The following is a 144179-nucleotide window of genomic DNA, read 5'->3' on the forward strand; positions in this document are numbered from 1 at the left end:
ATATTTTAATTATTAATGGCACCTAAGGGATACAGTATTGTTACATTGTGTTTTTCATTCAACTTTTCACATCCGCACATGTTCTGTGTTGTCCAGATCCAGACATCGATGCCTCCTGGTACACAGGCCGGGGGATCAGACCCGTGGGGAGATTTGGCCGAAAGGTTGCAAGGAGAAATGAGCATCTGGCTTTCATCACAGCCAAAGTTTACACTCCAGCAGCTGACAGTGACGCCAATGTTTGGATTACACAGTAAAAATGCTATGGATGATTAAGTATCTATTGTGTTCTCATGTTCTGTTGTCCATTAAGGATGTAGAGAAGTTATTTTCTGTAAAAGATAATGTAAATTAATTTGTTTTCCCAAATATGATATCATGGTCAGTTTTAAGATCGCAAGTGTTTTCAAGAAGCTAAAAAATATGAAACTTACTTCTATTGAAAAACTGTGTGGTCAGAGGAACTGTGCAAAAGAGAATTGTAATTTAAAGTTATACATTTCATCATGTATACGTAACTATTAAATTCGATGTTGAAAACGACATTTAAGGAAGGCTTCAATACACTACTTACTTCTTACTTATTGTGTTACCTCAATACGGCATTTCATAACTTCACAGTCAAAAGAAACTTTTAAATTAACTTCTGCATCTTTCAAATAACCTTTCAGTACTTCATAGTCCGGTTTTCTTTGGGGTATGCTCACTTTGGCTGTATTTATAGTAAAACTGTTTGAAATTATTCAAAGCTTTTCTGAGATCACTCAAGGGTTTTGCGCAACAACTGCAAAATCTGAAACAGCAGTACTGAACGTTTTTATTAACAAGATTTCATAATGACAACCAAATCATTTTGTGTGAGGTTTTTCTCTGGTTTGTATCTGTGAGGCCCTCAGGCCTTACATGAGCTGCGTTCAATCAGCACAATAAAGCTTGTTTCAGTGTCGATTATCATTGCAGATCTCAACAATGTTTTAAATCACGACACAGTAAAAAGTCGATTTGAAGCCACCCTGCAGAGAAAAACAGTCGTGTGTTTGGAGAAAACTTGACAGAATATTGTTGGCAGAGCAAGCGACGGACTGCAGGGGAGAAAAGTCACTTTGTATGAAAGCTTCAGCTCGCCAAATGCAAACAGAAATATCACTTTACCTCAGTGGAGCCTTTTAAATCCTGGTGTTATTAAAGGGGAAATATTTATATTATTAATGATTGTGAGTTTAATGCAAGGGACATTATTTTGCATCACACATTTTCATTATTTATGCCAACATCACCTCCTGGCTTATGAAGTTCATACTGAAGAAGTAGTGAAGATATTAAATGAAATGTTATTGGAAACCTCTAAAATATATATATTCTTTCAATATTTTAATAAAAAGCCTTTTTTCTTCTTCAGGGTGAGAAGCTTATATCAATCTAATGCCGGCGTGTCAATGGAGCTGGAATCATGTTCCGTTAAGCTTAGCTTAGCATGAAACAATACAGCTTCCTTTTTGTAATCCAAAATGTAAAGAACACACTTAACAGCACCTCTAAAGATCTCTAAAGATGGCAATATCTGGCTTTAAGGGGAGTTATGATGCGTGTTTTTTATGCTTAGCACGGCGTGACTCATGTGGAATTAGGCTTGCTAAACATTTTCTGAATCCAGCTCCATTCGACAAAAAATTGGATGTTAAACATCTCACCTCAGACAAAAAGCAAAAATACATTTTCCCCAAGATGTTACACTATTTCTTTAAAAACAACAACCTCACTGGTTCAGTTAACCTTGAGGTGGCAGGACTAAAGAGCCAACACAAAGACAAAGAGTCCCACCCAGTAAAAATAGTATATATTTTAGACATTTTGGAGTTCTTTGTTTAACATTAGATTATGCACGTTAGGACAATGTATCACTTACAGTACATCTGTCACTCCACCCAACCCGGTACAAATGAAATCATTAAAACTCCAGACCAACAGAATGCAGCACATTGTGGCACAGTGGAAATACTTTATTAACCTTTACACGGTCTCTATTGTGTAAAAAGGACTTTGTAGAACCAGACTCAGCTGAAGTCGGAATGCTTGGGGGATCTCCGCTCAGTTTGCTCACAGGCAGGAGTCACTGAATGAAGGAAATTGGTATCACTTCAACATCTGGCGTAGACAGAGACTGAGGGGGTTGATCCTAAACCAACTGAGGAAAATCAATCGAGCTGTTGTGAATAATCCCAGTCGAGTACAATTGTTACACAAAAGCCAAGAACCTAAAAATGTGTTCCTTGGTTATTCTCCACAACAATGCATATTGTTGTGCATTGGTTGGACAGAGAATCACAGATGCAGAATCTACAAAACCTTTTTTATTGGAAATGCTTTGATGCATACCAGCTGACCATGTGTTACCCAGTGCAGCTTTAAAACGATGAAGACAGAGAAACAAAGACAAGCAGCGATACAATTGACAGTGACAGATATCAGGGTCCAACTTTGCAGCAGGAAGTAAAAGGGTTGAATGTGTCTCTACGACGCAGATCCACATGTGGTGTCTCCTTCCACTCTGACAGAGCTCCCTGCTTCGCACCAATGCACTCGTACACTCTGTGGGCTGAATCAGAGCTCTGTTACCGACCACATCGCACTCACAGACATGCAAACAACTAACCCGTACTGCCAGTAATTGTGTATAGATTATAAAGAGTACATTTACTGCTTATATTTGTATCTACTGCTCTCTAGTGGTAGATAAGGGGTCTTGTAAGGCAAACACTCTCTTCAGACTGTGTAGGAATCCAGCTTCCTCTAGTAAGATTAGGAGACCCTGACAACAACCCTGAGCAGCAAAACTCAATTCAGCCACCTAAAAGAAAGTCTGTGCTTTATGTAGAATATTTGCACTTCTTTATTTTGCCATCAGACAGCCCTTTCCACAGTAACTAATACTTTGAACTAACTAACTATCTAACTAACTAACTAACTAACAGAAAGAGGCAGCAGTAGACCAGCAACCAATGGAGTCTGGCGGCTTTGAAGACAGCAAAGATAACGGCTTCAGTTCCCTTCAGAAAGCGTTGTCTGACAGCAAAGTAAAGCAGGGAAAATGTTCTAAATATAGTGTACACTTAAACTGATATTTGTTTAGGTGTCTAACATACAGTATGTGTTGCTGCTGACCTGTCCACAGCAGTACAGTACTTAGCTTCCTGCTGGTACTCCTGTCTGCTTCTCCAAACTGCATCTACTGTAGTAACACACTGACTGTGGATAAGTACCTTTTGTAACCACAGGCTGAGCTTTCCTTTCAATTCTCATAGTCTTTTAATATTTTTTTTAAGCATCTGATTGGTGGGACTGACCTGAACAAACCTGAGAGGCTGAGTTCTGCCAATTAAAGTCTTAAAACAACTTCATTGTTGCATTTCCTCCAACAACTCTAGCCTACTTACCTACATCTTGCAGCAGCTTGCAGACTTGATCCCCTGACAGGGCTGATGTCTCTGTAAAGAATAAGCCCCTGTCATTGGCCAGACTCTGTCCTTCCTGTATGATGACATAAAGAAAGCAGAACATTGCATGTCATAACATTGCAACATACAGTAAATGTGACTCTGCATAGAGGGATTGATGGAGATTAAGGAAGGTGATTTTCTGTGTGTGTACCTGCACTGAGACTTGTCGAACTTGTGCCAGATCTCCCTTGTTGCCTACCAGCCACATGACAGTAGATCCTGGGACATATTGTTTCTCAAGCTCTTTGAGCCACACTTGAGCTCTGATAAATGTGACCTATAGTGATGCAAACACACACACAAGGATACACAATGGCATAAGCACCGGCCAAGATAAGACACGATAAGTAACAGTTCAAATCAAAGTAGTCAGGTGACTGTTCCTTTTACCCTTTTGCTGATATCATAGACCAAGAGTGCAGCATGGGCGCCTCTGTAGTAAAGTGGGGTGACACTGTGGTATTTTTCCTGCCCTGCTGTGTCCCATATCTCGAAGCGAAGAGTGGCATCACTCAGATGCACTTTCTGGGTCAGGTATGCACCTGAGGGGGCAGACGGCACAATGACATCAGAGGGGATTCATTTGTTCACTACTGAGTCTTCAGAGAAGGTCCTGGCTGGATCATGGATCGTCATCAACATTACACCTGTCATGTCGACACATTTTAAGCTTTGTTTAATTAACGCCCCATTCTCATTCTCAACTCGTCATATATGGACGAACGTGGTCAACGTTGTGAATTCAAACAAAACTACTTGGTTAGGTTTAGGAAAAGGTCATGGTTTGGGTTCAAATTAATCTGTTTGTTGTAAGTCAACAGTTGACCTTTGGTTTCACACAGGACACGCACAGTGTCTTTCTGGGTGAAAGTCCTGTGTTTGTTTGGCACATCCGTCCTCCCAGTCCTCCTCCCTATGTGGACTTTCTCGCTCTTTATGCTACGTCACCTGTCTTGTCTTGGAGCACTTGCTCTGAGCCTGAGCATCTAATATTGTCACAGCATGAAATCACACTCGAAAAGCAAAAAAATGTGTGGTGATAATATGCGAAATAACTTAAGAAATTGGTGTGGTATTCATACGACATTTGGTGATACTAAGCTGGAAATCGCAAACATAAGAGCCAGTTCCATGCTAAACTAATAAATCTTTAAGTTTGATATTTTGGGAAATATGTTTATTCACCAGGGTTAAATGAGAAGATTGATATCACTCTCATATACGTTATTTAGACTTATGAAACTACAATCAGGAGACGTTTGCCTAGCTTAGCATAATGACTGGATTCAAGTTAGTTAGAAACTAGTTGTGCTTTTAGAGGAAGTCACTGCTCCCCCTCAAGAAAAAGTCCAGCACATAACTTCCGTTGGACCACAATTTGTCGTTTTCACACTCTACACAGATTTTGGTATTTGGTAAAAAATAAGAATTCTTCTGATTGAGCCACGTTAGCTGTTCCCACCACTTCCAATCTTTCTGCTCAACTAAGCTGACAGACACGAGAGTGGTATAGATCTAATCCATAACAGCGAATAAGCAACTTTTAAAACATTTCTAACGGTTTCTTTTCAAAACTGCTTAAGCATTCATCAACTAAACCACAGCAAATTCCTTGTAGGTGAAAACCTATATGGCAATAAAAGATATTCTGATTCTGATTCTGATTAATACATTTCACTCTGATATATGTAACCATTGCTATCCAAAACTCCAAGTGTCATGAACTCACAGCCTACAGTAGGTGATGTGTCCCTGAACTCATCCTTGCCAAATCGAAGTGCCAGGCTGGACTTTCCCACACCAGAGCTTCCCAGAAGTACCATCTTAACCCTGAGGGTCTGCACTGGTCTACTCAAAGTGTCACTGTGGAGTTGAGCTCCTCCTGGCACCCTTGGGGGCTTTTCCACCATCAAGAGTGAGAAAATACAGAAGGACAAGACTGGAAAAAGTCCAAGAAGCACCTCAAGTCCTGATTCAGCAGTCCGTCTTTTTCCTGTTAAGAAGCAACAGCTACTCCAAATTCTAAAGAAGAATTATTAATGTCTTCTTGTTGTGCGTGTCTGAGGCTGTGCAAGCTTTACCGTGTTTTACAGAAAATAAAACTAAAACCAAAGTCCAGTCTGAACTTGTGAAAGGCAGATTACATAATTTCACTTCCTTGTATACAGACAATACTGAGCCACAAAACTTTTTTTAGATTCAACTTCAACAAGAAGCTGTATTTCTTTCTAATGCACAATGACAGTTAATTTCCAATTTACAACACATTTAATAATGAAAAATGTTATTTTCATATCATTGTTATTTCACATAGCATGCTTTTAATGCAAATGTCCTGTAACAACATGTATTGCTAAGTTGTATGGTAAAATAACTAGTGTATGTCATTAGAAACTGTCCCCTTTCTTTGTGTTTGTATGTCATAGGCTCCACATAGATTCTTCAAAGACTGCAGTGGGGAACGTTTTCTTCCAGTGTATCTGCTTGCATGGCACTGGATCAACACAGGAGGGCGTCAGTGCAGTATTACTGCCTAGTGGCAATAATAAAGAGTCAGGCTCACAGTCTATGAGCATGTATCTGTATTAAATCTATCCTTTGATATTGTTTTCTGAACTGCTGCCACATTTAGATTTTCAAACAAAAATGATTGGCATTCAAAATGGTTATTTAAAAAAATCCACAACTGGTCCAATAAGTACAAACAGAATATATTATTTTATAACCATAATCATACCATAATTATGTCATGATAATTGGTATTGCTGTATTGTAATTATGCACAAACCCTAATTATGCACTAACACTAACCCTAACCCTAACCCTAACATAATTAATACCATATTAACCACAATAAATCAAATATGACGGTTTGGGAACTACTTCCATATTAGAAAATATAGCAGGATGTCCTCATTTGCTGTATTGCAAGTGCCTCATCAATTAAATACTTTCAAGGCACCCTTATTATGTACATACCTATCTTTTTTTACCGGTAAAAAAAATATGACAATCTAAGTATAACACCTCTGCACCATTAAGCCTTTCACTCCTCACACAGTTGTAAATATGGACAAGCCTATTGTCGATAACGCAATGTAATGATAGACAGGATTGTTTTAAGCACTCTGTGTAATTCAGCCTCAATTAAATTAAAAGTAAAAGGTGCTCTATTAATAAAAGCAAAAGTTGTTCCTATAAGATTACAAAACAAAGTACTTCATATAGAAATTGTGAATAAATAAAACAAATAAAACTGAGTGTAAGAATATCACAAATGTTGCTCTATATTATAGAAGTTACAAATGATGCAACAGTGATACCACATGATGTAAAAAGTATCTATTGAAGTCACTATCAATTCTGTATTGACTATCTCAGACTCAGCCATTAAATCAAGAGTATGGGATCTATCATGTGCCCATTCAAACTGAGGTATTGTCTATCTCTTTAAGGAACTTAACACTGTTTTTAGAGTTCGCTCGTCATTATAAATAGCAGGGTGAGCGAGAGTGCATTAGTTCAGGCAGGAGCTTTGATAGCTGGCTGAAACTAAACCTCTGAACATGTAGTCCTTGTCCAGAGGTTGACGCTGCATTCAAGAGCTCTGCGTAAACTCCGGGGACTGAGATCCCCACACATTAAGTGCTTTAATTGGGGTCTAAAGAAATGTCATAGTAAAACTTTTTGCAGTGTAAGTCTATTTAAGAAAATAACATGCGCAGATTTTAATTTTTATGTTTTACTGTAAAGTGACAACGTTTTAAGAATTTATAAATAACAAGTAGATATTAAGCTTGTATTGTTTTTAAGCCACATCGAGTTTCAATTATGTAGGAACACATTTTCTAGACTCCCTTCTCCTTCTGTACAAATCACCGAAACAAACAGTCAACAAACCCACTGTCCTCAGTAGTATTAATTAAAGACGTCGTGGATATCCGGGTCATGCAAGAAAAAATTATGAAGTGTATTGAAAGTGTAATTAATTGCGTATCCGTATTAGTAGTATTATTAGTAAAGGTTGTTGGGGGTACCACCATATAACATTTCTGCTTTAACAGTGTGGTTAATTGCCAAAATGACTCGCGTTTCTATTGCAACCCGTATATCCGACATCACGTAAAGGCAGCTTGAATGAGTATATGCTTTGAAGTTCGTCAGTGTGACAGGTTTGAGTCTCCTGTTTCCGAATCCGTCAGGTGGCAGAGTCCTACTGCTGCTAGATAAACACGAGGTCATTGGAAAAAGCATCGTAATGGTGGTAGTTTAACAACAATAAACTTTATTTTTTTAATGTCGGTGTTTGTGTTATATTCATATAATGACAGGTTTAAATGGGCAGTGAGAAGTTACAGGGAAAGTTCTGAGTAACGCATCAGAAGCGCACGTGGGGCAGATGCTGTGTGAAGCAGACTTGGTCGGCAGTTTCTGCGTCGTTACAGAAACACAGGAGGAAGTGTAAAAACGGATGTATGACAATGGCCCATGCTGTGTACGCTACCAGACACGGTTTGTTTTATCCCCTCGCCTTTAGTTTGATATTTTAGCGGCAAGTAAGAGACACCGACTAACTTTTGCTCTGTTTGGATTATTCTGTGCGCGTTTTCTGGACCACAATTGTGACTTTATCTACAAGTGAGTGGATAAGTATTTGAGAAAATATGGGGACTCAGGGCACAGGACGGAAAAGATCGACCAAGAAGGAGAGGACGACAGCGGAGGACGATGCCCTAAATCTCATAGCGAGAGAGGTGAGTAGAGAATTTGTCAAACGTTAAATAAATGACTCCTGCCTGATCTGAAGCGACAGACAAAACAGTTAAGAGTCGATAGACTCACTGTAGACCCGGATTTTACGCCCATTCACAAGATATAACCCTAAAACGTTAACCTACATACCGGCATATGTGTTTATTTATCTACTGTTAGTCCCAATATGTTTGCTGTTAGGGGGTCTGACAGTCGATGATTCAATGTCCAAAATCATAATTTATCCAGTATTTTATCCCCAAATGAAAGAAAGAGGTCCATAAAATCACTCAGAGTATCCACTGACAAAAATAGCCTTCCACTATCCCCCATTTAAACTCTAAATGTCTTCACTACCTTTAATTATCGACACTTTTGGAGACTTTATAAGGTAACAGTTGCCCTCATTGCTGTCTGTATGCCCTCATTGCTGTCTGTATGCCCTCATTGCTGTCTGTATGCCCTCATTGCTGTCTGTATTCCCTCATTGCTGTCTGTATGCCCTCATTGCTGTCTGTATGCCCTCATTGCTGTCTGTATGCCCTCATTGCTGTCTGTATTCCCTCATTGCTGTCTGTATGCCCTCATTGCTGTCTGTATTCCCTCATTGCTGTCTGTATGCCCTTAGCTTTTAGATGGATATCCTACTTTACTTGTCAATACAGTATGGACATTAACGTGTATAGACTTGAGACATGCTTGATTACAGTAGGTACACTTAGGTATTGTTGCCTTCCTGGTAACATAATTACTTGTAGGGTGTGTTTTTAAAACTCTTCTTCTGTTGGTCCATTCAAACTATCACCTGAGAATTTACATGTATGAAAGCATTTAATTCACTAGCCAAAGAAGAGAGGTTCATGTGTGTGTGCATGTTCATGGGAAATTGACATATGCTGATAAATGAAAAAATATTTTAAAAGAATATATAAAATACCTGAAGGGTTCTTTTTAAATGGAAGAGTATCCAATTTTCATGTAAAATATTAATCAAATATAATCAATTAAATAAATAAATTACAAATGGTGCAAAAAAATAAAGTATATGTGATTACTCAACTGTACTGCCATGGCTGATATATTGATAAACTGATGTATGAGTCAACCAAACAATATAGCAAAGGTGTCAAAGCATTGCTGTATTGTAACTATGCACTTGGACATTAAATTCTAGTTATGATATTCATTGTAGAAAAATGTATCTGTGCTCCAGACTGCATGGAATACAGTGCAGCTCTCTTTTTTTGTTGACCCACATCTGATTAAAATGGTTTACTGTTCCGTAAGGAATAATCCTTTCATGTGCTAACCTGCAGGAATTGATGGTCTTCCCCCTCAATAATGCAAGACTGAAGTTGGCAGCAGTAAAACACAGTTGTTTCTAACAGGTGCTGAAGTCATGTTGTGACAGGTTTACACTGTTTGAAGGTTTCTAATCTTTTTATTATGATGAGTCTAGTGTAGGATAAATTAATGTTTTGTGGCAAGAATAATGCCTAGTGTGTCTTCAGGACTTAAGTCAGCCTATTTGAAGTGTGCACGCTTTTGTCTACACGTGTGCCCTTAAGCTGTGGAACACAGGCACAAATAAATATTTGGGTTTAAAGGCCAACGATCTACAGACACCAAAGCAGAGCATGACTGTTACTCTTAGAAAGCAACATTATGCATCTATCTTTACCTCCGCCAAGGAGGTTATGTTTCAGTTTGGTTTGCTTGTTTGTTTGTTGGAATCACAGATCCAAATCACAAGACAAATTATTTTTGGCATTTGATTTGCTAACATTGCAAGATGGGGTATAATTTGGCCTTGGCGGAGGTCTGCGCTCTGTGTCCTTCTAGAATGTTATCATTTATATTTGTGAAATCCTGAGCAATGAACATATGGTGTGCCATTTCTTTCCTGCATATTGCATTTACAAATTAATCAGCATAGATCTTGTACCTGGTTCCCAGCTAAAAAAAAAATGTTTCTTACAATGCGGCGGTGAGAATCATAACCTGAACTTTGCCATCATAGCCATCGCCCTGATTCAGGGCAGCTTTGACAAGCTTTCTTCAGTTGGGAGGAAGTTGGGTCCGTGCTCGCCCAACCCGGATGTTTCAGCAAATTTGCATGTCACTCTTAACTGACATACATGCACTCTGTTGTCATCACTTTTTAGCTGTGGTGCCAAAGCCTGCTGAGGTTTGAATGTTACCTTTTCTTAACTGCGTTGCTGACTATTTACACTGCAGTAGGGGTTGAGATTGCACATTCCTGTAGCTGGCAATCGTTTCTTTTTGTAGTGTATTCGCAGACAGGAGTGTTACTCGGCTGAGGTTTGAGGACATGAGGAGTTTGACAGAGCTTGTGCAGTTAGTCAGCAGCATCAGATACACAGTAAACAAATAGGAGAATGTCTTTTATGTCATCTGTTCTTGTGGGGCACAACTTCAACAATACAACCTTAATTGTGGCCACTGTTCTGTTGCATCTTTACAGCAAAGAGAAAGTCTATGCCTTTTTAAGTATCAGTCCCTCACAGTTCTCTCACAGGATGGCATGTCAGCCCTGATGAGTTGGCCCGTTCTGCAAAAGAGTTTTAAAAATAGAAGCTCCTGAAAGATCAGCTGTTGCTGCACCCCAGTTTTAGATTAGGTCTGTGTGTGGGGGATGGGGATGGAGGAGGAGGGATGTGGCTCACCAACTGGCCATCCCACCAGCATGGAAACGGCAGTTGCTGCATAGAATTGTTAGGCACTGTTGCAGAAAGTGTGTTTTATATCTGCTCTTTAAGCTGCTGTGGAAGTGTACCATCATTGTCATGTTACTGTATATTTCCATACTCCCCTTATTATCACAGGGTTCAGGGAAACTATCAATACTGTAAATCTGACTTAGGGTTGACCAAATGGGAGAAGACCACACAGCAGGAAAGAATGTCGGCACATAATACCAGAGGGTTAGTAATTCTGTACTTTAGGGAGTTGCTTCCCTACCCATGTCAAACATTTGTAAACACTAAGTTGTAGTCTGACGTTGGCATACTGTAGCTGAACTTAGCTCAAAAATGGTTCATAGAAGGAACATGTTGGGCAAACAAAGAAGAATTGACCCCCCCAGCTCGAGGGAAGTGTATTGGCAAGAATCTGGCAAAATGATCGTGATACGATTCAATATATTGGAAGGTAATATATTGAACTTTTTTAGGAAACTCGCATCCCTGTAACACCCAACAGTCAAAACAGTCATTAAAGTAGGTATAATATTTGGAATAGACATTCATGTTCCCCTCATAAGTGCGTACTAAGCATACTTTTCTAACAGACCATAACGCTTCTTTCTTGTTTTCTTGTCTTTTGGTTTGAGGAGAAATCTGTGTTCATGCTGAACCCTGTCAGCTGTGATGAGCAGGCCAACTGCAGATTTTGGTTTTGGTGATTTACCGACCAGTTTATCACAAAGCTCTGAGGACAAGAGTTTGCTAAAAAGGATTAATTAAATCCCTGCATGCTAGATCTTGCTGTTGGGGATTTTGGCTTGTTTATGAACTGCAGGCCATCACAGCTACATGTGTGCAGTTTTAAAGTAGATGTGTCTGTAATGAGGGACGAACGATTTGGGAAAGGAAATATGTCATTGCGATCATTTTAGCTGATATTGCAATATGATTCACAACATGAATGATTAGTTTGCATCGTTATTCTTATTGTAATTGAAAAATATATCATGTGGTATGATTATGGATATTACAAAAGACCACATTGTGATTTGGATTAAATTCTGATTAATTGTGTTCGTCTCTATCTGTAATTATTACATAGCCTAGACCCAGATGTAGTTCCAAAATTCTACATATAATAAAGAAATATTTTGTATATATATTTTTATATATACTTATATTTTCTCCTAAGTACAGTTTATTTAGCTTGCAACAACTATAACCACTTTAGACATAACATACTGCATCAAAAGCTTATCGAGAAAGTCCTATCACTGGAAATGATTGTTGCAAGATGACATTTACTCAATGAAGAACAGATTGTCATATACAAGTGCCAAACATCCTTAATGATCTTAAGGGTTCTGGTTTGTGTCTACTAGGGACATATTGCTAGGCTTTTAACCATCACCATTTGTAGTTAGACGTGTGACCTTTTAATCACCGTGTACACACTGTAGCGTTCCCCCTCTGTTTGATGTCAGATTGATTATCACAGTTCCTGGAATTTAGCCTGAGGTACAGAAAGATATCACTTTCTAGAAAAGCTTCTGGTAAAGATTCAGTTCCCAGTTTGAGTCAAAGATCACACCCAGCTTTATGTGTCATAACAACGCATAATGTTTGTATGTGCTTGGCTTGTTAATGCTATTCAATTTAACTGGAAAGCACCCTTCTTAAATATTGACCAATAGTTTAAGGGTCATTGTTCCGAACTGTCTCCCATGTGTTAGAAAGTCATAACATTTTTCTGTCTAAAAATAGTAGGATTACAGTCGAGGTTATTTTACTACTCGCACACAGTCCTCTTCACATGGGAAATACTCCCATTCTTGCTTTGAATAATAATCAATGGGACGTATGTAAAGTCAGACATACTTTGATACTTTGTTATTAATGGAGCAGCTTCAGATCGTATACATTAATATCACAAATTCACTTCTTAAACCCGACCTGACCCACCTGTAGCTCATTACTACAAAGCCATGTTGCATGGCCAAGCTTGGTTCAAAACGTAGAAGAGAATAAGACAGCCAGCTGTTTCAATTAATATGTATGAGAAGGTGAATGTAACTTGGGACACTACAAATCTGCTGCCAGACTTCAATCAGATGCTAATTCTACTGTATCTCATGTCAAAAATGGTCACATATTGTAAAATATGACCCAGCACCAGGGGGGGGAAGCTACATAATATCTACATACTGCAGCTTTTGGTTTTCTTGGGTCCTTGCCAATGTGGTTAAAATGTAATATTTGTTCATTGTGGCAGTAGATCAAACGCCACGGGGCCAGAGGGGGCTTTGGAACATGAATGTGTTCAGCAAATGTCACAACAATGTCCCCCCCCCCTTATATTTGAACTGTTTTTGGTGCAAGGGGAGTTTTTTAGCCGGTGTGTTGATCAGGTGGAAAATGTAAAGGTAAGAGGGCTTATTAAAATCAATACAAATGGTATACTAACTATGAAAATCTGTTCTACATTACAATCAGATTTCTAGTTGCTATAGCTGGCTTTAGCCATGTATAGCTCTCTGTTCTCTGTTAATAGGCTTGTCTGTGCTGGAACCTGTTTGATAGTAATGATATTATCGGTCAGGTTGGCCTTTGAGAGATATGTTGTTATCTGAATGGTGTCTTTTTAAATATTACCTCCACAAAAGCAGCTGTATTATAGGATTACTATTGTCAAACCCACAATTCTCCATCATCTCAGTCCACAGCAACAACTCTTCAGGTTTCTGTTGATGGTCTGTTTTGTCTGCGTGAGTTTGAGGAGTCAGTCTAAACTGGGGATTAAGTCACCGGGTTGGTGCTGGGTGATTATCAGAAGCTCAGTGAAGCGTTGAAGAGAATTGAGTATTTAGAGTGGATTAGTCTGGGGCTTGCAGGCGAGGAAGAGGAAAGCCCACCACACAATCCCTTTTTCATTCTTACAGTCATCTAGGGAACATGCCAGAAAGTCACAGTCACTCGTGCAGCCACAGCCAAGTTAATCTTTAATGTTGGAGACAAGCAACACACATTTACACAATGACAGCCAACAGCAAACATCCACACTGAATAAACAGTGAAGTTTTGTGACTGTAACCCTGTACAATCAAAGCACTCTATTTCATTAAGATGTTTAAATGGGCTAAACATCTCATTTTGAGTTTCCTGCACTCACATTTAATCACAGCTATGCCACCCAGAATATGGCTGGAGTAGATTGACATTTTCCACCCAACACCCATTATGCCATATAGTACTTAAACAAACATTAATGGTCCAAACAATTACTTGTGTATTTCCTGATACATGTATATACACAAACCACTGGCTTCTATTTGGCTTGGCTTGCCTGACTCATGTCTCCTTAAAAGGAAGTGGAGGCTCTGCGTGTGTTTGCTGCCTCTTGATGACATCATCACAAGCACAGCCCGTGCAGATTGTTATCACAAACTCCTTCCTGTTTATTCACCACGACTGAGTTTCTTCCAGAGTTGAGGGGAACAGTGGGGGGTGGGGCTCGGTGGGTGAGTGCAGGTATTACAATTGATCAAGTCAGGTACACTGAGGGTGGCGACGCACCTACCGTTTGATGGTAAAGCAGATTGACCCAGCAGTGATGGGCCAAAGTGAGACAAATGGTCAAACACTTCCTGACTGAAAGATGTTCATATGTGACCAACGCAGCAGTGGAACACTACTGCCAGGCATACAGTTGTTACTCACAAGTTAATCTTTTAAAGGGTTTTTTTGGACAGCAACAATATTTTGAGGATTAGACACTCTGATATGGTGAATTTATTCATGCTGGTGTAAACATGCTTCCTGAAGTTCAAATCTCTTCCAACTTGGCCAAATTAAGCCTGCTGCTATTGTGTTTAAACTAACACTTGATAGCCAGTTTGGGTCCAGATTATGTCATTTTTTTTCTTTTCTGTAATATTAGTAACTCTTCATTTCACCTCTCCTGACCCTTAGGTCTCTGGCCTCTCGGCTTGGTGATGCTTTTGAGAGGCAACAATTTAGATGACATGCTGCCAGATTAAGTAAATTAAAAGCAGTTTTGATTAGCAAACGCTTGAAAACATATATTTAGATCTGATAAGCCCTTACATGTTTATCTATAATTACATGCCATAGGACATACAGGCATTATCTGTCACCAACCGCATACATACATAGAGAATAGTAATACAAATTCTCCTTTTAACTCCAAGGTACATAACATACATTTGGTTGCTTTTTTCCAAAGCAACTTCAATACTTGCATTCAAACATAGGAAGAAGAGCTAAATGTCTTCTAAAATTGGAAGTGTAACTTTCCTAATTAACAGCTATGTTCAGAGAAGCGTTTTCTTATAAGAAATTAAATAAATAATTTAAGTGCTAGCATACATGTAGTCTAAAAATTGAGTTGCCACCCTGCAGTCACTTTGCTGTCCAAACTTCAGTGGGGAGTTTAGTCCATCAACTTTGGGACATAACAGAAAACAGCCTCGACTATAACGAGCCTCCACAAAGTCGTCAGAGTGAGGTGTTGTTGAACACATCAGCACTGTCCTGAACTGGATGTGACGTGAACAGAGAAGAGCAGTGGTGTGGGAAAAGATGAAGTCACAGCCTGTCAGACTCTCTTAACTAAACCCCTTAGTGTGCTTGTAAGCAAGGCATGGAACCTCTCCTACGTGGGTGTCACCGCCCAGAGGCAAGGAGTAAACTGTATTTGTTTGCATGTGTGTGACCCCGTGACTGTAGAAATAAATCATCTTTTTGAAAAAAACATGTCACAGAAATTCCTTTCTGCAACTGATCTCCTGTTATTCTCTGCACTCACAGAGCTGCATTGTGTAACTTCCTGTGAGGCATTGCTTACTCCCATCATGCTTTAGTAGTAGTGAGATTTGCAACATAAACTGTTGCTGCCTGATACGCCACGTTCGGGCTACCAGAAGCTTCCTATTACTCCCACAAGGAAAAACAAGTGTGTAACCAATCGGAAACATGTGGGAGACATCAACCAACGTATCTCAAATGATGGTCATGTACAGTATGTCAGTCTTGTTGTAGTAAGCCTCTTGAGACAAACTGTTGAGGATTTTCTAGTTTCCATAATTAAGTGTCTTGATTGGGAATAATATTAATGTGCTGGGCATGAAAATCTTAAACTACGGGGGAAACTGTTTCCCCGACACTGTGCTGCACTTTTGCTGGTTTCATCACATTTCTTCACTGTTCAAACCAAGCTTCCTCCCTTGATTTCTATTTTTAGAAATCACTGAAGCCCACTATTTGTTTTATTCCTGAGCCCGCACGGCTGCTAACCAGTTTGTTTGCAGTGCTCAGAGCTCTACAGCTGTTCCCTGTGTTTGTGGTGCAGCCTGAGGTTTAGTTGCATGGCTGTGTGAGTGGAGGCAGACGGGAGTTTCTCTTTGAGTAACCAGCAGTTAAAGGTGTTTCATGAGTTAGGATTGTGTTGGTAACTATTTCCAAAGGCTATAACGGATGTTGATGCTTAAATTGAGTAATCATTACCAATAAAAAAATAAAAGTAAAAAACAAAAGTCTCAAAAATCTATATTAGATTTGAGCTATCATGAAATATCGACATTGGTATTGGCCTCAAAAATCCAGTTCACATTGATTATATGTTAAATTCCTTTAAAAAAAACCTGATAAACATTGTTTTTATTATTATTATTTATTTTTTTAGTGGTTTTTAATGGTTGGTGTTGATGTACTTTTCTCTGTGAGAATACGTTGAATCAATTATTACAAGACTAGGTTTGGAAACGAAGCTTAATTTATCCATTCTGCTCCTTGTGAGGAAAAGAAGTCTGCTCAGTTGACTCATGTCTGTGGCTTTAGTGTGAGCTGAGTGTTTTAGCAGCCACTCCCTTTTAGGCAACTTCTGGGAGCTTTATAAGGTTTTGCAGAGGAAAGAAACCTCTTTTTTTCATTTAGTCGTCATAACCGTCAACTGAATAACAGGCAAACTTTGTGAATCCACTTAATGGTCCCACCTCTTTTTAAACGCAGTGAAATATCAAGCTGGTCAGAAATCCGAGTTATTTCTGTGTGCTCTCTTTGTCTAGCCCGTCAGCGCTCATGGTCATTAAAATACCCGTCCATTTTGGTTTCTGAAGGCAGACATTCAGGGCGTGGGAATTCAGCTCACTGGAGAGGAGTCACACCAGGCTGGCATTTAGTTCTGGTGGCACTTGAAGACAGGATGCCCTTATAGATTGTCAGTAGACACAAGGGATCAGGTCGACAGAAGCCAGGCCAATAGGTCTGACCTCTGCAGTCACCTCAGTCACACACACCATGTCGGCCTGAAATGACATGCGGTTATATTTGCAGAAAATCAATCAAATCAATCAAATTTTTCGAGATACAATTATTGTAGCAGCTTTCATTTGTGGTTCATATTTTTTCAAACTGACCATCTTGAAAAAAACATGACCTGTCATTTGGCTTCAAAGCATAGCTCTTGCTTGATAACATTGCAAGTCAGCACTAGGAGGGAGGAGAACATGCACTGTGTTACATAATCCACCCTTACACAACATGTTTGAAAGTGACGTTCCTTTAAACTGTTCACTTTTATCCTTCTTTTGTCAGTATTTAAACCTTTTCAAATGTTGTTAGAGCATCCATTTTTGCAATGAACTAGCTCATTTGCTCTCGGGAGGACAGACACCCTGTTGAAATTGTGCTGAATTAGAACAGTTTTGATGGAACCTGAGACCATGTAGGTCATTATAAATAGCTGTAAAGGAGGAGGGGAAAAGCTGTGGGATTCTGTCTTTTGGCCTATTTACATGATGATGGTCTTCCTGACCAGAGGCAGCTTCACTATACACTCATAGGCAACTCGTGTGTGGACCCTCGGATGATCCAGGATTTCACTCAGCTTACAGTGACTCACATAATGATGTATTTTGATAACTGCAACTGAAAGAATTAATAGCATTATAATCGGCAAACTAATATTTTTTGACATAATGTTTGGACAGTATTTGTCTTATCGTTTGTTTTAAGTTGTTTAGTAAAGCAGGTGGGGGGGAGTTTGACGCATCAAGACAATTCAGGTGGTAAGTGATCAACCTCGGAAAATAATGCTGACACAACTCTTTTTAACTTCTCAAAAAATATAGGCTACAACATAAACAAAATGACTGTTTAAGATAATGCTGTGCATGATTGAATAATAGCATTGGTCCCCATGAGTGCAGAATACTGTTATCTACCTTTGAATACAAAAAACTACAACTTTGTACATGATGTATAAGAGGCAATTTAAAGAAAATGCTCACTTGTCAGACCTAACAGACGTTACATTTTATTTTACACCAGTGAATGATTTCCTGTTCTGTGCTTGGCAAACACGCTCACGTATAACACACTGTATAATGTGTTGTCCATCCAAAACAACATGTGTTGGAGGAAAATATGCAAAATGCCAAAACGTGGTTGAAAATGAAACGGTATAGTAGTACAGCTTACATTTCTAGGCACATGAAGAATTAATGCTCTGTTAGTTCGGACAAACTGCTAGTCTTTTGATATTTTCTCAGCCATATTGTATCACAGTTTCTTTTAACATTGCATTACAGCATAGATGATGGCATAGTGTGGCAAACATCAAGTGTGCTAGATTAGTAACATATTGGAAACGGTTTCAATCCGCTGGCTGCTGTCGGGTGGGGTTTACTGCATCCGGACAATTCAGAGTGTCAAGTAAATTGTCGTTCCCAGGAAAATCTAATTCAATATGATAGGATTGTCGGCATATCCTGGCACTTTGTGCATTGTATTGTGTTGCATTGTATGTGGTACTGTAGTGGACACCCATCTGATAACTAAATTAAAAGCAGCCGTAAAAATGTTTGCCAATCATTACCACCACAAACTGCTTTATATTGACAAAAATGTCTGAAATATAGTTTTCTCTTGCTTTTCATATGAATGGAGGTCTTGTATACGGTTATGTAAACCAGTGACGAATGAAAAAAGAATAAAAGCTCTTAACCCCTGAGCTTGTTGAAGGACGTAAGTGAGAATCAGTCTTCCATCCTCTTCAAAGTGCAACGTGAGCCATGTGAGTGGAGGTTTTCAAGAGCTGCATTTATGCTGCTGGAGGCCAAAAGACTGATGTCATGTTACTTATCTGACACTGCAGCTTTGTCACCCCGAGGGTCATGGAAGATACAAATGTGTTTCAAGTGAAAGACCCTGTACGTGTACGCTATAGTGTATCATCAGCGCAGGTACAGCATTAGATTTAAAGAGCTTTTTTTGCCCTGGGCACACATGTTAAGGATCCCAAGGACAATGGACAATCATTGACTGAGAGCAGTGCCATTTAAGGAGTCAGTGAGTGAGCCACAGGGACAACAGCAGTCAGTAAGGGCTATTTCTAGAAAATCTCTTCATCGCTTAGATCAGTGGTTTTCAACCTTTCTGTGGCCAAGGCACACCGAAGACCAAGCCAAAATCTCCGTTATGAGTGCCGTCGGAGAAAAATGAATAAAAAAAAAGTTGGATAATTTCCCACGGCACATCTGACGATCTCTCCCGGCACACTAGTGTGCGTGCCGCGGCACAGTGGTTGAAAATCACTGGTTTTTGTGACACTTTCATTATTTGGAATTATTTTTTCTTTTTATATTAGTTGGATCAGTGTTTACTGAAGACAACATTCTCTTTTTGTTTTAGGAATGTCCTCCAGGTACACATTCACGCAGGAAGTGCTTAGCACACACACAGCTTGCTGCAGGGTAAAGAGCATCTCTACTGATGCAGCAATCAGCCTGCTGTTCTAACATTTCTCCACCACTGAAACACTTCAGGCAAATGCACATTGTGTAAATCCTTCTGCAGACTTTACTCCTGCATCCATAACTTAAAGAGCATCTACAAACTATGTATATAGAAAAAGCATTGCTGTACTGTCCTCTATTGGTTGAAAGGCTCATGTCTGTTGTTGACCACAACCATCATCATGGTCAGTTGTGCTGTGCTTGTGATGACACCATACTGTGATGCAGCTTTGCACAATATTGCATTGTGAAGTTCTGCACAGGATGTGGCCAGAGCAACGCCGCAAACATGGCAGTGCAGCCACTATGTGCAGAAATGTTTTTGTGCGATGACTATGTATTACTAAGTAATTAATAAACCTTATTTATATAGCCTAGCACATTTCAAAACGGCAGTTCTAAAGTGTTTCACAGTTACTAATAATGCATAATAGTGCTGCACTGGACTGCTGACCACCAGCTGCCATCAGCTAACGTTAACTTGCTCTCCATCTGCCGATTTCAACATGGATTTGTTGTTCTCAATGTAGAATTATCAGGAATAAAAGGTGCAAACACTTTTTCTATCGTCCCCGGGACGACCGGACACCACAAGTACCCGCAGTACTGTAGAAAAATTTGTACCGTCGCGTTTTCTGAATTTTGGAATTGCAATTAACAAATGTATTTTTTTTAAACACCTGTATAAGTGTCTTTTTAAAAGTGCAGACTCAACTGACCTGACAGAGAGGGGGAGGCCACATACACCATCATCAAATAACTAAAGTGATCATACTATGAGATGCACTTTGATTGGCCTGATTGTGTTCTAAGTTTAACATGATTGGTCAGTGACATTGTACGAATCCTTTGTGGTAATAAAACAAGGCAGCATGTCTCAATGTCACCACACAAGCAAATGGCACTGCCAGTCAAAAACGATATGAAATCACACATGCATATCAAATATTAACATAATAACTGTTTGCCTATAATATAATAATTGAATATATTTTATTATTACATTACAATATATAGGCTGTTGCAAATTGCCACTGTATGTATGCAGACATTGTTAGGTACACTTTAAGTGTTCATTAGATAAATGTTTAGTAAGAAGTGCAACTGTGTGTGTGCTGTAGGTTTTTCCAGCTCACACTGTTGGTGTATATTAGAGACCTGCAGAGGCTCACTTCCTTACAGCAGGGTCTCCAGTCCCTTAATATCTCATAACCAACACAGCTGGCAATGTTGGTGGGTGTGAAGCTAGAGAGGGATGTTGTCCTGGTTTGAGGACTTGAGCTGTTTGTGGTTGAGGTGAATTGGCACAGTGGGTTTCTGATACAGATATGGCTTTAGTGCGGAGACCCATACGCTTTGTAACTACACTATCATTTTCTACAGGGATTTTTAGCCTGGATGTAGTTACTGTTTATGTGTAAGGTAAACATTTGAAAACATGGACTAGCTGACAACCAGATCTAGAATTTTTAGTGTACTCTGGTAGAGGACATGCAGTACGGCTGGGCAAATGTATCAATATTATATAGATATCGTGATGTGGGACTATATATCGTCTTAGATTTTGGAAATTGTAATATGGTGTGTTGTCTTTTCCTGGTTTTAAAGGCTGCATTACAGTAAAGTGATGTCATTTTCTGAACTTACCAGACTGTTTAAGCTGTACTATTTGCCTTTACCCACTTAGTCATTATGTCCACATTACTGATTATTATTCAGTGAAAGCACCGATAGTCAGCCCTACAATATCGATATGAAGGTATTTGGTTAAAAATAGCATATTTGAATATCTCCATATCGCCTAGCTCTAACATGCAGCCAATTTACTACAAACACCACACATTTCAAGTTTGAAGAAGAATAAATGGGAGAAAGAGAGTTGAATAGTCCTGGAGATGGAGAAGACTCCTTTATTTACTGGAACAGGACATGTTTTACTTTTTGTTTTTCCTAACAAAGCTTGTGTGTCTTTGACTCTTTCTTTGTCTGTGTCTTCCTGTTGCTTGGTCATGGTTAGAGACATTGGGGAAAAGCATTAGTGCAATGGTAGGACGGATTACAGAGACCCCGCCTAGAGGCGAACAGACTGCAACCACACAGTGTGTACCACAAAGCTAGAGGAAGGAAATGCTTACACACACAGTCTGGAGCGCACACTCATACAGTACACGCTCTGAGAGAGGTCCTTTTAAGGAAAAGGCACTGCTCTTAAATGACTGCTGAGTGGAGCAAAGGGAATGCCTTGAAATACAGAAATATAAATACATGCACACACTTACACATTGTTGTAACTGCACATCTACATGGGTCTTGATATTCTCACTTGTAAATACAGTCCAGTACATCTGTTCAGAGTTTAAAGGAAACTTGATATTCTGTGTTTATTGACATTGGTAATCCAGCCTTTTACTGATTTAACATGCTGAAGTTTTAGAAGCATTACTTCAGTATACCTGTAAAACCCTGCACTTTTGGTTTAAAGGTCCATTTATTCTGTAACGTGTGGTGCACTCACTTCTCACCCATTAACCGCAAAATTCACATGTCTATTAAGAACTCTGTCGAGGAGCTGGACCTCTGGTCACACGCTTGTTCAGCATTTATAGATGTGTGCCACTTTGGTCCAGCTAAATTGACAGCTGTCTCACTTCTCTTTTTTCTATTTTCTCTCTCTGTCTATTTCTTTCTCTATCTGCCCCTTAGGCCGAGGCCAGGCTGGCAGCGAAGAGGGCAGCCAGGGCAGAGGCCAGAGAGATCCGCATGAAGGAGCTGGAGAGACAACAGAAAGAGGTAAAAGTCCACTTACACTCTCGCATTTGAAACTGTGATACAAAAGACAATTTATGGCTATCTTCAAAGGGCATCACTGCCCATCATTTGGTCGAGTGGCATACAATATGTTGGCATGAGTTTTTTCAATGCATCACTCAATGTCGGGAAGACTTTGCTATTTGTTGGGTACTTTTATTATGCCTAAACCCAAAGAGTTTAACATTGGGGGAGGTCAGCATATTTATGCAGCTTTATTACACTCAAGTTTGTTACACTACGTGCTATTGTATGCCACATAGATTGATATGCATTGCCCTAAACAGCAAGAGGATTTCAGCATCTTAGCTGGTACTTTGTTGTTGGCAGTGCAGACCCAAAGCATTTCCTGTCAACAGTGCTTTACGCTCTTAAGCTGGGACTCTTAAATCCCAGAGGTCAGGGGTCAGAGGTGTAAACAGGCTGCTGGAACTCCAGCTCTGGGGAGAACTTCTGCTGGGATATTCTAGAAGTCTTATTGTTGTATATGAAAGTGCAAGAGATATGCTAGACAATTGAAAGAAACACATTAAGTACAAATTGATTCAGGAAGAACTCATAACGCACCTCCAAGTGTCAATACCATTCCCCCAGGATCCTGTGGTTTTTATGTAAATAATAACTATAACTGCAAAAAGTGAATTTGCAAATTCTAAAATTGAATGACTGATCTGTTTTCAGAGATCACCTGAACATGGATTCTCTCTTAAATATAGGTGATGCCACTTGTGTGGCTCATCTTGTTCCACACACGGTCTTGAGCAGTGGATTTGTGTTAAAGCAAAGTTTCCATATAACATTAAACTGAGTGAACCTCTAGTAATGGCAGGTGAAGTATTCTTCTTTCTTAGGCATAAGGCTCCATTAGGAAACATTAAGCAAGTAAAAAAGAGGTTAAGTGATTAGTTTGGATATTTTCTTTCCCGTGTAGCTTCCCACTGTGAGGTTAGGCACACAGTCTGCCAAAGCTACGAGATGAAAGCCCTCAAAGATGCTCACTAATTACTCTTTCAAGAAGGGTTTGGACCTTCTCCAGTTTATGTCTGGCCAAATTGAAAAACATCTCCCAAGTCTTGTCACACATTTGCATCTGTTCTTGAAATGATTTGGAGGAAAGAGGTTCTGGAGATGAAAAACCAAAGCCCACCTGCTACTGTGTGTTGTTTAACCCTTCATCCAAACCACAGTTATTTACACTCTGTTATCTGTCATGTACATGTTTGGAAGAACAGTTTTGAGTATGGACAACATTTCACCTGCCCATTTGGTTTTATCATGTCTCTTTGTCTCTCGGGATAACTTCATGCAGTAAAGTACGTCAATTTGATGGGATTATTTAGGAACATACATTTTAACTTCCGATGTTCTCATTTAGAAGTGTTTAAAATCGACTGTGTCCTCAGTTGATAAGTACAGACTTATTTTTATAGCAAGTTTTACCTTGACTTAACGGGGTCAAGACAGTTGCTTTGTTTCGTTTGGTAAATCCCATCTAAGGACATCTGTAGGTGCTGCAGCCGCTTTGCTAAAGCAGTCACACACTTATCATTAAGCAAAGTAAAGTGAGGGCCCACATTTGAACGTTTTGCCCCCTCAGCCATGAGCGGAGAACGTCATCCTTAGGGCTTGCCGATAATTCAATGTTATAGTTTATTGTCTTTCAATGCAATCGTATCGTGATGAAATCATATGTGCAGATATCGTGATACACAATTATGTCATTTAATTGATTATAAAGGGCATGCTGAAATTTCTCAGAAAATCTGATGTGAAATGTTTTGAGGAAAAATTTGAAGATTGCAAATTTAGTTTTTAAAAAACATTTAGTGTATAGCTGGACATGTGTATTTAAAAATATATATAATTTCACTAGAAACATTTTGTACTAAAGTGAAAGTTGTCATGTATTTTCAATTTTCTAAAATAAATAGGATTTACCATGTTGTTATTCCATAAACTATTTATTTACCAGAAAACATGGTATATTGTGATTTTTATATCGTTAACCAGATATGAAATGACCTATATTGGGATAGAAGAATTTGGCCATATCGCCCAGCCGTAGTCCAGCGTAATCATCGGTTAGGAATTTGAAAATGACAGCTGTGTTAGAATGAATTAATGTTGCATAAATACTCAAAGCAGCACCATTTACCAGCTGATCAATAGTGTGGTACTGACCAATCAGAAACCGGTACCAAGTTAGTACTGGTTCTCGATTCCCATCCCTAACCCCAACAGGTGTATCACAAGCAAGCGCATCATAGATAAAAACAAAAGGCCAAAGAGACTGTGTGTGTGTGTGCGTGTGTGTTAAGACCCCTGAAACTGTAATTACATGTAACCCTGATGTGCCCTTGGACTTACATTTCCTTGTACTCAGTCCTTCTTTGTAAACCCTGAAGGTGTTTCTTGTTTTTGGCTAATCCTGGAAATACCTGGAGAAATCAAGGTACTTCATAGCTTTATTAAAACAAATACTGCCCAGGGATAGCTACTGTAAGCCATTTATAAACCTTTAAGAACAATTTCTATATTCTCACCATATATTATGTCACAAGCCCATCCCTATTCTCTCTTTTTTTAAAAGATAACCACTTTACATGTCAGTATAGAAAACCCCTTTACCATTGAAGTATACTGGGATAATTATTATTCCAGCTGTCAATTATTCAGCAATCAAAACACAGGTGGTGAGTCCAACACTAACTACAAACTACATGTGCACACACAAATACACCAGCCATACGCACTGGATTAAGGCTCATTGTTAAGCTGAGTCTGGTCAGGGTGAGTGTGTGCGCATGTTTGTGTGTCCCTTAAACCGTTTAGCCTGGTTCTAAAGTAGCTTAGCAGGTTGCAGTCCTCGGCCCAGCCTACAGTGGAGTAGTTGTTGTTGCCGTGCTCTTGACATGAGCGATGGGTCGCTGCACTCGTAACCACCTTTGGGACTTTTGGATGTTATCTCACACACTGAAGACAGCACTTGAAGGTGGATTATTGGCTGTATAGGTGCAAACGAGAACCTTGTGGTTGCCTCTGTTGTTCTGAGTTCAAATCTCAGCTCTTCGTCCTGCGGTAATCCTGCCTATATGCATGGCCCTGGTGTTACCTACTAACTGCTGAAGGATGCAACCTTTCCTTGTACCCTGAAGGCAGCAGGACGGCTGGGCGTCGGCTGGCAGGGAGGGGGCTGAGGGCTGCCCTCAGCGGGCGCCCAGGAACCCCTCCGATCAAGAAGGGGAGCTCGGTGAGTTGAATAGAAAGGCTATAACATCTAAGATGATTGCGTCACTTCTGATGGTTCCCTGGCTCACTGGCTAATTGGTCGTCCAGACATGTAATTGGAGATAAGTAAGCAGACAAGATTCCTTGTCAATTGTTGATATATTTTGTGCTGTCCATTTTTTGCCACATTATGCTCTCCTACATCTTCATTCTCTCATTTGACAATTGTCGATAAAAAGTAGAAAACAACATATTTAGTTTTTTAATTGATGACATCTTTAGTAGGCAGAGGTCAAAGGTAGCTCTAATCATGAAACAATGGGGATATGTATATGTGAAATTGGTGCATTAGATTATTCTTGTGCTTGTGACACAGTAATGTATCACCCCAGCAACATAGTAAAATATTTAATAAATAAGTCTGACCTGCTTTGAAGTGAGGATGACTTGATTGTTTTATGACTATAGAAGGTGTAGCAAATTATTTGAGTTTCCTGCAATGCAGAGGTCGCCAGTGTGGGCTGGGGACATGAAGGTTTATCTACACTGAAACCTATACATGAAGAGGGCAGGAGCCAGGACTACCAGTGATTATCTAAAAGCTGTTGTTTCTCAAGTGATGCAGGGGACAAAGGGTTCAGCTGCGAGTCGATTTCTAAAAGCCAGAATTACAATGAAAGCAATCCATGTATTGGGCAAGCACACACGGGTAGTAAATCTGGATTAAAGTACTGAACCGATGGGATGGTAAGTACAGCAGTAAGGATGGGGTGTGTTTTGGATTTGCTTGGCCAGGGTATTGGAACAAGGGCAAAGACGCGGTGAAAAGTGTGTTTGTCTCATTAGTGAAAGGTGTGTTAAAGTGTGTATGACAACCGCTGTCGGACAAGGATTTGATTTGAACTTCATCTTGTTGTGACATCACAGCTGAAGGGCAGATGTATTCACTGATTGTGGTCATTGCCATTTTTCTTGTAAACAGTGTGTCCATGTCTGTTGACAGTCACATCAGTAACAAGAAGAAAGCATAAAGGAACATGTCAAACATGGCAGATAACTCTGCTTAGGATTTAGTGTATAAGAAAAGAAAATGGTAAATAACATGCGTATATAAATATAGCACAACAGCCATAAGTGACTAACTGACACAGATGAACTGTCTGGATTCCTCAGACATATCTGTTGTGGGGAGGTTGACAGAAATGAGAGGATACATGAACAGCAGTCTTGGGCTGAGGTGGTTGGATTTAAGAATCATTTAGAAGAAGACAAATAGAATTGCAAATTGAATGTAATGTTGCAGCCATTTGAATATTTCACACAATATAAGTGTGCGTTTGCTTTTAAGCTGTAAAGTGAAGAGCAAAGTGTTGTGTATTGGAGTACTTGGTGACGACAAGGCGCCCAACCAAGAAATAGTCCTGCACATAACCTCCCGTCTAACCACAACTTGTCATTTCCCCTTTTGGTTTTTGTAGGGATTAAATAAACAAGAGACATCATGTTAAAGGGCCTACGAAATGAACAACATGATTCTACTGATGATAGTAAATGCTATTTGTGGTGTAAAATGATGTGTTATTTATGACACAATGATCGCAGTATTTAATAAATCATGATTTAGTATGTCGACCACCGATGTTTACATTGCCGCTACCGTAAACACCCGACGCAGTGTTCTGACGTCACAAGTAGAAAACAGTCCACCAGTCGAATACACAGACATACACAGACAGCACGGCAGACGTGGCAGACAGCACGGCAGACAGCACGGCAGACGTGGCGATGTCTCTGGCTCGGATATTTCGACAGAATCGAGTGGCAGTAGAATAGACTCGTTGCACCTTCAAGAAGAGGAGTTTATTGAAGAGGATGCCGGTGTCGTGGATTTAGATCATGCGGGCGAGTTTAACGTGGTGGAAACAGAGCAGCTCGAGAGACAGTATTCAAGATGGAGACACAGACGGGAGCGAACATGTGGATGATGGTGACGGTGATCCTGGATTTGGCGGAGATCCTGTGCGGCAACAGAACACAGACAGGTATATACATCTGACTATAGTTCATAGAACTTCTCAATATATAGTAAATGCATCATAATAAAACGTAACATTATCCTCGATCGTAAATAGATCGCAAGCTATCCTATATCGAGTCGATAGCCTTGGTTTCCTTGAATTGTTATGAACCCGACTAGTTGTCCGCAAATTGCTCGATCGCTAAATATTCAATTCTTTCTCTACTTGGACACATCGACGTCTGTAAAGCTTGATAACTTGATTCTTTCTCGAAGTTTCTGCGGTTGAGGTTCTATCGTTGTGTCTGATGTCAAACGTCATATATTACGAGCTGTATATAAAGCATTGGAACTTGCAGTCCAGCTGACCTGACACGTGGTCGCGCCTGCATGGACTTGTGGTGTGTCCGTGGAGGGGGATCCGTCTGCACAGCAATTTCTTTCTGACATGTCTGAAATGTACAAAACACAACTTTACTAATAAATCTTTCAAACCAGCTTGAAATTGTATTCGATGTTTATACATGTCTGCGTAAAGAACATATCTAATAACATTCATAATAAAAGATGTGGTTGAATTGATTGAGAGAGCAATGATATAAAATTAAACAAATATATGAAGTTATGTACATGCATGTGGTGATTGTATGTTTAACACGTCATGTGCAGGTCTACTGGTACTACAACTGTAATGTACAGATGACGTACAGTCTGTATACTTACTGGTGTACACAGCTCCCTCCCCAGTGTGGATGTCCAATAGATGGTCGCTGATCATACAGGTATCCTCAGTTCTGTCAGTGGCTTCATTCACCAATGTTTCAACACCTCTGTAATAATAGGGTGATAGTTAAACGTTAAATAGACTCACGCTTTTACTCAAACTACAGAATAAAATGGGGAAGACTGTTATAAACATTGAATCTATACTTAATTAAGCTAATGAAGTGTAATTAGCTAAAGTTATTAATACTACAAACAATAACACAGATATCGGCTAGGGCCTGCTGTAAACTCGTTACATACAGTAGGCCTAGACCGATTATGGCTTTATGCTTGTAATAATAAATACAGTAAACAAGTAGCACGGCTTACCTTTGCTCTCTCCCTTTTGGCGAAGGCATTTCGTCGTCTCTTTGGTGGAGGACTCTGCACCGGCGGACATGTTTGAGTCGGCGTGCTGGCTTGTGCTGGCTGGGGTCTCGGCAGTATTGTAGGCACAGCATCTGCGTTCAGTTTTAAATTCTTTTTGAATCTCATTTCCTTGGCGAGCATAGTTTGTTTGAAACACGATCTCTCAAAGTGCTGCCCACAAATCGTTGGGTTTCATCGACGACGATCAATTGTTGTCCGTTCTTTCTCGTAATAATTGACAGCAGTCTTTGCTGGACGAACATTGCCGAAGTGGATGCTCTCGGCGCAGCGATCGATTGTTGTTAGCGGAAGTCATTTTTATGCTGTTATGATCGTGATTTATTACGAATACATAAATATAAAAAAATATATATATGGCACATTTCACAATAGATATGTAACCTCTATCATATACCAAGCCCAATAACACTGACGAAATATCATTTCAGGGTATGTTCACACTTTCTGTTCTGTCTTAAAACGACAGTAACACCTGTTGTTGTTGTTGTTGTTGTTGTTGTAAGTCCTTTTACCTCGTGAGCTTTAGAGGTGCTGATGCCGATTTTATTACCTTTGGACCGAGCAAAGCCGTTTCCTGTCTTTCTGCTAAGCTAAGCTAACTGGCACTATCTCAGGAATCCTGAGAATTTAACTTGTTTTTAAGGTATAATTTCAACTAATGTCAAAACATATTGGTCATATTTCAGACAACACTAAATGCATTTAGGAGAAATACCAAGTTCATTGCCTGTGATTTGTCTGCTGAAAACAGTCATTTCCATTGTATAAACAAACTAAACTAAATGTGTTAAAGCAAATAATTTGCTATTGTATTTAAGTTGAGATGTATTCCATGTTCCAAATGAACTTGCTCCTTTAGAACAGGACAGCCCTGTCACAGTGCGAGTACAATAGATGAATCTGGAATTTACCAATGTGATGCTGAGTTTTGCATCCCTGCAGCTCTGAGTATTGCAGAGGACTTGCATAAAGGACTGAACGTGTTTCTGTAGGTATATGTTGTATGTATCAGCATCATTTGGTTTACACTAAGTACGTAACTAGTTTCCCGAGAAATATTTTACCATTACATTTCTTGGGGAATGGGAAAATAGTTTGGATATGTGTTCCTTGGGATTAAACCCTACTGCACAGACAGTCTTCTCATCTAACTCTGCAAAGAGAGAATAAGCGTATCTCACAAAATATCACACAATTAATTTAGTGTGCAATATATGAAGAATACTGGGGTTCAGGTGATTAATAATCTATTTATTTGAACGTGAGCTCATCTTGTTGTGCATCTCCTGGCACAGCTTTCTGCCTCTGATACTAACCATAAGGAACCATGGGAAAACGCCTGCTCACCCCGTCTCATAGGTCTTCAGCAAATCTCCAGTGAACTCTATGTTCTTGGGTCAGATACTGTTGGTCCTGATGTGCAGCCGGGTACTTCACATTCCTGAGCACCTCTCATTAGCAGAAACCTGCCTCTCTATGTCTTCATGCACGCTGTCTTTATCGGTCACATACTGCAGCTGACTCTGCCTTTATTTTTATTTTTAATCTCATATCGTCTTCATAAAATCTCATTTCTGAAGCTGATTTATAATTTTTTTTGTCCCTGTTTTCATGTTTGTTATCCTCCAATCTTTCTCCTCTACCTCTACCTCTCATCGGTGTTGGTGTGTAGATCTTTCAGGTGCAGAAGGTAGGCCTCCTCTTGTTCGTTTTCCACTTCCGACATTATTTGATTTAAGCATGTTTATGCAATTATCCTAGGCGTGTGCTTCAAATTGTGCCACAGAAAAAAATGGAAGTCTGTTAACTGTGTTCTGTTTTCTGAGCTGTTTTTATTTTGTTTTCCCTCATGTCCTGTCTCTTCTTAGAAATATTATGGCTTGAACACCAAAGTAGATGACCGATCGGACAGCAAATGGGGAGATATTGAACAATGGATGGTACAGTTTGTGTGCCGTGATGACAACACTAACTCTACTCCTCATTTACTAAATACTATGCTTGTGTTTCTTTGCCTTTTCCCTCCGTTGTGAACTTTTGCAGTGTGCAGAGTCTGCTTTTGAATTCCAGATAATTCCTGTTAAGCCTTTTTAGAAAATATGGGATTATAAAGTCAAAGCTTGGCCATTAATTATAATCCACTTATTCAAAGGAGCAGGGTGCCTGTCGGGCTTTGAATCAGCCGACCATCTGCCCCCTTGGTGTGAGACTGCTTTAGGGTTTACTGTGTTGAATTGACTTCTTTAGTCACTTAGTTTGAATTTTCCCAACGATGACGCCTATATGGTTTGTGACTTGTAATTTGACTAACTGCACTGTGTTGACTTGTTGTTGTTTACTAAAGTAATTCACTTACTGCATGTTGCAATTTGAGGTTTTGGTGTTTGTGCAACAGTGGTTGTGCCTCAGAGGTTTGTTGTCAGGATTACTGAGTGATGGTTTGAAGAACATGCATGCCTTATGTAAACAAGTGTGTATTTCACCATCAAGTAAAAAGTAGATTTGTTTTAATGCAGGCGTTGTACAAAAGTGTTAAAGAACCAGAAAACGGCGGTATATGCGTTTGCTTACGTTCTGTTTGATTCATTGGTGTCCAATCTCTCAACATGTGTTCATTGCTACCAAATATTAAAATGTTCGAAGCTTCATTTCAAAACATTGACATTCATATTTTAAATGAACACTTGAATGCTGCGGAGCCTTTTTCTTTCTTGCATTTCTGTTCAGTGTGTTTAAAGCCGGTATTTTTGAAGTCTCAGATAAAGATCAGGCTACACTAATATTATTAGTATTATGTTATAACATTACACATTTCAGGGGTGACTGTGAAGGAGTGTTGTAAAGTCCAATAGTCAACATTTATTGAAAACAAATAGATGTAATCATTTCCAAAATTCACAACATGTTTTTATCTAATCAAATATTCTGCTTGTTGGCACTGACTGCTTATATTCACTAAAGAAAGTTAAAAGACTAACTCTTTTAATCCGATGAATCACTTTATTCAAGTTGAGATTTATTTCCCCCCAAGCATTAAAAATAAAATTTAAAAAACCCAATGATCCTAAACTGAAATGAAAACAAAGATTTTCAGTGACTTTAAAACAATCTTTTTGTCTGGAATGAAAACATGCAACTTGTTGTTGTTGTGGACACCACCAGTGGGAAGACTGACCTCAAAGTCATTTGGTGTCTCCCTCATCATCTGTCTCGTTGATCTTTGACATCTCTCTCCTCCTTTGCACCCTTCACCGCCTCTCTTCCCCATCTGCACCCTCCCCTCCGTCATCCAGGAGGACAGTGAGAGATACTCACGTTCTTCACGGACACAAACGGTTTGTAGCCCTCCCTCTGTTTCCATCTCCTCGTGCCTTTCTGCTGTAATCTTGTCCTCCACCGCTCGGAAAATGTTACATGCAAATGTAAATGCCTGAGGACCACAGGGAGAAATCCAGTATCTAATGTTGGCCTAAGGTGTATAGATATAGATATCTATATAAAGAAGTGGCTTTGAGTAGAAGTTGGAGTCATATCTGCAATGAAAAAAGTATTTTTTGTAAACTATGCTGAATAAAAGGAAAAGAGATCACTATACTGGATGTTATATAGTACAGTACAGTGCGAATCATGTGTCGCTGCAGCAGGAGACGTCCGATCGCAATCCGCTGTTCACTCTCGCTGTTGATGTAAATCGCACACACTGACCACTTTCCAAACCCTAACCATCCATTTCATTCTGTCACCCTCTCACACAGCTCTCAGACGACGATGAGCGGATGTCAGTGGGGAGCCGGGGCAGTGTCAGGGTCAGTATCACTCAAACAGCGCATGCATTAAAAAAACAAAGACTTTCATTAAAGCTCTTTGATCCTTTTTGAATGATTATCAAATACCTTTTTGCTTTTTGATTAACCAAGATGGACTGTCTGTCCCCATGTGTCTTTGGTCGTGTGGAGGCAGCGTGTCTGTCCTCGGTGGCTTAACAAGGTGTGTCAGTGCGGGTGGCACTTTATGTTGATGATGATGATGATGTGTCTTTTGCACAGTCGGATCTTGACGCAGTTGGGGCTTATGGTGGAGGGGTAAGGGTTGATATTCTTGAAAGACGCACAGTGGATGAGTTTGTAACCACACTACCTGAAGATTTGTTGTGTGAATGAGTCGTTTGACTAACAGTTTTATTCAAAGACCTCAAAGCATGGAGTAAATCTGTCTTATCCTTGTGATGAAGTTACACGTGAGGTTCACATAGAAGGGATAAGAGTCACTTACATCGCTCTTCATAATATCAGCATGTTTGCAATGCATGCTCATTTTGTTGTTTGTTGTGAGTTTTATATTCTGCCCATACAATGGTATGCTAGATGAAAGAGTGTGGACTTGATTTTAGTTGCTACTATAAGTAGTAAACAATACATGAATGTGGACTAACTCAATTTATCACTAACACTATCAAGGGTTAGGTTTGGTCGTGTACTTGTTTTTACTGTTATGAAGGAACATCATGTATCTCGGAGTCAGTTAGATGACATTTTTTGGCCAAAAGAACACCGTTATAGAGCTATCACGCTCCAACCAAAACACAGTCCGCTCTATTTTAGGCTCAGTTATGTCTCAAAATGTTATGTTCCATTTCTTCTCTGCTATGTAATGTGGAAATATTCTTCATACTAATCATTATCATGGGCGTACGTGAGTGTATTCGCAGTATCAGCTTGTAACTTCATGTTAATACATCTCCTGACTGTCAGTGTAAAGAGTATTGTGCATGTGTGTGTGCTGCTTGGGTTTTTCTCTAAATGATAAAAGTAATAATGATGTTGTTACCATATTTTCAGAGAGGTGAGAAAGTAATTCAGTAAAAACGAGTGTCCCCCTTCACTGTTCTCTCTCTTTATCTCGCTCGAAGGACTCCTCTCTCTCACAAAAGAAGTCAAAGAAAAAGAAGAAACATAAGCACAAAGACAAAGATGTATGTAAAAGCTCAACCTGTAAGTTCAGCAGTAGCCCACACAGTAAGGCCATCAGTGTTTCTTACTCGTGTTCTTTATTCACAGGGAAACGGCAATGATGATGATTACAGTGTAATATCCAGCAGGGTTAGTAGCTGTGTGTTGAACTGATTGTACAGACATTTGCATTTGGTCTGTTGTAGAATAAGAGAGTGCTTGCAAATGTCTCCAACCTGTCACTCATGAGCCTCCTCTTTGTCATGCTGTCAGAGCTCAAGACTCAGTGATGAAAGCAGAGTGTCTCACTCCTCCAGGCTAGACCTAACGGTGCGTGTTGGCCCCTCTCATCCTTATTGCTGAATAGTGGTACAGTGATTGTACAAAACATTATATAGTTTAAAGGGTAACTTTGGTATTTTTCAACCTAGAGCCTATTTCCCCATGTTTTGTGACTTAAGTGATTAACGAGAGCCGGAGCGCTGCAGCCGGCAGACGCTAGTCGGGCTGCAATGTAATCCTGTGGGGCAATTCAGCAGCTTCAATGTATGTCCACTAATAGTGCACTGATTGTTATTATAAGTGTCTGAAACATTTGTTTTTTAATGTGTCTAACCAAGTCTCACTTAAGGAAAGGACTGAAATCTTATGCCACATCCACATTGTCGAAATCAGCTAAATATTCAGCCACATTATTTTTTTTATATAACTTCTGCAATTACCACTGTCATGTGCAAATGTCCAATGACTCTGTACTTATATTACTGTATTCTATTTAATTGTTACTCGCCACTTTACTCTCTTGCTCTTTGCTGTAACAACGTACATTTCCCCGTCGTGGGACAAATAAAGGATTTCTGATTCTGATATTAAAAAATCTTTTGGATAACACTAAACTACCCTTTCTGTACAAACACAACAAACTCTGCCAACTCTGGCACTCCTCTCTCACTCCTCTCTCACTCACTCCTCTCTCACTCCTCTCTCACTCCTCTCTCACTCCTCTCTCACTCACGTCGCCACCGTTTTCTTCTGGCAACACGTCTCCTCTCATGAGATTTCAGAACAAGACTTCTATTTGAATGAGACTTGGTTAGACACAATAACAGAACAGATCAAGCAAAAGGAACACTTCTCTCTGTAGGGTCCTTTCTATAATGTTGTCAGACACTCGTAACAATATTATGCCAAACACAAGCTCTTTCAGTGGACGTACAATGACGCTGCTGAACTGCCCAACAGGATTACATTACAGCAGCGTCGGCCGGCTGCAGCTCAATACTGGAACAATTTCAGAAACAAAAACATGGAAAATAGGATCCAGGTTAAAAAGTCCTGAAGTTTCTTTATCTTTTGGTTTGATGAAGCAGAATCAACTGCATTGTGTTGAGTGACTTGTGTTATAGTGAAGAGTGGGATGTTGCTTTGAAAAACTTATTCTGAGGCAGAAATAATGTCTTTGTTTTGAGGCAAACTGCAGTGGGGAGAGCCAGAAACAAACGGTGTTTAGGTATGACATTGAGTTGCCTGTAGTTACAACTTTGGTTGTTTGTTTGTGTGGCCAGATTGAAACGGGATCACATGTTGCTTTGATGCAGGGAGGAAGACGTTCTCCTTTAATAATCTGATGTGCAATCTGAAGGCATTTCTGCTTAAAATCTAGAATGTAAAAGAATAAATGGCTGACACTTTCCCTTCATTCTCGTAGAAGGAAGAACAGAAGCGCAACACAAATGATGTAACATTGTATTCAAAAAGCCTCTGGAGGCTTGTCCTAATCTCACATGGCTCGATAACCTGGTCCTATTATTTCTACCTCTGACCTATTTATTTAACGACACCTCCACGAAGGACGTGCTATTTCTTTTAAACTCAACATTGATAACATAAGTTTTCAAACCTATAGCTTTGATCCGATACTGTAACGGCATGAGATGTGTGCATGAGTTGAACCTGGTGATGTTGTGTGCTGTCAGGTGGATGTACTGAGGAGGACATTTTGTTTTTGAGGTGTTTTGACGTTGTCACCTGTGCTCCCCGACCCTCAGAGCTCCAGACTAAGTGATGACACCCGGGTGTCTCGTGCCTCCAGATTAGACCTGCAGCCGGTGGGTGGCACTGCACTGGAGACTGTTTTGTCTCCTCTCACACCACTAACGGCCTTTAGTGCACACTTGTCATCTAAAATTGAGCTCATTAACAAAATGAGTTTTTTGTTATAAACTGCTTAAGACCTGTGAACGTTTTGATTGTTTTTATTGAAGTCCAATTTTTATTGAGGCATGAAGTGCTAAATATTTTCTAATCAAGCGGTACTACAGAAGACCCACAGGTGCATGTATTCTGCCACATTGTTGTTGAGTCTTTGTGCTGCATCTTCCCAGAGACGTAGTCACAGTGGCTTCAGTTCTCTGACATGCTTTAAAATATATTTGTGTTTTGGGTAGCAACAATATTTTCTTTGTTAGTTCAGCCATTTGGAAAGCATGCAGGATTGCATTTGTGTTCTGTGAATTAAATACAAGCTGCACTTATGACTTCCAGAGAAAAATGTCAGGTTCACTTTGGAGGAAGAGTTGGGCAACATTTTCAAAATGATGTTTCTGAACTATCCCTTTTCCTCATTCCATCTCCCTCCTTCTCTTGGCTTGTTTCTCCCTCTTTCCTCATTTCAGGCCTCGTATGCTTCCTCTGACTTGTACAGCTTCAATGGTCTGTCATCTTCCAGAAACAAAGGTTCATCTTACAATGGTTACCAGGTCTGTACACAGACCAATGTGAGCCGTACTGTAAACACTTTAACACCTAAAGTTATGTCGCTGGTCTGTAGCTGCCCTCTGACCTTCCACCTCTGTGGAGAGAGACCAGACTTATTCTTTATTCTTTAATTCTCCAGTTTTCACAACCTGTTCTTCCTTCTAAACCTCATCCCTACTCCCAACTTCATCTTGTTTTGCAGTTCTGTAGGTCACTCAGTCACATCTCCCAGCAGCTCTATCGTAGGGTTGGGTCGAGCTTTTACCCACTATAACTTCCACTCAGTGTTGAATAACACCTGTAATTATTAACTTCCACCAGCGTTCTTCAGAACACCTGAAACTGAGCTGGTTTGTCTTCAGAGCAAAGGATTTAAGTGGAGGATGGAGCCACATATCAGGCTCTAAAGGCAGGGGCGTTGAGTAGAACAGCATGTCATTGTCTGATCACACTGCTGAAGCATGAACATTCACTGTATGTGTTTGTGTGACATGTCGCACGTGCAGAGCGCCTTATATGAAGACAGCGCGTCGCAGAGAGGCACTGGCTCCAGCTCTCGTGTAAGATTTTCATGGAATTGTGGCCTTGTAGTTTTGATGCACCTGAGATTGACCTGAGTGTGAACGTGAGTCTAGTGAACTAATGGATTGGGCCATGTGTGAGGTTTGCTTTAGTTTTGTCCTCGCATGAGTGAGACCTTCACCGTACTTTGAGTGATTTCTTTAGCTGTTGCATGGGAGTTGTTTTGGATTTTAAAGGAATACATCACCCACAACATATTTGTATATCAGTCACTCACCCTGTGATTCCTGGAATTCTTGAATAAAAATGTGTTTTTCTCACGGTGGGTGGCAGTGGCCTTCACGGTGACTGAAGAATAAAAGAACGGAGGAGATTCTTGATGAATTGAAGTGAATGGGGGCCGCGTTTTAACAACTGCAAAACTATATGAAAACATCCATTTACAAAGTTTTATCTCTTTTAAATACTATTTAAAGCATTTTTACATAAACACACTTTTTGCATGTGTCGTGGATATTTATCGCTCACAACATTGTGGTATGAAACGGAGAGGAATCAATAAAGCACAGACACAAATATAGTTGATTAATTATTATTTTGTTGTACAACAAACAATAATAATGAGAACACTACCTGCTTCCATGCACAACCGCGTAGTGTCCCAACTCACAAAGAGAATCTACCCCTTATATTTGAGTTCTTAACGAACACACGAACCTTGTGTCCCAAGCATACATTGAAGCACATATGATCATGACACCAACATAATCTAAAACGGATGTGAAGGTCACTTCCTCACTGATCATTAAAGGGTTCCCTTAACTTCATTAGAGCATGGAGTCCATGTCAGTCATGTCAAATTATGCACATATGGCAGGGGTCATACTCAGGGCTACATAGGTCATACATTGCAAACTTAATAAATAAAACATTGTTCATTAGATTATCTTAACACATGCAACTCATCCGAAGAGTGATTTACAACTGGAGACTTGGATTATACTGCACGAGTTGTGTGACAGCTTGTTAACGCATGTTTTGATATAGTTTTAGTTTTAACGCGGCCTCAATTTGTTTCAATTCATCAAGAATTATTAGTTTTTTTGATTCTTCGTTCAAAAAAAAGTTTATTCAAAGTAACAGATGAACAAACTGTATTTTGTGGGTGAAGTATTCCTTTAATTTTAAATCACTTTTTTGTGAGTTGTGTGGAATTTAGATTTTACATTGAATGGATCGTGATTCAGGCATCAGTCCTCTCCAGCATGTGTTTGCTACTCGTGTAAGTGTGGGGGGGTGTGCATCCTTGTTTGTGTTTGCCCCTCCAGGTGTAGAGCGAAGGATTACAGTGTGTTTTCTCTGCAGCCTTTAGAGTACACTAGTTATCGCAGCTCCGGATCCAGAGTATCCTCCAGGGCCGGTTCGGCCCGCGCCAGCCCAGTGGTGAGCCTTCACCCCCCCCCCCCAGACACCCTGCTACTAACCCTGGAGTTTAAATGGCATTAGTGCTTTGTAACCACATACTGAACTTGCAGTAACAGCCATCATGCACATACACGTCAACAGATTTACTGTTTGACCTCGGTTTTCATATACAAGGAATTTGCTTTTGTGTATTGGTGCGTATCATAAACATAGTAAGAGAAATTGTAAAAAGTATTGTAAAAATCAAGAAACATGAATATAGAAATACACTAAGAATATTAAAAAAAATGAACAAATATATCTGAATTAAAAAAGGAAGAGCTCTACTGTTTTAGAAATGGCAGTTACATGTAGAAATGTTAAAAGTTGTCCGACATTAGAGAATTTCAAGATACAATTGGACTGTGTTCATGTTGGATGTTACGGTGACTCAGACTTGGCACGGTTTGCGGACAAATATTCTGTGTTCTGTGTGCAGAGTAGAAGCAGGTACTTCCTGGTGGACCTGTAAAGCTGTTACAGGATGTTAGTGTTAGTGAGTGATTGAATCAAAGCTCAGGTTAACACACAATCATCCCTCATCAGTCACAGCACATCGTCACAAAAACACTGTTTTCAAATGTCACCAGCTAAAGAAGTAGTGTGTTACATCAGAATACATCAAACTTAATCTTGTATTTAATTAGTATTTAAGATTCTACTGTATGTGTGTTATCGATAAGGAGTCTCCACTAAGAAGCGTGATGTGTTCATTATTCTTAGGGAAGCCATGTAATAATATAATTAAAAGGAAGAACCTGAGGTAACAATTTAGGAGTAAAGATGAGGTTTTTGAGCACGAATGGTGATTTGTAGATGATTATCTTCCAAATCAACTTCTTCATAAGCTTTTCTCAGCATGAATTCCTGACTGCCGGTTAGTGTTGACCTGCTCTGTTTCCGGCTTCTTTGTTGTTCTGTCTCGCCCCCTGGTGGCCGATGTAGGACAACTGCGGCTCTGTTGGCAGTTTTTTGAGGAGTGCGGCCAGTCGCAGTGGCCTCCACCGAGACCTGGACGATGTTACTATTCCTGACTTTCCTGATGTGAGTCGCTTTGCACACGCAGGAGGCCGCCGCTGTGATGTGAGCTGAGTTCCTGCTCGTTTGCTTTTTTTTTTGCCACCCGTCCTTTTTGTGAGCTTCACCCCACAAGGAGGGCTGATGTGTTTGTGTCCGAGGTTAATTTGTGTGACTGTGAAGACTACCAGAAGATTGTTTTTGTGGGTGTGGCAGGGAGCGAAAACTAAGGTGATTTTTAACACGTGATGTTGATACTGTGTCAGACTCACTCACTCACTTATGTTTTGGTGAATTTAGTTTCTGAAAGAGTTTTGCCACCTCCCGTACTAATTATTTGCATGGTGTAGTACAACAAAATAAACTTGTGGCTTCTCTCAATCTACGAAAAGAAAGCAGATTGTAATATTCAGAGGTATTGTTCGGTCTTCAGGTTTTTCATTCGATGTGGAGGTCCCTCGTGTCTCTGCTGAGCAGGCTGCAGTGAGGCTCAGCTGGTTGTTCTGACTGTGTTTTATGTGTCTCAACAGGTGGAGGACAGAGATTATCTTGAGAAGGTGAGTGGATCACATCACAGATGCTCTGTGTTGTTACTTGAGATGTATAGTGACAGCAGTTAGTGAAGAATAACCAGTGTGGGTGTTGTAACCTGTTGGGATGTACTATATGCTTTTTTTTTGGAGCCATGATGCATTCACTTGAGAAAAATATTTTTGCTCTTGTTTTTCTGAACTAACGAGATTATCTCAGGTGTTTCTGAGTGCTGGATTAGCTAAACATGACTTACTTCCATGAAATCAAGCTCTCAAGTAAACTGAGATCTTCTCTTGGGATTTGTTTTGCTATCTCATTCATTTAGAAATGCAGAGCAGGATTCTTTCTCTGAATTCTAAGATAATGATAAAAACAGGCCAAATATTATTTTCTCAAGTGAATATTTTAAGTTTTTGTAATGTTGTGCTATTGAGTACTAAAAAACATCTTTGAAAAAGAATGTATATAATATTTTGTTCTCCCTCCAGGGATCTCGAGCAGCTTCTGTCCTCACAGCAACAACCCTCACCTCCTTAGGGGGCACCTCCTCACGGAGAGGCAGTGGTGAGACGGCTATAACTGTAGACGCAGAGACGTCTATACGAGAAATCAAGGTAACGCTGCAGAGACGGAGCTTCAGTAACGAGCTTTATTGTGCTTATCATGAAATCTTTCCCTCAGAAAATAAGAAGTAGGATGCTTACAAATGTCAAACTCATACATATGATGTGTGTATTATATCGAAGATTACCTTAAACATTGAACATTGTAATATAAACAGTGATTATCATTTTGTACATGATTCCCCATGGAGAATTGTGGACCCGCTTTGATTACAGAACAGTTTCTGCTGTCTAAGTCTACAGCTGCATTGATAAATCGACATATGGATTAGGTGATAATCTCCAGCTATTTTATTAATCGATTAATTGTTTAAAGTAATTTTTCATGCAAACATATCAGAAAAGGCTTTTTTTCAGCTTCTTAAAAAATAGAGAATTCCTGCTTTTCTCAGTTTGATATCATAAAGTGAATATCTTTGGGTTTTTGACTGACAAAACAAGACATTTAAAGACAGTCACCTTGGACTTTGAGAAACTGGAAGGAATTATTTATTTTATAGACCAAACGATTAATCAAGAAAATAATTTGGACTAATCGATTTTAAATAAATAATAAATGCAACACACAGACTTTAATCTAAAAATGTTCTTCTATGAAGTTCAGTGCTGTCGAGCTGTTTTCATTCTTTCTGCAAACACTTGGTGTTGTTCTCATCTCCCGCTCACCAAACTTTGTGCGTCACCTTTTCTACTGCCGTCACTGCGCTTCTCTGCTCAGTTGCTGCCGCTCTTCACCAGGAGATTCATGAACTGAAGGATCAGATTCAAGATGTGGAAAGCAAGTACACGCAGAACCTAAAACAAGTCAAGGTATACGCCTGAGACCATCAGAACTCCTAACTCCAGACTCACTATTAACCGAAACGTTTGGTGTCTCTAACTTCCTCTGCTCATTTTACACTTGTTACTGTTGCAGCAGGTCAAATATTCAGGAACATGTGCAACCAGTTCACTGTTCTGTTACCCAGAAGGCCACAGTGGATACTTATGTTCTAAGACCTTTTCCTCTATCCATCAACTAACCAGCTGCCTCAGTAACGGAGCATTTCATTTCATGCCATACTGGTGCTCCAGAATGGGCACAGGACGATATGAAAAATGTCACGATTACCCATGGCACTTTACCCAAGGAGCACTAAAACATACTGGAATCACTTTACATGTTGTTAAGACACTAATATTTCTTATTGCATCACATATAGTCAACACTCTTCAATAAGTTCATCATAAATCATAAGGTCCCCCCTGCCTACATTTTGCCCTGGGCAGATGTTTTCTAACTTAGGAAACATCTTTCAACTTTCCAACTGTTGATCCAAGTTGCATCGGCATGTTGTAGAACTTCTTCATTTGTGTGTGTGTGTGTGTGTGTTTTAGACTGTACTTCTTCACTTAAACTTATATAGGTACCTGCATATACTTTGTTGCATTGTCTGGATTCTGTTACTCCAAACATCGTTTGTATAGAGTTTGATAGAGAAAGGTATGACTGCAGTTTTGTTTGTGGGCATGATACATCTGAGCCATCACCTTTTTTATATTCTTATATTCTTCTATGCTCTTATCTGTCGTGACATTAGGATGCATTAGGAGAAGTGGAGGAGAAGTATCGTAAGGCCATGGTGTCCAACGCCCAGCTGGACAACGAGAAGAACAACCTGATGTACCAGGTGGACACGCTCAAGGACTCGCTCATGGAGCTGGAGGAGCTGCTGTCTGAGTCACGCCGGGGATACGAGGAGAAAGTCAAGGTACAGCAGGCAGACGGAGGGGTAGTCTTTAAAACGGAGCATTAAGCCACATATTTGTTTGACCTAAAATGAAAGTAAATATAGAAATTGTGGGATAGCTCTCCCTGTTCAATGCCAATAAAGTCTGTTTAAAACGCTGCAAGCACACTGGAGACTGGAAAAGCACTCGAAGACCTATGCCAAGGCCGCTTGCGTAAGTTAAAAATAATGCGCGTGTTCTGATCCGCTCCAAGCTTTAATGGGTTCTTGGACCATGCTACATTTTTCCACCAAGTTTCATGAAAACCAGGCGAGTAGTGTTTCCATAATCCAGCTGACAAACACTTGGCAGAGGTATTATAAGGATTCAGCATACAGAAGTGCTATTGTGCTGTAATTACACCAAAGTGGAGCTGAGTCAGGGATTAGTTGACTCAGTTAATATTGTTAATCTAACCCACAGTTAATTCTTTGTTTTGACTCTACAACAAATGCAGAAAAACAAATTGCCGTCATGTGTTTCCGTGTGTATGAGATAGATATCTCTTGTTCCTCACAGGAATGCGAGCGGGAGAAACATGCCCACACTGTGCTTCAGTTCCAGTTCAGTGAAATGAAAGAGACTCTAAAACAAAGTGAAGAGCTGCTAAATGTGAGTATGTGTCACTAAGACTGTGGCTGCAGAAATGGAGCTTCCCATGGGTTAAACAAACAGAAAAGCAAACAGTGTCCTTTTAGAAAGGCTGCATGTTGGGGTACTTTTCACAGCTTTCTTTTTGTTTTGCACGCACTGTATATATGCATGCACTGTTTTTCTCTCTTTGCTCTCTCTCTCTACATCTCAAACTTGCTTTCCTTCCCCTGCTGTTTAGGACATCCGTCAGCTGCGTATCAAACAGGAAGGTTTTGTTAGAGAAATATCCGACCTGCAGGAGACGGTGGAGTGGAAGGATAAAAAGATCGGGGTACGGCCTATGAGCCCTGGTCCAGCAGTTTTGTGTTTATTTACCTTCATCACCTTCAGCAATTCAGTATCTCCTTTGCATGAAACCGAATGCCAGCTTTTACTTTCACTTCTTTTCACTTTCTTTTCATTTTCTTTTGCACTCTGCCACTTGGGGGCTCTGCTCAGGCCTTAGAGCGACAGAAAGAATACACAGATGCAATCCGACTGGAGCGAGATGAGCTCAGAGAAGAGGTGGTGAACCTGAAAGACATTCTGAAGGTACTCAGCAAGTGTGTGAATGCTTATTTCAACCTGATGGTTTTTTTTTTTATATATAGTTTTGGGAAGCAAATTTGAAACTCTAAAATGTGAAAATAAAGTTTTGAATATTCACGGCAACTAAAGCTTCAAGAGGAAAACGAGTTCAGTGAAGGTAGAACATATGTGAACATCTTTGGAGCTAATGTTTGACTTTCCAATTCTTTCTAGAAACATGGAATAGTATTGGGACAGGATCTAAGCATCAATGGAGAGGGTGGTGAGACCGAGGTGGACGGGTCCCCCAGTGCGGACGCTGCTTCCCAACCGGCTCAGGAGTCACGCACCTCCCCACCGGAGGGGAACAGTATGCTCGGTAAAACACTGTGGAATAAAAACTCCTCTGCATGGCTTCGCATAAAACTGTCTGAAGACTTTCATTCCAAAATGCTTTTTAGAGTAGTGATGAGATTCAGCTGAAACGTATCAAAATGAATACCGAGTAGTGAGATTACATATGTGCAAGTTCATTATGTTTTCACAATTGATATCTGAATTTTGAAATGGTTAAGGTGTCACTTTGGAGTGAACTCTTCAGTTACAGTGTTGTGCTCCTGGAATGTCAAGAGTAACTTCAACTGATTTGCTATTACCTGAAAGGATACGTCTGGTGATGCTCTTTATTTTTCTTGAGACTGAAAGCTTGGAAATATAGAATGACAAGAACAATTTACTGCAAGGTCAACTTGGTAGCTGTTCTGGTGGTTTCAATCTCAAACTTTAAAACAAACATTGACGAGAAGCCTTCTTCCTCTGTGCCATACAGCTCCATTGTCCAAAACACTATTAAAAACACATCAAGGAGTCCTTTTGCATGTAAATACTCACTGGAGGACCAAATGTGTATTAATCTGCAGCTGAATGGTCTCCAACAAATGCAATATTTACTCTTGTTTGAGTAACATTTGTTAACTACTACAGTTACCACTGAGCCTTTAAACATTTTATTTATTTATCACCCGTTTTTTCAAATGTAACTGTAAAAGGAACCAATGGGCTGATGTGACGGGTTAGGAAAGGTGGACGTAGTGAGAGACATACTTAATGTATTATTTAGTTAGTTTTAGTCTTTTCATGGAACAAGAAGAATATAGAGAAGCGCCCGCCGTATCCTTTAAGCGACATCTTTCTGACCTCTTGCTTTCCTGTACAAATTGAAATTCTACTTTCAAACTTGGCAACACCTCGCTTTGTCATCATTACTCGCGTCTTTGCTTTTAATTTGTTTCTCTTGCACCTTTTTCATCATTTCAGCTATTGCATATTAGTTACGAATCAAAACTAACTTAATGTTAACGCAGGTGGTGTAGGTGTGTAAAAGCTGCCAGGTCTCTACAGGGTCAATGGTACAAATCATTTGAGAGCTCCTTTTAGAAGCAACTAGTTTGTCTAAGGAACATTATTGTGGATGCACCGTGAATGTATGAATGTATACCTCTTGATCTGCCGGCTTCAGACTTCTTTTCTTGTCGCCTTGATGTGCTGGGGGATCAAGAACTTCATTTTGGTGTTCCTCATGCCTTTCTTCTTCTTGTGCTTCTCTTGGACATGTTGGCTCTGTGCTTGTCTTCTTGGTCACTGAATCAATCAGGTGCTCTGCCTTACCTTGACTTCTGCTGATGCACTTCCTCATGAAGATTACATTTTTGAAAAGCATGTCTTAAGTCACCATATACTCTTCATTAACTCTCAGGCAACACAGAGGAGACTCAGTTGAGAAGTAGCGGCGAGGAAGAGGTGGATCCAGAGAAGAATCAAGAAACGTTTGAGGAAGCCAAAGAGAATCACTTGAGCTTTGATGCACTCTGCAATGTCGCTGGCGTGTCCACACTGGAAACATCTAGCGAAAAACAGCCAACAGAAGAACAGACGTGCTTAGAAGAAGACGCAGAAGAAGACAATGTTGAAGAACGTGGCTTTAGCAAGGACTTAAATGTTGACATTAATGACCAATCAATCACAGAGGACAAAGATATAATTGTTTGCAGCCCTGAGCTTCAAGGGAATGCAACAAGTTCTGAGGAAAATGTTCCAGAAACAGAAACACCTGAGGGCAGAGAGTTAGGAGAGAACAGTAACCCAGATTTAGGGGAGACGGGAACAAAGAGCAGTAGTGTTGACACACACAGTGATGACATTAGAGAGTCATGTGACAACCTTTTTGAAGAGCAAGAGAACAAACTGAAAGATGTAGAGGAAAGTCAGTTGAGAAATACAGAATCATGTCCTCAGCAAAACGTTGCACAAGATGTTTTGACAGAAAGTTTACCTGATGAGTCCATCCCCGCTGTGTCGAACACAGAACCCCAACAAGAGCCTGAGAAGGTCGAAGAGGCCGAGAACGACGAGGCAGAGGACGTATCAAGTAAATCTCAGCCTCAGGGCGCTGCTTCAGGGAAGAAAAAGAAAAGGAAGAGGAGAGGGAAAAAGAAAGGAGGAAGTCACGAAGATAAGAACCAACAAAAAGATGGAACAGATAAAGAAAAGGGTGAAACAGAAGTAGACATTGCATCAGCTCCAAGAGATAATGGGCCAACAGCAGAACCTGAAAGTGATGGTTCTGTCACTGAAACCCTCAAAGAATCAAAAGTGGATCAAGTTAAGAATGAAGAGGACCGGCAAGAAGATGGAGTAGAAGCAGTGAAATGTACTGAAATCTTTTCTCCCAATGAAACTCTCAAAGAATCAAGAATGAATCATGTTACAGACGAGTGCAACAAGGAGCAAGCTTTGGAAACGGAGAACATGGAAGAAGCAGAAGCAACTACTGAAACCTGTTCCAATATCGAAACTCCCAACAAAGTAAGGGTGGATCATGTTACAGATGAACAGAACAAAGAAAAGAGTTTGGAAACCGTAGAGGCAGTGGCACTCGCTGAAACCTTTTGTCATGTTGAAACTCTCACGGAATCCAGAACAGATCCCAGAAAGGCTGAGCAAGACAAGGAGCACACTTTAGAAACGGAGAAAGTAAAAGAAGTGGGATCTATAACAAGTCCTGTTCCAGAGACCAACCTCTGTACTTCTGATCTTATCGACGACTCCAAAGGTGCTGAGAGCACTGAGTGTACTTCCAGTGTTGATAACTCTAAAAGTGAAATGGACAGCGCAACTAATGACAATGTCATCCATACGGAGTCAGAAATAGTTGATATTGCACAGAATGAGGTTGGGTCTGTTAACGAGATGAAACCTGAATGCACAACTGTTAACCCTGAAGACACCTTTGCAACAAGAGGTAAGGAAAACACTGAAGCTGTTCCAAGCAATGATGACATTGCTGCTGATGAACCTGAAAATAAGGATAAAACGTCTGAGTCCCCGTCTTCTACTGACGGCTTCACCGACGCTCTCATGAGCTCGTCTGGCTCAGAGCCGTCTGCAGCCGTGAACACAGGCAGCGATGACACTCCCATCAAGGTTTCTGATGGAGGTCCAGAGGAAGCAACTGAGAGAGTCGAAGATGACGAGGAGCCAGAGGCAGCGACTGAAGGTTTGGTAGAGCCAGACTGCTCCCATGACGAAAAAAGCAACCGTCATGACGATCCATCATTAACGAAAAACACGGATGTATTTGACACTGTAAAGAGTCTGTTGGAAGCTGAAGCGCAGGCGAAACAACCGGATGATGTAGAATGCCAGACATCGCAGTGTGAGGATCAGATTGACGAATCAAATGCGGAAGTGTCATCTGAAACAGAAGAGATCATTACCATTGATACACCAGACTCTCCAAAAGAAGCTACTGAAAGTGGATCCTCTATCAAGCAAGAGCACAGTACTGAAGAATCAGCCGCCGCAGGAGATCCAGAACATAAAGAAAGTCAAAACAATCAGCGAAGCGAGGCACAGCAACTACATGGACCCAGCAAAGACAGGTCTGAGGATATCGATTCATGCGATGAAGAGGACGGTGAAGATGACGAAGGACAGTCTTTTGATTTTGATGAACTGGATATTGAGGCAGCTGTAGCAACAAGTCTCCCTAAAAATCAACAACAGGAAGAAGTTGAAGACGGAGTTGAAGTCACGTCAGATGAAAGCAACAAGGAGAGTTCGGGCCTGGAGACCATGCCCCGATGCAACCAAAGCTCTTTGGCTCAGGGGGACGCCATGTCTGAACAAAGGGGACATGCGCAGAAAAACATGCCAGAGGAAACAGTAGGTGCAGCAGATGAGTCCAGACACATTGTAGAGGAAGGAAAGGTTCAGAGTGTTGGAGAGGTGGCTGGTGTTGTCGAGGACATTAACCAGGCGATGTCTCTGCCCGTAGAGGAAGGATTAGATGCCATTAAGCATGAGCTGCAGGGGGAAGATTTAGATTCACCAAAAAGTGCAGACCAAGTGGCCATCAATAAAGAGCCACAGCAGACAGGGAAGGATGTGAGGAAGAACAGCAAGAAAGGCAAAGGCAAGGGCAAAGAGGAGTGTAAGATGTCTTAGCTTTTGGATGGTATATACAATACATATATAGCATTTGATCAGATCTCTATCAGTCTTTGCTTAGCTGTTTACAAAGTGGTCAAATAAATATGTGCAGAACCCCACAGCACTTTGATTCTTTACCGAATAAGTTTGCATATTCTTTTTTTTTTTTTTAAGTAAATCCATGTTAACAGTCCAAGATCCAACTTTTTTTATTGAGGTTTTATGTGCAAAAGAAAGTTTGTGGAGAGATGAGAACGTAAACCGCTCGGTAACTGTAGCTTTAGCTATCAGTCAATACTGCACTTGCTATATCAGGTAACATTATTTTGTTATTGATGCACATTTATCATGCTGCTTGTTATGAGTCTTGGATATTATTGCTGTGCACCTGTATCGCACAACATTTTCTCTCTCGCTACAATTCCAGGAACTCGAGGATTTAATCATTCCATAGGTGTACAATAAAAAAACACAGATGTTAATTGGTTATTCCCATTAAGACTCCATCGAAGTAGCTTTTACATGTTCTCGTTGTGTTGTTGATGGTTAAAATGCCCTGTTCTGTTCTCAGGGATTAATACAGCTGTTGTGTGATGTAAACAAAGCCGTTTCCATCTACAAGAATAGAAAATGATCGATAAATGTATGTTTGCAATTTGTTGCACCTAATGGAGAAGATGACTGTGGTGCGTCCATACTGAAATGCCAATAAACACCCTGCTGTTACCAATTGATGCATCTTTTCCTTAAGTGACATAAGTAATTATTTATTGGATGTCCATGTCTTATATCATGTGTGCTCATATAGTGTGAATGCAGCACTGCCAGCTGTGTGTGCTTTTGCATTGACCCTCTTCTCCACAGTTTTGTGCATGCTAACCTTCCCCCCCCCTCACACTCTGCTCCATCACTCCCCCACGGATGCCTGCACTGTTGCATGCATCAACATCCCACCCAGACCCCCTCCCACCATCTCCTTGGCTCCTCCCACCCCTGGTATGTTAACTTATTTATTTGTTAAAGATGGATCGCAGTGGTCTGAAATGGTGTTGTGTTCTGGCTTTGTGGTGCATGACAATCCATTTGAATTAATAATTTATTGACCAAGACTCTGATGTCATATCTTAAGCATGTGTTTTGTCTTGTAGAGATTCGCCTGAGGAAACTGGTGGATGAGCGTGAGAAGATGATAGAGCAGGTGAGTCCGTGGTGTGAGACGGTGATGTGGCTGTTGAGGTCTACTCCTGTTCAAGTGTCTCAATGAACATTCTTATTTAAATAAGAAGCAAAATAGTAAGTCAGAGGAGAGATCACATGCAGACGGACCACAGTATATTAGTCATAGGAAACTGTTGCAAGGCCATTTCTTTCAGTTTCTATAAATGTGTGCGTCACATTTCTAGTAGCATTGAGGTGCCTATAATAAAAAACAAAATGTGTGGAGCAGATGTTTAGTCTGAAAGCTGCAACTGTGTTATAAAGGAGTTTCAGAGAAACGGCAGTATTCTTATTGTCAACTAATCCTATGAAAAGACCACAAATGAAGTGATATTACTAGCAAGTATTGTGTGCATCTTCTCCCTCTGTGCCATAGAGCTCCATTGTTGTCCAACAACTATTAAAAAGCTGCTTTAGGAAATGGCTGAGCTTTTTATTTGAATGAAACACTATTTGTGAGGTGTTTATAAAGGCACCCGTGTTTCATTGCATTTGTTGATGATAAGAAAAATATAGAACAATACTCTTTTCCCTTAAACTCTTTTAAAAGACTATTGCAGATTGTTCTCTCGTGACAATATGTTATAGAATTCCAGTGTTCCTACTAAAATGGGTGAGGTGTACCAAAAGTCCTCAAACTGACAGCTTGTGACAGTGAGCTGCTCTACGCTCCTCGGAGTGTCATTGATCAGCTGATGTGTTGTGGCTCCATCTGCAGGTAAAGAAACTAAAGGCCCAGCTGGAACAGAAGACACCGAAGAATGGCACTGAGAACGGTTCAAGCCCTGCCGGTGAAATACTTGAAAACGGCAACGATCCAAACAATATAGAGCTGCAGAGTAAGTAAACATAAGCATGAAAACACACTATTGCTATTTCTATTGTCTCCTACAACTCAAGAAGTTCTGCTTAATCTTTCCAGGAGATTCAACCAGGCAAATTAGCGACTTTAAGTTTAAACTTGTGAAGGCAGAGCAAGAAGTCACCGCGTTGGAACAAAATGTAAGCTGAGAAGAATTGTGAACTCGTAGCATACATTAAAAAACATGAATATTCTCACATAAAAAGTATTTTTTCTTCTCCAGGTGACCAGACTTGAGGGTCAGGTGACGCGCTACAAGTCTGCATCAGAGAACGCAGAGAAAGTGGAGGATGAGCTGAAGGCAGAGAAACGGAAACTTCAGAGAGAGGTAGTGTTGTATTCTTAAAGGGCCAGTGTGTAGTATTTAGGGGGATCTATTAGGAGTTTATACATAGTAATAATTGTCTCATTAGTTAGACAACTTGGGAAGTTCCATGTTCTACCTTGTTACCTGTAGTGTCTACCCTTACACTACAGCAGGGGTCGGGAACCTATGGCTCTTTCGATGAAGCGTTATGGCTCGCATACAATTTTGAGCTGACACTGACTATTTTAGGGAAACACTGATAGCGCTTTTAGTACTCGGAGACGTGATATACTTACAACTCAATTTTATTACATATATGGCTCTCAAGGAAATACATTTTAAAATATTTTGCTTTTATGGCTCTCCCAGCCAAAAAGGTTCCCGACCCCTGCACTACAGTAACTGATACAGTCAGCTGCCCATCAGCAGGCTCTGTTTTAATCACAATCAATTCTCCCTCCCCATCTGCCTCTATAGTTGCGATCAGCACTGGACAAGGTGGATGAACTGGAGTCAAACAACAGCCACCTTTCTAAAAGACTGGAGAAGATGAAGTCAAGTCGTGGCATGGCCCAGACTCCATAGGAACGCCCCCACGCATCAACCCCCACCTCCTCAGTGTCCGAGACGGGCTCATCTCTTGGAAAAGAGTCATCCTGCATCTTTCACCTGCCTGATAGCAACCTTTAAGAAAAAGAACAAAAAAAAAAATCAAGAATCTTAGTTATCATATTCACAGAATAGAGAACACCAACAAGCAATGTGCCATTTCTTTGTCTGTTTTCTGTCTGATGAGAGTTCTTCGTAGTGTTGTACACACACAGAGAGTACATGTAGTGTGGGAGCGGATGTTTGTGTACTTCATGACTTTGGTTGAACCTCTGCACTGCTCTGCTGAAAGAGGGAATGGGCCAGGAGAGTCCCGGGACGGAGCTTCACTCTCTGTTGTCCAGTGTAGCGAGAGACAAAAAAGCTGCACTGATTGAAGATGTTTACTTGTCTTGAAGAAAAGGCCGCTCACAGTGCAGAGAACAGTGTTCATGGTCAGCCTGCGGAGAAGATATGAGTGCTTTGCGTGTGTCGTGAATGAAAGAGCAACATTAAGTGTATTTTCCTCATTTGCATCCAAAGCCAAACTATTTTTAAAGATGTAAATGTTTGGGTGTGTTTGTCACTTGTGATAAAACTGATAAATCTGGTCGCTCGGTCTTTAACGGAGCACAATATAATCAAAGCTCTTTCAGTTGTAGTTCTTTCTGTAGCCGGCAGCCTGCAGGTTGTTGAATGTTGCACAGCTGGACTCGCAGTGTGTAACCGCCCTTCTACTAAGATCCAGTCGCATCTTCCAGCTTCTTTCTGCTTCATATAGTCAGTCACCGGTTGGCTTTTGTGCACACGCTTAACTGCTGAGACTTACTGAAGAAATGTGACGACGGGGACTCGGAACAGTGTTAGCAGGAGATACTGAACACACTGGGGATACAGACGCTGCTTCACTGTTTACAAAGCTTTCAAATGTTTGTAAGGAAACATAAAGAACTGTAATCTTTGTGCAATAAAGGTTCAAACCATATTGGTATGTGCATTTAAGTTCTGGACTTATAAATCTTTGTTCCCCCATGTACCATGCTTTATTCTCCAAATGTGTTGGCTGTGTTTCCTCCATCAGGGCCGTATCAGAGGCTGAACTGGACTCTCTTCTTGACCTTTGAGACTGACGTTTGGAAAGTTCTGGAACAAGCGAGAGGGTCGATCTTGAGCGGAGATTGTGTCAACATCTCAGTTTGTTTTCTTTATACAGTCGATCAATCTACAGCATAGCGCTGCCGCCGTGACAAAGATATGTCTCATTCTTATAAAATGACTTACAAGATTATTATATTAACTTTTTTACTACACCAAATGATTCCGTTTTTACAGTAAACCTTTTATAACAAGAATGTACTTTATTAAATGTGCTTTATTTCATGTAATTATTGTAATGTTTGCACATTAAATGATGCATTATAACAGGAAAAGTTTGATGTAAAAATTAAATAATTTGCCAGCCAATTATGACGGAATGCTATAACATGAAGAAAGATTGACTTTAACAAAAACATTTTCTAACTAAAGGGAGCAAATATATTTGTGCTTTGTGTCAGCAATATGATCCTGTAAATTAAAAGTAAATCACCCTAAATCCAAGGTATACAAAACATGGCAATCTTTTCAAAATGGTGTTTACAAAATACAATATTTACTCTTTATTTTAGAAAAGATGATTATAATATCTTATGATTTATGGATTCCTCTAAGTAACACGACAGGTTGACGTATAGAGAAACTTAAAGAACCCCATACACCCCCCCTGGTGAAGGTAAATGTCAGAAGAGTTCTGCAGCACGCCGTGTGCATCAAACTCCACATTAATTAAGAACACTGAAGTGCAGAAATGTCAGAAGCATGCGAGGAGCGCTGCTGCAGCTGGAACACTAGATACAGGGACTCTTTAAATATCATTTTGCTGATGCATCAAAAAAGCTTTGTAATTTATCTTTATGCAATGTATTAGCCAAAATCATTTCTTTGCAATTTGAGGAAAATGCATGAGTGGAAATGTCTCCGCAGGGAAGCTACTGTATACTGGCTATTTCTTCTGAGACATTAAGGTTACTGCCTCTCCTGGAAATAAAGCCTGTTGATGTTTTGTTGTGTAAATTCAAAGTTCATTCACACTTCCAGATGTTTTATTGCTCTCATCCTGGTTTGGTGAACTGACTGCTGGGTAACGTGCTGTGCTGTGTAGTTGTGTCGCAGTGCGTCCGCTGTTGGATGCGCTGTATCATACGGCGGCCATAAAAGTCCCGATAATCTGCGGGGAGCTCATCCAGAGTGTGCAGGGCTCTCTCCAGGGCCTGCAGGGCTCGAGTGGCAGCCGCAGGGTCTTTGTTACCGTACGGGTCCTTCCTGTCGTAGCTGTCAGCAGGTAGATGGCGCCAGAACACATTCACCCCCACACCAAACTGCAGGGCCAGGGTGTTGTGGAACCACAGGGCTGAGGAAGACAGGGACACTTTAATCGTTAATATATTATATATGTGTACTCGTATACTATTAGCAAGTAACTGTGTGATGCGTTTCTATAATTAAGCTTCCACTGGGATTTAGTACGAAGCAGAATGTGTCTGTGGGATGGCAGGAAGCTTTGCTTAAAGGAATACTTCACCCGCATAATACTTCACCTGCATAATACTTCACCCTGCATAATACTTCACCCGCATAATACTTCACCCGCATAATACTTCACCCTGCATAATACTTCACCCGCATAATACTTCACCTGCATAATACTTCACCCGCATAATACTTCACCCGCATAATACTTCATCTGCATAATACTTCACCCGCATAATACTTCACCTGCATAATACTTCACCCGCATAATACTTCACCTGCATAATACTTCACCCTGCATAATACTTCACCTGCATAATACTTCACCCGCATAATACTTCACCCGCATAATACTTCACCCGCATAATACTTCACCCGCATAATACTTCACCTGCATAATACTTCACCCGCATAATACTTCACCCGAATTCCCGGTAAGATGGGGTGAGAAACTGATGTAGAAATACTTCTTTAGAGGTTGAAGTATTCCTTTAATGTGGACAATTTGCCTCACCAGGGATAAAAAGCAGATCTCCAGGCTCCAGCACACACTCGTATCTCTTTGCCTTCACAAACTCAGGAAAGCGCTTCAGGTCTGGGGAGTCGATGTCCACGACTTCTGATTTATCACCTGATGGGAAAAATGAAAATGAAAAGAGGCAATATAATATTTAACTAAGCTGTTGAAAAACATCATCCAATCAAAGGACATCAGTTTATTATGAAAGTGGACGAGGCTGCTGCAGTTTATTTTAAACCTTCAAAGGAACTGGCATCTTTCTGTAGCCACTTGCCTGACAGGTAGAGGTGCAATGCATCCTGGGGGCTGTAGAGAGCCACTCTCTTCATCCCCGTCACCTGAGCCAGCAGGTTATCCATCACCTGAAGGAAGAAGGTTCATTTTACCGGGAGACCCTGGACAATGCTGCATTTTCAAAATAAAATACTGCAGATGGTAATGATAAAGAATTCAAGTTTTTTTTTGCAGTGAATGGGGGAAAATCAGTTCTAAAAAAAAAAATGCACCTACACCTGCGCTGATAAGGACAGCACATACATCATCCTAACACCATGTTCCACAATGTCCCTGAAGCTGCACCTAACACTTTATGTGGTCAGTGTCTCACTCAATGATACAAACATGCGAAACATTTAAATGATATCCGACAAAATGAGTCGAGATACTAAATGCTCACGTCGTAGTGTGTCCACAGCTGCAGGCCACAGGAGCTGATGCGGAAGACACTGGAGAAAAACTGATCGGGTTCAAAGAAGTGTGGGATGTGAAAATCCTCCGCCAAGTCCGGGAACTGTTTGCTCAGATCAGCAGGTTCCTGTGACGGAGAGATTCATATTCCTGGTCAAGAGCTTCGGCAGCGTCGGACTCCAGACATTTTTTGCCACATAAATACAAATAAATGTTCTGGAGTGAGTCTTCTTAATACCTTTCTTACGTCTTCTCCCAGTGATCGAAGATAATAGCTCTCCTCCTAAAATAAAACCAAGGAAAGTGTGTCATTAAAAATATAACTTACTGTAAAAAAATGTTTCCTTATTTGATGATCCTTACGTCACACAGGAAGAAGTCTGAGTGTTTCTTTTCAGATGCTCTTTTCACAAATTCATTGAATGGCAGAGTCCTGTGAATAAAGAGGTGTAGCTGAGACTCTGCAGAGAAGGAGAATTGATCAGTGTGTTTGTGTGAGGGAGCTCACTTGTACGCAAAGTTTTTGTGAAGGAAGTCCATCTGCGGAACAGTAGATACGTGAATCTTCACTTCCTTGTCTCTCCCTCTCTGTCCAAGGTATTCAACCGTCCACTTCTCCAGACACGGACCGAGACACACGCCTCTCAGCACGGCTGGGCTGCGCTGGAAAACAATCAGTATTATTTACAATCATGTCTGATGGAAATTCATGTACCCAGGATCCAATATCATACATAACATTATACAGAACGCAAGATTATTGTACTCGCTGTTTACTGTTATAATAGTTGTACAATGTCTTCTGTAGCTTTTCTTTTTTTTATCTCTTTATTATAGAAGTCAACACTAATGACATGTGACAAGACAGAACATATTTAGGCATAATAAAATAAGGATATAATACTACTACTACTATTCTAAAGTTTTTTTTAAAAGAGGCAAAAATATTAAATTAACAGAAAAGGTGGGCAATAAAATCTAATTTATAAAAAGATATATATATAAATAAATTGACAATTCTTTGTATAATATTAAATATTTCCACCTTAATTTAATGATTAGTTATTGGAGTTTTTCCCCAGAATGTTAATGTGTACTGACATTTATAAAATAGATTTGTTTCTTTTCATTTCATAAATATTTACAACTTTCACATGTGTTATCGAAAACCAAAAATCTTGAAACAAATTTGTTTGTGGGATAAAAGCACAATTTGTATTTCTTTCAATTTGTTTGGGTGAAAATGTACAGAAGCCATGTTTCCCAATGAATACTAAAATAATGGATGCTCCACACAAATACAACTTTTGCAGTAGAAATAATTTCAGTAAAAGTATTTACAAAATAGTAAAAAAGAAAACAAATGCTCATCACAGTTTATGAAAGCCAAAGGTATCATCTCCAAATTGTTAGATTTATCCAATCAACATGCTCAAACCTAAAGATAATCAGTTTGTATAGTGATCTAGAAAAGTAGTTTTCATAACTGCAATGATTAATTAATTTGTAGGTTATTGGTTTTCTGTCATTAACTAATGTTGCGGAATCCTACTGTCAACATCACCACTAGACCCAATCTGAGACATTGCCTTTTATATATGTATACCTGGATAAACAATAGCCACTCTACAGCAATAAAGTGCATTTGAAGGCAGTGTGTTGTGCAGTATGCCAGCTGCTGAAAAGTCAAAGAGGCAGCAGCAGTCTGGTACCGGTGGTTACTGTACTTCCACGTTCCTGCTGCCATGAAGACCAACACTATCTTACCTCTGGATAAATGTCTCGCAGAAACACGTCCTTATCTACTTCTGTAAATATCGGAACAGATACTTTTTCCTGGAGCTCCATTTCACATGATTTTCTTCAGAAATTCCCCAGCTACTGAAAGTAAACAGCTCCTGAAATTATAGTGTGTCACATTGTTACTGTTCCCCCATAGAAACGAAAAATGACTAAGTAAAAGTTGACCATAAAAAAACAAACACTATCTATGGCATATTAATTCTAAAACAATGTGCTTGTTTGGTAAATACTAAACATTGCATGATATTCTCAATATTGTTCTTGAATTTCTCTCTGTATTTTTAATATTGCCTATTTGTTCCTCACCGGAATATACAAGTACACGGACAAGAAGGCTTCCGAGGGGAGAAAAGATGGCGCTGCCCATGTTAAGAGGTTGTCACAGGTTTACATCAACGTTTAGCTTTACTCGCCTATTGTTAAATGAAAGCATCATCCTGAACCGGTCCGGTAAAACGCAGCTACCTTCTTTATCCGTGGCAGCAGCGGTGCGGCCGTACAGCTCGGACCGCGGCGGACAGCAGCAGAACCAGAAGGTGGTGGTGTTCGGCATCCCGAACCCTTTTATCTGGGTCCGCACCCGAATATACTACTTTCTGATCCGGGCTTACTTTGACAATGACTTCAGAATTGAAGAGTTCACGGAGGGAGCCAAGCAGGTCTGTAAACACGTCCAAACAGATGGTGGTGAAGTGTTGTAATAACAATAATAAAAACCTTTATTTGTGTAACACCTTTCAAACAAGAAAGTCAAGAGAATGGAATACATAGAATGCATACCATACGATGGAAAATACACTGAATGATGATAATAATATACAAATAATGAATAATATAAGATGGAAAATAAAACCCACGAATGATGATAATAATATACAAATAATGAATAATATAAGATGGAAAATAAAACCCACGAATGATGATAATAATATACAAATAATGAATAATATAAGATGGAAATAAACCCACGAATGATGATAATAATAATAATAATAATAATAATAATAATAATAATAAACTTCGAGTAAATACAATGCATACAGTAAAAGCTCATAAGTGCAAAGAAAAATGTTGGCTTTTATCAGGAAAGGCCTACCTAGTTAAAGGCTAAAGTCTAGATTATTATTGACAAAGGCTGCATCGTCGATTTTCTTTCTGCTGTTGCTGGACGCCTTCAATAAGAAAAAGCAGATCATCACAGTGTTCTTGAAGGCACATACTTAACAAGGGACTTAGCAATTTAGCTTGGTCCTACTCATTACAGCCCAATTAGGGCTTTGTATGCAAGGAAGAGGACATTCAAATCAGTTCTAAATGTAGGAGGCCAGTGCAGAGCAGCTAAAGCTGGACTTTTTGTTTTTAAGATGGTCACATTAGGCTGTTTCTGATGTGGGGAAAAAGACATTTTCATCACCTTGTTAATGTGGGACTTGAAGCTTAGATCTGAATCTAGGTTTAAACCAATAATTTCCCCAGATATTTAAACAGAATATATATTGTAAACTAGCTGAACTGCAGCTAACCGCTATAAAAGTCATTGAATGTTACCTATAATCCATTATGACCTAAACACCTTACTGACACCGTGTTGATTGTGTTCTGTTGTTGTTGAGGATGCTTTGTTGACTCTTGCAGGCCTTCTCCCATGTTTCCAGACTGTTGTCACAGTGTCAGTTTGAAGCTTTGGAAGGGCTTGTTGCTAAAGATGTGAGTATCCAAACTTGTATTATCTATTCTGGACCTATACATTCACAAGATGTCACAAGCTGATCCCCACTTCCATACTACATGTTAATTGGACACAGTATACCTGCACTCATCTTTATTTGTTGTTGACTGTAAATGTATATTTTATTGACCCAGTAGTAGAGGTGAAATGCTCCCCCTCTCTGGAGCAGTCCTGGTGGGCCACTGCAATCCCTGGACTCAAGTTTCCTTGCATTGAAATGATTCCAATGAGTACCATACATACACAATCATACCTTTTTTGTTTTTGAGCCTAGAGCGTGGATTAGACGCCAGCTTCAGATCAGAAAACCTCAGAGACAGTCAGGAGATTTAAGGATGTCGTAGGTCAGCCATGTAAGAATTGTAACAGATTTTTAAAACAGTTCTAACCACACTGAAAGTCAGTAAAGAGTAAAGAGAGGCATGGATGATGTTTTCTCTTGCAGCACATTTCAACGAGTTGCATCCTGGAAAAAGAAGACTGACTAATACCAGCATGCATCATATGGAATTATAGATGGGGCCAGTGGTTCAATGAGACATATTGTAGCTCCGCGTTCACGATCATTAACAATTTAGGAAATAAGTAAAAACTTTATAATTCTGTTTTCTAACTATGCTCTCCACTTCTATATGAATGTTTACCTCTTTAGGCTTCTAAAAACTGTTGTGAAGAAACGGCTCATGAACAGATGCAGCTTGTTATGAGCGGTTGTAAAGTAGGAATAATTAAAAAGATTAATCGATCATACAAATCAGAATTAATCAATTTATAGTATTACTACCTAACATAATGAAGACCAGTCTCTTGTATCAAAGGATAGACTTGCAGTATTAAAAAAAAAACCTTGTCACAGGTGTAATGTCTCTGCTCAAGTTTTTAATTCAACTTGCATGTGTCTGCAGTTGATTGGAAAGCTGGAGGAGAAGTTGAACCTGCTGCCATCGAGCCACAAGGAAGCTCTGTCTGCAGATCCTGAAGAGATCATGTACACCACACCTGGAGATGTGGGGATCTACTATGATGATGAAGGTGTGTGTGTGGGTGTGTGTGTGTGGGTGTGGGTGTGGGTGTGGGTGTGTGGGTGGCCTAGGAAGTAATTGTTACAATAGCCCATGAAAAGACCAAAACCAACAACTCCGTCCCGTCAGTGAGCCTCACTGTTGCACTGGGTGACACGTTCATTCATTAGCATGAACACACACACTGTAGTTTATTAGGATTTAATCTCACATACACTGACCTGCTGTTGTAAATACTCACTAGAGCACAATGCGGATTAATCCACTGCTGAAAATAGTCCCCAACAGACTAACTGTTTATTTTGGTCTTTGCATGGAATTTGTTGAAAACAAAAATACATTATACAGCCAGACTTATACTTTTAGATTCAAACACAATGTATTTTATGTCTAAGCTGATTTTTTTTTTTATCCATACTATTATAGTAATATAATAGTATAGCATGTGAATTGCCTGGCCTGTACCAACCTACTGTAGTTAGAAGCTTCATTCACAATGTTGACATTTTAATTCTTAATCAATATTTATTGTGTTTAAACCTGGTATGTGTGCAGATTAGAATACACTAATATTATCAGTGTTATACTTTTTGTAGAAATACATTCCAGTGGTGACTGCGTAGAATTGTTTCAGACTCATGTGATCCAAACAAAACATTTATTTGTTTCTACTTTCTTTTAAGGGTAATGATGTTATAAACTTTGGCGACAGACAATAAAAGCTTCATTTGAAAACCTCAATAAAATCTTTGGGAAAAGAAAAGATATTCTTAACAGCCCTATTAATTGCATTATTGTGTAACTTTATGAGAAACTTCAGGAAGCGCAACTGAGGAGGGAACCCTCTTCCAGGACGGACAGACGTGCAAGAGAAGTCGTGTGTACAGAATAGACAAGTGTGAATATTTTTTGTTCAGTGTTAATGAATGTCAGTACTTTTTTTTTTTTTTCAGGGAAAAAATTTGTCAGTATTCTGATGCGTTTCTGGTATCTGACAAGCGCACGTATCCCTGAAGACACCATGGAGGGAACCCGTGTCTTCCAGATGGACATTAATGGAGAGGGAGAACCACAAGCTAAGAGACTTCTAAGTGCACACTATGAGTGAGTCCTGTCAGGAGTGTAATGACTCGTGAATATTACAAATCTTTTGTCTGACTGTTCGTTGTGATCTTTCTTTTTGGCTTTCTGACAGATTCCAAAGGGAGTTTACTAAGGGAGTGCCTCCAGACTGGACCATTACGAGGATAGAGCACTCCAAGCTTTTGGATTAAGGTGGTTTTAATTTGAGGCAGTTGTGCCACTTGAAACTATTCAAAGACAAGAAATTTCCCTCAGTATTTGCTTTCCACAGAGCGAAAACATGATGCATCTACTCATAGGGAGGTCAGAGGAAGGCACCAGGACAAAGTTGGATTCATCCACTATTCACTGTAGAAAAGACACACGAGCCCATCCATCTATTGCCATAGATACTGCCCAGAACTGTCTGCAGTAGAACAATGTTTCTTATGGTTTTCTTCACTATATCCGAGATCCCCCCCCCAAAATCTGATCTTGAATTGAACCTGTTAACTTTTGTTTTGGATTTGGTTTTGTATGTTTAAGAATTTAGATATTATTTCAAAATCATTTGTAGCCTTATTTTAAATATGATGTATGTATAGATGGGGCTTGCTGCACCTGATTTAAACTCTCATCTTGTTTTTGTATTTTTGAATGTACTGACTATTGTCTGATACTGTATTTCCAAGTAGAGAACTAGTGTTTCTCTATCTAGGAATGTGTGGTATAAAGATGTAGTAATACAATGTTCCAGATTTGTCGCCACAAAAAAAAGAGATATTCACACAACCCGCTGTCACCTGACTCTGAAGACATGCTATATGTGTACCCTATGTGTATACATGTGTTTGCAATGATTAGGGCAGCTCCTATGCAGCTGATTGTTTTATTAAAGATTTGAGAAATGAAGAATCTGTCATTTATTTCCTGAAAAAGCCAAGATTTACTTTAAACATAAAAATACTAATGAAGATTACGTTAAGACAAATTGAACATTTCTTGAAATAAAAAAAATCTAATGTAGCAGCTTGCAATTCCTGAAGTATAATTGTATCACTCGCTGTCTGCCCTCCCATTGGTCTATTTCCCCCAAGTTCTTTCCTCCAATTGGCCGAAAACCCTGCCAATCACTGCCGTTTGTATAGTATGTTGTTCCTGTTGTGAGGTTCAGTGTGACAGTCTGTGTGGTGTCTTACAACGGCGAGGAGGAGTTCACAGAATGACAATTAAAAGATGGAGATTAAACACCTGTAATATCTGAAACCCAGAGTCACCATTGAACCATGAAACCTCTGACTGTGGCCTTTTACGGTTTTGCTCTGGGGCTTTTGGCGGTTGGCCTGCGAGAGTTGCTGACTGGCTTCGAGGAGAACAGATGCAGTATGACCTATATGTTTGAATACCCAGAGTACCGCGTGAGTAGCCAGGCTAATTATTATTATTTCACTTAACACCTCGTGCAATACGTTACCCATTCAATAGCTAGTAGTGTTCCGTATTTATTACGTTATTTCTGGCAGAGGCTAAATAGACTAGCTTGCTACATGGTTCGTTTCATTTCAACACGGCGAACATAATTTGAGTTTTCATCTGAACAGACAACATAAATTATCTTTTAAGCTATTTCCTGAAACCTGCTAACGTTACCCGGTTGAGCAAGTAAAGTCAGGACATGTGTTTCCTCAATGCTTTCTATAAACACACACCTGTCTGGTTGGTTGGAAGTGGGAGTGTGTGTGTGTGTGTGTGTGGGTGTGGTGGTGAACATTGGATTCTCTGAGCAGATCAGGTTTGCAAGATTAGGGACACAGAGGCTACAAGTCAGGTGAAGACAGCTAAAGTTAATGTTAGTAATGCAATGTAGGTCTCCTTCCTCTGCTTTATGCTCAATGTGTTCATCTGTCCAGAAGTGGAGCACAGCTTGAGGCAATGCACTGTATAGGCATACACCTGTCCTAACTTACACACGAGTGTATGCTTTTTGTGTGTGTGTGTGTGTGAGGAAAAAGCACCATATATCTAACATAAATCTTTCTATTTGTTAATGTGATTAATGGACATGGTCTCTTGATTCAGGGCTAGCTCAATGTTAGCGCTTGTGTTAAAGACAGAGCAGAATATAAAGAAATAATAATAAGTAGTCAGGTAGCAGTAACAAGTAGTCTAAATCTGAGGTGGAAAACCAAAGGATTTGATAGCACTGACATCTCGGTGTGACAAATCGTCATCTGAAATCAGTTATTGTAATATTGTGATACAACTAAGTATGTAACTAATACCCCTTTTCATATTTTCTTGATTTAATCTTTTGGTTTAAAAACAAACACAAATATCAAATATGCCCCAGTGTACTTTCACGTACGGCGTCTTCAATAAACTTGTTTTGTTCAACCAACATATCAAAACCCCCAAATACGAAATTTTAAATGAAAGGAAAAAACAGATACGAGTAAGTATTCACATTTGAGAGGATGGAAACAGCTGTTGTTTTGCCAATTTTGCTTTAAAAAATAATTAAAATCAATTATCAAAATTGTTCTCCCTATGTACTATAATTGCGTACTATAACGAAGGTACACATTTACGGTCAACTTTACCAGAAATGTAAAATCTCATTACTGCTCGCATAAAACCAGAATTTGCTGCAGGTATTTAGAATAATGCAGGTGAAGCAAAGTGGGGAGGTGCTGTCTGCCATCTGTAGCGTAGATGTACACACTGTTATAGTCTGCTTTATAGTGAGACTGAAGTGTGACAAAAAGGTTAATGAACTTTCTGAGATTGATGTGAGTGTGGGACTTCACCCCCTAATCCGTGTGTGTGTGGGTGCATGTTGGGTTCACAGCGTGTGGCTCTGCCTCGTCGTGTGGCCAGACTGTACCCAGCTTACGGACTCTACCTATACGGAGAGGGTCTGTACGCCCAGGAGACCCGAGCGCTCAAACTCACCGGTGCCCCCGTGCTCTTCCTGCCTGGAAATGCAGGCAGCTACAAACAAGGTACGTGTACGATATGAATCGAGGGTTTAGCATCGGGAGAGAGGTTGTTTGAGGGCTCGAGCGCGGCTGGTTTTATTGTTGGTGCCGCTGTCTGAGTTACCACCAACAACTCAAACCACTCTGCATTTGCTTTCAAAACTGCGAAACGGATAAATTGATAACATCATTTTTGTCATTTGATTTTCATATGGACAAGAAGATTGATCTACAACATAGGTAGCAACTTAAACATCCCACAGAACTACAATCCTATTGCTATGGTAAAGGCAGAGTAAAACACCTGGTAATATTAATAAGTAGGCAGGTTTTATTACTTATTTATGTAGTTTAGTAGAAAGAAAACATTTTATGACTCTCCCTCTTCGCCTTCTTTGCCTCTTCTTTCCACCAGGCTCTTTTTTGCCAGGGTTGAGTTTCCACAAACACCGATAGTCATTATTCTCCAGCCATTACATTGTGCAATCAACATATAGTTCATAATGATAAGTTAAAGCACAAATGTTGTCTATTGCCACTTTAAAGTTATATTCACCCTTAACCATTGTAATTGTACTTGTTGAATGAAGGATGGAGGTGATATTACTATTAAACTATTACAAACACATTAATGAGACGCTGCTGCACTGGGTGACATGTGACTTCATCACCATGAACACACACACACACACACACTGTTGATTTAGACTCGATCCCACAATCACCGTCCTCTTGATGTAATTAACTACTGAAACACCAAATTTGTGTTAATCCACAGCTGAAAATAGTCCTCAAGAAATGCACTGCTGACTCCTGTTTATGGAACCATTGCTAAAAGCTACAGTGCTATGTCCTCAGGGGTGTAGATGCTACGGGGTGGGAACATGTTGGCTTTGCCCTTTTTTAAAAAGATTTGATGACTAAAAGAAAATGATATACTAATGCATTGTATAATATAATATTATACTTTTATATATTGGGAGTTCAAAATAATTTGGTCTTGGGGAATCAAACCCAGAACCTTCTGGTGACATAATCTTTTCTCTAACTAATAAATCGGCTCCCGACGATGGAAATCCTTCCTGAGATTATGCTGGCCCCCTGTTCTTGCTCTCAGTTGTGTGTGTAGGAGGAGAACACCCGCGCTTTTATTCCTGTGAAGAAAAACACATTTTGCTGTTACACTGGTGTTTGTGATGATGGTCTCTCTGTTCTTCCACATTTCTTGTCTTACATTGAGTCTTCAAGACGATGCATTTTTAACAACAGCTGTTGTTTAATAAGCTTCCTAAATTCACAAGTTAAAACAGCTTGATGGAGTATTAGGGTGTTGCTGCTGTGTCTTCCATACTGTAAAATGGTACACTGTCAATTTAATGAGCTTTTTTATCAGTAAAGAATTTCTCTTTAGGTCACGAATGGCTGCCCTGATGATCTGAAGAGGCTCAAAACGTGATGACTTTAATCAATAATTCAAAATATAAAATATAATTGAATAAATAATAATGGAGGTGTGCATAAATCATTCTTGCAAGCATGTCCATTGGCAGTGTACCATTAAAGGGACAGTTCACCATTAAAATCTAACATACATATTTTCCTCTCATATTTATTGATCTAGATTGTTTTGGTGTGAGTTGCTGAGTGTTGGAGATATCGGCCAGAGATGTCTGCCTTATAATATAAGATAATATAATGGAACTAGATGCATTTGGCTTGTCAACAAAACAATACTTTCATAAAGCTCAACTGTAATGTCTCTTTCCAGAAATCATGACCCGGTTAGATAATCCACAGACCGTGTTGTGAGCAGTTTAATGAAGGAACTATTTTCTTTCTACTGAACTACATCCACCAATGAGTGAGAACGAGCCTCACGTCCATGAGTAGGTGCACACTTCCTACTGCGTGGTGATAGGATAGCTGGGTGTAGTTCAGTAGAAAGAAAATGGTTTCTACATGAAACTGCTTAAAAGAATGTGGTGATTTGTGGTAAGAGACATTGCTGTTTCTTTTTTTATAAATGTTTTGGCCGCTTTGTTTCATCTAGTTCCATTATATTGGAGAGAAGGCAGACATCTCTACGGCTGATATCTCCAACACTCAGCAACTCACACCAAAACAATCTAGATCAATAAATAGCGCAACAGGTAAGAGGAATTTTTATTTTAGGGCGAACTGTCCCTTTTTTTAAAAAAGCTAAACATATGGTAGCTGTGGCTCAGGAGGTAGAGCTGTCGTCCACCGGTCAGGGTCAGTGCATCGTTCCCCGGCCTGCAGTCAACATGTCAGTGTCCTTGGGCAAGATACTGGTGTGTGTGTGTGTGTGTGTGTGTGTGTGTGTGTGTGTGTGTGTGTGTGTGTGTGTGTGTGTGTGTGTGTGTGTGTGTGTGTGTGTGTGTGTGTGTGTGTGTGTGTGTGTGTGTGGGGTGTGTGTGTGTGCGCTACTGACGAGCTGATGTGCTACTTGTATGGTAGCCTCTGACTCAGTGTGAATGCTGACATGTGTTTTAAAGTGCTTTGAGTGATCGCACTGAGTGATCCTCCTCCCCCCCCCGGAAAAGTGAAATCACTACATCATATTGCTTTCTGTAAAAACGAGCCTAATCACACCACTTGACAACATCAAATGTCTTCTTCTCTTCATGAAAGCTCGCTCCCTGGGCTCTGTGGCCTTGAGGAAGGCTGAGAACATGGAGGGGGGTCTCCACTTCAACGTGTTCACTGTGGACTTCAACGAGGAGCTGGTGGCCTCTCTACGGCGGCAGTCTGCTCAGGCAGACACACTTCCTGCACGAGAGCATTAAGGCTATCCTGAGGCTCTACAAGGTCAGGCCTCAAATATCATCTTCTCGTCAGACAGGGTTACTTACACTTGGTGACGGATATTACTGGTGGGGTAATGTTCAGTGTGAGGGATGCATATCACATTTCATCTGCGTCTACATTTAAACTTTCAGGAATATATTTAATCCCCCTAATTTGTACATATCGCAGTTGTAACAAAAAAGTTGACATGGCAACAGTATAATAAACTAAATTACCAACATAAGAGCAATGCAATCAAAATGCACAGTTAACACTTAACGTTCCAGTGGCCATTAAATATTCATTTGTCTGTCAACCTACAGGGGATAATTACTGGTGTTTTAACTGAACCATTTGCAATAGCAAACACAGCTACAGAGATGTTTCATATGGGCATGAATGCCAGTTGGCAGCTTTTGCCAGTGGTAACAGCAAGCAGCTCTTGGATATGAAGTTTGAAAAAAGATCAGACGACTAACTGAGCTCCAATGAAGTGAAATCATTTGCTCAATCTGAAGGTGCATCCGTGTAAAAAAAAAAACTACAAAATATCTTAATCAAGGATCAAAAGGAGCAGTCTTCAAAAATCATGAAAACTAATCCTAAAAACAAAGTGCAAGTTCAGAGACACGGAGATCACACAAGTTTAAACAAACGGGATAACAAATGTTTTGGGGGTTTTTTCTCTATCCCTACACGTGGCCCTATTGGATGCACATACTAAGCCTCTCATGTTCTCTAACACTGCTCTGGTAACTACGTAACTCAGAGTTTCAACAGTCAGTTTTCTCCTTTTCTCTGCTTGCCAGCACCTGAAGACTCCCCCTCAGAGTGTGGTGCTTGTCGGTCACTCCATGGGAGGAGTGGTGGCCCGGGCGCTGTTCACTTTGCCCCGCTTCAACACCAATCTGGTCAGCCTCATCATTACCCAGGCCTCCCCCCACCTGGCTCCAGTGCTGGCCCTGGACCCCTACCTGCTGGGTAAGCAGAACTCTCATGCTGCTTTTGAATGGGACATTTATTGACACTTTGCTCTGAGATGTGTCTACAAGTTGTCATTCCATAACAGGAAAGCTGCTGATTTGACTGATTTATCTAGAGAACAACTGTATTGTTCAGCTGGTATGATAACCTGTATATGTATAACATTTCAACTGACAATAAACTTTTCACCTGCCATAAAAAACAGCAATGTGGGCATGTAGTGCTAACTGCTACTGCATGTCATCTCCTCGGTCTCCCCCCCCCCTTCCCCGTCTATCTTCAGCTGCTCTATTAAAGGCAACAAACCTAAAAAAACTAACTAAAAATAGTAAGGCTGTCACAGCTTTCAGACGCTACACTAGGAAACTTAAATTCAACACTGAAATGCCGGCGTCTTATTCCTAAGTTTGACTTATTTGCAAATATAGAGAAAACATTTCAAGATCATCGCTATGATATAAAATATAAATTCAGATAACTTGTCTTTGTCACTGCTCTGTGTAGATTTCTACTCTGCCGTGAGACAGAAGTGGGTGAACCAGGCGAAGAAGCTCAGGAACGTCACAGTTCTGTCTGTTGGGGGTGGTTACCGTGACTACCAGGTCCGCTCCGGATTGACATCCCTTCCTTGTCCCCCAGGAGACCCCAACAAGTTGTCACTGGTGGTAAGTGATAATAATGAGATCAATGTGTTCGGTCGTGTGTCACACACACTACTGGACCCATCAGCCATAATATGTTTACTGCTCCGTATGCTCACGGACCTCGTGGATTCAGTGATTCACAATGTTTGATAAAAAACTATTTTATTGACAGTTTTATAGCGTCACTGACTCCTCACCCCTCTTAACCGGCCGGAGGGCCGCAAGTGATCAACAACTGCTTCAGTAGCAAAAGGCTAAATCAAGCCTCCCCTGGTCTGCTGCAGGAATAATCTACAGAAAAGTTTGTCTCATTTTGAACCGGAGCGTCTGCAGATTAATTCCATGCCCGATATGTTGTGATCCACAAGTTAAGCTCCATACGAGATGAATAAATCTGTGAGACTCAAGTCTTCTTTGTTTGTGAGGGGAGAGGGAGACACAGCCCTCTTCAACTGCAGGGACTCTCCCAAGCATCCTGAAATGTTTTTAAGAACTGAGGAACCTAGAAGAGAACAGAGAAGTTCCTGCTCCAGAGGTAGTGTGTTCTGCCTCTGTGGCACCATGGCAGACCATCGCTAAAGTTCCTCAAACTATTTGATGCAGAATTGCTATATTGTGTTTTGATCCTGTTTTGACATTTTGTTTTAATGTCATCTTGTTTTTGTCAAGGCAACTGCAGTTCCCAGGACTTGGGTGTCCACTGACCACCTGTCCATTGTTTGGTAAAAGACATGGCATTATGTTTTTGATAGACCATGCATCAGATTATCAGATTATTAATATGTGGTGTATATGCCTTTTGTGTTCCAGGTGCAAAGAGCTTGTTCTTGCTACAGTCAGGGCATTCTTCGACCTCCTCGATCCTGAAACCAGACAGGTCAGAACAACAAACGTTAATACACTTGTATAAAATAACAAAACTAATGTTTTTGTGAATAAATATTTGTGAATAAAGACGTTGTACCTCCAGATACTAATGGGACTTGTGCATCTCTGAGTATGCATTGCAAGCACAGGTCGTATGCTAACCAGTGTGTTGTTATTAGTTCACAGTAAACCCAGAGAAGAAAATGGCTGTACTAAACCATCACTTCATCACACACCCTGTCAGGATGTTGGAAGAAACTCAAGACAGCTCCATCTCCATCTTAGGTTAGAGAGAAACACTTAACCCTGGAATAAACAGAGACACTTCATAAGTCTCCTGTTTAGAGCTTATTCCTGTCATGTGCTTTTAGAGCCATTTCTCGACATGCGATTCATATTTGTATATTGTGTTTTTGAAATATTTGAAGTATTCATTTAAAGGAACAAAGTGAATGACTGAAGTTTTGATTGAGTGACACTATTATAGAGTGTGTGTCCTCTTTGTTCCCTTTTCCAGATTTCCCAGAAGCATGGAGTGAAGTTAACGCACTCCGTCTGACTTACAGCACACCCAAGGTACCAGACTTTGTATCAATATAATAAATTAGTCTCTCTCTCTCTCTCTCTCTCTCTCTCTCTCTCTCTCTCTCACTCTCACTCTCACTCTCATATATTTCTTTTTTCTTTCTTTTTGCTGAGAAAACAAAGCCTGATACTGACAGAATGAATATACCAGTTGTCTTCAGTGTTGCTCTCTGTCTTCAGGAAGGACAGGTCAAGTACTTTCTGTTTGCTCTGTCGAGTCGCAGGAAAGCCTACAGCCATTTCTACTGCCGGAGCAACAACCTGGTGAGTTCTCAGCACTGTTGTTCTAATGTTGTCTCCACCTTCTACTGGACTATGGGTAACACTCTCTTCTAGTCACTAGCATGCGTTTGCCCGCTTTTCATTAACAAGGCTGGCCAATCAGGACGTGCCTACCTGAATGCTTGCAGGCGCCGTCTGCCATCCTTTTTCTCTTTAGCGAACATCTTCTCAAAATAATGAATAAACATCTCCAAATACTCATTATATGGAGATGTTTACACATTATTTAGAAATGCTCACTCATTATATGGAGATACTTACTCATTATTTGGATATGGTTTGTCATTATAATTACTTGCAGGGTATCTTGTCATCACAAGGCTTTCAAGTTTTCATCTTCTTTTCTTTCTCAGAAGTAGGCTTCCATAGATTACTCTGGTTTATGCTTTACTAAATGTGTCTTTCTTCATGACATTAGTGGAAATGGCTATCTGTACATTTTAAAAGTTCAATTCTGATCCTGATTTGTCGTTGTTGTCCAACAGGAGATGACTAGCTGGGTGTACGGCTGTGTGCACAAGAACGGTTCTTCATGGTAACAATGTGATAATAGTATCTCTTTTCCTGCTACTTGTATCCTCAATCCACATTGTTTCACTGTCCTGATTGTTATCACAAAGAAAATGTGATGTCTTTTGTGCTCTTTGAATTTCCCAGTGTGCGTGCAGTGGATCTGTCCATGGAAACTGAGCTTCTGCCACCCTACAAGGTAATTCTCCTCTGAAGAGATGTTGTCCAGTCTGAGCTGTTGTTGGTTGCTCATAGCTGTCCTCCTTATCCTCCTCAGGTCCTGATTCTGAGTCTCAGTGACTTGTCTTCAGTGACCCATCTGGTTGTTTCGGCCTCCAACCTCAATGGCAAACAGGTAGATTGATACTCTCTGAAGAATAAATGCTTCACTGACTGTTCTGTCTCTGTCTATGTTGCTGGGCTGCCATAAGGGAAGAGACCGTAACAACAACATGCTAATGACCTGTTCTGATCTGATGATGGCGTTAGAGGGGAATATTAAAGCCTGAGACAGCCCAAAGTGGCCGGAAGAACAGACTTACTTTGAATTATGACGAATGTTAATCTATATAAATGTCATTTGTATTTTTCTGGTCCACAGTTTACAGTGGAGTGCGAGTGGCAGCGACAAGAATCCCAGACTCTGTCGGTCCCAGCGCCACATGTCCTGTCCTTCGGTGAGTAGTGTTTCTAGATGTCTATTCCATCCACCTGTTTTTTTTCGCTTTTCAATTTGCACATAAAGAACCTGAGTGGAAACACCGGACAAATCTTGAAATATCGTAATCCAAACTTTTTTACGTTCGGCTGAATGAAAACAGATTTAGCAAATAAATAACGACGTACATGAAGCATGTCTATTCAACGCACACTGAATCTTCTGCTCCACACAGATCTGATGTAACCTTCCTCACATTAATACATGAAACCAACACAAATATCATATTTCCACAGTTTTCTTTATTGTTCACCGTTTGAGGTTCGACTGGCGCTCTCTTAATTACATCATCTTGCTTCGCGCTCTTCTGATTTTCCAACTGCAGAATGGGGCCACCTACCTTCTATTTCAAAGAACCAACTCCTAATAACTTCATAACGATAGTGGATAGAAACTAGCATTGAGTTCCATTTACCTTTTTGCCCATTTTCTCAAAGTTCAGTTAAGATTTGTGATTCATTCCAATGGAAACCTGTCTCCTGGTGAACCTCGGGAACTTAGGAGAGCAACAGTTCCTTTTCAGTTTCTGTTGGTTTTCCAGGTTTGACTGTCAACGACGTTTCAGTGAACTCCTCTGGACTTCTTCACACCATCAAGCTGCAACACTTTCACCAGGTAGCTTTGAATATTTCATGATGTGCTTGCTGGACTCAGTATATCTGTTCTGTGTCACTACATTTTGAACGCCTCTGTGTCTTATAGGTCTATCAGGCTCTAAGAATTAATGTTGCAAGCCAGTGCAAAGTACCTAAAGGTAAGTTTGTTTTGTAATACATAGTCAGACACGCGTGCACATGTTAAAATGCAGTAATAATCATTGTATGTCTATCTGCAGATAGACTGCCCAACGTGTACAGAATAAATGTCCCGTGGTTTCGCGAGGACTCATTAACCACAGTCAGGTAAGTGTCTGTCTCCAAGCTGTTCTTTGTTGCTGGCAGATTTCCACGTCATATTCACTGTTTCTGTCTTGACTTGATGTCTGCCAGTGTGCCGTCAGTGACTGAGCTCTCAGGGATGCTCCACACAAGTCGTCCAGACAACACCTCAGGTGTCCTCCTTCAGCTCCACACTGCCCCCAACTGCCAATATAAGGTACTACTCCGGGTGCTGGGAAGAGCTTTAGCATTTGACTTCCTGATGACAATTCATCATAACAAACATGTTTTTTATCATCAATAAGAAGTTTATAGTATGATGTGAAATATATGTTTTTTACCCTCAGGTGTCAGTAAGGACTTCATTACCCAGGGTGTTGGGACAGGTACAACTTTCTTTTCTTTTTTTTTGTCTTTTTATGTAATTGAAAAGAGTACATGTATTGTTCCTCAGGAGAAAGCCCCCAGGTCTCATCTGCTCCCTCTTATTTGACAGATACTGAGGTTCTGTGGTCCCATGGTGCCGGTGTACACAGCTGTAACCCTCCTCCTGGCCTGTAGGGGGCAGCTGTCCTCCATCCTGAAGTCCAGGCGAGCTGCGGACATGAGCCAGGTGGTGGGCAAAGGCCTGCAGCCTCATGAAGTCAATCTGCCCGTTTATATTCTGCACCTCTTGCTGAGGTATGGCTCTGGAAGTCTAATGTTGAATTTAAGTGTGAACATTCATTCTCCACTTTGTAGAAAGTAGTTTGACATGAAATAATCTTAACTCAAGGTACACTCACTCGCCTTTATAGAGCTTCTCACATAATTTGAACGTTTTGGAATATTTTCTGAAAACCCCACATGATGTTTTTCCCTTGCTTCTCCTCCCTTTCCTGCCTTCCCTCAGCTGGAGCTGGTTTCAAGAGGCCTGGTCGATTCTCTACCTCCCCCCTATGGATGCCCTCCCCTCAGCCGTCCCTGACACAACATTCCATGAGGGTGTGGTTCCAGTTGAAGAATGGCCTCACCTTCTGTCCCCTCTACTCTACATCTTGGGGGCAGCTGTGGCATACTGGGGCAGCGCCCTGCTCCGTCTCATAATGCGACTAATCTCATTAATATTAGCGCCACTCCACAGGTATGGTTGGACATTTAAACCTCGAGCTATATGTCTCGTGTAATATTATTTAAGGGGAGACACTACAGGTAATAGTGTAAAGATTGAATATTTCAGTTATTAAAATTCAATAACTGGTGCTTTAGTGCTCTAGTTGGCCGATTTTTTCTTTTACAACAGTAACGTTATTATTTGTTCCTTTTTTAGAGGTATTTAAAACATCTTAAAGTTCATATATGTATGTGTGTGTGTATATAAAAGAAAAAACAGATTTTGAGAAGACGGCCTTCGAAGATATGTATTGTAATAATCCATATGATATGTGCCTGTAGTGTCTCACCTCAACTGTAATAACTTTAAAGCTCTTTTTCTATGCAGACCCTCTGTCTCTAGAGACTGTGGCACGGTGCGACTGCAGACCCAGCTCCTCGTCACTCTGTGTCTGACTGTTGTGGGTGGGCTGTCCTGTGGGGCGTTGTCCATCTTTGTTGCCTTTCTGCTCCACCTTTACAGGGTGAGTACATGGACATACAGACGAAGCCCTTCACAGTGTTTTTACAGAGTAGCATCAATAATTAAACCATCTTAAATACAGTATTGACTCTGTATGTCCCTTCTTTTACATACATCGGTCTTTGTTTGCATGTTCAGGTACTGAGGCTTCAGATGACAGAAAGATCTTTGAGTCACATGTTGAATCTGGTAAGAGTTCTGGCATCAGATGTTCAGTTGGATGCTATTGTGGTTGCTTGCTGAGTGAATGCAGAGCCAGGGTTCAGAATATATTACAATATTACAATTAGATTCTTGTCAAATGACACAAAGTTTTCCACCATCTCACCAGGCCCCCCGGAAGCACAAAGGAGCTGAGAACGGCACAGTCGATGCTGAATCCCTGAGCAAGTCTAAAGAATGTAATGGCGCCCCCCTGCTGTCTGAGTGTGCCCTGCAGGAGGTGAGGGATGACTTACAGCTCCACCTCTGTCTATCGGCGCTCTTCACACTACCTGTCATGCTCATCGCACCCTCACTCATCCACTGGATCCGCAACCTGAGGTACAATATTAACATGTATGTGAGAGCGCTTGTGAGAGACAAAGCCCCTGCTGTGGTGAGGGCTCTGAGCCAGACACCACGGCTGTGTGGCAGCATTACCGCCGCATATTTACGGGTGCTAATTAGTGCTATGTATCTGTTAAAACAAATGCTCATTTCTACATGTACAAACGCAGAACCGCCACAGCACTCTCAAATGAAGTACCTGATTTGTCGAGAACAATAACACAAATCAAGTTTATTGCAATTTTCATGTTAAACCACCTGACGTGCTTCCATTGATAAATTGGCACATTTTATGCATGTGGCCTCAATAATGCATCCTTAAACTTTTTATGAACACAGCTGTTGAATGTTTACCAGCTCCAGATGTGCTGCTGTGTGTCTAATCCTGACCTCTGATTCGTCTGTGGAACAGAGCTGACAACAGGACTTTCCTAGCAAGTGGAAAATCCCACTTATCAATTATTGCATTCATTTTAAGTTTACTTCACGGTCATTTGCTCAAAATAGCCGGATGGTATGGCTGAAATCCAAATCATTAAATTAGTGTAATTATTTTTCCAGTGTCCTTTTTATCACAATATGGCAAATGTGTGAAAATATACAAAGTAATCATTTCTGTTTGATACAATAGTGAGGAGGTAGTTCTTTGTGAATGGGGAAAATAATTGGTCATGTGATGTGATCCTCTGCAGGTACTCCACCCGGTTGGATCCTGACCCTTGTTGGCCGTGCTTTGTGCCTCTAATTATTGTGTACATGCTGCTTATTAACTGCAACACTTTAAAACTCAGCAACAGGTAAGAGCACATCGTCACCAACACACACATTACCCAATTGATCGTGTACATGTGACGTCACGCTTATTTCCCAACCCGGAAGTCAACCATGTTGGATGATATACACAACCAAGACGGCGGCCGTTCACGTGTGAGTTGCCGCAAATTTGGACTTTTTCCTCTGAATCTTGCCTTTGCAGAGGATCCAGAGAGTCAAAATACTTTGAAGAAGTCGGAGTTGTATTGTTGTTCGCTTTAGATGCCATTGTTAATTTGTATATCATCCAACATGGTGTCGCACGCATACGTCACACAGTTGTGTCACGTGATTGCTCACGAAGAATACATTTATCATCAGTGGTGGGCCGTGCATTTCACACCTTCAGTGATGTCCTACACAGTCCTACCTGAATTATTCCACCTCTCTCGTCTTGAAAATGTTGTTGTAATTATATCTGCGACCAAATCGATGTCGTCTCCTCCTTCAGCCATTGTGGGTTGAAAAAGAACAGCTTGTAGAAAACTACACAATAGAAAGATTTCACACCTACATGTGAAAGGTGATGTCACAGGAAGTGAGGGAGGGTCTAGACACAAAGGTTCATGGACATTTGAGTTCAGCAGCTCAATCTCCATACTGTGAGGATCCTAACTCGCATATTAGTTTAAAAAAACCCATAATTTTCTCTGAATATTATCCCACCCCCCCGGCTCTGTTATTAATTTTGACCTACAATGACCCTTTTATGCTGTCGTAGAATTCTGCTGCCGTAGCCAACTCTTTCTTCTTCTCCTTCAGTAAACTCCTGCCTCTGACATCCTGCCTCCCTCTACCCTTGTCCATCGCCATGGTGACCTTCTCTCCACTCCACCTCTACAGAGTCACCTACTTCCTGTTGGCGGCACTCGTCCCTCTGGCCTCGTGTTGTCTGCTCTGACGGTATCGGACTGCTTTCAGTCCACGTCTCTACCATAACAAGCCTTTCTCTAAATTACAGCCCGACTCGCTGAAGCTGCTCCTCAATGATTTGTTCCGGGAAGAGGTACTCTATCTCTCTGCCGTGGAGCAGAGCCATAGACATACATAGCTTGGGGAACCGTCTGCTCAATGTTAGCACTAAAAGCTCCATGGCAATTACACTATGTTTTAAAATGAGAGGATGTAATGGCCTTGAAACATTTGGTGCAAATATGGCTCCGAACGAAGGATTGACCTGAAACCAAGTTTGCCTTACTCTGTATATCTATAGCTCTGCCTTCAAGGAGCAAGGACTCCACAACCAGTGAAGCTACTGATACCAGAGATTCTCCACAGGGTGTTACTGTAAAAACCTGTTGTTCTTGTTTCTGTTGTTACTAGTGTCTACAGTGGCATTGTTCACTGTGGTCACTACACTGTAAACTCCTTCACTGCCGTCTGCTTAGCGATGACTTGTATGGTGTCTGAACCTATTGACTCCTTAAGAAAAACCCAAAGTAATCATTTTTACACTCTCAGAACAATGGCCGCAAAGAGAAGGTTTGCACTGGGAAAGGCTTTGGTGCAGGTTCTAATCTGTCTTGCATCTTTTCAAAAGAAGAAGCTAATGATCTGCCGTGAAACTTCAATTGTGGCTTCAGGTTTTGACCAATAAACCCAGATCAATCAGACGCAGGGTAGACATCGTCAGATCGGATGGATTATTAAAAGGAGCGTCGCTAACTGTCTCGGAGCTAGATCAAATGAGTGATTCATAACTGATGTTATCCGACCGCCTAATTCTTATACAAGAAATATAAACAATTTGATAGTTTTTCCCATTTTTGCTGAGCAAGAGTTTTGTGCGAAGGGAATTAAAGGTCCATATAGAGGACGTTGAGTTCAGTGGTTGAAGCAAATAAAAGCCCAGGCTTATAATTACAGCCAAACATTTTATAGGTGTGGCGTTCTGCGAGCTGTGGCACATGAATCTGTGTCTTGTGTGCTTGTTTTTTTCCTGCGTGACGCTTCACCTTCAGGTAACTCTTTCATACAGTGACTGTTATATGAGCAGGATTCAAAGGGAAAGCTACAGGAGGGTTCACCACGATCTACAATGCATGTGTCGGCGTTGTGCATGCGTAAAGGCCTCGTCTCTACTTTAACTAATCAACACTCCATGTTAACTCGTTCTCACAACACGGCTTCCATTTTACCGTTTCCATTGAACAGAAACATTCAGAACTGTATGATCAAGGACCTCGTGGTTGCGTTGATTCACAATTTTGGCAGTTTTATACCGTCATTCACGCCTCGCTCCTCTTCACCGGCCTTTGTCGTGGCTCAGCATCCATGCAAAGGTTTGTCTGTTTGAACCGGAGCATCTGCAGATGAATTCCATTATAATCCACTAAAGTTTAACAAGATATAAGATGAATGAATCCCCCTACTAGTTTTCTTCACCACCCTCTTGACTGTAAGGGAGCCAGGAGGGACAGTTGAGTGAGATTATTGGTTTGGGAGAGCAGGAGGAAACCTGGTAGTAATAGTTAATGCTGTTGACGTACCATGTGAGTGCATGTGCAGAACATGTACATATTTATAAGTCTTTACCCTTACACATTTTTGGGGGGTTTATAGTTTCCAGCATTAAATACAAAATGAAAATAAAACAAAAGCTTTGTTGATGTTGTAGTAGAGGACCTATGGCAGCAGTGCAGAGACCATGAGTGAGTTTACAGGTTACAATCAGGTTTAATAACTTAATAACCTCATGTTATCAGCTTTCTGGAGTGTCGCAGATTCGTGTTTTGCTCATGGAGACGCATCCAGGTTTACAAACTCTTGATAAACATGTAGACAGTTGGATTTGTTTTTACTTAAACAGAAAAATACTATGAGGTTTATCAATACAAGAACAATCTCAGTCTCAGTCGTAAAACAATGAACATGAAAAAGTTTCAAAGGGAGGTGAATACTTAAATGGCGCCGCAGTGCTCGACCCAGACACCTCCATGTCAGGTGCTAAACGGAGACATTAGCATCTTGGGATGGAACAAATCCTAAATATAGCTTGAGTGTTTGTGATGGACACATTGCCATGGTAACACTACAGACCAGTGCGTCTCTGAGGTCCCTAATGACTATCAATGTGTACGTTGACATTTGATACAATGCAGCAAAAGCTGTTTGTTGGTAAAGTTTAAAAAAAACTATTTACTTATTTTCTCCAAGCCTCGCATGTATGTTCAGTGAAGGATTATGGGATGTCTGTTGAGTATTGCAGCTGACACACAGTATAATGTTTAAAGTCTCGGGTTAAGGGGGAGGTGTCTTGTGTTTGATGGTTAACTATTGGAATGGCAGGTGAACACTTTTGTCTTACCTTATGTTTAAAATACCTTTCCGTGTAGAGCGCCTCACAAACTACTGGTCTGTGTCCTTTTGCAAGTCTTGAAGTTACAACAAAAATCTTTTTTGAATGTGTCTTTTTTTTTTTTTATATGCAAGAACACTACAGATTATAACATTGTAAGAGCAATTTAGAGTCTGGAGTTGTTCTATATATTTTATTACCGTCAACAAAAGCCAACGATGTGTTTTTTCATCTCAATACTCGACCTCAAGACCATTACTACCGAGTGACGTAAATCTAACTCAAACTGGAGGTGTTTTGGGGACTATTTTCCGCGGCAGGTTAATCTACATTTGGTATTCTTGTGAGTATTTTCAGCAGATTGAGTGTGTACAGTGTGTGTGTGTGTGTGTCCAACAGTGTGGCTCTATGGCTGTATCAGGCTGTTGTACACATGCAACACACGTTACTTGTTGGCAGGATCACTTCACTGTTTGGTCTTCTAATGGGATTTGTTGACGGAAAGAGAAATATAGAATATCACCAGACTCATTCTTTAATGTAAGGTGTTATAAGAAAAGGATGTAATATTTGATATCTTGAAGCTTTTGGATTTCTTTTACCACAATTGCTTCCCACCATCATTGTGATTGTTGTGATGAAACAGTTTCCTGTGTGGTGTGCTGTTATGGCGTGTAGGCCTTACATTTAGTTGCCAGTTAACTGTTGCAATCCCTCTGACAGCCGTTAGAGTTTCATAACTTTAGTTGTATGTGTTTCAGAAGAATCTTGAACTTTAAAAATGTATGAAACACAACTAATGACTAGTGATGCAGTATGTGGGTAACATGACCGGTGATCAAGATTATTCTGCTACAGCTGGACCGGTTTGATTTAACATGTGTTGTACTTGAAGCCTCTCTGTGTTGAACTATTGTGTCTTATTGCTTTGTCTTAAGGGGAGACACTACACGGTGAACAGGGTTTTAACTCACTTGACTCGACATTGCTGACATTAAGACGACTATGTTGTGTTTAAATATAGCAAACGACTCATTCTCTTATCAAATGTGTCCTAATGTATATACATTTCCATAACAGAAATCTGATCATTGACATATTGGAGTCGAAGGTTTTTACAGATGGAATTTTAAATATCTTTGTTTCACAAAAATACTGTCAGCCATTTAAATCTTCTTTTCTTTTCTTGTTTTTTACAAATGTGCCAAAACCTTGAGGATGTAGAGCGGACTGAAAGTGGAAGGTCCAGTGTATGTAAGAGCTGCTGAACTGGAGACTTCTGGCTCAGTCTGAGGAAGAAAGTCATTTTGAGAGAACTGCATTACAAGTTTTCTGAAATGTTATGTTTAAATGTGTAAATGAGGCGTTATGTAATGCTAACTTTGTGAATTTAGGAGAAATCTGCAGACACAAATAGACAAAGTGAGGAAGACCTGAAAGTGTATTTTGAATGTTTTCTTTCCACTAGTCTGAAAGAAAACATGTTATGGAAGCAAAACTCTCCAAATGAAGCCGTGATTGAAGGATGGTGTTTTTGCCTGTAGTGACTCTCCTTACATCCTCCTGCTGTTGCTCACACCCTCGTGTTAGTGGAGCAGCTGCTGTGCCTTTCTGCTTTGTTGTGTATGCAGCGTCTGTTTCACACCTGCCTGTCATTCAAAACCCTTCAGTCCTCAGCAGCAGTGTCTTGGCTCAATGATGAAGGCCTACAGTGAATGTACAGCGCTGCCTCTGTGTGAATGTGTTTACTCACAAAAACCTTTCTTTATCACGTTCATATGATTTTCTATTTGTGTGACTATAATGTACTAAAGATAAGTTCATTTGGGAGCGGTCACCTCAAGCAAGCATACAATCATACGGCAGCACGCTCTGCAAAGACACCGCTGCTGTTCCCGATGTGAATGTACCTGCACCGAATGTCTTTACGCGTCTTTTGATTTGATACAATAACTAGTGGCGTAAGTGATCAGCTTCTCTGTGCACTTGTCTGTTTGGTGCCGTTTCAGTGCTTTGAGATGCACGTCGTCGGTCTCGTCGTGAATTGGTGGCTTACACTACTTAGGAGAAGAAATGAGTGGAGAAGAGAGCCGTGTTTTTAAATGAATATAAATGTGATTTATATCGGTGTTCACTGTGATCGAGAGTTTTCTTTACAAACTGGAAAAATCATCACTTGGACATTTTTTTAAATATATTTCCACAGACTTTTTTTTTTTTGGAATATTATGCATTTAAAACGTTTCGTTATGTCTGTTTTCTAAAATGAAATATGTCATGTTTTAGAGTAGAACAGAAGAGCAGCCCCTTGAATAGGCCCAGAATTAGGTTGAAAACTTTGTTGGAATAAAATGATACCGGTAATTTTATATTTCATAAACACTCAATCTGAAATGCTGCCATTTTCAAACAGACCTGTTGCTCTGTTGTTGTGCAGCTGTGAAACATGTCATTATTTGTGTTTACATTTGGCTACAGTTTTAATTCAGACGAAGGGATCTTGCGTCTTCTTCTTCCTCCACTTAAAGATTATTGTCAGTTATTCTCTATTAAAATGCTTCTGGGTGTACAAGAAGATGAAGCTGATTTGTGGAAATAGAGTGAAGTGTAGGTTGGACAATAAGCTACACTTCACTCTTTCTGTCTTGATGGTATGATACCTCAGACCCCTTATTGGTATCTTGTTACTTTCTGATCAGTCTAATGTACATTATGCAGCAGGTAGAAGAACAACATCTAACTATCCTACAGCCAGATGTCAGACAGAGCTTCTCCCTTCTCTGTGTTCGCTTACTGTTCCTGTTCCCAAAGCTTTTTTTCCATCATTTGAATCCTGAAACTCTAAGAAAAGTCTTTCATCTGCTGCACTTGGATTGATCACTGTAAACATCCACTTGGCAAAGGCTGTGCAGCTAAAGCTGAAAACAAAGAATAGGCTCTCAGTTCAATTTACTGAAAACAAATTGCTCAGTCAAACCAAATGTATTTTTAGAATCGATCTGTTTAACGGATACAATTGCGCATTTACAAAGTTTATTCCAACGTTGAATCGGCATCTCCTGAACATGCTCTGACGCTCCCAGCACAAACATCTACGGTGACCTGTAGTACAATACCACAGTACGACATGACATGCTGTATAATGACTACCAACACTGAAAACTCCATGGCCATTGTGTTGAAAGGTCATCACAACCTGAGTGTTAGTAGTGCTCATTTTCATAGAGAGATGGCTGTGAAAATACTTTTTACTTACCAAGTAATGAAAAATGTCATTTTTTCCCACTGTTTGTCTGGATCATACTGTTACTACTGTTTAAGTGCTTTAGAGTCTGGAAACCTATCAGTTTCCTTTATTCTGCTTCTGCCTAGAGTGACTTTAAAACCTGTAACCTCCTGCCAGCTGGCTCTTGTTGTGCAGAACTAGTTAGTCCTCTGACCTTTGCTACTGTAACGGGTCAGGTGAAGTAAGTGAAAATGTACCGTATCTGAGGAAGAGTTTCTTTTTTCTATTTTCTGGTGAAACTTTGGTGTGGAAGGATTTTCTCCTCAGGTTTAAGCATTATTGTGTCAAAATGGATTGCTTTGATGTTTTTTATATTTCTCACATTTCTATCTGATGTCATTGTAAATGGGCAAACTGTGCAATTTTTGGCACTATTGTTGTTGCAATAAAACCAAGAAAAATGATTGTAATTTTTTATTATCAATATTATTTTAGAAATGTTATGGGCATGAACAGGAAATTATTCATATTCATCTCGTGTTCACCTCAGGTTGAAGCTAGGTTGAGCTGCACTGAGAATTACATGAGGTCATCAAACTACACTGTACCAATGAGAATAACTGGTGCTACAAGAGAGTGGACAGATGTCAATCATGAACAATTGACCAGGCCTTATAGTTTGCATTGGATATTTTTCCTTTTAAATTGTCATTTAAAAGGAAATTGTCATCAGTTTCCCATCCTAAAATATGCACATATTCAGACCGGCCATTTCTGAACTCTAGTAAAGCATGTGCAGTCAGCAGTCCTGGTGAACCTATTTGTTTTGTCTCTAAATAATAATAATAAAATATTTAATAAGAACTTTATTTTTAAAGCACATTTCTTGATACTATGCAAACCAACATGCTTAACAAAACAAGATCAGATGAAGACATAAACAATAAGAAGCAATAGTGAGAGAACAGTTTGATCACAACCCAACGAAACATCAAACTTACAATATTTCATTTTCTGCCACAGATGGCTGTCTGTCATTGCAGTCAGCTTCTGCCCATTTTTCATTGTCCAGGATACTCCTACCAGGGGCTAAATTACCCACAGAGGCCTCCTCCTCTTTAAAACACACGGGCCAGGTGAATAAGGCTGGTCAAAACACTGGATATAGAAGTTTCACGTTAAAAATCGGTGTTCCTTTGTGGAACCGGTGGGCTACGAGCTAGAGGGTAAAGGCTAACGTTAAGCTCACCAGGTTAAAATATAGAGTTGAAAATCACCAAAATCTTTAAAGTGTATGGTAAAGTGTGGTTTAACCTGGATAAAGGTACATTATTAAAAGGTACTATGTGTAAAATATGGCCATTTAAGATTAAAACCTTATTAACAGAGTGTGAAGAGGTAACAGTGTTGACGTTATGTCAAAGACGTCTCTGTGTTGTGTTGCAGAGATATCTGGGTCATTCCAGAATTGGTGGACATTTCATGTCCCACATATAAAAAGTCATATAATCCATGCCCAAAAAGCTAAACTATGCACTTGTGTTAAATATACTTGTCTTGAGACAAAATGTATATAAAGTTGTAGAAAAAGTTGTTTCAAAATATTATTTAAAATATCAAATAGCTCTCAAACCCCTAAAATAGCATTTTTCTCTTGTCCCAGCTTCTTGGTGACCAACTTGCATGTCAAATATAACATTTAATATAGGGTTTTTATTGACTTTTTTTGTTATTCTATTGATATGTCTCTTGTAATGGTAAAATCAAATTGTTAAATCATAACATTTTTTAAATAACCGTAATATTACACTGTGTGTCCCACAACATGCGCGCTACCCTGTTACCAAAACCTTTTTAGCTTGGCAGAGGAAGTGAAACAACTGTTAGTCACATGATACAGAGGAAATGACATCAGCAAGTCATGTGCTACTACCATGGGTAGTATATATATATATATATATATATATATATATATATATATATTTCCAATCTTTTCACTCTTGATGGAGTGTGGCACTCACACAAACGCAACCCTGTTGCTCACATTATGAGACTAAAACAAATTCATTTCAATTGTATCTTTCTTTAGTTAAATATCTAAGTATGTCCATTCCTTGACAGTAGCATTACATTGTGCAGCTAGCATTAATTCTAGGGGTAAACGCTCAAATTAGCATTGATTTGCAACAGGTTGACATACAGTAACAGGGTTGCATTTCCTTCAGTTTACTCTATTATGTCTAGTACAATTTCATGTGTATGTATAATTTAAATGTATTACTGTATTTTCCCACAGTATGAATTTCCTTTTTTTATTGCCACCGGGTAGCGTATGCATGTTAAGGTTGCAACTACTACTACATTTTCTTAACAATTATTAACTCAAAAAGAACAAATGTGTTTAAATCATGGTTAGATCAAGAGGTTAAAAGCCTTTTTAAATTGATTCTACAGAGTTCTTGCACCATTGAGCGCTGCTGAAAGCAAAGGCGCTATCGTGCCAGGCGTGATACTGATGAGCAGAGGAGAGAGGAGTACTTGGTAAATGAGAAAGAGAAGTGGAGGAAAGATGTAGAAACAGGAAAGAAGAAAATGCAAAAAGACAACAGTGAGAGAGAGCAGCGTGCCCGTCGTAAAAAAAATGAGAGGCACATAAGAGGAGTAATGCCAGGAAAAAGGTACTTGAGAGATTGAACACCCCCCAGTCAGCCCCGAACTGCAACCCCTCTCCTCAACGACTACGCTTCGATATCCTGTCCATGAAAATGACAAACAGGATTTGTGATAAAGCGCAGCCCTAGCGGAGGCCAACATCCACTGGGAACGAGTCCGACTTACTGCCGAGTATCCGGACACAACTCTCGCTTTGGGCGTACAGGGATTGGATGGCCCTCAGAAGTGACCCCCTCACCCCATACTCCCACAGCACCTCCCACAGTATCACCCGGGGGACCCGTTCATACGCCTTCTCCAGATCCACAAAACACATGTAGACGGGATGGGCGTACTCCAGGCCCCCTCCAGGATCCTTGCGAGAGTGAAGAGTTGGTCCGTTGTTCCACGACCAGGACGGAATCCGCATTGTTCCTCTTCAATCAGAGATTCGACTATCGGCCGAACCCTCCTTTCCAGCACCTTGGAGTAGACTTTACCAGGGAGGCTGAGAAGTGTGATACCCATGTAGTTGGCACACACTCTCTGGTCCCCCTTTTTAAATAGGGGAACCACCACCCCGGTCTGCCACCCCCTAGGCACTGTCCCAGACTTGCACGCAATTTTGACGAGGCGTGTCAACCAAGACAGCCCCTCAACACCCAAAGCCTTCAGCCTTTCTGGACGGATCTCATCAACCCCTGCGGCTTTGCCACTTTGGAGTTGTTTGACTACCTCAGTGACTTCCAATCAGGGAAATTGACGATGATCAAAGTGCTCCTTCCACCGCCTGATAACCTTCTCAGTCGAAGTCAGCAGGGTCCCACCCTTGCTGTACACAGCTTGGATGGTTCCCCGCTTCCCCCTCCTGAGGTTCCGGACGGTTTTCCAGAAGCACCTTGGTGCCGACCGAAAGTCCTTCTCCATAGCTTCTCCGAACTTCTCCCACACCCGCTGCTTTGCCTCTGCCACGGCTGCCGCCCTTCTAGTCCTTCGGTACCCTGCAACTGTTTCCAGAGTCCTCCCGGATAACATAACCCGGAAGGACTCCTTCTTCAGTCGAACGGCTTCCCTGACCACCGGGGTCCACCACAGTGTTCGAGGGTTACCGCCCCTTGAGGCACCTAAGACCTTGAGACCACAGCTCCTCACCGCAGCTTCAGCAATAGAGGTTTTGAACATCGCCCACTCAGGTTCAATGCCCCCAACCTCCGCAGGGATGTCTGAAAAGTAACTGTAAAGTTAAATTGAGAGATTCAGTGTTTTCTATTATATAGATGTTTTACTGCTGTATTAATGTGAGTGTTGCATTCAGATGTGGCTCCCCTTTCTATGTCATATGCAGGCTCATTAAAATATACGCAAATGGCATCAATTTGGCTGTTAGCTTAAACAAAACAGAAATCAAGAGCAACAGAGATTTAAGGAAATATGGTAGAAGCAATGAAAGGGAGAGAGGAAAGGACCATCTTTTATCAAGAATTAGATTTGGACACACTGAACCAAACAGTAGGCTACACTATTCAAACTAGATAAACATAATGGAGGTAAATCATGTGCTACTATATTTTCACTATGAGGTACTATATCTGGTGGAATATGAAGTCATGCAGTCTTTACTGCACTGGGAATTTATTTAGGCTTACTTACCAAAAGTGGTTTGTTTTGTATGTATGAATTTATTCATGAGGTATGTTTTGTTATTTGGTTTGGACTTTCAAGGGGCATCAAATAATTGAAAGGGATTGAATACTAGGATCGGTTCGCAGCCGAGTGTGCAGTGGTTGGGATGAGGATCAGCACCTCTAAATCTGAGGCCATGGCTCTCAGCAGGAAACCGGTGGATTGCCTACTCCGGGTAGGGAATGAGCCATTACCCCAAGTGAAGGAGTTCAAGTACCTCGGGGTCTTGTTCGCGAGTGAGGGGACGATGGAGCGAGAGATTGGCCGGAGAATCGGAGCAGCGGGGGCGGTATTACAGTCACTTTACCGCACCGTTGTGACGAAAAGAGAGCTGAGCCAGAAGGCAAAGCTCTCACTATACCGGTCGATCTTCGTTCCTACCCTCACCTATGGTCATGAAGGCTGGGTCATGACCGAAAGAACGAGATCACGGGTACAAGCGGCCGAAATGGGTTTTCTCAGACGGGTGGCTGGCGTCTCCCTTAGAGATAGGGTGAGAAGCTCAGCCATCCGTGAGAGACTCGGAGTAGAGCCGCTGCTCCTTTACGTTGAAAGGAGCCAGTTGAGGTGGTTCTGGCATCTAGTAAGGATGCCACCTGGGCGCCTCCCTATGGAGGTGTTCCAGGCACGTCCAGCTGGGAGGAAGACCCAGGACTCGGTGGAGAGATTATATCTCCTCACTGGCCTGGGAACGCCTCAGGATCCCCCATTCGGAGCTGGAGGATGTGGCCCGGAGAAGGGAAGATTGGGGTTCCTTACTGGAGCTGCTGCCCCCGCGACCCGATCCCGGATAAGCGGTAGACGATGGATGGATGGATGGATGAATACTAGGCTTGTATGTAGGCAGTTGCTTCGAGGACAGAAGCTCGATCTAACTTTAATCTAGATGAATGGCTAGATAGCTGTCTCAATGAAGCTCCTGAAACCATATGTTGGTAGGTAGGGTGGTTAGTTAGTAGCCACCATGCTATTAACATTGATCTGTGTCTTACAGATTGAAATGTTAATGAGAATACAGTTACCAGAAGTTAAAATATGAAGTCCAAGCCGACTCTGCGACCTGGGAAGCTAACGTTAGCTACCTCTTTTGCCTTGGTAATTTTTTTATTTAATGGTAAAACAGTATTTCCCATCACTGTTGATTGCTAGCCGCAGTCTGTCACTCGGTCTCTACCATAGCTTCCAATCTGTGTCCTAAAGTCCAACACAATGCTCACTGCTGCTGACCTCACAATATTTGAGACGGTCTATGGTAACAATCTTATAGAGTGATGCAGGAATGAGTCCTGAAACCCGTAAATGAGTTAGCTTGTCTGCACGTCTGGTTCCCTCCTTTCGAAGTCAATGGGTTTTTTTAATGGGTAGCTGGTTAACACAAGCTTAAGAGATTTTAACGTTCTGTTGCCCACTTGGAATTTATAGGTTTGTACGTTTCTTAAAAAAGGTTGCTAACAAGTGGATAAATGAGACCACTAAATGTCATCACGCCGGACACTAGTCCAGCTTTAGTTTAGTGGTGGTGACATGAAGTCATGTGACCATGGTGTAGTTCGTTTATAGCCTAATGTTAGCTTTTTACTTCTGCCGATTAAATGTACGCCTCAAAAATCATAGAAGTGGTGTCCAATTGTGAAAACTGTCTTGCTGAACAAAACTTGCAAGTATCATAAAATTGTGTTTGCCAATATATATCAGATTATTTCTGATATATACCAAAATCCAATGGAAAAATGTCCTTGGTTTTATGTCGAGGGAACCAGTGCAATACTTACGGGGTTAGCCTACAAAAAAAAAGGTCATCCCTGCAGCACTCTATTCACTATAGCCTAACTCCTGATGTCGCCAATTGATCGAGAATGAAGGTGGTTTTTATTTGATCCCAATACTTAATTTAAATTGAAGACCATTTATTTTGTGCTCATCGAGTGGCCGGACAGAATCCTCCAAATGAATTAACTAAATAATGTTAGGCAGTCACTTGCTTACACAATATTAGCCAGACCAGTTTGATAAGCCAGTTAGCTCATTACTATTATTTTTCTTCTTCTGTCCCCTGGTGATCAAGTATGTTCACTGCAGCTGTAAGAGGTTGCTAAATGCCAGTTTAGATGGGATGTGCTATATAAATATAACTTTTTTTAAAATATCTTTGGTTATTTAATTGCTATAACGTTAGCGTGGCTGCGGATCCTCCACCACTTTAAAGCGGCACTACACTGCTGTTTGTACTTGATCCACGTTTGCTGTGTCAATGAATTTTGCAATACTGTTGCACCTCTGCTGACCTGCCACCAGGGGGCACCGTGTCCCAGCCAACACAGTCTACAGTAGAAAGTGTAAAGTTGGCTCACGACTGAATGAATGTAGGCCTGTGTTGTCTTTAATGTGTTTAAGTAGGTGCCTCGTTTCACTATGGCTGAAAGTGCTGAATCAGATAAGGCACAAAGCCAAAATGCCTTCGTTGAAAGCTACTATCACTAATGCAGTATAGGCCTAGATGTGTAGTCTACAGGCATCTATTTTCATTCATTCGCTCACCTGCGCATGTCCACTGGGGAAAGATGGGGCGCTTCAGTGGTGGAAGAGGTAACCACATCATTTGAAGTAAAAGTAGCAATATCACAATTTAAAAATACTCAGGTGAAAGTCCTGCAGACAAAGTTATTCTTCAGTAGACTAAATAATGTATTATCAGAAGTATATTAATGCATTAGGATAATGATGCTTCAATGCTGATACAACAAACTGAAATCTAGTAGCCTAGTAGTAGAACAGAAGTATATATATACTTATATATAATCTATATCTCCCGAGAGAGCAGAGAGAGAGATAGGAGAGAAGTCGGATAGTATAGCAGAGAGAGAAGAGAGATGAGAGCTAGAGAATAGAATATAAGTGATTATATAGTAGAGAGGTCAATAATTATGATATCTATCTATATCTATCTCTCTATATATCCTCGCGCTATCCTTCTAATCTATCTATCTGTCCTTCATCTCCTCTCTCTCTCCCTCTCTCTCTCTCTCTCTCTTCTCTCTCTCTCCTCTCCTCCTCTCTTCTCGTCTCCTCTCTCCTCTCTCTCTCTCTCTCTCTCTCGCTCTCTCTCTCTCTCTCTCTCTCTCTCTCTCTCTCACTCAGGGAAGTGTCTTGAGTCACCTCCCACTCTGGCATTTTTTTTGTCACACATTAATATGCAGTGTGAGTATATATGTTATCAACGGTAAAAAAAAAAAACTACATCTCAGTCAGGCACGACTAATCCTCTGAATAAATCCCTCCGCGCGCCCCAGCGAAGGAGAGCCACTCCACCGCAAACATCCAAACACTACGCCATCCTCCGGCAGGCTACGTATTTTTCGTTTCTTTTGGACTGACAGCGGTTACATGTTTGCCCCAGTCACATTTTGTGTATCTGCCGGGACTGGTGGGAGGACATCTGTACTGACCGCAGCTGCATTGCGATGCAGAGAGGGGGAATCTAAGGATGCGGTGGCTGTATGAGCTGCACGCCTGAAGCCCGCAGCTGCAGAGTGCAGGGAGGTGCTGCCTGGCGGACTTTATGCGCACACCTCTGGACGCTGCTACCGTAGAGGGCCGAGGTGTCTCTGCAGCGCCGCAGCTTTTCAGAGGGATACCGTCTCGATACGTGACTCGGAACCCAAAGCTGCTCTGTCTCGGGATCTGAGAGGGAGGGGGGGGCCCTAACGCGGCACCCCGCCCGTCCCGCCTCATTTGGACTGCAGGGATAACGACCTAAAGCGTGCTTAGATATCCCCGCGCAGAAAACAGCGAGCAGTTGTTGGTGGCAGCGCTGTCATCTTCTCCTCCACCCCGCACCTCTGCGCCAAAGGTAAGCTCCGCCACCAGAGCGCCGTGAGGAATGGAGGCAGCGTGTAGGTGTTCATGGCTTCCAGCAGCGACGCTGATAACGATGATGGTGATGATGCTCAAAGCAGCAGAATCTGTCATTAAACAACCGCAGCGTCGTCTTATGCGTATCGTGTTCTGCTGTTGTTGTTGTGGTTTTGCACTGAAGGGGATAATTTATCGATTTTTTGTTGGTTTCATGCATGCGTCTTGCGAAAGAGATGCATAAAAAGAAAATGACGTAGGGAATTCCCACAGTAATCCAATAGCGAGCGGTGACACCTGCACATTCTCCAGTGCGGTCCCTATATGGCCTGCTCAGTCATGTGCGCAAAGCAGAGCGGCCTCGGCAGCGCACAGATTGATTTGAAATTATTAAAGTTGGAGACTAACGGTTATGTAACGTGGTTTTGCTGACGTGATGTTGCTGTAAACGGGGGTTACCTTCACGTCTCTTTAACTCTGAGATGCCCATAGCGCAGAAAGTGTCCTGTGTTTACATTAGAGCACACATAAGACACTGTCATGATCTATAAAGAAATTGTTGTCATGGTCATAATAGAGATTGGGTGCTACTTTTTTTTTCCCCAACTGTGGTTTTTAAGGAAGGCTTTGACTGAAATCTGCAAAACTGCACAGCGTTCTCAAAAATCTGATACATTAAACACATCTGTAATCTGAGAGCAACTGGAACAAGCAGAAATAGAGTTTTGTTAGCTTGTTAGAATGCAGATCATCACAAAAAAAGAAAAATCCTCACTTGACAGAATTTGACAAGGGGACCATCTGTGAATGTTTGGCTCTGACAACTATCCAGATTGTGCACAGATCCTATAACGTCAGTTGCAGATGTGTGATAACTGATGAGTAAATATGTGAAGTTTTGGAGTTGTGTATGCGTAGATATGACGGAGTAGAGCGTGAGAGAAAGGAAATCCAAAATGCACAGGGTCCATGATTACTTGCTCCACCCATAAATGAAAGGAAGGGGTAGGAAGATGCAGAAATCCTCTTTGACACAACCATTTAATAATTTAATAAACATGCAGAGAAAGAGCTGGCTGTACACCAATACACATCTGCTCATGTGCTGTATTGTTCAAAGCAGGTCCAATGTCTAATGACAACAGTGTCACCAACATTAAACATATCATACCTCAGTACAAGAGGCGAGTATTCGTCTTATTGATTAGTCGATTATCAAATATGGAGATTTCTTGCGTTTCTCTGTTTTATATCATATTAAAGTGAATATCTTTGAGTTTTGGACAAAACATTTAAAGACATCTCTTTGGACTTTGAGAAACTGGGATGGACATTGCTCACTATTTTCTGACATTTTATACACCAAATGATTAAGCAATTCATTAATAAAATAATCAGCAAATGAATGAACAATGAACGTTAGTTGCAGCCCTACTCAGTACCCACACTAAAGTGATCAAAGTGGCAGATTAAAGCAGTGTCAAGGGTCACGACGAGAATCCATCATAAGCTCTCCTAATATGAAGAGCAGCTGTCCTTTGGTTGACCTGAGGTTGACTTTAGAGGAAGAGACGTTTGATGTGTTCCACTGCTAAAAGAAAATGAAATGGGGGCCTTTTAAAGATGTCACCATTTGTTGAAGTCCCAGCAGACTTGTCCTCTCACACCGGTGCTTTCACTTCTGCTACCTGATCACACCTCTTTATGAGGGTGTGTACAAACTGCTCTTGATTGACAGCTGTGTCATTTACTCCCTTTGCTAGTCTTGTTACACCCGTTAGTTTGGCAACATCATGCTATTTCCAGCATCCACCTAACTGTTTCCCTAAATACAGGTCTCATCAGACAGAGGTATTGAAAACACCTGTGTGGGTGTGCAGGGCCTTTAAACACAATATGTAATTTTCTGCCACTAGGGGTTTCTTTAAACAATAACAAAAGACAGAGTTTGGTGCTGTTGTCAAGTAGCGTGGGATCATTGTATTTAGTCATTGCAGTTAGCTTCTTCCGATTAAGATTCCTTCATTGTTCATCGTGCAGGAGGTTTTTACCAGGAGCAGAATTGTCCTCAGAAGTCTCCTCCTCTCCAATACAAACAGACTTGGTGATTAAAAGTGGTAAAAAAAAACAGTGAATAAAGCAGCTTCACGTTAAAAATCAGTGTTTCTCCTGCACGCTGTTCGACTGCGGCTAACTTCGGCTCAGCTTGTTTCTCTGATAACTTAAGATCTGATGACAAAAACTGGATAAAAGGTACATTTATGAAGCTTCTGGCAGACAGCCACAACGCTGACACATGCTCAAAGGGGATACAACGCCATTATAGGCGACCAAATGAAACGCACCATTACGTAATTGAATTTCCCAGTGATGTCTTCTTCTTGAATAAAATTACACATTTATCTGGGTTTGAAAATAGTTGGAAACATTTTGGATAATGTAAGTACAAAACTCAACAAAATATATAACATAGGTCTAGACATTTTAATGAGGAAATATTACATATTATACATTTAAATTGTCCTTTTTCACAGAAGACATTTTGACTTGTAGCAGGAATAAAACAGGTGTTACTTATAGCATAGCTCTGTTCTACTCAAGAGTCTCAGTACGTCCTGACAGTGAGTCAGCATGCACAACACCAGGATCCTGAAACTGAGGCAGCTAAATGCAATTCAGGCACAATTTATTTTATGTACACCTGTGACATGTCAAAGTGTCTTGTCAAATGTTTGGATCCGTCCTGCAACTGCAGTCCAACATAAACTATGTCATGTACATATCCAAGGGATCTTCAAACTGAATCTATTCCTATATTCCATCTTGGGTGTATTAGATTGCCCACATCCAAAATGGGCTTGGTATTGGACCTTAATACTTTTTGATACCAACCAAAATGCACATGTCGCAGCAATTATAAAAACAAACGGTAAATATCCGATTTGTAATCTTGTTTACATATTCTGCAATCGAAATATTCCAGAATTGAACAACTTTGGCTCCTTTTTGCAAATGAATAAAGACTTCAAAAATACTTAGGGTAAAAAGTATTATTCAAAACGATATTTATGCACTTTTAATTCACCAGCATTCATTCTGTTTTTAGCAAGAGTTGGGGCACTGCTTGCGTTTTGTGGAATGTAACTGTTTAGGATAGTGATGTGGTAAGAAAGAGATTGATTATGGAATCAAACACGTGTCCTTATCATGTGACTGGGCTGCATTGACTTCACAGGCTTAGATATGTATTTAGCAATGAGTCAGGAGTTAATATGGGCGAGGAAGGTTGTGTCACCCTCGGTGATGTCACTGTCTGCTTCATGTACAGGTCATTAATCATTTCTATAAATAGATAACTGCAAATGAGAGAACGGCAACTGAACAAGATTTTGGTATCGGAAGCATTCTGGTTTCTGTTTGTAGTCTGAGTAGTATTGACCAATCACGTTTAAGCTTTGGTTGAATGGAGGTAAACGGTTCATGTGGAGAGCGAAAGAGTTGAAACGCATTGGCCGACTCTCGGAACCCATCGGCTATCCTCTGACGACAATTCTACTTATTGTTACTCCATCCTCATGTCTCATGTTGCTAATCGGACTGTAAACAATGAGAGGCGTGCGGGAGAGCAAAGTCTCTACCTGTGTATCTACTGGCTATGCCGTAACCTCAGAAGTTGGCCGTTGTCCCCAGAGACTTATTGTCGTCAGAACAACAGCCGATGCATTCTGAGATTGGGCCATCAATAATCATTATTCAGTCTTTACCATCCTGTTTGCTTATGCCACACTGTTTGACTGGATAGTTTACAGTGTATATTGTGTATTTCCATATTCTTGCTCAGCTCATGTTTTATGCTAAATTTTGGGGAAACATTCTAGATATTTCCCCAAAATGTAGCCTGTGATATTTGGTGTTTTTGGAAACTTTGGAGTCTCCAATTTAAAATACAGTTAGATGGTTTTGTACAATGTATACTTGCGGCACAACCTGATTTTGTAATGACAGACCCCAAAGCCGTTGCTCTAGATATGACTGCTTCTTAAATATGAGTTGAAGAAGCACAAATGCCTCGACCAGATCCATCTGTATACTTCTGTATACGTCTGCATGCAGTTTTTATGCCTTTCATAAATCCATACACAACCCATTTCCCCATTTATAGAAAGGCCAGCATTCTAAACTTGGAGAGGGCGATATCAATCAGTCTGCAGGCGTAAATGGCATTTTGTACTCACTGAAGCCTGTCATGGAGGGGATACCTCCCGAGGAGTGACTCATCCCAGACGTGTGCTCCCAGGGCAATGTGTTTAGAGAAATTCTCTGAGCGGGACAGGGCTGCACTCTTTCTGGGAAGTGGGAACACTCACACAAACATGTAGCCTGTGTTCACTCACAAGGCCTCGCTGCAGTGGCCGCTCCGTTTTCATCCACCTTTAGGTTGGAGCTCAGTGAGGAGGTGGTTTGTGAGTCAGAAATATTGTTTGTATAAGCATGGATGAGAATGTGTGTGTGTGTGTGTGTGTGTGTGTGTGTGTGTGTGTGTGTGTGTGTGTGTGTGTGTGTGTGTGGTTGGTTGGTTTTCTCAAGGGGCGATGCATTTGTTTTAGTGTGGAATGCTTCTTTGCGCTGGTTCTGTGTTTTGTTCTTCACATTATGTGTCAGTGAGGCACAATAAGACCTCAGTGTGTGCCAGCTCCCCAAGGTGCCCGTTCTGTCAGGCTGTAAAGTGCAGCAGTCACCTCCACAGGGGCACGGAGGGGTCCCTGTGCTGACACCAACACACACACATACACACACACACACACACACACACACACACACACACACACACACACACACACACACACACACACACACACACACACACACTCAGCTAAGAACGGAGAGAAAGCGAGTGAGAGGAGGAGGAATCCCTTTCCTGACATCACAGCACCTACAGCTCACTACACATATCCGGTTGGCCAAGTGATTATTCATTATTGATCTTTTTATTTTATACCTGTTTTGTCAAACTGACAGCCCAAAACCCAAAGATATTCATACCAAACATTATAAAACACTGAAAACCTTTGTTTTTATAAACAAAGCAATGTCTTCTTTGTACCCTCTTACTGAATATGTACGTCTTTAACAATTAATAAAAGCAATGAATATACTCTTGTTTTTATAAAGTCTCAGTATTTACCCAAAACAGCTGAGCACTGTAGTTTTTAGCAAACATTAATCTTTAGGGACTATTTAAAGCTGCAGATTAATACACTGGTCAGCAGGAGGGTGTGCATGGGATTGACTCTACCGTGTGTGTGTGTGTGTGTGTGTGTGTGTGTGTTCGTGGTGATAAAGTAACGTGTCACCCAGGGCAACACTGTGTCTCGTTGATGTGTTTTTAATAGTTTCCCTTTGAATGATTAACCAAAGTTATTAATTATCTTGTTTTATTATTCTACTCTAAATTAATTAACTAAACAATTCAGAAGTAAAAGTCACATTGAAACTCAAACATGCACACACTGCTAGCTGATAATATTAGCAGATTTAGATTTAGACTCCACAATGTTTTTAATTTCTGATTTCTCCAGAAAAAAACGAAACATATTTGTGTTCTCACCCGCTGCCACATATATTTATACCTGTGCTGGTTAATTTATATAAATATATTTGTTTACCCACTACACTACCAGACTGAAGTAAATATCTTTGGTGTTTGGACTAACAGAGATTTAATGACATCACCTTTTTACACAATGTTCTGACATTTACACCAAATGGTTTATCGACTAATCTAGAAAATAATCAGCAGAATAATCGTTAGGTGCAGCTCTACTAATAGCAGAACAGTACTCTTTGCAACACAGATTTAACATCATCCAAGATAATTAAAATTAGAAACATAGTTTGGTTTCTGGGTACTCATATAACACCTTATTTATGGACGTCCATTGCCTGAGAATCAATCACTAATCCCACATCACGTCAAAGATGTGCAGAGCAGTTGAATTGGGATTATAATGGGAAATGGCTTTAAGAAGAAAAGGCACTGGAGCGAGTCCAGATAGCTCAACGCCCTCTCCTTAGGTCATGTTTTGGTCTGTGCTGCGTGTAGCTGATAGACAGAATCCCCGTCCCCTCTGCCTTGAGTGGGACGGCTCCCACTCCACATGAGGGTTAGACAATGCCTGGCGAACATGGGACCACAGGAACACTTACATAACTCAGCAGTTACATACACTTATTTTAGTTTCTCCTTCAACTGGGTAAGCTCCTGCTCGTTTATGGAAATGGCCCCTCCCCGCTGCTGCTACATGACTGTGTATGACGTCATGAGCACACGTGAGCAGGATTTACGTATTTCTGCATCTGTGATGAAGGTTTTATTCTGTCATAAATCCGTGTGTGTGTGTGTGTGTGTGTGTGTGTGTGTGTGTGTGTGTGAGCATGAGATTGAGTCGCACTCTGGTAATCTTGTCGAGTCAGGGACGTCCAGGCTTTCCCCCATGTCAAATGCAGAAGATCTTATTTCGATATAAAGGCCCGGGTTATCTGGAAAACATAGCCAATCCACATACATCAGCACAGAGGCCAGTTCATCATTTCTGTTCAGAGAGTTCAAAATGCAAAGTGAATTGATTCTGAACCTCAGGAGCAATATATGCAGTGTATTAAACAATTTGTCATACAAGTTACTGCATATGAATCGCTTTTGAAATTATCTCCAATCTTTGCATGGTAAAGAATTTCCACAGTCATACTCGCGCACTCTCTCCCTGTTAGCTGTCTACATAGAATGTAATTCCAAATTCCAAGTCAGACTGTAAAGAAATAAAGTGCAAACGGATGATATAGCTGACTAGAGGAGACATCCACAACAGCAGTTGCTTGTGTTCCTACCGTGAAGCATTTTCACGCCAGGCTCAAATTTGTTCTTTTTGTCACTTTGATAGATGATGCAGACAAAGTTGTTAGACGGTGCAGTGGAGGGAAGCATTTTGACAAAGTAATGCCTGGTGCACACTAGAGGATTTTCAAATCTTAACTGATCTTAAATACGACAGATTTAACGTATTTCTCACATTGTAATCGTTAGGAGGCTCCCTGGTAGCTCACCTGGTAAAGCAGACGCCCATGTTCTGAGGTGAGTCCTTATCGCTCCAAACAACATTTGCTGCATGTCCCTAAAAAAGATTCTTTATAAAATAATTTTAATTAAATGAAAGCACACACCAGATGATTGTGTCAAGACAAAGGACCACACACTTGGTGTTTATACTAAACCATTTGCGAAGTGGTGATTCCAGGGACTTGAGTGATCAAACGTTACTTCAGGAAAAAACAAACATGGAGTCTTCAGATGGTTGTGCGTGCTGTGTTTTGCACCGAAAAATAAAAAAATGGAATGAAGTCATGGCTTAGAAATTATAGAAGAAAGACACTCCTGATAGCTCCAGCTCTAACCCTAACCCTGAGAATCATCATATTCATCATATTTATAAGTTCTCCTCAGTATCACAGTATTCCAGTCCCTGCAACTAGGAAGTCTGATTTGAGCCAGGCTAACTATTTTCCCTGTTTCCACTCTTCATGCTAAACTAACTGGCTGCTGGTGTTAACTTATATTTATCATATTGATATGAGTGGGCAAGAAACAAATAAGCATCCATCCATCGTCTACCTCTTATCCGGGATCGGGTCGCGGGGGCAGCAGCTCCAGTAAGGAACCTCAATCTTCCCTTCTCCGGGCCACATCCTCCAGCTCCGACTGGGGGATCCTGAGGCGTTCCCAGGCCAGTGAGGAGATATAATCTCTCCACCGAGTCCTGGGTCTTCCCCGGGGTCTCCTCCCAGCTGGACGTGCCTGGAACACCTCCCTAGGGAGGCGCCCAGGTGGCTCCTTACTAGATGCCCGAACCACCTCAACTGGCTCCTTTCAACGTAAAGGAGCAGCGGCTCTACTCCGAGTCTCTCACAAATAAGCATATTTCCCAAAATGTCAAACTATTCCTTTAATATCAAAATAGAAGAGGGAGCATAAACTGATAGTTCTGTTCGGTCATTTCAGCTGGAGTGACATCTAGCTTGGGTTTTCAGTTTTGCTTATTTGAAGGCTATAACTTTACAATCCAAATGTTTTTATTAAATACAGTGATGCATACAACTGAGGCCTCAGAGGAGGCAATGGTTTCAGAGCATCACTGAACAGCTCAGCTTTTGAGACATATACACACTTAAAATGCCAAAGATACCAGGGCTTAGCTCAGACTACAGCCCACATGGTTTTCCAGTGACTGCACCAGGCACATATTAGCTGAATATTACCAAACCTATACTCTGTCGGAAAAAAACCTCTACTCCTCAGCCCCTCTAAAACCAGCTGCCTTTGGCTAGATTCTGAAGGAACATGCCATCCTTCCTTTTAAAACAAAATGGCTCTGGTTGAGACTCCCCAGACAGTTTCCAAACTGACATTTGCTGATTGAAGAGCTTCCTGGGAGGCAGATACAGCTGCCTGTCTCCTCTCTCTGTTTTTACTAAGGCAGCTTAGAAACACAGTTGCAGAAGTGTGTGTGTGTGTGTGTGTGTGTGTGTGTGTGTGTGTGTGTGTGTGTGTGTGTGTGTGTGTGTGTGTGTGTGTGTGTGTGTGTGTGTGTGTGTGTGTGTGTGTGTGTGGATGAGGGTTATTAGGAGGATTTAAAGATGTGTTTTTCCAATGGTCACGTAAAGATAATGGATTTCAAATTACATTATTTCAGTCTACTCTTCTCCATAGTGGGAAGGTCTGTTTGTCTTATTAAGTGTTTCATTAATCATTCAAAGAAGTAAATAGTGCATAGTGTTTAATCCTTACCATTCGGCACAAGTAAGCAATACATTCATTTAAAAAAATAAAATAAAATAAAAGGATATGTGCACAGTTGAACTAAGCTCTGCTCACATGTTCTCTTTCATTAGAAGGGTTGTCATAGGATAAAGGATGGAGGGACATGGTTGTGCTGGGTTATTTGTGTTGGTGACAGGTTCTTTGAAAGCAAACCACCCCCCTGGTGACTAAAGCTTGTTCAGTCATTTGTTGATTGTAACTCGCTGCATGCAATCATTGCTTTTGTTGTGTGAGAGCAATTTTGTACCTTACTGTTTTCTCTGTCTCTTTCTCCATCTTTAGGTTCCCATTGCCGCTGGATAACATGACATTAGAGTGGCATAGATTGTGACTGTTGTTGGATATCTTCTACTTCAACAGTTCTGTTATGATGCAAGGACCAGAAGGGCCGATACTGGGTGCCTCTGTGAAGAAGGAAGCAACACATTATTTCTAAAGCTCCCACATGTTTCCAGTCATGACAGCCTCTTCAAACCAAGTCTCGCGGTTGAGACATGAGGGTTTAAGTTGAGTCAACAGGGATAAATCAGTAAAATACATCTTCCCTTTGACGACCAGCCCAATCGATAAGAAGCTCCTTCACATCTCTGCCTCTTCTTGGGCCTTCTCATCAACAGTTTTCACTTTGTGTAGTTGTCTCTTTACCAGTCGCACAACATGCGTCCTTCCCTCGCCACGGCGGTCCTACCGCCCAGGACCCGTTCCCACAATCCACCAAACCTCGCGGTTGGAGGCCGTGAACACCTGCCAGCTCCACGAAGGCGCAGCCCCCACCTCCGGCACACCCTCAGCCCAGAGAACCTGCGAACCCTGGCGGAGAGGGGCGGAGCTGGCGTCGATACTGTCTCTGTTATCAACAGTCATATTGGGCTTCCACGTGCTAACAGTGACACGGACCTGGTGACCTCCCACAGCCGGTCCTCACTAACGGCGTCCACTCTGGAATATACACTGAACCGTGGCCAGAACCTCGTCATATCCTGGGACATCAAGGAGGAAGTGGATGCTACCGACTGGATCGGGCTGTACCAAATTGGTGAGATAATGATTTTTTTACATATGTAGTTGCTAGTAGAGATGCTTTTAACTGGGGCAGCTCAAGGTCAAACCTCAAGTTATTCAAGACAAGTCCGAACCAACTGTCAAGACCTTGAGGACAGGTTTGAATCAGATCACAGGTCTCCATTAGCAAACTGCAAGTCCAGATGATATTCTTAAGGTCTTAAACATGTGAAAAAAACGTTTTTCCTGTGTTGATAATGTTTACTGCATAAGTGAAGTCCATTCATAGTCATGCATAGTCCTAATAATACTTATTTTTCTCTGGCACTTTCAAGTCTTTTGAAGATCTGTTGCACCTGTCACACTGTGCAAGATGGTTCTAATAATAACGATCTTAGAACCGCGTTACGTGTACGCTTGTAAAATACACATTTTGGGTCATTTCAAGTCATTAACTAAACAAGAGCTTTGTAAACTATCCCAACATTGGAAATCACATCAACAAAGTCTTGTATGACATGGTATTCGTTAACTCAGCTGTCATGAAGACGGTTCTGTTGACATGCCAGTGCAGTTGTTATTAACAGTTATCCATAGGAATTCTAATCTGCCTTGGTTTAGAGTTAAGCATAAAAGACCAGTCTCAACCTTGGAAATAGTTTTGGATATTTTTCTTATCTCCATGGGGCAACTTCCTGTACAGCCAGAAGTAACCACATAACCATAAGAGACACAATAAGTACAATATAAAAATCAAATGCAGTTATTTCAAAGGCCAATGGCAGCAGGGACAAAGGAGTTATGGTCCTGCATCTGGGTAGATTGTATCTGCGACCAGACGGGGTGGCTAGGATCAGCCAGCATCGACTTCTTCAAAATCCTAACCTTGTACAGATCAAGGTGGTATAGGATAGTATCTAAATGATAGTATCTTAAGTATTATATTTATATATTATAGTATCCAACTCCATCTCGTTAAACAGTTGAAAACGCTAGAAAAATGTAATCTAGAAAAATCTAATAAGTGGATATTAAGTTTTGTCATTTTGTCAAACTATTGTTTTCAAAGTCAAAAGTTAACCGCTATCCCTAAAAGTTTTATTTTCTTAATTTTTCATCTGTATTCTAAATGAGCACCTACAGTGTATTTTTTCACAGCAGACAGTTTGACTTGTTATGGTAGTAAATGCTCAGGTGTTAATAATAATATATTAGATAAGATTCATGACCAATAAATTCACCCTGTTCTCTCATGATTGGCATCTATCGTCAGCATATCAGGGCCCTACTCCGAATTCACACCGGGGAGCAGCAAAGCGCGGCTCACTGCAAAAAGAAAAGTCTTCTGTTGCCCAGAAGCGTATTCATGTGTTTCAAGCGCAAATCTCTATAAGGTTGGAGCGGCTGCCTCAGCTTTCCATAGGTTTGCCACTAGCGACACTTTGCCGCTCCCCGAGGTGATTTCGCTATTAAGTCAGTCTCATTTTGTGACTTAAGTCTGACTCGAGTCCAAGTCTCAAGTCCACAAGTCTGATTGCTAGTATATAACAATAGGGATGATTGCTTCTTGCACATGAACGAAAACAAACAAAAGACAATCTGAATGGTTTTCTAAACACTGCCTTGATAGTTATTTGTGCTGTTCCCCAAAATCTTTTTGCTGAACTATTTGGGAAACTTGCAGGCATCCAGGACCTGAGCTGACTTGACCCTACCTGTCCTCAAAGCTTTTCAGCTGATCCAGGTCTTTCATTATTGGGAGCTGAGAATAGCCAGGGTGAGTCTTATGCTGGAGCTTCCAACTCCGAGTCAATACTGCAACAGGAGCTGTTGAGACTCTACACTTTAGACTGGAGGCTGAGTCAACATGTAACAGCTCTGCCTCGGTATACAATAACATACACACCATCACAAAGCTTGCACGTCTCTGAGGGGAATGGGGTGGTCTCCAGTAATGTATACTAATCCTGCTTAGAGATAGGAATTTGACAGGGGGGAAATACATTGACCTGTGTGCTGAAGAAGGCTATCAGGCTCAAACTGTCAGGCGGATCTGTCCATCGTGGTGAAAACTAATACAGGAGCAATAAAGAACGATCAGCACATTTGTTATTACGAATCTATTACTTCTACGTTGTTTTGCTCTCATAATAAAGAGTTGAAGTCCTGATGTCACCTCTGGGCTAGCCGCTGTTCCACTAGCTTTTGTAACTTAGTCTCCCAGTCAGCATTTCTTTCATTGCCTTTATAAAAAAATTACGTTTGTTTCTGTGGTGTACTTAGTTGTAGTTGACACTAGTGCGCCACGGGACCTCCTGCACAAACCCGACAAAAGCAACTGCAACTTTTGTAATCCCTTGTGAAACTCCACCCAGATCTTTTAAAAAAATGGCAGCCCACAAAACTACGTCATACACTATGCCGAACAATTGACAAATTGCAGAAGTTTGGTTGCAGCTGAAAGGATTCAGTAAGTGTCGTTGAAGATGATCACAGCAGTTTCACGCAGCGTTGCTGTCAGATGAGAATCCTGTCTACACTGATGGGTGTACCATCCGCAGTGGAAAACTAAAAAGGTTCTGGTACCAAAAGTGAGTTAAGTTCAGTCTAGTCAAGCCAAACTATGCAGTGAAAATGAGCATAAGACAAATGGGTATCTAGTACAGATGTTGTTGTTAGAAGTTGAAAGCTTTGCGAAGAGTCTCCAACTAATATGGAAGTGCACTACTACTGTAAATAACTGGAGTAACACATAAAAAGACATATGAAGTGAACAGAAAACAGATGTTTAGATGAATAAAATGGCACTATAGAAAGCTGAAGTAAACTCCAGAACTAAGAAAACCTTATGTGGAGATATGTTAAAAATGTTCCAACTGGCCACTGTCAGACCAACAAGCAACAATTGCCAATAAGTTTGTGCAGGTGTCTGTGTGTGTATATGTATGTGTGCTGACATACATATACACACACATTTTTCATAGTAGGATTGTTTTAACTGCAGAAGCAGTGTTGTTGCAGTCTGACAAACTGTTCACTGTAATTGTTGCCTTCCTCATAAGTTGGCATGATGGGTACATAACTAGTACAGCACACTATACAGCAAAGCAAAAACAATGTCTCTACACCAGATAATTACTGGTATAATACGGTGACTTTAGTGAGCTGTTCAGCATGATGTATTGTGTTAGTAATGGATAATGGATTTCTGAAAGCATTGGGTGTCTTTGACTTCTGAGAGGTCAGACAAACCTGCAGTACAAACAGACAGCAGCAGATGCTTGACACCAGGCAATTATTGTATAAAATAATGTAGTTCATGATAGTTTAGCAAACAATTTGTTACATTCCTGATGACCTCCAGGACTGGAATAGTTAATATAATTGTCCAAACGTTTCCCTTGTAGGTGAGAATGCTGTATGGGAGAAAGAGATAGTGTAAACTGCTTGTGCCTGGCAGGGCATCAGGTCACTTGCTATCGATCATAAGGCCGCCAGGACTTCATTACCTGCTCCAGGGTCTTATACCCCAGAGGGGCTACCGCTTTCCTCGACTAAGCAGACATTCAATGATAAGCAACTTGCCCTCCCCTTCAAACATACACACACGGGCTTGCTCATGCTCACACACATATACAGCACACACTCCTCTCTGGACTCTCTCCACCAGTCAGCTGAGTTTGGAGCTTCATTAATCTGTGTGCGAAAGTGCTACGTACAGCGGAATTCCCCCTCCCTGTTTTTAACTCAGAGGAAGTTTGTGCGTGTCCTTCTGCTTAGAGGTTGTAGGGAGGCTATTTTTGGAATGGATTTCACTGATTAAAGGCAAACTTGTGTTTTGGACGACAGAGTCCGCAGACTAAACATACTTTGCTGCAGTTTTTCCTAGCAAGAGCAGAGTCCAGATCATCTGTTGTTTGTTGTGTTTAACATGGTTTGGTTTAAAATCAGGGGGAATGTCAACATAGATGGAACGAGATTTGTCTAACCCCAAAATTTAGACACGCTCATGTTCTCCTGTCCTCCAGATGAAACCAGTCCGTCCAATGTGTGGGACTGTAAGAACCGAGGGGTGAATGGCACCCAGAAGGGTCAGATCGTTTGGAGGCTGGAGCCCGGGCCCTACTTTATGGAGCGTAAGTTACCATACGAAGTCATACCGGAGAATACTTTCATTCTATTATTTCGCACTCTATCACTTATTATAATTGTTAATGTTCTTCTGTAATAAAAGGTCAAATGTTTTGGTAACACCTTCTATGACACCCATGTTTATAGCGCATTATAAACATACTTATAATGCGTTATAATCTGCTTATAGCACTATATAAATATTCTATAATTCTTTATAACAATAATCGTAACAAATTATAAAGCATTTTATGATTTTAAATTTAAGCATCATACTCCATAATTGCTTGTCACTCACTGACTTTTTTCACTGACACTGACAAGGGTCATAGTGTATTGTAATTTCCATAATTGTAATACATTATAATATTATGACAAATTATAACAAAAGTGTTCATTGTTTGCTTTAAGTAAAGTAACAATTAAATGTACTGCTTTTTGTGTGTTTTTGCATATATTTAATGTTATTTGTTTACTTTACTTAAAGCAAAAACAATGAGCACTTAGAGTAGCTTATAATCACATTATATTGCGTTATAAAAGATTATAATGTATGACAACAATTATAATACACTATGAGAATTATTAAGATACTTGTTATGATTGTTGATGATGTTTGCACTACTTCCACATCCCATAACTCTTTGCTGCTTCCTCTGCAGCTGAGACTAAGATCTGTTTCAAGTACTACCACGGAGTGAGTGGAGCCCTGAGAGCCACGACCCCCTGCATCACTGTGAAGAATCCTGCAGTCCTGGTGTGTGTGTGTGTGTGTGTGTGTGTGTGTGTGTGTGTGTGTGTGTGTGTGTGTGTGTGTGTGTGTGTGTGTGTGTGTGTGTGTGTGTGTAAATCAATGTGACATTTACACACTGAGTCTCAGGCTTTGCTCCATCATTATGGTTAAATTAGTCATTAGGGGTGAAGATTACATTGAATAATTATAATAAGTTAAGATTGAATTGCACAAATGTATAGTATGCTTTGAAAAATGATCAGTAGTTATGTAAAGTACACATGATTTATACATAATGGAGCCACGCGGTTGTTTGACAATGAGCAACGCATCCTCCTGTATCAGCTTTTAGATGTATGTGACACACACCGGTTGAATACAACTTTGTCTGTTTTTCTTTCTGTGATGTACATAGTGTGACGTTGTCTGTTCCCTCTCAGGTGGATGGCCTCACAGAACAGGTGGGCATCGAACATCCACGAAAACTGATCAGCTTTACTTTGACAGGTGAGTTGAGAGGTTCACATGTTGGAAGACATTCTTACTGACGCGTTAAAATGCAGATTTTTACTTCCGTCATGTAATCATTCTCAATAACAAATCAAAGGAAACTGGAAGTGGAGTCAATAACTGCAAGTCAATATAACAGAGCCCTCAAAAACACAGACAGACTTATGGTGTTAAGTTGAGTGATTCCATCTCCTCCTCATGTTTGTCTTACAGTCCTTGGGGGGAAAGCTAGAGTAAACTTTAGAAGCTGTGTTCAGGAAGCGCAGTGTCTTGGAATTTAAAGAGGGGCTTTCCTGACAGAGCAATACGAGGAATGTTATCAGTTTTCTATAGAAGTTAGGGGGTATCACAATTTTTTAAAACAAGTTCACAGGAAAATACCAATATGTCCAGCTCTTTATTTACTGGAAGTGCTCTGATGCAGTTATGGATAGTTATGGGTTGATGGACATGAGACAGAGGAACAACGGGACTAGAGGAAGGGGCAATAACACGACGAAGACATAACAACATCTATTTGTAATTATCATCATCCACAGCTGAAGTTTTGTACTAACATAAAATAGTTTAATTGAATTAGTTTAAGAGAATAGTTTAGTGTGGCTCCAGAGATGGCAATGTCGGTCAGGCAGTTGGTCCATCACATTGATCCAGACTGAATTAACTGTAACTAATTATTACAACAAATGTTGTATTGATTTTCCAGGACGTTGTCATTCCCAACTTGTCAAATATGGCAGCTTGGTCAGTCGCCTTACGCGTCAAACAATGGCGCTCCATGTACGTCCTCTAGCTTCAGTGTTGCACGTGCAGGGCTGCCTCTAATGGCTGCAGTATTTATAACGCATGTACCATGTACTTTATTAAAGGAGGAAGTGAAGTAGTAGGCTCCAAAGAGCTCCAAAATCCATGTAAGAAGGAAGCATAAAACTAAACGAAAATGTTGACTTACATACTTAACTACGTAAAGTGACTTACCTACGTCAGGTACCTAACATACTTGAAGCAACAATTTGTAGTTATCAGTATTTTTGCTATGTAGCAATGCAATTCACTTATAGTTTGCTGTCGTAAATTGGACAGCTGTAGACATGTATTTGTTATGATTACATTACTATCAAAAACTAGCGAGGTGACAACTTTGCTAACGCAGTCAAACATGAAGCAAGTGATACAACACAAGACATAGCAAGCCAGCTAACATTACTTACTAGTCTAACACCAAGAAGGCTAGCACAACGTCTGTCTTGCATCCTATTGTTTTGCTAAACTCTCCCCAACGACTGAAAGCCAGTAGGAGATTTACCCTTGTCCGGCGGCCTCTTGCTCGGTCATTCTCTCCTTTTCTCTTCTAAGCTTTCTCCATCAACGTCCTCTACGGTCTCTTTGCTTCTGCAATGATGTCCATAGAGGCTGCTGAACACGTTTTTTGTTAGTCTTATGGTAAGGATAGCTTCTGAGCGAGGCAAAGGTCCTGAAAGATACCATGGTGATCCCACGGTTTTGCACTCGCCGGCTCGTTACCACAGTCTTGTAATAGGAGGGGTGAGCAGAGGGGGATTCAGTTGTTTGCCATCTGCAACCGCAACGGTAGATGCTGCCAAATCCTACACACTGTCGCTTTAACGTTAAGTCACATTACACACTTATTTTATCGCAAACAATGATCTTTTCCTAAAACTAACCAGGTAATAATTTAGTGTACTTAACTTACATAACGTTAAACGTGTTGAAGTCAACTACAAACTACCCTGCACGTTGGAATGATTACGCTAAAGTGTATCCAGTGCATTAAAAAAATGTCTCCAAGGGGGCCTGACCAAGCAAGGAAGACCAAGGAAACGTCTCAAGAACTATTGGATGAAACTTGGTGCAGACATCAATGATCCTCACATGATGAATTGATATCACCTGACTTTTCATCTAACGCCATCATCAGGTCAAAGTTTCAATTTGTCCCAAATTTGGTTTACGACCAAATGCCTGCAACTAATGACATTCCCATCAGCCTTAGCTGTGCTTTCTGTTTAGTGCTAATTAGCAAATGTTGGCATGCTAACACACTTAACTAACATGGTGAACATTATAACCCTAACCCTAAACATCAGCATCTCAACTTTGTCATAGTATTTAACACTGCAGTCACTAATGCTTTATTGCAGATCTACGTGCTACTGGCCTGAAGAAGGGAATGTTTTTCAATCCGGACCCATACCTGAAGATGTCCATCCACCCAGGGAAGAGGAGCGTCTTTCCCATCTTCAGCCACCACGGACAGGAACGACGATCAGCTATCATCGCTAACACCACCAGCCCCGTCTGGCATGGAGAGGTGACGCTTTGATAGACACTGATCATGCTCTTACCACATACACTCAGAGGATGTATCCAAACACACATTCACTCAAACTAACAATATATAATACAGGGTTCCCATGGTTATGAAATTCCTTGAAAAGATGATACAGTGTTTTTGCTATGGTTGAAAATATGTTCATAAAAATCCCAAAGCATAAGGTTGCTCAAAATATGTTCCTTGTATTCCTTATTTATAGTAGTCTTACAGTAATATAGTGGTCTTAGGGCATCGCACACTGGGGAAAGAGCCTCATTACTGCGCCTTATGATCGCTATATAGGCCTCCCTTTAAACTACTTAATAAAGTGACGGAATGGGGTAAAATATACTGAAAAGGAAAAGTTTGGAAGATTCTGTTAAAAATGTGTGGGAACCCTGATTATAGACTATATGTTTGTGCCTGCAGAAATACACCTTTGTAGCACTGATGACGGACATCCTGTACATCGAGGTAAAGGACAAGTTTGCGAAAAGTCGACCAATCATCAAACGCTTCCTCGGTCAGCTCACTATCCCTGTGCAGCGACTCATTGAAAAAATACCCGGGTAGGTGAAAAACATACAGACATAAGTTCACTAACCATTCACCACAGAACACCAGTTATTCAAACATAGCTGTATGCAGATTGCATAGCGATGAGGAAATGTATCTATTTGTGGCTATGTAAGATTAATACCTGTAATATGATGATGGTGAAACAAAGTCAACTTTGTTTTAGCCTACCAACGTAAATTCATATATTGATGTTAAACCACGTCTTGCATGTATTTAAAAAATAAATAGACATATTACATACCAGTCTAGAAAGAAGAAGGGCAATTCAGGATTGGTTTTGAATCCTTTCAATCTCTGAATCAGCCCCAGTGACATGATATTTGAAGGTCTCGTTTCTTATGTAGGTCATATAGAGGCATCAGTATTACATTGAAACTGTTTTGTTACCAGTTAAAAACTCCTTGGAGTGACTATAATCTGATGTGTGATATGTCACAGATATCATGGTGTTAGTGTATCTGTCTTTCTCTTTGCTGTCCAGAGTCCAACCTGTGAGTTTCCCCCTGTGTCGGCGCCTGCCTACTGAACACGTAAGCGGAAATTTGCAGTTCAAAGTGGAGCTCACATCGACCGGGCCTGATGGTAAACCTGCCTTTAAATTGTATTTGCTACTTCTGAATTAATTTTCTTTAAATGTGTCTTTCTCATGGAAATACAACCTGTTGTGCCTAATGCAGGGGCCTCTCCTGAGTCTATCATCGGCATTTCGTCTTTGAATGGAGCTCCGGGGACTCCATCCGATGATGAAGACCTGCCCCATCATCTTCCAGGAGTGGTGTCTTCAGGCCTATCTCCTACCGGCTCCCAGGTCTCCCGAAGCATGTGGGAAGGCGGGGCCACAGCCTACCCAGAAAAGGACCTGCCTCTCGTTGGAGCCGAGGGTAGATTTGTGGAGCATGAAAGCCTGTCATGCCATGAAATGCTCCAGAGGTCACTCAGTGAGGGCCTGGCTGCTATCGAGGCCCCAAAAGGCCCCGGTGAAAGACCCCTAGGTGCGGCCTCACCTAAACTTCGCTCTAGCTTCCCCACACACACAAGGCTCAGCGCCATGTTGCACATCGACTCAGACGAGGATGATGATCGGTCCGGGGCCAATGACATCATTCCGATGCTGCTGTCACCGCTGCTGATGAATGGAGAACCTCCGGATATCAGCGGCCTTGATGAAGACGACCCGTTTCCTGAGTTCCAGAAGGAGTCGGAGCAGCTGGTGCGCTCAGTGCTGAGGGAGGAGCCCGAGGGTGCGGGTGGTGGGAAAGAATGCGTGCCCCTGGAGATGGGACCAGGGCCAGGTCTGGACTTGGAGGATGTTTTAGAGCCCGACGTCTTCTCCGAAGTGGAGGAAGCTCCTTTCACAGAGGCCGTGTCCCATAATGCTATGCTAGAGGGTGAAGTCCACGAGGAAGGGAGGGGGCCTGCCGAGGACCCCTCCTCAGAGATTGACAGCTGCTCCATGGCTACAGCCCCACAGACGGTCTTCTCATCATCAGAGAGCTGTCCAATCACAGTCACAACTGCTGTGGTGAGTTCATTATCCTTCTTTGGTCACAACCCGACATTCCACTCACATATGTATCTTTTGTGTGTTTTGCTTTTGGCAAATTTCCTCTTACCATTTCTTTTTCTTGGAGTAAATGTGTAGCCACAATCCTACTCTGAGTGTCATTACTGTCCCCACATTGCACACATTGTACTGAGCAGCATTCTCCGCTGGGCCCCAACCCCTGCCGGGTTTGTGTAACACTGCACAACAACACTGCTGTAGCACCATCACTCCACGTTCAACACAGGTTGTTAAAGGTATAACATGTAACATTTCCACATTGAAATGTCTAAAAACCACTAGACTTATGTTACTCTATATATTTTGATGAGTTGTGTACTCCCATTATCCCACATATTTCCAACAATTTACGAACCCAGAGAAATCTGTCATTTCAATCAAGGTAACGGTGCGTTTCAATTGGTCGCCTATAATGTTGCTGTATCCCCTTTGTGCATGCGTCAGTGTTGTGGTTGTCTGCCAGAAGTACAGTCATGAATTGACTTTTTATCGTCTTTTAAGCTACTTTTTTACCATACACTATTTCCATCTTTTGTCGTTTTTAACTATACATTTTAACCGGATGAAGGATTTCGTTTGGATCTTAAGTTCAGAGAAACAAGCTGAGCAAATGTTAGCCGCAGCCAAACAATGTCTGAGAAACACTGTTTTTTTTTTTACATAAAACTGCTTTAATTAGTGTTTTCACCGGATTTAATCAGTGGACCCATTTCTTTTGGAGAGGAGGAGACATCTGTGGATAATTCGGCTCACAGTAAAAAAACGCGATGAACAAATCCTAACGGGAGACACTGACTGTGATGACGGCAACGGTGGCGAAGACATCAACTCCCATGATCTCACGCTACTTCACGACGACTCCAAACTCCGTCTTTTGTTACTTTTTTGATTGAGAAGTGGCACAACATTACATATTGTGCATTTAAATGCATATTCTCAAGCATTAAGTAAGATCATTTTGTCTGATTTCTATAAAGAAAGCAGGAGGGGGAACCAGTAAAACCAGTATCTGTATCCACTTCTCATGGGATTTTTAGACAAATGTGCAATGATTTTCTTTTAGCAGTCGTTCCTAGGCATATTTGCATGAAGTCAAGCTTTCTTTTGTTGCCTTGGTGATGAAGACAATGCTGCCTCATGCTGTGAGCAGCCATTTGGTTTGGACTTTGTAGCAGTAGGTTTGAATGCCTTGCATGTAAATGTATATGTGATTCATCTAATCCAGTATAAAACCCTGTCATGTGTGACTCCACTTTTTTATTGATCCTCCTCTATATTGATTGTTATTTTGTGCTATCATTTCTAGGAAGCGGAGGAGGGAGCAGAGACGGTCATAGATCCAGGGGGATGCGTAGTTTCCGGAACCCCACCTACCAATCAAGCTGTGGACGATGAAGGGGGTGGGCAAGTCACTACACCTGAGGCTGCAGGGGAGGCTGCAGGGGAGGCTCGCCCGGCCATAGAGCAAGTGGTGGTGGAGGAGATCAGTGTGAGGAGGCTGAGCCTGCAGGCTGCCGGGGGCGTGGCTGAAATTCAGGAAGGGGAGGCGACAAAGCCACAAGAGGAGGCGGGCTCTGCTGATTCAGAGCAAGCCACCACAGAAACAGATGGAGAGGAAGGTACTCAACTTTAATTGACTTCACTAATTAATTTGAAATCCCAAGAAATGCATTTCTCAAATTAAGCCGTTTGGGTCCTGGCTGGATTTTACTGCCCAAAAGGTTTCTCACCCTTATTTACGTCAAATAAAAATTTAATTCCCTCTGTATTTTGTATTTTTTCTGTGTTCAGGCGCTCACGTTAACGGCCATCCTGTACGTTCGCTTCCTTCTGTGCGTCATGACATCCACCGATACCAGCGTGTGGATGAGCCTCTACCTCCCAGTGAGTGTGTGTGTCTGCATGCACCATATTGTTGGTCTATATTAGCTGTTTATGTGTGTAGCAGTGTGTCTTAGTGTTCATGCAACTATGTTTGTACAGTATGTGTATGTGTGTCCATGTCCTACTGAAACTAAAACTACCTCAAATAAATCCCAAATGACCAAAACAATGACTATTACAGTAATGCAGCAATTTGTTTATGGTAGGTAATATTCCGAATAAAAACGGAAATGACCAGGTTTAAAGTCGTACATTTACGAGAAAATACTTTTCTTAAATTTGTGACTATATAATCTCAGAGAATATTGTTTTTTTATTCTTATAAATTAAAGAAACTTGATAAACACCAGCATGTTAGCATTGGGATTTTAAAGATGTTTCCAGGCTTAGGTTAGCATTTCGCTCAGCCTCACAGAGCTACTAGACCAGGGGGGGCCAACCAGTCAGAGGTTAAGAGTCAAAAATGTTACTATGTTACTGCAAAGAGCCACATCATACACACAGTCACAGATGCGCACCTCCCCCCCCCCCCCCCCCCCCCCCTCTCATTCTCTCTTTTGTTCTCAGCCTTTCTCTGTGCTCCCTCACTCTCTTCCTCCCCTCTCTCACACATACAAAAATTAAAATCTAAAACTTTACACACACACACACGCACACACACACACGCACACACACACACACACACACACACACTCAAAGACCCTCCCTCCCAATGACACACACACCCTCACACAGACAGACGCACATAGCTCTGCTCAGACTCACACCATAATATTGAGAGAAATTGAATTAAACCTCTCCTACCAGTATTCAGAGGCCAGTTATTATCAACAATGAACATTGTGTCTCTCACACACAAACTCTCAGTAATGTTCCTATGCATGTTGCTTCTTTAAATTAGTGGGACTTCTGACATTCCTTGCCTCGAACAGTCCTCCTCAGATCTGGCTTGTATTCCGTTGTGGTCACTCGAAGCAATTATTTCACATGTGTGTCAGAGTGAACAGATGGATACTTTGATTTCACGTGTTTCAGGGTAGAAAACACCGACTCACAGACGTATGTTGACCCAAACATTGATAGTAGCTTGAGCGCAGCCCGTTTGACATTGGGATATTTTTCCATTGGCACAGTTTTCCAGAACTCAAGGGTCCCTTCCCTCAGAACAGGTTTCAGTCGGTCTTCCTCAGAAAGTTCAATCATCTCCAACTCGGCCACCGCCTCGTCCGTGACTAGCGGGGCTTTCAAACAGTCCCTCTCAGCATTAAAAGGGTCGACGAGGAACGTAATCTGTGACCTTTTCATGTGTAGATCATGGAACCGGGTCGCAAAGCTTTCGTGCAAGGTTTCAACCAATGTTGCATATCGGGCTGTTTGCTTTCTCAGGGTGGCACCGGTGGCTTGTCCGCTTGCTTTTAGCAGAGAGGGAAAATGCACTAATTTCCCTTTTGAAGAAGTGTTTTAAACAGTTTCAGTTTGTTAACAAACGCAAATACACTTTGCACTAGGTCAGGCAGCATTTTTATATGAATATGAACTCTCCCACTTCCCTGCAATTTTAGGATCGAACTCAGATGGTCAGATAGTCTTTACTCTACGATAGGTTTTTCCCCCCTCGAAGGTGATTGGTTCACTGCATCGCAGGCATTTTTGTGATTGGCTCTTGGGCCACATCAAAATTAGATGCGCTGTCATGCTCTCATACTGACACCACACATACACACACATAACCTACACACAAATACAATTCGATATGAACTGAAGAGAGCCGCGTGTTAGCCACCCCTGTACTAGCATATCTTTATAATATCTTTTTTTTATTCCAATTTTATCCCAGAATGCACAAATATACCGTAGTATATTGTAAGATAGATGAATGATCAAATATTTCTGATCACAGATGACTTAAAGATGGAGTACAGGTCTCAAAGCATCCTGGGTTATATATGCTTTACATGCAGTTGTTGATGTTATCAGTCATTGACTGTAGGCTGGCATGAAGCATTAAATACCTTCTGTGTATAAATGATGAATATCCTCTCAGACTGGGAGGCTCGGATCGACAGCCATGGGAGGATCTTCTTTGTGGATCACGTCAACAGAACCACCACATGGCAGCGTCCCACCGGACCTCCTGCCCCGCAGGGCCTGACCCGCTCCAACTCCATCCAGCAGATGGAGCAACTCAACCGCAGGTGGGCTTTGTGAAGAGAAATGTAGTGCAATAACCATTTAGTTTTTCTCAGTAGTTAATACCATTATTTAGAAGAATAGCTAAACCAAAACCAAAGGTTTCCATTATCAGTGGTGGCTTTTAACAGACTACAGAACCAAAAGGAAATGCTTACAAAACTGTCCCCTCACAGACCTTTTTTTTGTAATGCATTCTCTTTAAATGGGACATTGTCTGTGGGTTTCTCTTGATGTTGAGGTTTTTTCAACTTTACTTTGAATAAACAAAGGTATACAAAGACTTATAGTAGGGAAATACTCTTGAAATCTCTCTCAAAATGCCTCCCTTTTAGTCTTTGATCTGACATTTGTTGAAATGAGTACATCATTGTGTTCAAAATACTACATTCTTTGCTATAATAGTGAAAAGCTATGATGTCACTTCCGTAACTTCATCTTTACTGTGGATCCCAGGTACCAGAGCATCAGGAGGACCATCACCAACAGTGATCGGGCAGAGGAAAGCCCGATTGACCTGCCTCCTGAACCAGAAGGTGAACTGATGCCTCACTCCATTTCTGGTTAGTTTCATTAGACCTAAAACACAGGAATATTCAAGGTTCACTAAGAACATTCTGCCCAATTAAATGACTAAAAAAGATTTATCTCTTGAAATACTATGGTAAGCCATGAATACTTTATACAAAAATGTTTCAGAGTAGCAGAAGTCTGTGGAGATCTTCTTTTATATCCCTGAAACATAATGCTGGATATGAAATTTAGAAATGTCTCAGAGAGTTTTTCATTAAATAAGGTGCTTACGTTAGCTGTTTCAAGGTTTGACCAGTATGTGTTGATTTTGTTGCAGAATACCGACGAGAAAGTGCAGTGGTTCACTCCAGCGGTCGCTCGCGTCTCTCCCTGCTGCTCCAGTCACCCAGCGCCAAGTTCCTGTGCAGCCCCGACTTCTTCACCGTGCTGCATTCTAACCCTGTCAGTCTAACACCTGTCACCTTTGACCCTGTACTCCTTTTACACAGATCTGTCTACACACAAGCAGACAGACTGATTGTGACTGATTTAATTAGTACTCATTGTACCTGGCCATGCAGATAGTTTGGGTTTATGTGCAGGGCGAGTTTCAGGGGAAGAAACCGAAGAACCTGGGAACATACAGTGACAAGAAAATGATCTGCATACAACTAGGGATGGTGGCAAAATATTTTGCAGTGTAGGCTGTTAAAACATGTACAAAATATGTAACAATAAAATATATAGTTTATTTATTTTTTGTAAATTTGGTGAATTGATCCTATATACATGATCCTACACTAATTATGTAAGAACGTAGTATGTCTAGAATGTATTTAAAATAATCTTCAATTCACTAGATTCAGGACCTTTCGTGGATCACAAAAACACTGTCATTAAACAGTTATATTCTCCACATTGTCTTCCATCTTGAGTGAATGAACTAAAATGACCCCAAATCTGTTCTCTAGTCTCTGATGAGCTCCCCTCTCTGTTCTCTCTGCCCAGAGTGCCTACCGCATGTTTACGAGCAACACCTGCCTGAAGCACATGATCAGTAAGGTGCGCCGGGACGCTCATTACTTTGAACGCTATCAGCACAACCGCGACCTCGTCACCTTCCTCAACATGTTCTCCAACAAGCAGCTGGAGCTTCCCCGGGGCTGGGAGATGAAGCATGATCATACTGGGAAGGTGTGTGTGTGTGTGTGTGTGTGTGTGTGTGTGTGTGTGTGTGTGTGTGTGTGTGTGTGTGTGTGTGTGTGGCCCCCAACCTTTGACTTTTGACCTGGGATTACCCCAGCCCTAAAGGTCATGTGTACAGGGTTGGGAGAGTTACTTTGAAAACTGTTTTCTGATGTAATTAGTAATTACCTGTTACAAAATGTAGTCACTAACCTAATCCAAGTATCATATTTCCACCTCGTGAATTTTTCTTTCACTAACGTTAGAGGACACTTACTTTAGGCGTACTGCATGTGAATATGTGTTTCTGTGTGAAACATAGTGGAGTCTATTAATGCATTACTGTGGGTGTCGTCTCAATCCTCAGGCCTTCTTTGTGGATCACAACTGTCGCTCCACGACCTTCATTGACCCCCGGCTACCCCTCCAGAGTTCTCGCTCCACCGGGCTGCTGGCACACCGCCAGCACCTGAGCCGCCAGCGCAGCCACAGTGCTGGGGAGGTGAGAGACAAGCCGACACTGCACCACTTGTCACCTGAAGTCAACTTAAGGCTGGGAGACACTGCAATGTTTGTAGAGGCCAGTTTGAAGGAGAAAATGCTTTGTGAGTTCCTGCATTGTGGGCACAGACAGGGAATTTCTCCTGCAAGTCCCTGCAGTGTAGCCACCGAGCAAGGACATCAGGGCTACTTGTAATGCAAGTCAGTCACATAGAAAGTTAATGCAGTAATTTGACACAATTGTTTAGTACAGTGAAACATCACCTAATTTTAAAATACCAAATATAGTTACCATTGACTTAGTCCTTCCAGATATCCTTGTGGGTTACCGGAATGACTTTAAATTTCATAAACACACTGTACGTCAAATATTTGTTGATATAATACGGAAGACAGACAGGTTGCTTCCAAAGCTCTACTGTATGTAGGAATGACATTAGCCTACATACTAATGCAGCAGGGTCTTCCACACTGATGCATTCAATGGCTTTGTGGAATATCTGAGACCACTGAAAAACAAACTTTTTATCACAGGAAATTAATAATTTTACATAACTTTTTAAAGGTGCTATATATCAGAAAATCCTTGTCATTAATAACACTAGTGGCCATTACATGAACTGCAGTTAGCATCCTGTTGCAGGAAGCATCCTGGGCATCAGCCAAAAAATTGATGTGACATTACATTACAATCATAAATAATATTTAGACTATTGTTACTATCTGTAACCTTCCTATATTTTATTTGGAGTTTGCAAATTACTTTATCTGCTAACAGCAGATCTATGCGGCATAGCGCCTTGAGATTGCTTTTAGCATTGAAAGGCGCTTTACAAATACAATTTATTATTATTATTATTATTATAGCTAAGTGACAGCTAGCTGGCTAACCTTAGCGTGCGTTACATTGCTCTTGGCTAGTAAACCTAAAGCAATCGTTAGTTATACACATAGGCCTACATAGACTAGCCAACTAAAATCCTCTCAGATAACGTTAACAATAGAAAGCTACGGTTTGCCAGCTTGCTGTATCTTAGCTACGCTGCATGGATCTGCCGCTGGTTGCTTCATAACATTAGCTGATAAAGTGATTACCAAACGCAAGCTAGTCAAGTTACCAGTCAGATCGGGCCAGGAGTCTAGATGTATGCTGACGTTATCACACATTTTTCTACCGTTGTCCCCTGTAGAGGAGCTGGGTACTTGGAAGTGCTTAAAAATGTCACATCCTTTGGATTTTCCTTTACATAGAAGTCCACAGTCTTTTATAGGAACACAATAAGGTCGGGGAAGGTCTCACTTTTTAAACATATTTGAAGTTTTTTATATAATACTGGAATTAATTGACACAAATGGCAGCTTGGGAGATTGTAAATCTATGCATTTGGTATGCTATGGAAAATGGTTGGAAGAAACATAAGAAATTAGATATTCGTAGTTATTGTTTGAGAACATGCATAACTGGTGTCCTGATCGGTCTCAGAACTAGGATGCGACCTGAACTGCAGTCCCTACTTTTGTCACAGGTGGTGGATGACTCTCGCCAGACCAACCCGCCCGCCATGCCCCGACCGTCCAGCACCTTCAGCGGCTCCAGTCGAAGTCAGTACCACGATGTGGTGCCTGTGGGTAGGTCAGGCAGAATCACATGTACGCATGCAATATAAGCAAAGCATAAAGTGTAAAACACACATGAAACACAGGAGATAAATGCACATTCTTCACTTTTCTCCAGCCTACAACGACAAGATAGTGGCGTTTCTACGGCAACCCAACATCGTTGAGATCCTGCAAGAAAGGCAACCCGAGCTCGCCAGAAATCACTCGCTCAAGTAGGCCTCCCACTCCTCTCTCCCTTCCTCCTTCTGTCTCATTGTTTCCCCTTTTCTCTTGCTCACACCTAACACCTCCATGATCATCATCTGTCAAACTGAACACACAGTTAACCTTTAATCCTAATGGATTGTGTCAGTTTACCCCCTGACGTGTGTGTGTGTGTGTGTGTGTGTGTGTGTGTGTGTGTGTGTGTGTGTGTGTGTGTGTGTTTGTGCGTGTGTGCAGGGAGAAGGTGCAGTTTATTCGCAGTGAGGGAGTCACTGGGCTGGCTCGTCTCTCGAGCGACGCTGACCTCGTCATGCTGCTTAGGTGAGCCCTGTACATGTGCATTAGTGTGTGTGTGTGTGTGTGTGGGGTGTGGGGGGGGGGTGGGTCACTTGTGAAAACTATAACCAGCTGGCTCCACCACTCCCAGGATTACAACTCTAATATCGCCATGCAATATCTATTCGATTAGGGATTTTTCAGTTACAATTCTAATTTAGTTTGGATATGAAAGAGAACTAATGCTGTAACCCTCTAACCTGGTGCATTATTGAAAAATTGTTTTAAGAATTGAATTAACATGAAAAACATTTTGCACCTCTTACATATAGCTTTGCTTTTGTCCATCTCTTTTCTGCCTTTATTGAAAATGCGATCAGACATCTGCCTTCAGTGGCGCAGCTCTCGGCATATTTTTATTCAGCTGAGGTTCACTCAGCACAGGGTTATGGCGTCACGCATCCACGGAAAAAGGCATATATTAAAAGATCAATCTGGAGATTTTATAAATCGATATCAAATCATTTGAATGAAGATCGATTTGAATCGGAAAGCCCTGGCCCTGTTGTCTCATTCCCGTTTTATCCACATATGCTAATGCTGTGCTGTTCTAAGACGTCTGATTCCCACAGTAGGTTCCTTTCTGACTGCGTTCTGCATGTGAACCTCTCTCTCGTCTCCAGCTTGTTTGAGGAGGAGGTGATGTCATATGTACCACCGTTACTCCACCAGAGTCACTGCCTCTCGTCTCCTCAGAGCTCCCCTGGTAAGTGTCTGTCTCACTCCGTGTCTGCATCAAGTTTATTGGCATGATTCACCCTATCTCGCCTTTATTAGATTCTAGTCTTTTTATTAAATTTCACGCCTTCCACCATGAGGTTTGGTTTACATTGTCTTACTAAATAAAGGAAGCAATTTCATAGTTCCTTCGTATATATAACACAGGCTAATATAAAACACGGATGCGCTCACATACAAAAGACATATTTTAAATGTACACTCGCATGTTATTCTTTTCAGATAGACATCCTTATTTTGCATCTGAGACTCATTTTGCATTGCCCCCACATAGAACTGGTTCAATACAGAGAATAGTCAATTATCGAGCAATGGCGGCAAAACACGTTTCAAATAAAAATATGTGATATTGATGTACATACTGTAGCTATCTAACTTTATTCTCTGTCTCTAAGAGGTAATACAATGATGTAAAAGTATCAGTTTTACTAGACGGGTTGTGTTTCTGTGTGTATTGTTGACTCTTGTATGAATGTCAGATGTTACGTGTCATGTGAATATTGTAAATACAGTACGTGTCCACTAGCAGAGTAGTTACTGTTGTTACGACAGCTAATGTGAATCTAATATAAACCTCTACACACATACACATACATGCCTAGTGTTCTGTACTTTATTCACTTCAAATCCTGAAATGACTATATACATTTGTATAAGCAAATATAATAATTTCATAATAATTGTTAAAGAAAAAAAGAAAACTAATTGCTAAATGAATGATGTAAATTTAATATACAACAGACTTATACTATACTTATACTAAACGTATACATATATATCGATATTATTCTTCATTGTTTTACCCCTCTCTGTCCCCTTTTCTTTGTCTGTTTACCACTCTGACCTTCATGGCCATTTCTCCGCCTTTTTCTTTCTTTCCTTTATCTTTCTTTCTTTCTCTCTCTTATATCTCAGGCACCCAGCGAGCTAATGCCCGCGCTCCTGCTCCCTACAAGCGAGATTTTGAGGCTAAACTGAGGAACTTCTATCGAAAGCTGGAGACCAAGGGTTATGGACAGGGACCAGGAAAAGTCAAGTAGGTTTAAACTTTATATTTGAAAGAGATTTGTGTATGGATTGTCTGATTTAGCACTGATTATGTAACAATTAAAAATAAAAAGTGATTACAGGATAACAGGCAGGAGTGCTAATTCATCAGTGTATAGCATCATCCTATACTGACAACATGTTATTGTGTTTAAATACCAAGGGGAGATTGGTTTCTCTGAAGGGAGCACAGATCACATTGACCAGTGTAAGAATATTTTATGAATATCTGGAAGATGGATGACACTTAATTTGGAGTCTCCAGTGTTAAAGTCTGGAAATATTACATATTTTTCATGCTGTCTATAGCCTGATGTTTCTTCTTCCTCTGAGCCATAGAGCTCCAAAACACATCAATGAGTCACACTGTTGCACTGGGTAACATGTTGCTTCATTACCATGAACACACACACTGTATTATTTTGGTTAATCCCACACACACTGTCCTGCTGCTACAAATACTTAGTAGAGAAACAACAGTGTTTTAATCCCCTGCTGAAAATAGTCCCCAACAAATGCACTTTACTCCTGATTGAGTTATGTTTGCTGCAGTGGCTGCTTTATGAAATTACTGGGGCTTAAAAAAAAATGAAACTTTATACTCGTGACCTGTAAATATTTATATTGTCAGTGTGAGCCAGTGTGCTTGTGGCCGAGTGCCACCGACAGAGTAGAACATTTTGAGACGTCAATTTCAACTCTCAGCTTGGTTTGACAAGTTGCAATGACAATCAATCGCCATCAATTAGTTGATCGGCAGAAAAATCAGGTATTTCGGCGATTAATTAATCGTTAAAGTCATTTTTAATGCAGAAATGTCATAAAATCCTGTTTTCAGCCTCTGAAATATGAATATTTCCTGCTTTTCTCTATGTGTGTGTGTGTGTGTGTGTGTGTGTGCGTGTGTGTGCGTGTGTGTGCGTGTGTGTGTGTGTGTGTGTGTGTGTGTGTGTGTGTGTGTGTGTGTGTGTGTGTGTGCGTGCGTGCGTGTGTGTGTGTGTGTGTGTGTGTGTATGTGCTCCCAGGCTCATCATACGCAGGGACCACCTCCTGGAGGACGCCTTTAACCAGATCATGTGTTACTCTCGTAAAGACCTGCAGCGGAGTAAACTTTACGTCAGCTTTGTGGGCGAGGACGGGTGAGAAAGACACATTTCATTCCACATTAATTTCCTTATCATGCTTTAGACAGAGTTAGTGTGAAGTGTGTGCACTTTGCTAAATGTAATATTGATCCATGGGAGAGTCATCTGAATACAGTCCAGTAAATCTGCGGTCCAAAGTGTATGTAGAGTTACTGTATAACCTTTGTTATGAGTTCATTGTGTTTCCTTGTATCCTTTTCTTGTTGCAAATGCAATGAGTGTGAGGGTGTGTCTTTGCTGAAAAAACACCTGTTCTCCTGTCATTTTTTAACAGAAATGTCAATCCAGTTTTCTACATTGTTTTTCACCGTTAGTGTTTGCCTGGCGCTCTTTCTCTAAATGTGTTTAGAATTAGTAATACATTTGGAAGGGAAGCTAGCTATTCACTGAAACCCTTTTCCGACTGACATGCTCTGTGTGTTTCAATGTGTGCTGATTGCAGGCTGGACTACAGTGGACCCTCCAGAGAGTTCTTCTTCCTGGTGTCCAGAGAGCTGTTCAACCCGTACTACGGCCTGTTTGAATACTCGGCCAACGACACGTACACTGTCCAGATCAGCCCCATGTCGGCCTTCGTAGACAACCACCATGAATGGTGAGCTTTCCATATATTTATGTATCTTTAGTATCAGTCTGTCTAATGTATGTTTGTTGAAGTTGGTCTGCTGCTGTGCTGACTGTAAAGAGTCCATCTTATCTGCTCTAACTGCCGATCCCAAAATAGAAGTCATCAGCGGGGGTGCTGTGTGAAAATTTGGATCAGCAATTTGTGGCTCAGCAGTACATTTAGCCCCAGTCACAGTGATTGGATGGTTGATCAGACTGAAGAATGGATGGGCAGACAACTGGACAGGAACATCCTCATATGATAGGCTGGATGAAGAAGATAGCAGATGTAGCAACATAAACTGATAACTCAACAAACGTAGTGGCACTTATCAAATGCAACAATGTCAAGTCAATACTTGTGTTCTTTGGGAGACAATCTGTCTGACGTTAGAGGAGTTCTCAAGAGAGAAAGGATGGAGAAACATTGTCCCTGCTGCTGTCTGTACTCTTCATGCATTGTTCTCACTGTGAATCTTGAGGGGGGGGGGGGGGGGGGGGAGACAATGTCACCATCTGGTGCATCCTTAGTTGGAAAGTAAACTTCTAATTTCACTAAAGCCAGTTAAATACACAAGCCAACTAACTTCCACAATGTTCATATAGTGTATCTGCAGAAAGGAGATTTAACACCAATCTGCTCTGTTACTCTCTTACTGTCGACATCTGAGAGTAAACCCCTCCTTCTGCTCCAAGCCAGCCTTACAGAACACTTGATCTGACACTATTTGAAGGGACTAAGGCTGTACCGAACTGTTAAAAGCTTCATTCTAAACGACATTCAAATTCTAAATCAACATCTAATTCTTCTGCACGTCTATTCATTATGTTTACAGCTCGTATTTCTGCAAAGTTGCAGAGAAAGATTAGGCTACACTAATATTATCAGTATTATACTGTTTGTAGAATTAGATTCCAGTAGAGGCTGCGTAGTAGTGACTTTATTCAAACTGAGGATTTTGTTGACTGACATCATAATATATGACGACAGACATACAAAGCTTAATTGGTAACCCTCATCCGAAGCTTCTGGAATCATACACATGACATTCGGTTCAGCCCTAGAGGGATTATTTATTCCAGTTCTGACGCTGATGTCCGTCTCCACCTGTTTTTTCTGTGTTGTGTCTAGGTTCCGCTTCAGTGGGCGTATCCTGGGCCTGGCCCTCGTCCATCAGTACCTGCTGGATGCCTTTTTTACCCGACCCTTCTACAAGGGGCTTCTTCGCATGTAAGTCCCTGTTTCCCTCTGACTTCCCCTTCCATAGAAGCCTGCAGGGCAGCAGCACTTCCAATCAGACCCCCCCAACTAACTCTATAAAACCGTGCTGAGAATCTCAGTGTTTCAGTTAGATCCTCTCAGCCAGCAGCTGGCAGTCGCAGCAGCATCCTTATTAATAGCTTTGTCCAAACAACCTCAAACCCTGCCAAATGTCTGCACTCAGGACAGATGTTTATGCAATCATAAGGCTTCTAAACCTTTTGGCTCCATCATTATTATACAGACAAGCATTTATTAAACAAATAGAAATGTATCTTAAATTCTGATACAAATCAACTCCAGTAGTTTCTAATGACATCCTATATTTCATGCTGCATTACAGGGACATGTGCATTAACAGTTACATGATATATGTTGAATATTTGATTTGTTGTAATGGTGCAATATAAAAAAGACAATCATAATTTGTGTATGTTTTATTTGTAACATATGCAAAGAAGTATCAGCTAAAGAAAATGGCTGTAAATAGCTAACTTGCTGTCTCCATAGCAACACTATACACCCTGTTTACATCACCCAATGCATGATGGGAAAAGTGGTGCATTTTCAGGAACAAATAAATGATAGGAGGGTCAACTTATATAAAAATGAACCATTTTTGGTTTCACATCATCAACACGTGTATTGACCTTGCTAAGACATGGTGAGTATGCCCCTTGATCACTGACACTCTTGTCAATGCAAGTCTAAATCATTTCAGGTTGCATATTTATTTTTGTTCCACAAAAATGTCCTAAAACATATATTGTATCTTTCTGAGCAGCTGTAGATAAATATAGGGAAAACCAAATCAAATTCAAAGTGGTAAAGGTGCATTTAGGGGCATGTTTAGAATGTTAGAGGTAAATGTCAAGTGTAATATAAGATGAGTATAAACAAGGAAGTGCACTCAAAGATGTTCACCAGCTGTGTCTCTCTCTCCCCTATCAAACAAAGAAGAGATGAATCCCACTCAAGTGTCCCTCCTAAAACCTTTGCAGTAAAGATGGTAAAAACAGAGATTTATTCATCTCGTATGGAGCTTAACTTGTGGATCACAACATATCGGCTATGGAATTAATCTGCAGACGCTCCGGTTCAAAATGAGACAAACTTTTCTGTAGATTATTCCTGCAGCAGACCAGGGGAGGCTTGATTTAGCCTTTTGCTACTGAAGCAGTTGTTGATCACTTGCTTAACATCACTTGGTTAAGAGGAGTGAAGAGTCAGTGATGCTATAAAACTGTCAATAAAATAGTTTTTATCAAACATTGTGAATCACTGGAATCACAACAGGTCCTTAAACATGCAGTCATAAATGTGCACAAAAGTTATCCGGCTGTCCAGTAGTATGCGAGATTAGCTGCAGACAGACATGCACTCTTTATAAATCCTGTAAGATTATTTTGCCTTCTACTTGTATTTATTATCTGTGTGTCTTGGTAAACATCTCACATCCATCATAGCTGAGATGTTCCATCCTGGCACATAATAGTGGACGCAAACATATTTCCCTGCCATGCTTCACGCTGTGACTTATGGTTTCCTATCTTTGAGGAAAGCTGTCTTGTGCTTTTATACATGGAGTAATTAACCTTTAACCTCCCTGCTTACAATCAGCCATGGTTTATGAGCAGGGCAGCCCATTAATACCCTGCTGACCCTGTGTAAGCTCTGTGTAACCGCTGCCTGCCTGCGCTCACGCAGCTCCTGTGACCTGAGCGACCTGGAGTTCCTGGATGAGGAGTTCCACCAGAGCCTGCAATGGATGAAGGACAACGACATCGAAGACATGCTGGACCTCACCTTCACTGTCAACGAGGAGGTCTTTGGACAGGTGTGTGTGTGTGTGTGTGTGTGTGTGTGTGTGTGTGTGTGTGTGTGTGTGTGTGTGTGTGTGTGTGTGTGTGTGTGTGTGTGTGTGTGTGTGTGGTTGAGATAAGACTTCTTGTTATATGTGTGGCTGCAGCCTGGTGAAAATATATCTGCCTTTAAGATGGAAGTTTCCATGTGTGCATGTGATTATGCAGATTACGGAGAGAGAGCTGAAGCCAGGCGGTGCTGGTATCCCTGTGTCGGAGAAGAACAAAAAGGAGTACATCGAGCGTATGGTCAAGTGGCGTATCGAGCGAGGAGTGGCCCAGCAGACGGAGAGCCTGGTCAGAGGGTTCTATGAGGTACAGCACCTAATATTGCTGTTAGAGCTGTCAACAAGGCTCTGAGCCCCACTAGAAAGTTTTTTCTTTATAGCACATGATTACAGAAGCCCTGAGAGGCAAGGGAGAATCTGGCAAAACTTCCACAGATTACAGTATGACTTATTAGGTCTTCACCAGACATGTAGTTAGTTTACTCATAACCATGGAAATTATATAGATGTTAATAGATGACCTAGGCCTGATGTGATTCCAGTGAATGTACAGTACCTAAATATGTAACAGATCTACTATATACTGTATATATCTATACTCTCAACTTATGATTCCATACAGGTCATGATACCGGGCTCACAATGGGGTTTCCTCACAATTCTTTCCAACAAAAGAGATCACATAAAGTTAAACTGAAAATGTCTTTTGTCTTGAATGACAAAAAAAACCTAAATATAATCTTAAAACAAATCCCAAATGACTCATACATCTTGTGTTATCTTCTTCACCCGCCATGTCTTTGTACCTTGATACAGCTACTGACCCGAGTGACGTAGGAAGTCTGACAAGTGAAGTCAAAACTAGATTGCGCCCTCTGTTGTTTTAAAAGAGTTTCACAATTAAATTGTGGGAAATGTTAGAAACCTCAGAGAGAGCAACTGAGGAGGGATCCCTCTCCCAGGACGGACAGACTGTAATAGATGTCGTGTGTACAGGATAAACAACATAGTACAAATACAACATTTGACAGAAAATGATGTTGAAAAAGAGAAAGTATGGATGAATCCAGGAAAATCCCGGTGTCCAGCAGGACCAGGTCAGCAGGCGTAGCCACGATTCATGATCCTGACGTAAACTTTATCAGTGGCAACCTGCCACATGAGAGACAGACACTCCGGGGATGATACCCCGGATGATGAGTTAGTAACATACATTTACATAAATGCATACAGATAGAGAGGGAGAAGAAGGGAGGGAGGGGAGGAGAGAGGAAGAGAAGGAAGAGAGCAGGGAGGTGTCCCCCGGCAGTCTAACCCTATAGCAGCATAACTAGGGGCTGATCCAGGACAAACCTGAGCCAGCCCTAACTATAAGCTTTATCAAAAAGGAAAGTCTTTAGCCTACTCTTAAATGTGGAGAGGGTGTCTGCCTCCCGAACACAAACTGGAAGCTGGTTCCACTGGAGAGGAGCTTGATAGCTGAAGGCTCTGGCTCCCATTGTACTCTTAGAGACTCTAGGAACCACAAGTAACCCTGCAGTCTGGGAGCGCAATGCTCCAGTTCAGGGGTCGGGAACCTATGGCTCAATTTTGCAGAAAATTTTGAGCTGACATTTTTTAACATGTAATAAATACTTATACTGTGTCATTTTAAAGTAAAACATTTAGCAGCGGATTTTGTTGTAGTTCTCCCCTCTCCTTTCCTCCACTCTGTCTCTGACTGTGTCTGTGTGTGCACGTGTGTGTGTGTGTGTGGGGGGGGGGGGGGGGAGCCCTGCCCTTCACGAAACAGGAAACAGCTGAGGAGAAACTGCGCAAAGCAAGCAGTAGACCAAGGGTGTCAAACTCAATTACAGAGAGGGCCAAAATTAAGGCATCGTTTCGGGGGTGAAGCTTGGAAACTGCAGCGCCCACAGAGTCACACTTTGCCTTTAGTGTGGCGTTACACTGGAGGTCAATCAGCTCCATTTGCTGTTTCCACATCAACTGCAAACAGATTGTTGAGCAGTTCATGCGCAGTCGGGAACACAGCGGTGGAGATGGTTTGTCAGTGTTTGGAAACACGTAGTAACCAAAGTTTCCTGCTGCATCCGAGTCTCCCACAGGCAGCTCGGCTTGGAACGCTCTCACTGCATCACACATGTCTGTGATCACACGGCCCTGAAGCTGGAGGTTTAACAATGAGATGCTTCGTTATGTCGCACAAACAGGCCAGCTCACATCACCACTTTTCGTCCCAGAGATCTGTGGTGTGTTTCCCTTTGCTTCCAAAAACGGCCAGATTTCCTCACTCAACTCGAAAAATCTATTCAGCACTTTCCCTCGACTGAGCCATCGCACCGCCATGTTCAGAATGTATCTTCTCAGGAAAAGACTTAAATTGTTTCTTATAAAGTTTCCTGTCTGTGTTACGGTGCTTATTACATGTTCCATCTCCAGAGCTTTACAACACAGCGCTTCCTGGTGTATGATGCTGTGATACACCATCAGCTCACCTGCACAGTTATCTCGCTGCATCTTCTCCCGCATCCTGCACTAATCTGCTCTCTTCATCACATCGCAGTCTGTCGTCAGTCCCGTCAGTTTGTCCCGGGGCAGTTTCATTTCATTCACACATTTAGATACTTCCTCAAATATGTATTTTCCTGAGTTTGACACCCGTGCAGTAAACACTGAAACGTGCACATAAATGAGATAAATAACATAAGCGTTTATTTTATTTAATAAAAGAGCACCTGTTCAATGTGAAAAGTGAGTTGTGAATATAAAATTTTAAAAAACAAAGGGTGGCGCGGGGTTCTGTTGGGGGGGGGGGGAGGGCGCACAGACAATGGTAGGGGAAACACTGATAGCGCTTTTAGTACTCGGAGACGTGATATACTTAAAACTCAATTTTATTAAATATATGGCTCTCAAGGAAATACATTTAAAAATATTTGGCTTTTATGGCTCTCCCAGCCAAAAAGGTTCCCGACCCCTGCTCTAGTTTATAAGGTACTATGAGATCTTTAAGATATGCTGGAGCCTGACTATTAATTGATTTGTAAGTCAGGAGAAGGATTTTGAATTCTATTCTGTATTTTACCGGGAGCCAGTGCAGAGCAGCTAATACAGGAGTAATATGATCCTGTTTCCTTGTTCTAGTCAATACACGTGCCGCTGCATTTTGGATCAACTGAAGAGTCTTAAGCGACTTTTTGGGACAACCTGATAACAATGAGTTGCAGTAATCCAGCCTTGAAGTAACAAATGCATGGACTAGTTTTTCTGCATCATTTTGAAACAGGATGTGTCTTATTTTTGCAATGTTACGTAGATGAAAGAAGGCAGTCCTTGAGATTTGTTTTATGTGGGAGTTAAACGACAGATCTTGATCAAAGATGACGGCAAGATTCCTTACAGTGGTGCTGGAGGCCAAGTTAATGCCATCCAGAGCTTCTATGTCATTAGAAAATGCATTTCAAAGGCGTTTAGGGCCAAATATAATAACATCAAGAAGTTGCTAGACATCCAAGTTTTTATGTCCTTAAGGTATGCTTGAAGTTTAGCTAATTGATTGGTTTCATCTGGTTTAATTGATAGATATAATTGGGTATCATCCGCATAACAATGAAAGTTTATTAAGTTAAGTTACATTTGTACTGCAAATTTACTGTCTCACGAAATATCGTTAAACCCCTCTAACAGAGAGAATGTGTACGTTGTGTACACTGCTTGGTTTGGAATCTGAAGGCACATTTATGCATTCAGACCAAGCAGGTCAGTTCAAACTCTGAATGATGACAGTTTGTTTGTAACTTGTTTGTATTCCTCTGAAATACTTGTACGAGAAAGAACCTAGAACTGTAAGAAGACGGATGTTGACGTGTGACAGCTCACAGTCCTACATGCTGTGAAGCTCAGCATGACAAAGTAAGAGCAGGAGCGGACTATAATCAGGACTGCTGCTCCTATTCTGCTTTTTCCCGTGCCTGTTTTCATGACTGGTACAGATCCGACCCCTGCTTGAGCCTGTTGCCTGGCAGGATGACAGATAACTAGGTCTTTGTGTGTCAATGTGAGTTTACAGGCTGAACTGACTGTAAACCATCCGATGGAAACTTTGCCCACGATGACAATGATCCTACTGCCATCTGTGTCACTGTGTATCTCCACAATATGCTCAACGAAGCTCAAACCCCTGGGAAGACTGGGAATAATGAATAGACAGTACTTCATGTTATACCATGTGTCCGTGTGTTTGTTAGGTGGTGGATGTGCGACTGGTGTCAGTGTTTGATGCCAGGGAGCTGGAGCTGGTGATTGCAGGCACTGCAGAGATTGACCTGGCAGACTGGAGAAACAACACAGAGTACAGAGGAGGTATGTGGAGCTGCAGGGAGGCGGGGAGGCAACTGAGCAGAGATGGAGATCAAAACATTCATGGCACACTGACGGCAACATGAGGAAATTCGCAAAGTCAAATGCACACACTGGCTCATATTCAAGTAACATATTTATCCACGACTCAATGTTACAAGTGTAGAACCACTGCCCCTCTGTTTGGAGCAGCGGGGGATTAGATCGATGCCCTCAGCAGTGAGTAATCGCTGAGGTGGGTTGAAGTATTTCTCCTTCACTTTTTCTTCAGCCAGTCTGAGGTTGAAACGCAAAAATCTGACTCGACCTATAGGGAGATGTAGGAATAAATGTTTCAATGTCCGTTTAACTCTTTTTTATGTACTTTGTATACCTCAAGACTGATGATAATTAGATCAGATTATAGAAATGAGCTGCAAATGTCGTAAAGCAAAAAACATCAGCAAAACATCTCCAAACAATATTAGAAATGTGGCTGCTGAAGAACAGATGGACCTCTTCTGAAATGTTTCCTTTGGACATTTAAACTGATGATGAATGATGTTCTGGTCAAATGATGTATTACTCCCTGTTATTATGTTAACTACTCACTATACAATAAATAGTGAGTTGTAATAATATTGAGTTACTTTAACTGTATTATGCTTGACTGTAATGTACTGTATAATGAGCACTTGAAACTTTGGGAAGTTATTGCTATTTAATTATTGTAATTCATATTGTTTACAGTGCAAGCATGCACGCGCCACTGTCCAAACCATTTATAAGATATCACATTAAAAGGCTTAAGGATCTGGCCAGTACAGTTGAGAAGCGGTCAGCAGCGGGGAGACAAGCGGCCATGACTCAGTGTGAGGCTCTTTTAATAGACGCATCGACTGAGACGCACATTAAACATTAAACAGCAGCGGCCATTGAAATATCACAGAGGAGAAATAGTGAGATGGAAGGAGGAGGAGTGAGGAAGAGGGACAGAGGCCTTATTTGTTATTCATCTGACTCATGCACCATCATCATCTATCTCCCCTCAGGTTACCATGACAACCACATAGTGATTCGCTGGTTCTGGGCAGCTGTGGAGAGGTTCAACAATGAGCAGAGGCTGAGGCTGCTGCAGGTAAAGCTCGAGGGTGACCGTATGCACACAGGCTGCCCCCATGTGGAGGCTGGGTGCCCTGCAGGCACTGCACAGTCCTGTTCACCACACATCACACATGTACTTCAGTGTGTGGCAGTGGTTTAACTTGAGGATGCAGAAGTGTGTTACTTTAACCTCACTTATATGGAACTAGATTATACAATTTGCATGCACTTTCCTGTTTTCGTTGAAATTGGAAAAATCTCAGTGTAAAGGTATAAAATGTAACATTTCTGCATGAAAAATGCCTAAAAACGCCTGGACCTACAGTACCAGTCAAACGTTTGGACACACCTTCTTATTCAATGTGAATGAGAAGGTGTGTCCAAACTTCTGACTGGTACTGTATGTTATATAAGTTCTTGTGTATTTCAATTATTCCATATGTTCCCAACAATTTTCAAACCCAGAGAAATCTGTCATTTTAGTCAAGGTAACGGTGCGTTTCATCTGGTCTCCTGTCATGCGCAGTATCCCCTTTGTACATGCGTCAGTATTGTGGTCGGTTGTAAATGGACTTTTTATCCAGTTTTAAAGCCACATTCTTTACACTTTTAAGATCCTGGTTGCTTTTAACTCCATATGTTAACCGTATGAAGGATTTTAGTCATCGGTTGCCTGGATGTTAAGTTATCAGAGAAACAAGCTGAGCAAATGTTAGCTGCAGCTTGGCTCGTAGCCCTCTTTTCTAGCGAACAGCATTCAGACACTGATTTGTAACGTGAAACTGCTTTATTCAGTGTTTTTACCGGTTTTAATCACCGGGTCGGTTTGTTCTGTGGATAATTCGCCTCCTGAACGATGAACAATGAAGGAACAGAGAAGCAGACTGCAAACTCCCATGATGCCACGCTACTTCACTACGCCACCAAACTTCGTCTTTTGTTATTGTCTTTGGTTTTAGTGAAACTACTTGTTTGAATTCATATTAAATATATAGAATTAGAAAGACTCACTAACATCCATTTTAAACATAATTATTATCATTGTTTTACTTGTGTGACTTTTGTGGCCTTCTTCTCTAGTTTGTGACAGGCACCTCCAGTATTCCCTACGAGGGATTCGCCTCTCTACGAGGCAGTAATGGACCCCGCAGATTCTGTGTGGAGAAGTGGGGGAAAATCACCTCCTTACCCAGGTACGATGTCTAATGGGATGACTATGTAGCCTTTAGAGACTGCACAGAAATGATTAACTTTACAAAAGGTGGAGAGTCCTGTATTTTCTTCTTTTTGCTAAAGCCATGTTGAGCCTTTTATTTCTCTTCCTCACCCCACATCAGCCTTCCCTTGCTAAATTAAATATTTAAGTAGTTACATCACAGCACCGCAGTGAAATGACTGCGACTTAGTCTTCGTGTCAAAGAAAGATGTAACAACTTGAATCCATCCTTCTAAGTATGTTTTGATTTCTAAGAGAAAGTTACTTGTTATCCACATTTTATGAAAAATATTTGGTGAACTGTTTATGCCTGAATAAACATATTTTTATATGTTTATTAGTAATTTTTCATAATAACATTATTATTATTAGTAGTATTAGTAGTCATTTAATAATAGTAATAATTTATTCTCTGTTTTAATTATTGGGTTAAAGATAATGAATAATCATCTTGAGCGTGGCTCATTGTCTGACGAAGCTTTGAAATAATTGAACCTTTTAGTTTTCTGCAAAACAGTTAAAGTTACATGAATAAACATTAATTTAAGGGTTTGAAGATTATATTTAAAATATTTAAACATTAAACAAAATTATTTAATAGCAATGTTTAAAAAGTCCATATGTCTGGTCTTGGTGTGAAAATATCACAGAATGATGTACCATTTAACATCTGATCTTTAATATCACAATCCAAATCATATACATAACCCGATCTACTCTTACGGATCGCATAGCAAAGTGTTGGTGAGCAGGCATATGGAGAACAAAGATGCAGGGTGTCGGATCAACGAAAAGAGACAGAAAAGTGTTTTTGTAATTAAGGATTTAAAACTTGTCACTCAGCTGATGCGTGTCCTCTACGCAGAGTTTGTGCGTAGATGAATCCTGCTGTTAGATAGCTAACAACAGGATTCAGAGAAAGTCCAACACAGCAGTTAAGTTAAGCTGTTTTTCTGGGTTCTCTTTTTCTCCTCTTTTCTTTCATCTGTAAAAGTGAAACAAATACAAGCTGTTAAAATACGGCACAAATGAATGTTCCTTACTTACAAATAGCCTCCATGCACATGCTACAACAAGAAGCTACATTCTTGCACACCACAGTCTTTTCCTGATCGACCACTAAACTATGAGTCACATGATCTGAACTGACCGCTGAGAAAACACAGTTCTCACTGCTTTTACAACAAACTCCCACAAGGTTGTGCTACAGACTATGAATTTACAGGACACAGAATCTGTGTCATGACAATCTCTAAACAAGAGATTCTTTTTATAACATCTTAGTTGTTCGTAAGTAAGTTAGTGAGTTATTCAATCGTTGATATACGATCTGTTCACCAATCGGCACAAGCCTACTCTCTACCAATGTTCCCACCTTTACTTTATCACTATGTTTTATGTAAAGCAATTTAAGCTCTGATACAATTCAGATGTCTGATCTCATACATTAAAGGCCTTGTTTGGAATCTGGAGCTGTCACTGGTTTATTCATTCAGTGTATTACCAGAAATACACTTGTAATATGTGCATTGGTGGCTAACGTGAAAATCAATATTTAATTTCTGCAAGGGGAGGTTGATATAAAATATAAATGCGGGTTAAGGAAAAAAATAGAAGTCCCAACATCCCTTCAGCAAAAAGAAAAGTAGATGACATAGCACAGATTTAGCCCCCCTCCCCATTGTAATAATTTGTGAACAGTCCCTTAGCAAACATGACGAACACAGCATGTCAGCAGAGCTCTGCTACAGGTCATAATAAAGCATAATCAGCCTAATATGTATTACAAATGCCATAAGTACAGTTTTCTATCTAAGGATAGTTACAAGGCTTATTCATTTAAAATAAATATTACAGGATTATTTTTAATTGTTCAGTTATGCACTATATATAGAATACATCATTTATAATTGTGAAAATAATAATTATAATAACCATCTGATGATCTTTGTGTGTGTGTGTGTGTGTGTGTGTGTGGTGTGGTGTGTGTGTGTGTGTGCGTGTGTTTCTCCATAGGGCTCACACTTGCTTTAATCGTCTGGACCTCCCACCTTACCCGTCCTTCTCCATGCTCTACGAGAAGCTGGTCACTGCTGTGGAGGAGACGAGCACGTTCGGTTTGGAGTAACTTCAGATCTGCTCACAGCCAGGTTTCAACTTGGGACAGAGAACAATCTAGAAATACACTTTTCTCACTTAGGAGAGACATGGAAAATAAAACTAATATCCTCAAATGGCAACTAACCGCCCCTCCCCCCTTCCCCCCCCCCCCCCCCCCCCCCACACACACACACTCACACACCCCGAACAACTGCTGTTTTTTCCCTGACTGGCTTTTCGTCACTCAGCACTCAGGCTTCGTTCAGATTCTCCGCCTTCCTCTCACATATCGAACAGAAGTCAGTGGAGCGAACACCTTCTTGGAAGAAAGGCGGAGAATGGTTTGAAAAGTTGTACAGTACAATTTCTTGTTTTCATGGTTACCTTTTGTTCATTGAGCCACATGTGTGCTTTATCTCTTCAGTTAATGGCCTTGTTTACTGGATTTCTAGCACTTCCTCCTCCTCCTCCTCCTCCTCCTCCTCCTCCTCCTCCTCTAACCTGCACCTCAGAGACAGCTGCTGAAAAACCACTGAGCTCCCCTCTCCCTCTCTGGACCTCTAAACTGTGTCCTTTCTGCACTGGGGCTGCAACGTTATGAACTATAATACACACACACACACACACACACACACACACACACACACACACACACACACACACACACACACATACTAATCACCTTTGCACAACAAACACACACAAACATTTTATTTTGTATTGATAGTGCATACCAGTGTTTCCCCTGAGATCTTTTTTATCAGCATGGAAAGATGTGACATTTTAGACTTTGAACTGGATGTTGGCTGGTCCTGCTTGCCCGTCTGAGAGCAGGGGATACACTAGTGTGCACAAATATACACACACACACACACACACACACACACACACACACACACACACACACACACACACACACACATAAACATACACAAATTGCATAAGAGCAGTTGTCCGAAGACTGAAAATCCACTTGCTTTCACAGTTTTGATTCCTGGATAAGCTGGACAATGAGTCACAAATCATCAGTGACACTTATGGAGAGAGTCATTGACCCATTGTGATAATGATGGAAGGCTCTGGTCAGGACTGTAACACCAAAGCTCTTACATGGGCACGAAAGGTAAGGACGTATATCTGAGACACGCAGCCCTGTTTCTGCATATACTCAACAAGGTATCCAGTATCACACACTCATGCATACAATATAACAGCATTAGCCCCGATGCTGTGGGTGCACCTCCTTACAGTGTGACAGATGGCACTCACTCCACTATACAGATACATTTACTGACAGTCAGATAGAAGTTCAGGGTTCCTGTCTCTCACACATTTATCATGAGCAATAGATGCACTTTCCCACACAGACAGATGACGTCCGCTGATAAGAAGGACTCACAAGGTCCTTCTCACTGATGTAATCCCTCTCCCAGTCCTATGAAATTGATGAATGTACCAAATTAGTGACTGAATGTATGAACCTCAAGCAACTCCATTGGCCCCTGAGGAAGATTTCACTAAACACAAAGTGGAGAGTTGGGGTGAAGAGTAATGGTACGTGACACGGTTGCTTGAGGAACGAGGATGCGCTTCACTGGATGTTGGCACCGGATTGCGCCTTGTTAGCTGAAAGACAGTAGCCAGTGTCACCCAGGTACCTGGTCAGGGTGCAGTGGTGAGATCTGTTTTAGTGCCTCTTGGGTTTTCCTGACCATAAAGTGAAATTTCATAAGGGAAGCTATTTTATTTCCTTGTAAAATTTGATCAGATCCGTGTGTCTCACAAATCAAAGATGGTGAAACTTAAAGGGAAAGTTCATCCCAAAATCAAAAATACATATTATCCTCTTACCTGTTTAACCCTAACCCTATTAATTGATCTAGATTGTTTTGGTGTGAGTTGCTGAGTGTTGGAGATATCGGCCGTAGAGATGTCTGACTTCTCTCTAATATAATGGAACTAGATGCACTCGGCTTGTGGAGCTCAAAGCGCAAACAAATACATTTAAAAAGCTCAACTGTAATATCTCTTTCCAGAAATCATGACCCGGTTACTCAAGATAATCCACAGACCACCGTGTTGTGAGCAGTTTCATGAAGGAACTATTTTCTTTCTACAAAACTACATCCCGAAGAAGGAAGTGTGCATCTACTCATGGACGTGAGGCTCGTTCTCACTCATTGGTGTGTGTAGTTTGGTAAAAAGAAAATAGTTCCTTCATGAAACTGCTCAGAACACGGTGGTCTGTGGATTATCTTGAGTAACCGGGTCATGATTTCTGGAAAGAGATATTACAGTTGAGCTTTTTAAATGTATTTGTTTGCGCTTTGAGCTCCACAAGCCGAGTGCATCTAGTTCCATTATATTAGAGAGAAGGCAGACATCTCTACGGCCGATATCTCCAACACTCAGCAACTCACACCAAAACAATCTAGATCAATAAATAGCGCAACAGGTAAGAGGAAAATATGGATTTTGGGGCGAACTGTCTCTTCAAGGAGCTGCGATTAAAATGTCCAAAACAGATATGAACACTATGGCACCTTCAAATCAAAGAACCAGTGCTTTCCTCTCTGAATGACCTGACCAGTGATGGTGATGTTATCAGCAACAAGCACCAGCCTTTAGGGCTGTATGGATATTATACTTTAGAACTTTTGGTATATAAGTCCATGCCAGGCAATAGTTTTGTCTTGAAAAGCATGTGATAAAACATTTCTCTAACTCTTAAGTGCACGACCCAAACCCTGAGGACCCTTTCGCTCTCACACACTTTCTTACATACACACACACACACACACACACACACACACACACACACATACTCGTTTTCTATGGGGTGCATGCAAGATTACACCTACTGTACAGAGTCCTGTTGGAGCTACACCACAGGGGCTGGAATAGTGCTAGAGAGCCCCACGTGTGATGCAAGATGTGGAGGCAGACTTTCGTATCCCAGCCCCCCCTCCCGGTCCAATACTGCATGCGGGATCTTCCCGGTGAGCTCTGTGAGCTGTGCTGGGGCAGAAACCCCTCGATGGCGTTGTGTTATAGCTCAATATTGCATGCTGAAATAGTGCAACACACTGTCCTTAATAGCTTTTTTTGCATGAGGATATTGCTGTCCGTTCAGAATAAGGGGTGAGGGAGCTGGTTGAGTTGCGTCACTTTGGTTGTGGCGCTCACTTGAGGCATGCGGCCTTTTGCTTACCTGGCACTGTCATACCTTGAGTGTGAAGCTCATGGGAACAAGGTGTGGGGGATAGGTGCTTTAGTCACTTGGATTTAGCTCTGGGAATGGAAAATGTGCGAATGCGGTAGTTTGTTTTCTCTATGACAGTGTAATGGCGAGTATCTCGGCAGCATGTTTCAAAAACGTTACTTTCACATGTGCGTGTCTGCCTATCTTAGTAATAGGTTGATGGTTATGGTTCATTGCTCGTGAATCAGTGATGAATCAATAGGGCTGTTTTGATTTTGTGAAACGTGAGAGCACATGTACGTGTACCATGTGTGAGGTCCTGTTTGTCTCTTTGTATATAAATGTATATGTATGTTTGTCCTGTTGTGTGTATAAATATATATTTTGCACCGAATGTACCAAAGGTTTGGGGCTTGCAAAGTCAACCATTAGGCCTGCTCTCTATTCCTGTCTAACCAACACATCCCACAATCCTTACAGAGCATCGCCTCATGTTTGAGGGGGCAGGTTTGTTGCATGCCAACAACGCTTCACGTTAGGATTATACATTCACTTGGTCATTTTTTCCATAATGAGGCTTTTCTGCTGCAGAAGACGGGTGAAATCGATTACTTGCTTCACATCCAAATGAAGACATTTGCACCTTTCGTCTCTACTAGTACATTTCTGACAGGACACGGCTCCGGTTATCAGAATTCCACTCTATGCAAAGCTCCTGTATGTGTGTCTCCATTTCACCCCAATGATTGTAATAAAAGAGAACAAATGGCAAATTTTGATTAATGATACATGAGCCTTATTTATCTTTTTCACAATAGTGTTGTATCAATTGAATGAGTGAAATAACTACATGTATCATCTTTATAGTACATTATAAAACTCAATCTGTTAGGAAACACTTAATCCTGAGGTAACCACTACCCCTCCTTGGTTTAATAATCCTCTCCTAAACCTAAAGTTCTAACATTTTCCATATGTAAAAATAAAAAGTAAAGAGTAGGGAATTAAGTTATAATTGTGAGATAAAAAATAAAAATAAAAAGTCGAATTTTCAACTTTTGATTTTGTTTGTCATATATACCTTTTACTTGTATGACAACTCTAATTTTACCCATATTTCTGACCTACCATGAGTATTTTTTATTTTGGTAATTTGTGCACTTTTCATCTATTTTTCTGTTGTTGGAAAAATACTGCCACAGGGTTAGCTGTCGTCATCGCTATTACATATAGTTAGGTAGTTAATGACATATAGTCTGGTACTTGAAGATAAAAATTAGGTGCTACCCGGAAGAAAATGGTATAAAGCTGGTTTTAGTGTCAAACAAAGCAGAATTCTGAGTAGAACATATCCAAAATCCTCAAAAATCCCCTTTGAGGAATTTATTTATATGTATTTGAATATTTTTAATTTTTCGACATTAATACGTTACTGTGGGGCATAAACATTTTTCATCAGCTACAGATGAAGAACAGATTCAGGACTTGTATGAAGGAATCAAAAACAAATCTATAACAGTTGCCAGTGTTGCTGAATCAAAGGCACTGAAGAAGTTAGATGATTGCTTACTGAAGTATAGAGAATCGCTTGCTGAGAGGTCACCAACAGCAAAGTTGTGGTTGCAATATATTGAATATGTGGAAACTTTGATGGTGGTTTTCATTTGCGCTGAAAGAACCGGAGATTGGAACCTGCATCTCATAGCAGTTATAAACATGTTGAATTTAGTTGCTGCAACTGGTCACATCAATTATGCAAAGAGTGCACGACTGTATTTGCAGTTGATGCTGGAATTACAAACAGACCACTAATACCATTGCTTCACTGAACAAGGATTCGATCCATCAAAAGCAGAGGAGGACTGACTAGAGGACGGGGTGTGACGGAGACTGTACGCCTTCAGTGGAGCTACAGCATGCACAAGTGTGCCGGGGTCCATGATGCTATGACATCCATGACAAATGTAAAGCATAAAACCAGTGAACAACACATGGAACTCAGGACTTCCAGGAGCAACTGGGATTTCGCTGACCTGCACAACATTCAAGAATGGTTCAACCAACACGAGCCATTTGATTTGAATGAGCCAAGACTACGGTCCTTATCTTCTGGTTTAACGGCATCTGATGGTGATCGCTTAAACTGCGACGAGACAGAGGAGGTTGGGGCACACATCCAGAAGAAGCTTGACATAGTGAGCGTCGTCGAAGCATCTATTAAAAGAAGTGATCAAGTTCGATCTCTAGATCATCTGTATCCAGGAATCCAGGTTGAAAAATAGAAAGTTCATATCCACCCAAATCATCTGTTTTATCGCCTGCTAGCTATTGTACAGAGAGGAAGACATGGCTCCATACTTTGGCTATGAGCTTACAACAATGGCAACTTCACTATTCAAGGACAATTTAATGCGTAAAACTATAAAGGCACAACTAGCAAAATCCCTAGGAAATGGTGTGAAATTGTGTGCGGAAAATGTGCAAGCTATGCATGTTCATGATAGCGGGGCCCTTATTTATTGAGTGAAAAAACATGTGCAGATATTCAGCTTAGTGAATCTACAAAGGCTCACGATGACCAGCAAACCTTTCTCTCGAATGAAAAGAACAAAAGTCAGTTCATCGCGTTGCTGAGTGGATGATTGGAGGCTGATGGTCAGATCGTGCACAACAGTACTGGAGATGCTGACACAATGATAGTGGAATGTGCCCTTCAATTTGCAAGACAAGGAAGGGAAGTAAGTGTAGTAGCAGATGACACAGATGTACTTGTCCTCTTGATGTACCACTGGAACCAGAACATGGCTGATATATACTTCCATTCAGAGGCAAAGCGATCAAAGAATGGTTTGAAGGTGTTGAAAATTCAAGACCTTGTTAACAAAGCTGGCAAAGTAGTTACATCCCATCTCCTGTTCATCCATGCATGGAGTGGTTGCGACACCACCTCTGCAACATATGGGCATGGTAAAACCAGTCTTTTGAAGAAGATAAAACAATCAGAAGAATTGCAGCAGATGTCCTTCTTGATGACCAATCCTGAGGCGACAGTGGAACAGATTGGCAAAGCTGGTATCCAGTTATATGTTATCTTATATGGAGGCAGAGCAGATGATTCTTTGAACAGTCCAAGGTACGCTAAATACATGGAGATGGTGTCGACAAGCAAAACACCAATTGATCCACAGAAGCTTCCACCTACAGAAAGAGCAGCATATTTTCACAGTTTGCAGGTTCATTTGCAAGTCATACTTTGGTTGAAGCTCACAAGCAATGACCTGGATCCGATGCAATGGGGTTGGAAACTTGCTGATACCATACTAACACCAGTCCTGACAGACTTGGATGCAGCACCAGAGAGCTTACTGAAGTTTGTCAGATGTAAATGTAAACTTTCTGCTAGAAATCCATGTGGCAATAACAGTTGATATTGTCGTAAACATGGACTGAAATGTGTAACAGCCTGTGGAGACTGCAGAGGAGAACGTTGTCAAAATGCCGAGGAGGTTACCCTTGACGATGAAGACAACGTTGACACTAATGAAGAAATCGTGTTTCAGTAGTTAATAAAAAGTAAACTCACACCTTTTTTTATTTCAATTTTTCGCCCTTAGCACACTTATACAATTTTGAGGTGACTCTACCATTGCTGTCATTGATTGTGCTTATACCAGAGGTAATATGGTAATTACTATTATAGTTCATAGTAAAGCAACTTAGACTTGCATTTTCTACAATGAAGGTGAATGAACAGTCAAAAGTCGCCATAAAATCCTTACTTTTTTACCTTTTCCATACAAAAACATGCAACAATGTTCAAAATATTCAAACACTCATAAAACATTTTCCCCAAAGGGGATTTTTGCGGATTTTGGATATGTTGTTCTATGGCACATTTGGCTTATGTGGTGTAAAAATCATCTTTATACCATTTTTTTTCCGGGTCAAAATGCCCAAAGACCAGACTAATGGCTACATGTTAAAACTGTATTCACGTTTCAAATAAACTCGACCTCCCCTTTTTCAAACACAGCAATAATGCGCATGCGCCAAGCAGTGACGTGTCGACAAAGTGTCAAACAGGAGGATGTAAAAATGATCGAAAACTCACCAGATACATTTACTAACCTATTTAATAGTCGCCCGCAGCGGCACTCTGGATAATTTAACCACTTTGAATTAGCTGTAGGTATAGCTTTTATAGACTAACCGTTCCTCTTCAGTTGAGCTGGGGAAAATAGGTTTAACTCACTTTTGAACCCGCGACATTGACCGTCGAGCTAACTTAGTTAGCGACAGTTGAGCTAACTACAATCGGTAAAGTATCCAGACTTAAACAGTAGCATGGTGACCAGCTTAGTTAACTGTAACATGTAAGTAATGTAAAGCTGGCAGGGTAAACGTTAGATAGCCACTTAGGTTAGTGTTTTCGTTCGTCTCACTTACTAAGCATTCACCGCGGTAACCAGCCGGGTAGCTGGCAGGCAGCAGGACTGATACCTAAAGGGAGGAGAAGATGTCTCGGAGGCGGCTGGACAGTCGCAGCGGGCTCGCAGCGGGGCTGCTCGGCGAGTGTCAGACCCCAATCAGCACGGAGCCGATGGAAAGTGTATATGAAGTCACCGGAGAGCTTGGAAGGTGAGTCCAACAGATATGACAGTTGTCCCGGGACAATCAGGGTCCCTGATGGGGTTTCAGAGGCTTTCCTCCGGGCTATTCACTATTATACGAGGATTTTATAGGGCTGGGAGATCAATTGTACACTTTGCATTTGCAATGAATCTAGATTGTTAATAAGAAGTCCAATTGGTAGACATAACGTTCACAGGAAAGGTTAGACAGTACTGCATTACAAAATGTACTGTTCCTATAGCTCATAACCACAGTAGGCCTACAGACCACAGTTTACAATAACACGTTAAAGTGTTGCAACTATTGAATGACAATGCTGAGCAAAGCCTTATCAACGCACCAGCAAGGAGAGTCTGAGACTGTCATACATTTCCATTTGTTATCACGTTCAACTCAATGGTACTTTATACTTCTATAAAGTATTACAATTTTGATAATTATGGATTGATACTTGTGCCAAAAACGTATGATACAATGTATTGTTACACAGTTACAAATGACAGTGAGTTTCTGTGTGTTGAGACTAAACCGGGTCCTAAACTAAGTTACATTGTCACTATATGTTAAGACAAGGTTAAACATGAAAGTAAAAACGCAATAACTGCCACCTATCACACATGGACAACAGAAACATTTAACAGAACGTTTTTGGCAAAGACTAATGTGTCCTTTATCTAACCAATTATAATTATATATATATATATATATACTCAATTACACATTGTTTATAATTTCTGTATATGCATGCATGACTAGTACAGATCAAATAATTCAATGCACTAACTTTAACTGCATTTGGACTCTGGACTGTAAGCTATAGCCACTGTAAATACACGAGCCTTGCCGTGCCAGGGGACCTGACTTCATCGTGCTACAGTAGACCTTTGTCATGTGTTTGGCACTGTGTGTTTGGCACTGTGTGTTTGGCACTGTGTGTTTGGCACTGTGTATGAGGTGAACCATGGCAACAGCTGGTGGTTGATGATGATGTCTTAGGATCTCTGAGGTGTGTTTGAAGTAATGTGTCATGCAGCGTTTGCTGTATAATTCTGATTTCAAAACAGGAGGAAGGAAACAAGCTCATGCCACAGGCCACTTCTGTTTACTTATTTGTGTGCAATTTGTCAAAACAGGAAGTTCTGAGGTACAATACTTTTAAGAGCATGATGAGAGTAATTCTACTTCTACTTTTGACCTTTTTAATGAATGTGTAGTTATCACCAGCTGTGGTCCAACGTAGTGTTAACTTAATAAAGAGGGAAGTTTACCAGTGGAAAATATTTCTTCGTCAGGCTGCAACTTTCAGTTGCTTTTCTTGTAATCTGTCAATATCTTTTCATGGAATTGGTTGAACATGCATTCATAAGTATTTACTATATTAACATTGTCTAAAATGACTGTTATGTGAGAAGGGTCAGTTGTAGTGTTAAAAAGACAGTAACAGAAATTAAACCCCACTCTGCGACTTGTTTTAGCACATAGTTTTTGGCACATTTACTTCATCAGAATCAAAATGTTGTTTATTGCCAAGCAGGTTTTCACATACAAGGAGTTTGCTTCATGGGTGAGTCGCAGATACTGTCCTCAACCCTTGTAGGCAGCTGGGGGAAAAAAGCCCTGATAAAACAACTGTCTGCTACCGGCGCAGCATCTAACATCAGTGATAGTCAGCAGCCGACTCGCTGGTTATCGTAGCATCTAGCAAGCTAAAGAGTCAGTAATGTTAAGTGTAGGCCAAACCAGAGCAAAAAAAGATGGTGAACACTGGACATGCATAAGTAGGCCAAAAGCACCACTTAAAGTAAATGTTTGTTAGTTAGTTCAAATGTTAGCCATAACAACTTTGTAAGCCGACAGTACGTGGCGAGGCGTATTATTCAGCCTATAAAAAATAGTTGTCAAGGAGCTTTGCCAAGAGATAATACTCCTGATGACATCTTCAGTGCTTTTAAGACTACAATTATTTTTTTACAGAGAGTATTATAAGTAATTAACAGGAGGCATGACGTTTGAAAGGTGTGGCATTTACTGGTTAGGGAGAGTCTATCGAGAAATGAGCATTATGGGAATAATAGGCAGGTTTGCAGCTTGACTGATTAGGGACTTAAAGTCAGAATAATGAACTTTGTTTTCTTGTCTCTCCCAAGTCCCACAACTTTACTGAAGTGTAATACAACATTTCTGGAATGCTCCTTCAATAACTGTATATCATAACAGTATAATTAAAGTAAAACAAAAATACCAATACCTATCACATGTGTGTCAAAAAATGTAAATAGTATATAATATGTTTTATTGTTTTTCTATTCTATATTTATCTATGCACCAATATACCAAAGCAAATTCCTTGTATGTGAAAACCTATTTGGTAATAAACAAACATTTATTTTTGCTTAGTTTATAAATGGCCAGATATATACTACAGGAAGACATGAATATTAGTATTATTATTATTATTATTTTTTAAGATTATACTTTTGGCTGCTAACAGTAAGGACTCTTCCTTCGTACATGGGTCGCCTGCTCAACCAGGTGAGCTACTAGGGAGTATAATGCTGTGCTACCCACTTTGTTGTGAAAATGTTGTATATCAAATGCAAAGATCTGACTTGTAACAGTTACAGGTGGGGCCACAGGAGTTGGATAGTTCGTTGTTCTATTCTTTAAGAGAAGTCCTTCTGTGTCTGCAACCTTCACAGTCACTGCTCTTGGCTTCTTGTAATGCAGTTATTTTTGGATTTAAATAGTTTTTCTTTTGTTGCAGCCATTCGAGGCCTTGTGGAAAAGTGTTTCCACTAATTGCATAAAATATTATCTGAATGCTAAATGGGTTTTTTTTAGTGAGGGTTGAGAATTAATCATTTTGCCGGTGTTCTCGCTCGGGTGAAGTCTCAAATGAATATTATGTCATGAACACCATATTAGCAATGTATGTTTTTGATTGTGTATTGTTGGATTGTTGCTTTTCATGTTCATCAGCCATGATGAGTTTTGAGTTGATCTTCCCAGCCCTGAGTAACATGAACCCCAATGATCAAGACATGGCAGCGGCATTAACACCAAGCTATTTGTTAGAGAACACACCGAAGTCATCTAATGCCAGTAATAGTAGAGCAGCATTGTCCCAATACTGCAATCGTTTACAAATTGTCATTTTACTCACTGTGGCCTCGCTTTTCACTGCAAT

The 144179-nt window shown here is 40.9% G+C and overlaps 7 protein-coding genes across 25 annotated transcripts in view; 5 read left to right on the plus strand and 2 right to left on the minus strand.

The window, feature by feature from the left end:
- Positions 1–1987: 1987 nt before the first annotated feature.
- On the minus strand, positions 1988–5611 carry LOC115026431 (ras-related protein Rab-17-like). 2 transcript variants are annotated; one of them, XM_029459274.1, is made up of 5 exons: positions 5227–5611; positions 3888–4039; positions 3649–3774; positions 3439–3528; positions 1988–2596 (listed from the first exon to the last, which is right to left on the minus strand). In XM_029459274.1, the coding sequence occupies exons 1-5, from the start codon at positions 5405–5407 to the stop codon at positions 2237–2239; spliced, it is 909 nt and encodes a 302-aa protein (XP_029315134.1). In that variant the 5' UTR covers positions 5408–5611; the 3' UTR covers positions 1988–2236. The 2 variants fall into 2 exon arrangements, with proteins under 2 accessions (XP_029315134.1, XP_029315135.1); XM_029459275.1 differs by having other exon boundaries at positions 2326–2596; positions 3435–3528.
- A 2055-nt stretch (positions 5612–7666) lies between these two features.
- On the plus strand, positions 7667–52235 carry lrrfip1a (leucine rich repeat (in FLII) interacting protein 1a). Of its 16 annotated transcripts, none has more exons than XM_029458732.1 (28): positions 7667–8251; positions 22471–22557; positions 30648–30665; positions 30844–30915; positions 32269–32310; positions 32731–32781; positions 33022–33057; positions 33885–33947; positions 34033–34074; positions 34198–34254; positions 35973–36032; positions 36600–36683; positions 37188–37241; positions 38569–38646; positions 39613–39750; positions 40215–40241; positions 40707–40832; positions 41580–41651; positions 42422–42592; positions 43131–43223; positions 43444–43536; positions 43704–43796; positions 44007–44151; positions 49412–49461; positions 50200–50320; positions 50404–50483; positions 50567–50671; positions 51128–52235. In XM_029458732.1, the coding sequence occupies exons 1-28, from the start codon at positions 8162–8164 to the stop codon at positions 51233–51235; spliced, it is 2256 nt and encodes a 751-aa protein (XP_029314592.1). In that variant the 5' UTR covers positions 7667–8161; the 3' UTR covers positions 51236–52235. The 16 variants fall into 16 exon arrangements, with proteins under 16 accessions (XP_029314592.1, XP_029314593.1, XP_029314595.1 ...); XM_029458733.1 differs by having other exon boundaries at positions 7668–8251; positions 39613–39711; XM_029458735.1 differs by lacking the exon at positions 41580–41651 and having other exon boundaries at positions 7668–8251.
- Positions 52236–52869: 634 nt separating this feature from the next.
- tyw5 (tRNA-yW synthesizing protein 5) lies at positions 52870–57273 on the minus strand. The gene is made up of 9 exons (XM_029458737.1): positions 57123–57273; positions 56781–56911; positions 55522–55676; positions 55377–55446; positions 55252–55296; positions 55003–55140; positions 54601–54688; positions 54321–54437; positions 52870–53687 (listed from the first exon to the last, which is right to left on the minus strand). Exons 2-9 carry the CDS (start codon positions 56859–56861, stop codon positions 53389–53391), a joined length of 993 nt encoding a protein of 330 aa, XP_029314597.1. The 5' UTR covers positions 56862–56911; positions 57123–57273; the 3' UTR covers positions 52870–53388.
- maip1 (matrix AAA peptidase interacting protein 1) lies at positions 57143–61541 on the plus strand. Its single transcript, XM_029458738.1, has 5 exons — positions 57143–57475; positions 58452–58523; positions 59451–59577; positions 60521–60671; positions 60763–61541. The coding sequence occupies exons 1-5, from the start codon at positions 57170–57172 to the stop codon at positions 60839–60841; spliced, it is 735 nt and encodes a 244-aa protein (XP_029314598.1). The 5' UTR covers positions 57143–57169; the 3' UTR covers positions 60842–61541.
- Positions 61542–61816: 275 nt separating this feature from the next.
- On the plus strand, positions 61817–80841 carry pgap1 (post-GPI attachment to proteins inositol deacylase 1). The gene is given in 27 exon segments (XM_029458736.1): positions 61817–62047; positions 63478–63631; positions 66260–66360; positions 66362–66436; positions 67225–67396; positions 67904–68064; positions 68713–68765; positions 68854–68920; positions 69090–69195; positions 69428–69486; positions 69676–69759; positions 70263–70312; positions 70435–70486; positions 70565–70642; positions 70889–70964; positions 71547–71620; positions 71708–71759; positions 71841–71907; positions 71995–72100; positions 72231–72269; positions 72380–72564; positions 72776–73006; positions 73364–73499; positions 73637–73687; positions 73830–74041; positions 74740–74844; positions 75623–80841. Coding segments are annotated over 27 exon segments (2817 nt in total). The 5' UTR covers positions 61817–61915; the 3' UTR covers positions 75762–80841.
- A 17988-nt stretch (positions 80842–98829) lies between these two features.
- On the plus strand, positions 98830–133333 carry hecw2a (HECT, C2 and WW domain containing E3 ubiquitin protein ligase 2a). Of its 3 annotated transcripts, none has more exons than XM_029459698.1 (29): positions 98830–99482; positions 103477–103584; positions 104242–104336; positions 104753–104819; positions 106985–107154; positions 107587–107726; positions 108218–108318; positions 108414–109258; positions 110607–110919; positions 111092–111184; positions 113229–113379; positions 113831–113937; positions 114225–114349; positions 114896–115081; positions 115440–115574; positions 117100–117202; positions 117309–117405; positions 117635–117718; positions 118357–118439; positions 119387–119507; positions 120544–120657; positions 121106–121258; positions 122402–122500; positions 124238–124367; positions 124561–124707; positions 128648–128762; positions 129791–129876; positions 130923–131035; positions 133075–133333. In XM_029459698.1, the coding sequence occupies exons 1-29, from the start codon at positions 99104–99106 to the stop codon at positions 133184–133186; spliced, it is 4572 nt and encodes a 1523-aa protein (XP_029315558.1). In that variant the 5' UTR covers positions 98830–99103; the 3' UTR covers positions 133187–133333. The 3 variants fall into 3 exon arrangements, with proteins under 3 accessions (XP_029315558.1, XP_029315561.1, XP_029315560.1); XM_029459701.1 differs by having other exon boundaries at positions 117100–117175; XM_029459700.1 differs by having other exon boundaries at positions 113831–113910.
- Positions 133334–140412: 7079 nt separating this feature from the next.
- stk17b (serine/threonine kinase 17b (apoptosis-inducing)) overlaps positions 140413–144179 on the plus strand; it is a 12567-nt gene continuing 8800 nt past the window's right edge. Inside the window, exon 1 of the mRNA XM_029458443.1 lies at positions 140413–140998. Within this exon, the coding sequence (XP_029314303.1) occupies positions 140877–140998 (122 nt within the window). The 5' untranslated portion in view covers positions 140413–140876. The remainder of the gene's footprint in view (positions 140999–144179) is intronic.

Source organism: Cottoperca gobio, chromosome 21, assembly GCF_900634415.1.
Source record: "Cottoperca gobio chromosome 21, fCotGob3.1, whole genome shotgun sequence".
Taxonomy (NCBI): Eukaryota; Metazoa; Chordata; class Actinopteri; order Perciformes; family Bovichtidae; genus Cottoperca; species Cottoperca gobio.

What these genes read in the sequence shown, in the direction of transcription:
- hecw2a (XM_029459698.1), top strand. Translation starts at nt 99,104, where the DNA reads ATGCGTCCTTCCCTCGCCACGGCGGTCCTACCGCCCAGGACCCGTTCC. An exon ending in CGGGCCCTACTTTATGGAGC is followed by an intron (nt 103,585 to 104,241) that starts GTAAGTTACCAT and finishes CTTCCTCTGCAG; the next exon opens with CTGAGACTAAGATCTGTTTC. An exon ending in CACATCGACCGGGCCTGATG is followed by an intron (nt 108,319 to 108,413) that starts GTAAACCTGCCT and finishes TGCCTAATGCAG; the next exon opens with GGGCCTCTCCTGAGTCTATC.
- tyw5 (XM_029458737.1), bottom strand. Translation starts at nt 56,861, where the DNA reads ATGGAGCTCCAGGAAAAAGTATCTGTTCCGATATTTACAGAAGTAGAT. An exon ending in ATTGCACCTCTACCTGTCAG is followed by an intron (nt 54,438 to 54,600) that starts GCAAGTGGCTAC and finishes TTTTCCCATCAG; the next exon opens with GTGATAAATCAGAAGTCGTG. An exon ending in AGATCTGCTTTTTATCCCTG is followed by an intron (nt 53,688 to 54,320) that starts GTGAGGCAAATT and finishes TGTCTTCCTCAG; the next exon opens with CCCTGTGGTTCCACAACACC.
- maip1 (XM_029458738.1), top strand. Translation starts at nt 57,170, where the DNA reads ATGGCGCTGCCCATGTTAAGAGGTTGTCACAGGTTTACATCAACGTTT. An exon ending in TCACGGAGGGAGCCAAGCAG is followed by an intron (nt 57,476 to 58,451) that starts GTCTGTAAACAC and finishes TGACTCTTGCAG; the next exon opens with GCCTTCTCCCATGTTTCCAG. An exon ending in AAGGGCTTGTTGCTAAAGAT is followed by an intron (nt 58,524 to 59,450) that starts GTGAGTATCCAA and finishes ATGTGTCTGCAG; the next exon opens with TTGATTGGAAAGCTGGAGGA.
- LOC115026431 (XM_029459274.1), bottom strand. Translation starts at nt 5,407, where the DNA reads ATGGTGGAAAAGCCCCCAAGGGTGCCAGGAGGAGCTCAACTCCACAGT. An exon ending in CACATCACCTACTGTAGGCT is followed by an intron (nt 4,040 to 5,226) that starts GTGAGTTCATGA and finishes CTGCCCCCTCAG; the next exon opens with GTGCATACCTGACCCAGAAA. An exon ending in TTCGACAAGTCTCAGTGCAG is followed by an intron (nt 3,529 to 3,648) that starts GTACACACACAG and finishes GTCATCATACAG; the next exon opens with GAAGGACAGAGTCTGGCCAA.
- lrrfip1a (XM_029458720.1), top strand. Translation starts at nt 8,162, where the DNA reads ATGGGGACTCAGGGCACAGGACGGAAAAGATCGACCAAGAAGGAGAGG. An exon ending in TTGGGGCTTATGGTGGAGGG is followed by an intron (nt 33,058 to 33,884) that starts GTAAGGGTTGAT and finishes TCTCGCTCGAAG; the next exon opens with GACTCCTCTCTCTCACAAAA. An exon ending in ATAAGCACAAAGACAAAGAT is followed by an intron (nt 33,948 to 34,032) that starts GTATGTAAAAGC and finishes CTTTATTCACAG; the next exon opens with GGAAACGGCAATGATGATGA.